At 41.8% G+C, this 143,725-nt stretch overlaps 6 protein-coding genes across 12 annotated transcripts in view; all 6 read left to right on the top strand.

The window, feature by feature from the left end:
• Positions 1-1,782, top strand: part of LOC115400555 (neurogranin-like) — a 4,261-nt gene extending 2,479 nt beyond the window's left edge. Inside the window, exon 3 of the mRNA XM_030108530.1 lies at positions 831-1,782. Coding sequence (XP_029964390.1) covers positions 831-854 — 24 coding nt within the window. The 3' untranslated portion in view covers positions 855-1,782. The remainder of the gene's footprint in view (positions 1-830) is intronic.
• A 4,998-nt stretch (positions 1,783-6,780) lies between these two features.
• Positions 6,781-15,090, top strand: hepacama (hepatic and glial cell adhesion molecule a). Its single transcript, XM_030109271.1, has 7 exons — positions 6,781-7,028; positions 9,704-10,051; positions 10,371-10,652; positions 12,963-13,053; positions 13,247-13,314; positions 13,411-13,481; positions 14,278-15,090. Exons 1-7 carry the CDS (start codon positions 6,932-6,934, stop codon positions 14,644-14,646), a joined length of 1,326 nt encoding a protein of 441 aa, XP_029965131.1. The 5' UTR covers positions 6,781-6,931; the 3' UTR covers positions 14,647-15,090.
• A 5,381-nt stretch (positions 15,091-20,471) lies between these two features.
• Positions 20,472-32,776, top strand: pde9ac (phosphodiesterase 9ac). Of its 3 annotated transcripts, none has more exons than XM_030108387.1 (19): positions 20,472-20,608; positions 22,137-22,207; positions 22,379-22,456; positions 23,084-23,127; positions 23,224-23,278; positions 23,474-23,544; positions 24,427-24,514; positions 24,621-24,702; positions 24,804-24,878; positions 24,959-25,045; positions 25,264-25,368; positions 25,529-25,611; positions 25,903-26,059; positions 26,171-26,284; positions 26,517-26,621; positions 26,732-26,860; positions 26,934-27,029; positions 28,300-28,376; positions 32,552-32,616. In XM_030108387.1, exons 1-18 carry the CDS (start codon positions 20,540-20,542, stop codon positions 28,342-28,344), a joined length of 1,554 nt encoding a protein of 517 aa, XP_029964247.1. In that variant the 5' UTR covers positions 20,472-20,539; the 3' UTR covers positions 28,345-28,376; positions 32,552-32,616. The 3 variants fall into 3 exon arrangements, with proteins under 3 accessions (XP_029964247.1, XP_029964245.1, XP_029964246.1); XM_030108385.1 differs by having other exon boundaries at positions 28,294-28,376; XM_030108386.1 differs by lacking the exon at positions 28,300-28,376 and having other exon boundaries at positions 32,552-32,776.
• A 20,122-nt stretch (positions 32,777-52,898) lies between these two features.
• oafa (OAF homolog a (Drosophila)) lies at positions 52,899-69,758 on the top strand. Its single transcript, XM_030109362.1, has 4 exons — positions 52,899-53,609; positions 65,650-65,784; positions 65,886-66,066; positions 67,832-69,758. The coding sequence occupies exons 1-4, from the start codon at positions 53,379-53,381 to the stop codon at positions 68,104-68,106; spliced, it is 822 nt and encodes a 273-aa protein (XP_029965222.1). The 5' UTR covers positions 52,899-53,378; the 3' UTR covers positions 68,107-69,758.
• An 870-nt stretch (positions 69,759-70,628) lies between these two features.
• tlcd5a (TLC domain containing 5a) lies at positions 70,629-80,562 on the top strand. 3 transcript variants are annotated; one of them, XM_030107957.1, is made up of 3 exons: positions 70,629-70,690; positions 77,190-77,393; positions 78,348-80,562. In XM_030107957.1, exons 2-3 carry the CDS (start codon positions 77,198-77,200, stop codon positions 78,878-78,880), a joined length of 729 nt encoding a protein of 242 aa, XP_029963817.1. In that variant the 5' UTR covers positions 70,629-70,690; positions 77,190-77,197; the 3' UTR covers positions 78,881-80,562. The 3 variants fall into 3 exon arrangements, with proteins under 3 accessions (XP_029963817.1, XP_029963820.1, XP_029963818.1); XM_030107960.1 differs by lacking the exon at positions 70,629-70,690 and adding an exon at positions 76,711-77,037; XM_030107958.1 differs by lacking the exon at positions 70,629-70,690 and adding an exon at positions 76,711-77,058.
• On the top strand, positions 80,557-128,605 carry arhgef12a (Rho guanine nucleotide exchange factor (GEF) 12a). Of its 3 annotated transcripts, XM_030107955.1 has the most exons (42): positions 80,557-80,567; positions 86,024-86,221; positions 100,400-100,420; positions 102,610-102,701; positions 104,648-104,713; positions 108,419-108,517; positions 109,504-109,553; positions 109,822-109,879; positions 109,980-110,152; positions 110,361-110,438; positions 110,704-110,823; positions 111,289-111,396; positions 112,528-112,662; positions 113,315-113,416; positions 113,559-113,669; positions 113,756-113,854; positions 114,160-114,202; positions 114,518-114,623; positions 114,717-114,854; positions 114,955-114,987; positions 115,586-115,700; positions 115,809-115,914; positions 116,008-116,211; positions 117,064-117,202; positions 117,300-117,332; positions 117,468-117,619; positions 117,822-117,968; positions 118,784-118,869; positions 119,619-119,744; positions 119,964-120,078; positions 123,229-123,329; positions 123,528-123,605; positions 123,733-123,808; positions 123,906-124,073; positions 124,677-124,764; positions 124,856-124,933; positions 125,015-125,109; positions 125,249-125,455; positions 125,529-125,765; positions 126,393-126,622; positions 126,704-126,779; positions 127,496-128,605. In XM_030107955.1, exons 2-42 carry the CDS (start codon positions 86,190-86,192, stop codon positions 127,504-127,506), a joined length of 4,332 nt encoding a protein of 1,443 aa, XP_029963815.1. In that variant the 5' UTR covers positions 80,557-80,567; positions 86,024-86,189; the 3' UTR covers positions 127,507-128,605. The 3 variants fall into 3 exon arrangements, with proteins under 3 accessions (XP_029963815.1, XP_029963814.1, XP_029963816.1); XM_030107954.1 differs by lacking the exon at positions 80,557-80,567 and having other exon boundaries at positions 84,816-86,221; XM_030107956.1 differs by lacking the exons at positions 80,557-80,567; positions 104,648-104,713 and having other exon boundaries at positions 84,817-86,221.
• Positions 128,606-143,725: the final 15,120 nt, after the last annotated feature.

Raw genomic sequence — 143,725 nt, 5'->3', positions numbered from 1 at the left:
TGCAGAGACATCTACTCTTTTAGCACAAGCAAAGGTTGCTTCTCCATTTGTTTACCTGCCTTCACCTACGCTTTTAAGGGAGACATTTTGCAAAAGCACTGAATCAAATGTCATCATTACACCAGATGTGGATTTGAGGGATTCTGTAAGACGATAAAGCCTGAGCCCTAAAAACGCCCCCTTTTCCCAGTAAGACAACCAGTTTTCTGTTGGGATGTCAGAGCCAAACGATACGTGCGTCAGTGATTCCTCCTAACCCAGATGCGTGCTCTTTTGTATCCCTATGTAGGAGGTGTATTTATAGCGCCAGGTGCATTAGGTACAGTGTATGCTTCAGAGAGCTGCGAAGAATTAATGGAGCTGTCCAACTGAAACCAGGCATCCGAAGCACCTCCCAATGGGTGAAACCCTCTTTGTGCAACAGAGGGGCTCATCAGTTACATCACACATCATAGGGAATCAACAGTGAATTATACTGAATGCGCATGAACGTTTAGAGAAAATAAAGGTGTCATTGAAATATTCAAGATGATATTATAATGAACCAATAACAAGAATTAAAATGTTTTCTTATTATGTCACCTATCCAACCTATAAGCTAAGATGATGAAGACAAAGGCATAAAGAGTGTTTGTATAATAAATTTAAAATAAATGGGAATGTCACTGCCTGAATTGATTCAAAAGAAAACAAAAATACAGTTGTTTTTATAATATCCACCTACATTTTTCTTCAAAGTTTCCAATCGTGTTCTTCGCTGCTGACCACAGAAGTGGTTATCTTCATATTCCAGGATATTTAACTGTGCCTCGCCTTTTTTCTGTTTTTAGAGACAGGAAGATCGGGGCCAGTAGAGAGAGATGACACATCTGTGCCACAACAGTCCCGACCTGGATGAAGAGAAAGAGAGGAAGCACAGTAGTGAGAGATGGCTGGCGTAAGCCAGCTAGGATGGCTTTCAGGCACACCTTTTAAACCCAGGAGTCTTTTTTTTTTTTTCCTTTTCTCAACACAAATTAGCAGTAGAAAACGAACAGTTTTGAGGGTGTGTTATGTGAATTTCGTGAACTTTTAACACTCCTTCCCTGCTTCTTCAGCAGCATCATCAGTACGGATGTCTTTGACCCAGAATTTGCAACTCACTGCATGTACTTGTGAAACTTCTGGTAGTGTGCTAGTTTTTAGATGATGATCTGTGAATGTGTAAATGAATGTCCTCTCAATGCTAAACAGGGCTTTTTCTGGATGGATCAAATCACACCGTCTGTGTAAAGAACTTGTACGCATCCTGTTTTTGTGATTAGTGGCTTAAATTATTTGTTATTTTGCATTGTTTCCTGATGTGATTGTATCATGACTATTATTTATCTATTTGACTTGCCTATAAAACAATTAAAACATCAAAAACATGAAAAGAAAAGTAGCTACTTACGTTCTGATTATTTATCGCTGTGTTTGGGCTCACATAACTATGCTCTCTTTTCACATCTTCAGACATTTTCTATAAATCTGATCTTCCAGAACAGTAAGCATGCAGTAATTCTACTTTTGGTTTCCCTCCAAATGCATTTTGGTGCAGCTTTATCTTATAAGACACTGGTTCAGTATTCTCGGTTGTTGTAATCGTAGGTTTTACTCGTTTGACTTGTTAAATCAGGTGTGTAGATTTCCAATGTCAGATTTTGCAGAGCCTTTATGCTTATAAAGTAACTGGGTAGTACCTCGCTGAACTTTGGTGTAGAGTCTTGACATTACAATAAATCCACCTTAAATGCACAGTGACATGTCTTTTTCTAAGCTTCCTCGATTCAAGGATGTGTTTGTTTGTAGCGGTGCATTTCCCGTCACCTCGTTCTCCGTGGTTGAATTAAACGGTGGAAAGTGGAGCTCTTTGTCCAAACATTACCGGAGCCAAAGCAACCCGTTTTTTTTTGTCTTGAACATAAGCAGGGCTGCTAATGAGAGGGGACAGATTTCCAAGAGGGTGAAACAATGTTTTGTCTCCTGTGCAGTCCTCTTACACGGAACAAAATCTCATGAATAATTCATCCCATCAAATTGTATTTCTATTATTTAGTGCTAACACCCACTTATACCAGACAAATGAATGTATTTTTGTACTAATAATATCAATTAGACAAAACAGTCTAAATGATTTCATTTCACACAAACACAAGGCTTGTGCGTAATACCCAACAACACATTTTCAACCCATGGACTTCTAACCCACACAGAGGTGCGCGTACCTGTCCAGGATTGTGCAAGGCGGGCCATATTGCAATAAGGTTGCCGAAATCACAAAAAGAAAAACACAATTTTGCTTCATCTGCCAAGGCAGTCTTGTTCGCTTTATGAGAAACAGGATAGAGCATCTTCAGTCTCCCAGCGCTCCCACTCAGCCCACCCACACACATCTGAGCCACACAGCACACTGCTCAAACTCAAGCTGCACAAGCATTCTCGCACAGGAAAATACACAACCCGTACTTCAGTGTGCGGATCCCACTCAAGTCACTCATTCTCACTCGCAGGCACACGGACACGCACGCACGCACGCACGCACACACACTTGTTGGCTGTGTCACCAGCTGTAGAAATGGGAACATCTTTTGCTCACTGTGGTTTTTGCAAAGTGCAAAACGCTTCCTTCTCATGCTGACATTCCTCCTCCGCCACCATCTCACAAACATCCTCTGAGGGTTTTATGTGGACCTGTTCTTTTCTTTTCTCCTACTCAGTCCCAGAGGTGCCATGGCCACGTTCTCCTGTCTCTTTAATGACTGTGGGAGAACAATCAATATCCTGCACACCTCCAAACATAGCACAACACCCACTTTGTGCTGTAGATTGAATTCTGAAAGTGAAGAGAAAGACAAGTTTCAAAAAAAAAAAAGAGAGAGAGAGAGAGAAAAAGTGCCTGAAAATTGTGTTAGTCAGGATAATAATAGTTCATCATGTGAGTGAGTTTGCTGAACACATGGCAGCCTTAAACGCACCGCAGGATTACACCTCTGTCCCTTCCCTCGAACAGCCTGGTAATAAGAACCAGGACTATTTTAGGAGTGGATGATAAGAGAGATCTGCTTGGTTGGTTCTCTGTCGTCCCAGACAGCTTGTCAGTGAGAAAAGCTCTCTGGTCTCCTGGGTGATAATTAGACATGAATAAGTCAGGACAAACAGCAGGGGGCGCATTTACCTTCCCTCCTGTGGTTATGCCACTGGCCTCTCCATGTTAGGACTGACAGTCATTTATTATTATACAAAGTAGGTTATGCAACATGGAGCTATTACGTGGCTGTGAATTGATATTCTTCATTGTCGCAACCGCAACAACAAGCCAGGCTATAAATCGCAATCAGACTTAAGGAAAGAAATCAAGCAGGGCAGCAGAAGCTGAGCGTGTCATGCGCTGTATATCAAGATGACATATGTGTATGTGTGAAGATGACATCCGTCTGGTTGTGATCTAAATGTGACAAAGGTTTCTGTCACAACACTTTCACCCAAACTGACTGAGACGCACAGGCTCCGTCTGTTCCCCCGGCTCTCGATCCATTCCTCCGACTGCCGGCCGTCCCCCTTGATTTAGAGAGTGTTGGAAGATGAGAGGGAGAGGGAGGTGCTGCTTTTAGAGAGGGCAGAGGTGCAGGGGAGAGGTCCAACTTTGATGGCGCACTACACAGGAGTCCGAGCCCTGGGAGAGCGGTGACCAGCGAGCAGCTGTTCCCACAGTGTCCCGAGAGAAGGAGGGCTTCTGTCAACCCAGCTTCTCCTCCTCTGCAGACAAAAAATAAACTGCCTCTGTCGTCAAACAAGACGCTCAGAAAAAAGTCACAACAAAAGAGTGGTGGGTGAGATGATTTATACAGAAACTGACTCATCACTGTATACAAATTGATGTCCACAATACAGAACTAAAAACAGGCAGCTGTGGCATATGGGGACTCTTCACTTGGAATCACATAATTTCACCTTAACTTTTATGCAGTGTTGTGGACGTCAGCGCTCTTGTCTCATTTGAGAAAGGTTGTGACCTCTCTCTGCTGGGTTTGCATGTTTTCCCTGTGTGTAGGTTTTCCCGTTGATTATAAACATGCTGGTATGATTGGATGTTTGCCCGTTGATTTCTGGGATCAGCTCCAGCACCCCGGGACCCCTAACTGGATGAAGCAGTATTCATTACTGAAGGATTTTCAGTGTATGTGTAGGAATGTGCCGATCAATCTCTTTAGATTGTTGACTTTTTTCACTCAAGTGTACCTATGAAGGACAAACTAAAACAGCAAGCAGATACATTCCTTCAGAGATTTTGTTAACTTACACAATTTGGAAACCTTTGTTTTCTAATAAAATCGAGGGAATCATTCATCTGCTGTTATATTCAGCAGATAGTTTTCTTTTTTTTCTTTTTTGGTGGCTCTCACCTGATCCTGATTAAAGCTTGCTGAAAAAGACAATACCAATTTTTGCAATATGTTTGAAAGTAACAGTCTTTTGTTGGTCTCAGCCTAAATATTGGCCGAGCTGTCACGTCTGAGTGATTCAATCCTAAAGACTGACTCACTCCTTGCAATCAGCTGAAATTCCATCAGTTTGTTGAAAGTCAAATAGCAGAGCACACCTGCTTTCTGAGGGGTTGTTCGTTAAGAAAGTCCGATATTTTAAATTGTGTGTGCTCAAATGCACCAGCTCCTGTCGAGGGAGACAAAACAAACCAAAACTCTCCATAACATCTGTTCCTGAAAAAAAGCAATTGCACAAACGACAAAAAGAAAAAAGCAGCAAATGAATAGCTGAGACAAACAACGAGCATACAGAAAGCAGCAAACAGCTCTTATAAAGGAAAGCTGAAGGTTATTTAGAGCTGTGACATACATCTCAGCTCTGTGGAGGCAGGTTAGGGGCAGGATGGAAGGAGGCAGCAGCTCTCCAGCTGGAGTAATGAGCAGCTCACAGCAGCTTCAGTAACTGCTTTATTCATTTTAATTTCAGCTCAGTAATGAGTTACAGTGCCAATTACCAAAAAACAGTGGTGTTCGGTAACATCTTACTTCATAATGTGAAGATGAAGTAAGCATGAAGGATTCTTAGGTTTATCTTCATGAGGGACTGGGAGGTGGGAAGGGTCCATCTTCAAAGTGGGAAACATACATCTGAGCACGGTCAAAGTGGGAGCTTCCCTGTTGGGAAATGGGAAGTTTTGCAAAGCTAGTAGGTCTTCAGGCAACATTTCACCAATTTAAAAAAAGTAGATTTACTTACCATCATATATCATATAAAAATAATTTATTTTTTCATTATTTAATATATTGTTGCGATAAAAGTTAAGAATGTTCATACCAAAAAACAAAGAACTGATTCTCTTGCAAATGTGTGAAAAAGTTGTAATCCCTGAGCTTTTTCTGGGTTGTTGCATTTTGAGGAGTTTTCCTGCTGGACGCAGCCAGCCTAGCTGTTTGTCATTGTTCAGTGAGATCCTGAAGATGGGACCTTCTAAACCGTTAACTCTCCCAGTGTCCAGCTGCATGATGTATGTGTCTCCTTCTCGGGCTTACTCCCTTTAGGGGGCACTTCAGCGAATCGCCTGCCTCCGCCTCATCCTTCTCCCCTATATGCTTGTCAACCGTTACACCATACATCTCCATGTCCCCCTTCACTATATTCACAAGTTCCTCCTCCTCCTCCTCTCCTTCCTGGCCCATCCATCACCACCATCACCACCTCCCTGTATTTATACTATCTCTCCTCCGCACATTTACAAACCATCATCTCAGCCTGTCGTCTTTAGGTTTATACTGCTTGACCTAAGATGTCCCTGTGGTATCTTCTAATTGCTTTATTTTTCATTTTTATCTTCAGACACACACACGTCTTTGTGTTTTTTCTGCCACTTCTTTCAGCAACATGTTACTGCATTTATCTGAGACCGGTAATTTGACAGGTAGCAGAAGAGAAAAAGTGTATAGATAAACAAGCCGCACTTTTATGTTCAACAACAAACACCCAGCTGCTTTGTTGACAGCCTGTCTTCAAGCTTTCCCTCCACCTGCCTCTGATTTCTCCATTAGTCCATCAGCTTCAGCCTTGATGCGGTTTCTGCACCACCTAGAGGTCAAAGTGGATAAAAAGCTTTTCTATTTGCTGTCTTTATTTGCCGCTCTGACTGTCATTATGCTGCTCTCAGGCAGGTACTGTGCCATGGATTTCGCTCCTGATGGAGCTGAAATGAGCAGCGACGTGATTCAAGGCTGCCTGTGTTTGTGCGCAGGTCATCAGCAGGCTGGTTACCGAGTAACAAAGTGTGTGTTCACTGCAAGACAAAATGCAAATTTGCACAATCTGACAAAGGAGGTCCAAAGAGGAGGAGAATCAGGTTTTTTTTTTTTTTTCCCCACAACTCAGATATTTAAAGAGGACTCCTTTTCAGATCACCTGTTTTACCCAAAGTCCAGTTGTTTTTCCCAGGAGGATTTACTTTGTAAAGTACCTCAACTTGTTGATTCACTTAGAATCTTTCTTTATTTTATCAGATTGTAGAAAACCTTTTTATTTTCACAGGAAGCCTTGAAAAAAAAAAAAAACAAACAAACTTTAAGATTAATAACCTCATTTACAAAAACAAACAATCTGGTCTTTTAGCTCTTTTTGAAAGGATAATGCAGAGTGGAAGAGAGGAGCTCATCTACACTATGCCTCTGTCTCACATGAACACACACACACACACACACACACACACACACACACACACACACAGTTGGCTGTTGTTGGCTGTGACCGGGGTGCTGTGAGGAGAGTGGGGCTCAGTGTGACCAGGCAGAGGCCAGTGTTGCAGGCAAGCAGGCGCTGGGGAGAGTGTTGAGCCGTAGATACGTGCCCAGGGTGGATAAACCATGCTCACTAAGTGGGAGAAAGACTCTGCCCAGGACACAAGATGAAGGTGGAGAGGAAGCCCTCCTCTTCAGACGATAGTTTCACAGACATTCCTCCACTGCTGACGCTCCTTGGCCTCCTCCTCCTTCTCTTCACAGGTAAGTCCAAACATTTGTTGTATGATCATGTCAAAAAAAAAGCTTGTAAATGCATGAATGTTTAGTTTGTTAATTCAATGTGTAAAGTTCCAGGACATTGTTTGAATGTCTTGTATTGTGTTTCATTCATAGCCAGATAAATGCTGTTTTTCAAATCCAGGTTAATTTAGTCTCAGATGTTTGTTTTTTTTTAATCTCCTTTGTGTTCTTTGGGGTTGGCAGCACAATGAACTTGTTCATGGGTGGTTCTCAGCATTGGGGAGCCTATTTTCTGCTTAAAGGAGCTTGGAGTGGCCATTGAAGGTGTGCATGAAGGGCACACTGGGGTTAAGTGTGATGATAAAAAGTTTTGTCGAGCGCGGCTGAATTGGACAGGGCCCTTTTCAGTGTGTGGGAAGCTTTCGGTAAGTTAATGTGGAGAAAACAATGATCAGAAGTCAGACTTCATTTGTGTGGATTTGGTTGAAAGTTTGTGGTTCATTTTTATCGCATGGGCTGTGTTTGTACAGCCAGGCCGGTTTTGGTAGAATCACTGGATCCTGTGTCTATCTCCAGCTTCACCAGTGACAAAGAATTTCTCTCTCTTCCCCTCTCTCACTCTTTTCAGGGGAGGAAACTAGCCCCAACAATCATGCCCTTTGTCTTATTGCCTTGGCAACCCCTGTCAGGCGGACCAAATGGTTACCACGGCAATGAGGCGATGCCCTGCTAACTGCCTCACTGCAAATAATAGCGAGCAGTGCAGACTCCCTCTCTCTCTCCCTCTCTCTCCTCTCTCTCTCTCACTCCTGGGTTGATCTCTCCATCACAGGGGCCAAACAGTAGGATGCCCCTCGCAGGCCCGCTGCCAACGTGTAGACCTCCATGTGTCCGGCTACAGCAGAGTTATAGGAACCTCCGCTGGGAAACATAATAGCTTTGCTGTGTTTGGTTTCCCAGACAGGGCTTCTCTATAAAGGTTGAAATGTGGCTCATGCCATAATACCTTACCCCTGTGGGAGGTGGAGGATAACTGAAGAACACAAATCAAAATTAGCGCATTGCTTGTTCACGCCAAGAGGTTATGAGGGATTCCTGCCGAGAGTTTCTGAGAAACAGATTAGTGATCAAGACATGACTTTACATCACAGGCTTGACAGAAAGCTGAGGGCGTGCACGCAAAAGCTGGTTTGAGGTATGGCTGGGTATTGTGTGTCATGACATGAGGATGTGTTGTTTTTGATTCCTGATAATCTTACGCTGACAAATGAGAGTACTGTTGGACAACTTACTAAAAATTGGGAGCATATAAAGGTACTTCCATAAGTGAAATTAATTCAGTAGTTACATCAGAAAGTTACTTGTACATTTGTTTCTCATGATCTCTCTCATTTCTGTTGTCCTAATAGTGTGCATGGAGTTGTGTTGCTGTGACACATTAGCCGAGCTGTCAGCACTGTGTGGGTCAGTCTGGTGACTGATTCACACATTAAGTTCAGCTGTCGGTTGGTCGGAAGTCAGATTGTGGTGCACACATGCTATTTTGTACTGTTTAGTTAAAGGGCCATCATTAAAGTGTGTATTGAACAGCTCCAATTTCAAGCAATGATACGGAACTTGACACGTATGTTACTGACTTATGAATGAGAATCAAAGAGAATAAGTGGTAAAGAGAATCCTGAAGTAAACTACCAACATGGGGACTGCTCTTTTGAAATTATAGCATAGCCTTGTCCTGGTACTGGCACTTTTCAGTGAAAAAAAACATCACACCCACATGAGCAAACACAGGTGACAGTGGAGAGAAAAAACTCATTTGTAAAAAAATCTCTGCAGTTCAGAGGTGTCAGCTTTCTGCTGCAGCAGCTGAGGTTAGGGGTTAATAAGAGAATGCACTGCTGACATACTGATGTCAAAATATCAGATTTTGACATTTGGTTTTGTTCATTTTGCTCTGTCCATGTATAGAGGTGTGCATTTTTGGAAGTCAGTTCACACAGCAGTTTGTGTCGTTCTGAATAGCTCACAGCGGAAGTAGATGCTCAGGGTCTTCGATCCCTGCCCGGGAAGGAAAGATCCACCTTTAAGGTAGAAAAAAGTCATTATATGACATGTATTGTGATAATTGCTTTTCTAAACTCAGTGTTTAAAAAATACAACAATTGAACATCTGTAAATAAGCATATTGCAAAATTTTCAGTTCACCATTTCTAGCTATAGGTGCAGTGTTTGTGACAGACTAAAAAGTAAAAAAATAATAAATACATGTGTAAAACTTGGCCCTTTCTTGTTGATAGTATCTCAATTGTAGTGATAGGAAACTTGTCTCATAATTACAAATATTTTAGTAAAATGAAAGCATGTCATTAGTGCACTGTAATTACAAAAAACACACTTAGTTATTTCCCTCCTCTGCTTTGCGAGACCATTGTGCCTCATCTGTTCTGATGATTCATTCATGTTTGCATCGGTGGCAACAGTATTAATTAGGGTTGGAGTAATTAGTGTGGGTTTTTCGCATAAGTTTGCATAAGTGCGTGAGCAAATGATCTCTCTGATCTCTTTTCGTTGGCGCAGTATCAAAGGTGGCAAAGTGACTGCCTTTTATTCACTCTGTCCTCCGACGAACGCCGCGCTCCCCGCGTGTTCCCCGCCGTTTGCCCGTCAGTTCCTGACCTCTCTGCCCTCTGTCACAGGTGAGGTGTCCGGGGTGAATGTGACCAGCCAGGCACAGCTGGTGAGAGGCACAGTGGGCAGAGAGGCCCTGCTGTCAGTCAGCTACTCCAGCAGCAGCTCCGACAAGCCTGTCATCAAGTGGCAGCTGAAGAGGGACAAGGTGAAGCCTGTCACCGTCGTGCAGTCCATCGGAACAGACATCATAGGGAACCTGAGGCCGGAGTACCGCAACCGCATCCTGGTGTTTGAGAATGGGTCCCTGCTGCTGCACAACCTGCAGCTGTCAGATGAAGGGTCCTACGAAGTGGAGATCTCCATCACGGACGACACGTTCACCGGAGAGCACTACATCGAGCTCACGGTTGATGGTAATACAACTGTTTGTTTTTTGTTTTCCTTTCTTTGCCTGTCTCGAAACATCTGAGCAGTCCAACCAGGACACGGAAAAAGGAGCTACAAGTTAAAAGAAAATCAATACCAGTTGAAAATATATCGTTCAGCCCAGGGACATGTGAATTTTAACACTGGAGTGATTCACAGTGTTGGTGGTGCTTTTTGAAAGGCACAAAGTGGGAATTCAAAAATCAATCGCTCTTAAATAACTACAGTTCAGTCACCCCGTTATATATCTGAATGACTTTCTCAAGCCTCCTTGTCTCATTGTCCCGTCTTCCACCTCCTCCTCAGTGCCAGTGTCCAAGCCTTACATTCAGATGATGGCCTCTTCAGTGCTGGAGTACAGCGAGCACTTCAACCTGCACTGCTCCCACGATAACGGCACAAAGCCCGTGTACAGCTGGCTGAAAGGAGGCAAGGTGCTGACCAACGACACGCGCCTGCTGCTGTCGCACGACCAGAAGGTGCTGACCATCTCGCGCGTTCTGATGTCGGACGACGACGTCTACACCTGCACGGTGGAGAACCCCATCAGCAGCGTGAAGAGCATCCCCGTGAGGCTCACCGTCTACAGTAGGTGGCATGTTGTACTGGCGCAACGGGGAAGCCAAAACACAGATGTACACAAAAAGTACAGCTACAGTTACTTGTCTTCAACTTTATTCAGTCTCACAAACTACAGTACTCAGAGCATTAGTTCCTTTTTTCATCCATATTTTATCGCACTGCGATGGCAGCCATTTGATTCTCTTTGACGTGGTTCCAGGAAAGGACCCACAGGCACGACTTTGAATGTGGTGGAACAGATTGGTTTTCTCTGGAGGCCACAAACAGGCAGGCGGGTTCAGTTAATTTGAGTCAGTCTAATAATCAAAACTACAGGGGAGCTGTCCAAAACTGAGGTTAGGCTATAGCTAAGCAAGACGAGGTAGAATACCAACTGGGGTAGATGTAGGCCGTGAAAAAGCCACACCTGCCCGACACATTCAGAGGTGAGGGACCACAGAGGACGACACCAGGGCAGAGTCAAACACACCTGAAACAAGAGGGGGGTTTCTGTGGAGCACAGCCAGACATCATATCACACAACTGGAATGAACTTATTGGCCACAATAATGCAAATCAAACAGAATAATGATAATTGAATGATTGATTTGTGGGATTTACTCGGAAGTTACTTTTGACGTTGAAAGAAAAGCAGATTAAATGAGGCATGTTTCTGTATTGATGTGAATGAAGTTACTTTAAAAACTGTGTAAAAGCATTTGTACGGAAAGACTACAGCTTCAGCAGCATAATGTGAGTGTTTGGAAGTACTTCACTTCTGCATGAGCATTTATGGATTATTCCATTGTGGAGAGCTACCATGTAAAATATAGCCACATGTTGACTCTTGTGTTCAATGCAGAAATGAGACCAATGACTTTTAGACATTTTTGTCTCAGCGTGGATGAGCTCATTTTAGATTGTCATGATTTCCATGTTAGATCATTTACTGTGAGTACTGCACATTCAAGTCACACAGAACCTCTCTTATAAGGTATTTATGTTGAAAGTATATGAGGTAGATTAATATAAACATGGCATGATTCATATGTTATTTGTGTATGAAGATAATCTTCACTGCTCCTGGATGTGTAGTTAAGTTTCTGTGAAGAGGATGAGTTAAATGCATATTAATTGTTTCAACTGTATTTCTCTGATCTAATCAAGCCATTAGCTGTAAGCAGAAGCAAAGCAGGATTTGACTGGGAAATGGATAGAATCAATGTGTGGATGTGCTTGACTAAATGCAGCCACACAGCAGAGTTGGGATTAGTACTTCAAATAATCCAAACAATCTATGTCTCAATTAACTGTAGGTATGAATGATTGTCAGTCTATTTACGTTTGGCCTCTGACGGACTGGTCTTCTTCGGTTGGACCGCCCTGAGTTGTTTAAAAAAAGGCACTGAGACTGACTGGATGAGTAAATGTGATTGTGTTGAGCAATGCTTGGTGGTTTCTTGGTCCGACTATTTCTTTTAGCGTTGCCATCCACTCTGAAAATACGAGTCTGATTAGGAAAGCTAATTTTTTTTGCTCATTGTTCACAAGCAATCCATTTCCCAGTTGCCATCAGAAGCAATTATCATCTCATGCTGACCCGCACAAAAGCATGCCGGCCTCTCTAACAACGCTGTTTACAAGTGCAAACCCAGGCTGTGATTGTGACGGAGTTGGCTCATAGCGACAGTTACTGGGCGCCAGTAAAGAGCCACATGTCAGGCTGAGAGAGAGAGAGAGAGAGAGAGAGAGAGGGAGAGAGAGAGAGGGAGAGAGAGTGAGACTGACTAATCCAGTGAATGGACGTTTATTTATGAAAAGGGAGAAGTGAAAGAAGGCAGGTGGGACGGATGCTTTGCCTCAGTGGACCTCAGTAATCCTGACTTCATTATTGCTGTACTGTGATGTGCTGCATGGAGGCACAGCTACAGGCACTGAAATGCCTCTCTATTCCCTCCGCATGCACCGCGGCTTGGCACAGAGTGACTGCACTAATGTGCTACTTCACTGCACCCCATTCCTGCCAGCGCACACAAAAGCTGACAAGCAATTTAGAAGAAGTCAAATATTCAGCGTGCTCCACATCCCGGTGATGTTTCATTTTCTTAACGGTGCAACTTCAACTGATTCCACGAGCTGCAGTTTTACTGGCAGGGGAAAAATAGAAATAGACTGTGAAAGGTTTTCGCTTATAGCTGGTCCAACTTTGAGCTTTAAAAATATGAAGAAACAGCACAGATCAGCGGTTCAGTGAAAACACTTTTAACTCAAAGCAGCCTCCCTTCTTTCCTCCTTTCTTTGTGTTTCTGTCTACCTCTCTGCATCACTCTGGTTTAGGACGGAGCTCGCTATACATCATCCTGTCCACCGGGGGCATATTTCTCCTCATCACCCTGGTGACTGTGTGTGCTTGTTGGAAACCATCCAAGTAAGACCTCTGTCTCTCTCTCTCTCTCTCTCTCTCTCTCTCTCTCTCTCTCTCTCTCTCTCTCTCTCTCTCTGTTGAAGATGTGTTCTTAGCATAACTTGCGACCCTCTTTAAGTTGTTGCTTGTTAATATGCTATTTATCAACATGTTCATGTGTGTTTTAAAAATGTTTTCTTCACGTGTCCCTGTGCAGAAAGAAACACCGACCAGTCCCCCAAAGAGCTCCTGTCTATGTGGAACAAAGTGACAATGGCCATGATGGTGAGAATCCATTAACGCTCCATCTCTCTTCACGTGCATCGTCGATTTGTCATCCCAATTTCAATAAATTTAACAATGATAATTCATATTTTGCAGTCGACGTTGTGCCCAAACCAACCACGCTTGGTCGAAGGAGTCCTATGCCTCTTTATGTTCTCAATGAAGATGTGAGTTACTCCTATTTAGAGGAAAATGAGATTGATGCATGAATATTCTATGCTTTTTGATGCTTTGATTGGAAAGCACACATCAATTTGCAAACATAATCTCAAGGAGAGCAGATGGAAGATGCTTAGCAGGCATAAAAATACACTGTACCATTTATCTTCTTCTCCCACTTCATCCAACTTAGAGACACACAGCAGTAACAACAGACTATGGGTTAAAAGGCAGGGTACACACAGACAGACTGCAAACAGAAAGACTGACTTTTTTTTTTTAAATCTAAATGTAAAATATGAATCTGAACTTCTGCTCATCCATTCCACATTTGAAGAAAACACATCCTGAAAAGAGGCAACGTTCAAACTTTTTGGTGTTTAAAGTGAATACAGGGATCAATGAAACAATCTGAAAATATGAAAAAGTAAGAGCTAAAGAGTTGGAGATCGTCTCAGCTAAAGGGTGAAAGGCAGGTCAGCAGGTCATCACAGAAAAACCACAGAGAGCCAGAACATCCTAGTGCGAATAATTACAGCATACCAGTAAAGCAAAGGATTCATCCATACCTCTTTGAAGAGCCTCAACAAACACAAATGTCAACATTGTTTTGAAGGAACATTGAGATGTCTTCTTGAGGCTTTTTCCAGAGATTTGGTGCATAAAAACTAAAATGAAGCAGTAAATGTGAGCCAGCAGTTGTTTTGGTTCGAGTTCTGGCTTCTTCATTTGATCAAACACCACATCCGACGATGATTTTCACACATGTACCCTTGTCTTTTTTCGTTTTTTTTTTTTCTTCAGGAAACTCTGGAGCGTTTGGAAGAATGTTCTGGCAGTGCTGTCAGCCAATCAGAATTGAGTGTCCCAGCTACCTACGCTCCCGTCCTTCCTCCTACCTCCAACAGAACTGACCGGCCTATCTGGTCTGCCCCCCGCAGGTACCCCCGCAGCCCCTCTCCCCTGGCACAGCCTCTCCCGCAGCCCCTCCCGGGCCCCCCCTCCCTGCGGCCCATCCGCTCCCCGGCTCACTCCCCGGGCTCGTCCCCTCGCAGTTTCAGCCCCATCAGAAAGGTGCGGCCTCCAGTAGGCATCCCGATCAGCCACCTGCCTGTGGAGGCAGAGAGCCTCGATCCCAGCGAGACTCAGACTCACTGTCCGCCACAGCACTGACGTCCGCCTCCGTGGACGTCTTCATAGTTTTGTTGGTCTTCTGTTGCATCCAGCAATGGGTGCAAGATGCTAGAGTAAAAGGTGAAATCACTTAAAGCTAACGTAATGTCTTCATATTCCACTATTTATCATCTATTTCTCTACGGCTATGCACAATATTCCCACCTTTTCCTCTCAAAAGGAGTTATATCATGTCCATCAACATGTAAATGATATATAAATATATGCAAATTATCAAGTATATGATGATGAGGCAGTCAAGAGTTCTGATATATTTCTGATATATGCACTGGAAAAGTGCCTGTATATATGTAAGTTAATAGTTTTCAAGGGTTGGCTGTTATTGTTTTACTGTTGTCTTTCAAGTAATTAAACCACACACTGAATCCTTGTTCCACATTAGGTCACTGTATAACCCAAGTTAATAAAACAATTTTTATAGTTTAGCCTTTGTCATCTGTTGATGCAACGATCTTAGCCGGAACTCAAACATTCACTTTCTGCGCGTTTTTATATTCCCTTCACCAGTTCTGCCAGCCGAACACAGTGGTCACCAGTTAAAAATGGAATTGCTGAAGGGAAAAAAAAAATCACTGCTTACTGTACATGAAATCCATTTAATATCTACGTTTTACTTTGCTCAGGCTTTGCTGATGAACTGAATGCAGTCCATTATGAAGAACTGATGTTGTCAGGTAGTAATTTTGGCCGACTGTTTGTTCATGAATTTTGTTTTCTCTTCACTTACACTTAAGTCACTCTGTAATCTTCTTCACAACTTTTAAAATCAGTATCACAGCTGAATACACTACAATGTTAACTAGTAGTCAAGCTTTTAATAGATTTTTTTGGTGCCTAAATCCCTGTTTTTTATTAACATTTCAACAATGCAGTTTACACTTTCAGCAGCAGTTGCCTTGGTGTAATACCCATGTTATCCGTTAGATGGCACTCACACATCTCCCTAAATACATACTTTCAACACATCCACTCATAGTGATTAAGTTACAGCCGACATTTACATATACAGCTTTTTTGTTGTTTTGTTTTGTATTCATAGTTTAATCCACACAGTAATACAGGTAAAAATATTCATTAGTAAAATGTACATTGTCATCTGTGCTTCACACTGAAATGTATTTCTGGCCCTTGTTTTGCCTAAAGAACCCACAAGCAGATGGTTGATGGTTACTTGACTTTAGAGAGCAATCATGCTCAAGCATTGCTTTGACCCAGTCATATCAAAAGCATTGATGACTAACATTAAATAGAAACTGAGAATGTGAGTTAATCAGCTTCGAGAGGACCTGTTATTTCCATGACGAGGTTCAATCAGCTCATGTGGGAAGATGTGCAATCATATAGCGTCCACTTGGTTTTTTATAAATACATGCTGCAAAAACTGACAACTGGATCATGTTCAAATATGAAACAAAAGCTTGAGGGGTGTAGAGTAGCTGTTAATGGCACTTTGTGTGGCCAGATGTGTGAAGAGAAGATACATTACCACAAAAAAGTAAGTAAGTAAAATGTATTCATATAGCACTTTTCCCAGACCAGCAGTCACAAAGTGCTTCACAGTGGTAAAAATCAAATAAAGATCAAAACATTGCACAGTATATAAAAACAAAGTGATAAGAGATCATGTAGACGGCAAATATAAACACACTGAAATACACATAGTCCATTATGGATGACCACAAATCATTGAATTGTGTGGTTTCGATGTTCTTCCTTAGCATGTGTTTGTTTTCTCACCTCCCACAGTCCAGATACATGTGGTTAAAGCTGGTCGGTGTCTCTAGTTTACCCATCTGTGTGAATGTGAGTGTGTAGTTGTGGTTCTCTGTGTTTGACTGGTGATGATCCTGTCTACAGTTCACCATGCCTTACCCCTTTCTAAGCTAGGATTTACTCCAGCAGCCTGTGATCCCGGGGTGGATAAGGCAGAAGACAGAATGTAATGCATTATAATTAATAATTGATTCATACATTTTGTATTTAGTACAGTTCAGAAGCCTCTTTTTCCACACTTTAGTCCAGAAAGTGATACTGTGATGATCTTCAACTGTTTATATGGTTGATTAATAAATACTGTATGTGAGTGTGGCCTGATCCTGATACAGAGACACAGTGATAGACAAAATGGAAAAAAAAAGTTGATTAAATATTAAAAGATTTAGTGAAGTGTATTTGTAAAAGGAGCACCAGCTTGTCAATGAGAGTGCAAATACATGCAAACGTCCCCCCTACGAAGTGACCTACTTTATCATTATTATCAGGATACTTTGTTCTCTCCAGGGACCCAGCTGCACGTCTTTTGTCATGAAAATCCGCACAAATTTTGTCCACTGCTTTTATCCTGAAACGCATCTTGCACCACTGAAGGTGTGAGCCCCCTGGTTACATAAGCAAATCCCATCCAACCTGTTTTGATCTGGGCCCTGCAGTCTTTGTTCTATCAGAGACATTTTTCCTCAGCGCACAGCCTCATGAATAAACATGCAGTTTCCATGGACTCACGAAATCACACACGAGCACACACGCATGCAGGTATTCACTCATTCTCATCCACACACACACACACACACACACACAGATCTGCTAGCAGAGGCATAAATGTGCACATAGTCACCAGTGCCGTACGGACAGTGGAAAATGAAATCTATGCATGTGATGAAAGTGAACCGATCATATTGAACTTGAAAATTGCTTGGACATATTGTGATCTCACGTTCTGTGCATTAGTCACACAGTCATGCCCCATCATGTCCCACCGATTCTCGACTGTGGCAGAAGAGCTTGAAAGGCAGGCTGGTAATGAGACTCAGGGGGGGCAACGTCACATCTGTGTGTGCTTACGTGTCTGTGCATCTGCCGACATGTGAAGAGGAGGTCTCCTACAAGTTGAACAGAGAAGATGTATGATGCTCTTGTTTTGATTTTCTTTTATTATTATTTTAATAAATTACATCCTCCTGCTGTTTGGCTGAGCTGCCTAACTAATTCCCTGGCCTGCTGATGCATAATCACCAGTTGGGGAGGATGACTCAGTTGCTGGGAAGCTCTTCTCTGGTCTGTTTTTCCTCTTTCGTCGAGGTCTGGACCTTCAGTGTGGTCCATAACCGTGTGGGCTTTGGTCGCTTTTCAGGTCAAACAATAAAGCAGTTCGGGGTGGCAGAAGGAAGTTATCTAACAGTGTCTCTGAATCACAGTAATTACTCAGAAATCTGCTACATGCTGCCACTTAATCCAACAACTTTTTAAAACTTAAAAGAGTTACCTGATCCTCCATCTTTATTGTTTCAATAATTCAGATTTCAGGGAGTTTTTCTTTTTTTTTTTCTTTTTGCATATTTCATCCTCCCATTGCCATGTTTGTGTACAAAGTGTGAAAAGATGGGTTACTTTTTCTGAGAAATTTGTTTGAGTTTCAGAGATTAAAACCCTCAGCAATCGTTGAGATGTGTGGCACACAAGTGCCAGGTGTGTGTTGTATGTTTTTAATGTCTTTCATTTTTTTTTCATTTATCTCTTGATCAAAAGTAACTATTACTCAGAATGAACGCAACTTGAAATGCTGCTGAGTGCCTCACCAAACTCATCTGACCAAACCACCTGCCAGACCTGTTACCAGAAATAGAGGAGACGAGTGGAGTGAGGTGACGAACACACACACACGCGTGAACACGTGTGCACACACACATGCAAGTACACACAGATGCCCGGACCCTTCATGGATCAGCCTGCTGTCAAGTTTAGAGGCCACAAAGAGAGAAGGACAGACACTTTCACATCCCGCATGGTCCCTATCACCAACAACCCATTTGTTAAGTACCAAAACTCGTCCACACTTTTTTCTGATTCTTCAGATGGAAGTTGGAGGATTATCTAATATTTGTCATATTCTGCCTTCTCACTTGAAGTCGCTGTCTGTGTGTAAAGTTTACAGGGTGTAGACATTAAGTTCAGGCACGACTCCCTTAATAAAACCTGAAGAAACAATAACTTGAAAGTTTAACTACAACTTTACTTTACTTTCACTTTGATATTTGAACCCCTGTAAATAGCATTAAAATCTTAAAAGCTCTTACTCCATACAAAAGATTACACTTTTGCATAGATTAATATATTGGGTATTCATGTGCAAAAAAAAAAAAAAACCCAAACCAAATCACAATATCACAAAGCTCCCTGGCTGTCACTGCCACTTGAAAATTTGTCCTCCTTAATGAGAAGTGGAGCCCTCTGATAAGTTATAATTTTCTTCTATTTATTGTTGAGTGCTGTAATCAGTGTTCTGTTTGGACACTGTCTCTGGGACAATAGAACGGTAACAATGGCAGTCTTTCACAAATATTTGGCCTCATACAGAAAATAGACAAAAACAGAATGAAAGTGGTGTGTGGGTAAAGATTTTAAACTTTTATTATTCTTAACAGTGTTTGGTAACTTCCACATGTAAGAAATTACATTGTATTGCTTGCCAATCATGATGGTCACCATATTCAGGAAGTGTATAGCATTCAATAACATGGTAATAACAGTTATGCTAAGTAATGTATTAGATATCAAACTTGGATAACATAAACGAAATGAAATGAAAAAGCTGTGTTTGGTTATGTTCTCAGTGTGTCACTACAAACACCTAAATGGAGAAAAGCTGTATTTTCCCCTAAATGTTGTGTGTGTGTGTGTGTTTGTGTTTGTGTGTGTGTGTGTGTGAGTGTGTGTGTGTGTGTGTGTGTGTGTGTGTGTGTGTGTGTGTGATATTTTTGTCCTTCACTTTATCCAAAGCATTAATGAGGGAATAACAGTTTTTGTACACCATTCAAAAAGTTCATTTGATTGTGAATACATGACAAATTACGGAACAAATCTGAAGTTAAGCTCAAGTATACTTTAGGTGCAACAATTGTTTTATTTATGAATGATTTCTCTGCATGTTTACTTCTGTAAGACATGTTTGAAAGCCACACATTTAAAGAAAACATATCATCCCATTTTGATTTTGTAGTATAATTTATGTTTCTCCCCTCACAGCTCTATCAGCTGGATTTGTTGAGTCCAACATTTATGATGTCATGATCTGATGATTTGAGATGAGAGGCTTGAGGCCACACAGGTTTAAAAAAAAAAAAAAAGGGGGGAAAAAATCCACTTAAGACATCAGAGTCATCTTTTCTTCCTCCATAGTAACACAACCATGACAACCAGTGTGAGTACCTGTGATGTTCATAGTACTCCTTACCCCTCCGGCTGCCTCACACGTCGCCAGCCTCCTTCAGTCGCAGCCTCCCTCACCTCTCTCCTCCACACACGCAGCCGTCGGTCCGCCTTTTAGTTAGTTGTCTGCTTGTGAATCGGCAGCATCCTCTGCACCTGGGACGTTACTGCCAGTCTCCACAAAGGAAGCGGCGTCGCTGACACTGTGAGTTTTACAGATGTGTCAATGATTGACTTCATTTAAAAAAACAAAACCTTAATATGACTCTAACTTTTACAGTTTGTTAAAAGTTGGTGATTTATTGTGCAGGAAACATTGTGAATATGCAATATGTGGTTAGTTTAGCAGAGGTGATCCTTGTTTTTGTTTTTTTAATTTTGATAGTAATGTTTCCTCTCATGTAACCCTCTATTTCAAGTACTTCATTGCTTCTTTATTGAAAACTGATCATATCCATCCATGCTGAGGTTCCTGCATGTGTTATTTTGTGGTTATGATCAAACATTCACCTGTAGCAACAGCATTATACAAAGATACTACCATTTTCTAACTAATTCTTTTACCAGTGTATCATCAAGGAATTAGCGCTGGCTACTGGCTCTTCAGTTTTACCATCAGAGCTCTGAAGCAGAATCTAATAGAGAAATAGAGGAGAGGGAGGTCAACATGGGCTCCAGCTCCTCCTCATATGCCCCCAAAACCATTTACCTGGACGTGGACGGGAAGGTGCAAAAGGTGAGTCCTAATCCAAAAATTATTTACTTTTTTTGTTTGTGTTACATTTTGGCCCCTGGTGACATTTTTTAATTTGTTCTCAGCATCTACAGTTTTTTTTTTTTTTTGATAAATATAACATGAGGTGTATTAAGTGGCCAGATTGTCCAAAGATTTGGAAATATCAAACCTATCAACCTTTTTCACGTGGCGTTTCTTTCTCAGGAGACTCAGACAGTTGGAAATTTAGAGTTACAAGTTAGGCTGCGTGTCGACTGTTAGGGGGAAACCAGAGTACACAAGCAGAACATGCAAACTTAAGTGACATTTAAAAAAAAATATGCAAGAAAAATACAAACAACAGAAGCTTTGAATTATTGTTTGGTGGAAAACAATTAAAAAAAATGATATAATAATGAACACCTTAAGAGCCAGTTAACTATAATCAAAATACTATCTCCAATTTTAAGTATTCATAAGGGATTCGATTTGGGCATACTTACAAATGCATCATTCTATTTATGTTTTTAAGACATCTGAGGCAGCTGTTTCCAGTGGTCTTGCTTCGCTTGAAGAGGAGCTAAAATGGTCGATGCAGATCGGGTTTCTGTACAGGTGTTACTCACAAAGCCAAACACCTGCTGCTTACAACTCACACTGCAGTATTCATTTCTGCTGCCTGGGATACACAAGTCAAAAAGTTCATCTGGATCAAGTCATCGGTCCACATCAAATTCTCCATGATCAGGAATAAAATAGGGAGAATAAAAAACTAAAGCGAACACAGACCTCTTTCATTTAGGAAACAGTTTCAGGCTGAAGTTTCACATGTCTAAAATCCAAAGACTGAGAAACAGATACCCAAAACACTTGTTGGTCTAGAGTGCCTCAAGTAGAGAGCTGGTGATGACACATGTCTGTTGAAGAGCCCCGAGCCCACTTCCTGAGCCTGATTGTTTGTCTGCCACACCTGCTCTGTTCAAGATCACAGTGGTTTGGCTCGGTGGATCTACACCCACACTTCGCCATCTATCCTCTGGACAGATTTCCAGTCCTTCGCACATTTACTGCGCAGCGGCTCGTAAACCATAGGCTGATTTGTTTATGCATGACAGGCGTGGATATCTTTACTAGCTCCATGAAATCCTGCACTCCAGCTGTCATTTTCTTTCACGTTTCTCACACAGTGGTCTGCCTGACCTCGAGTCGTTGGACCAGAAAAAGATCTGACCCTCACTTTATGTTCCCGTGTGACTTGGTTATCTGAAAAACACATGAAACTGGAAACTGTGCAGCCCGGTCAGAACACTGGAGCCTTCTATTAGGCTGAGCAGCTGTTTAGGCGCAGGTGTGTCTTTGCAAATAACAGATTTCAAGACGTGAAAATGTGCTTTAAATGTGTATATTCTATGTATTGGTTGAACTGAATCAAACAGGATCTCTCAAAAAAGTGACATGACGTAACCAATACTCCCACTGTGTGTCTCTTGTGTACAATGCCAGCCTTTACAACCCAGACGCCAGTCTGAGTTCTATGTTGATTCCACAGGTGGTGTTCAGCCGACACTGCAGTCCATGCGACATCAAGGAGCTCCTGTGTTCCTCGTCCAACATCCCCAGGTCTGACTCGTTTGTTAGCTCATTTGTTCATTATGAGTTTTCATTAACACTCATAATATTGAACAGAAAAAAACTGTTTGCAATCCAACAACTTTTATTTCAAGAAAATACATAATTGGTTATAAAGAGTTGAGCAGTCTCTGATTCCGTCTTCTCGTCGTCTCACTGCAGGAACACAGCCATCATGATGGTGGATCCAGAAGGCGCCTTAGTGTCCATTGATCCCACCATGCCCACCAACTCTCCAAAGTAATGCAATTGAAGCATCGTGACTATTATTAAATTATTTCATGTTTTCTTTCTTGCTCTGCCTTTTTTTTTTTTTTTTTTTTTTTGATTGAGTACCCATTAGGAAATTAGTTCCCTGCAATCCTTCAGTATTTTTATAATTATGGTAGTCAGCCATAACTTTACAGCCATGGATGGATAATGCCGATGATCTCATTTTCGTGGCAGCTGTTAGTGAATGGGAAATCATTCAAGAGAAGAATTTAGTCAAATTCAACAAGAGCCTGTTTGGTGATTGCTGGAGGACTGAGGGAGGGCAGGGAGTTTATAGTCTGCTGTGGTCAGTTTCTATCAAAAGTGGAGCGGGAAAGGAAAACTGTGAACTGGTGACATGTTCACGAGGAGGCTAGTCTGTGTGATCTGGTCCAGCTGCAAACGTTTATGCTGATTTTGTTAAAAAGGGACCAGACACAGTTTGGTTCTGAGATCCGAATGAGAGACTTGAATAATAGCATCCTGATGTTATGATTTTGTGTACATCTGTATGATTTTTTCTTGGTGATATGTGGGATAAGATTGTTCTGCAAACTTTAAATGACGTTGTAAAAGAGCATTCAAAGTGTAACAATTAATCTGACTTTCTCTCAGCTCCTTGTACAAAGTTGTGCCTTTATCTACCGGTCAGCTTGGAGGTAAACTTTTCACTCAGTGTCACATACATTTGTTTATTTGATGTGTCTAACCGTTTCACTGCTGTTCTCACTGTATGAGTCTTATTATGTTTGCAGAAAAAGAGGACATGTTTCAGAATGTGTTGTCCCAGGTGGCTGACCAGTTCAGCAGGTAATACCTCTGTGTTATGACTGAACCTCTGCCCTCCACACATACCTCACACACATACCAGACATTCACACACATCTCACAAAAACCCCACAGTGCAACCCACAGAAGCAAGTTTTTTTTACTCTTAAAGGTCATTATAATGGTTGAAAACACTTGAAGTGTGCATGATTTAAATAATTTGCTTGTTTTTTGCAGAGCCTTTCGCATTAATGAGTTGAAAACCGAGGTCACCAACAGGCTCGCAATGCTGGAGAAGAGAGTGGAGTGTGAGTGGGACATTTTATGTAGCATATTTAAAGGAATACTCCGAAGATTTTTGAAACACGCCCTATCCCTGTCATTGACAAAATGAGACAAGCTCATAAATACCTTTTTTGTGTCTCTGCGTTCAGTGGCTGGTTCCCAGCTGTTAGCATCATAGTTAGCTTAGCTCAATTGCTTGAAGTCAACAGGGAAACAGAGCCGGACTGACGGAAGTGGACAAAATACTCCTTACAGTGGTCCAGGGGACGGCGTATTAGCACGTGAAGTAAATCCGAATGGTTATAAAACATTTTAAAAGACGTGTTTTCTTTTCAGTCCATTAAAATAACGTTTTGATACACACAGATCTGCACAAGCATAGTGCGCCGCGGAAGGATATACTGGAGCACAGCAGTAGAAGCCATAGACTCAGTCGCTGTGTGTCGGTATATCCTTTCGCGGTGCACTATGCTTGTGGAGATCTGTGTGTATCAAAACGCTATTTTAATGGATTGAAAAGATAACACGTCTTTTAAAATGTTTTATAACCATTCGGATTTACTTCACGTGCTAATATGTCATCCCCTGGACTACCGGAAGGAGTATTTTGTCCACTTTCGTGAGTCCAGCTCTGTTTCCCTATTGACTTCAAGCAATTGAGCTAAGCTAACTACGATGCCAACAGCTGGGAGAACGTCACTGGATGCAGAGACACAAAAAAGGTATTTATGAGCTTGTCTCACTTTGTCAATGATAGGGATAGGGCGTGGGTCAAAAATCTTTGGAGTATTCCTTTAACAGGATATATAAGAAAACATTGTTTTAATGCTTCATTGCTTTATATTTCAATAGAAATGCCTGGATCACACATGTCAGTTCAGGCAATGTCACATGTCTCATTTCAGTGGAGGGATTAAAAGTGGTGGAGATTGAGAAGTGCAAAAATGACCTGAAGAAACTGCGGGATGAGATGACTTCAAGAGGCGGTGGCAGGTGAATTACACAGTTTGACATGAAGCTGGAAAAGATTAAAATTTCAAATGAAAGTAAATGTAATTCCAAAAAAAAAAAAAAAAAACTCCTCCATCGTTTATTCCAGGGTAAATTGTCCGTGCAAATACAACTTCTCAGATGATGGGAAGAAGGTCACCCCTCGACGAGATGTCCCAAATTACCCAAAGGTATGCTGGCTGTGGCAAAGCTTTTCTTTGCTGTTTAACAGTGTCAACTTCAAAAGGTTTAAAGATGTACTAACTGCTCACGTCATCTATCTCACACACAGTACACACTCTCTCAGGAGACTGTGGAGGCCCTGAAGAAGCCAACGTTTGACGTGTGGCACTGGGAACACAACGAGGTCTGTTGATTTCATCCATTCATTTGATGATTTCCACTCAATTTATTTCTGATGTTTCTTTTTTCTCATTTTGATTCCAGATGCTGAGCTGTCTGGAATACATGTACCACGACCTGGGACTGGTGAAGGAATTCAACATGAACCCCATCACACTTAAACGATGGCTGGTAAAGTTCAAGCAGTGCAGCAGCACAGTACATGGACGCTGCGATGCTAGAAATTCCTGCAGCTTCAAGTTAAAAGGCAGATCTGTTTGTGAGAGGAAAATAAGAGCCCTGATCCATTTTCCAAATTACACTGCATGTCAACTGGTACAGCAATAGCTTTTCTGTGGATTTAGGTTACTGCAAGCAACACAATGAATGACCAATTATCTCTGTTTTAGCTGGCGATTCAGGAGAACTACCGTAACAACCCTTTCCACAACTTCCGCCACTGCTTCTGTGTCAGTCAGATGATGTATGGCATGATTCACCTCTGCAACCTACAGGTATGGTACATGTTTAAGCCGGAATTAAGCCAGTTTTCTTTTCAGCATTTCGGAACATATTTTTACATTTTTTTCTAATTCAAGATAAAATTATTCCACTAAATTACCTGCCTGAAAATGGTTTATTGTTTTCATTTTCATCTTTCATTTCCATGTCCAGGAAAAGATGACTCTCACCGACATGGGAATTTTAATGACAGCCGCGGTGTGCCATGACCTGGACCACCCCGGCTACAACAACACGTAAGACTCCCTATTCTGTCTGCAGGGGCGTTGACAGATAGAGCACTGCTGATGCTCATTGACCCTCTTTATGTTTTGACACCCTCTGCACCACACTGTTGTCGGTGAACTGTGAAACTAGTTCAGCATGGACAGAGTTCAGGTATGAAAACACGCACATTCTGATTATCGCGTTGTTTTCGGTTTCAGGTTTCAGACAGGCGAGAATTTCTCTTATCTGGGAGGGTTTCTGAGCATTTTCTATCCGTTCATCTCGAAATCATCCATTGAGCAGTGTTATTTATTTTTCAGGTACCAAATCAATGCTCGCACGGAGCTGGCGGTACGCTACAACGACATCTCCCCGCTGGAAAACCACCACTGCGCCGTGGCCTTCCAGATCCTCTCTCTTCCAGAGTGCAACATCTTTGCAAATGTGGATCCCGAAGCTTTTAAACAAATACGACAAGTGAGATGTGCACATAAACTCACACCAGTGTATTCTTAACAAGCATGCATGGCATCATTTTATGATTTCAGAGTCAACAAATGTACAAGAGTCTTCCTCCTATACTTCCAGGCAATCATCACGCTCATCCTGGCCACTGACATGGCCCGACATGGGGAGATACTAGACTCCTTCAAGCAAAAAGTGGATAACTTTGACTTCACCAATGAAGAGCATGTAACCTGTGTACGTACACGAGACACTCTTCGACATCATGGAGAAACTTTACACGCATTGTTTTCAACTGTATTCAACAGATGTGACATTTAAACAAGCTTGTATTGTCCGTTCCACAAAGGCAAATAGAACCGTATTATTGTGATTAGAACCATTTGCTGCAAGACCTGCAACAATGAATGGGTTTCTTTGTTCTCAGTACCGTTGTGCTGTATGTTTCTACTTGTATTTGTGCTTTTAGCTGAAGATGGTTCTGATCAAGTGCTGTGATATTTCCAACGAGGTGAGGCCGACCGAGGTCGCTGAGCCGTGGGTGGACTGTCTACTGGAGGAGTACTTCATGCAGGTGACTGCAACCAAAGTGTTCACGTCTAACAATACATCTACGACCTCAGCTTGAAGGAAGAGCGAGTGCCTTGGAATAAAAGACCACATTTCCACACGTTTGGCTTCCAGAGTGACAGGGAGAAGTCCGAGGGTCTCCCGGTGGCTCCTTTCATGGACAGAGATAAAGTCACCAAACCCACAGCTCAGATTGGCTTCATCAAGTTTGTCCTCATCCCAATGTTTGAGACTGTCATGAAGGTAGAGCTACAACTTTACAGATAGAAGTAATCCATTCGCTGTTATTCACACCTGCGCTGTGTTTTTTTCCCAGCTTTTTCCACAGATCGAAGAAATTATGGTTCAGCCTTTGAGGGACTCTCGTGATCACTATGAAGAGCTGAAGCAGATCGATGATGCTATGACAGAGGTAGAACTCTATCTATCTATCTATCTATCTATTACAGCAATATACTGTACAGATAAGTGGGCTCATCACTGTTACAACCTTCATATGTCACTAAAACTGCATCAAAGTGCAGCCCTGTTTTCCAGGAATTGACTCTGAATGGTTAACACAGGCATCGTATGGCATTAATTTATACATTCAGCATTGGCAAAAATAGTCACGACAGAAATCAGTATGGATCATAATCAAAAGACTGATTCAACTGTAATACGGAGGAGCGTAGTTTATAGATTAAACAGTGTAAAAATAGCAAGTTTAGCTTTGTATTGATTTACCGCCACCAACTAAAAGTCAATCAGTTTTTTGAACCTAACAAAAACTATTATGTAAATGCACCTGAAATTAAAATCTCGGAAAAAACAGATGAATAAGCTGTCAGAATAAGTAGCCGCTTCACACTAATGCTGATTCCCCTGAGGCAACAAGTAAACACGCCAACAAGTTACACATCCCAGCCAAGAAAGAAGCCTGTATATCCCCGTAAAACCAGCAGCTGACACATTTACAATTATGTTTTGCTAATTCCCTGCCAGAAACCAAATAGGCATATTTCCCTTCATTAAAAAAAGTTCACTTTAAAAGTTGTAGCCTTAATTATTACAACGGCAAAAATAAACAAGCAACAGTGTTTGACAGAAATAAATCTGAATATTTTTGTTACAATTCCATAAATATATTAAGAATTAAAGGAATACTCCGAAGATTTTGGACCCACGCCCTTTCCCTATCATTGACAAAGTGAGACAAGCTCATAAATACCATTTTTGTGTCTATGCGTCCAGTGGCTGGTTCCCGGCTGTTAGCATCGTAGTTAGCTTAGCTCAATTGCTGGAGGTGAAGAGGAGACAGAGCCGGACTGAGCTTGTCTCACTTTGTCAATGATAGGGATAGAGCATGGATCCAAAATCCTCGGAGTATTCCTTTAAAAAGTGAGCGCTACATATTAAGACCTTGTTGGATGCAGTGTGTGCTGCTGCTTGCACACACACACACACACACACACACACACATGCAGCTGTTAGACTTGGCTGTGTTGACATACCAGATTAAAGACAAATTCAGACCAAAACATGTGACGTTGCCTGCATGAGGAGAAATAAGGTGAACCAGAGAACATGTGGAGGAATGAGGTGAGGAGGAAATGCCAGAAATCTGTCATCTGCTACATGGACACGCACTCGTCAAACCGCTTGCTAACATAAAGGTGTGTCTTTTGTTCAATGAGGCACAGAAGAAAAAAAGTGAAAATATGTCATTAGGCGGGAAGAAGAAGTAAGCTCTGCAGTGAGTGAGTGCAGTGGTGTCTGTGTAAGTAAAAGCAACCGGCTGCCCTTGGTTGTGCTTGAGTGCTTAGTGTTAGTGTCACGAGTGCCTTCTGTCTCTGCATCTCTCTGGGCTCTCCACGATCGCCCTCCTCTCCACTGACCTCTGTCCACAAAGCACAGCCCTGTAAGAATGAGCAGCTCTCTCACCACTTTGCTTACACCTTGGCAGGAAGTTTATAACATTTCACCGACGAGGAAGAAAACCAAACATTTCCTGGGCCTGTTTTAGCCACTTTCAGCTAAATCTGGTTTGACCTGAGAGTTCTACTGTAAACCCATACAGAGAAGATCCAAATATAGTTTTTATATCCTAATGCCTTAATTTGATAGTAAGGTACAAAGCAGACAAGTCACATCAATAATCTTTTCTGCACCACCACCAGTGGTTTACCAGACTTAATTACAATGACTGTGAAGAATATGAAAACAAAAGTCCAAGAAAATCGGTTTTAATTCAATATTGAAAAACTCACATTTTTGTTTCCTCATTTTAGGATTCAAGGCTGCATGACATTTTTATTTTATTTTGTATCTATCAATGTTTCTGTCTGCACCACAGTGTGTTCTTTTTCTTTAATAGTTTAAAAGCATTGACATATTGTGCTCAATTGGCATTTTTTTTTGTCTCTAAAGTGCAACACAAATTAAAGTTTTGATCGAAATAGCATCACCATGCGTAGCTTTTTACGTTTTTAAAGGTTAAATTGCTGTTTTGACAATAAAGGTTGGAAACCCCTGGAATGGAGGAATTTCTTCCTCTTTTCCCTGCATCACCCTTTCTGCTCATTCTTTTTTATTGCCACGGTTGATAAAATTGATCCACCTGTGCTTGTGATCAATCAATCAATCAATCACAGTGGACAGAACACAGAAAATAAACATAATTTCAATACTAAATTAAACCAAAGGGAAAACAAGTCATATGTAAGAAGTAAATGTTGCACAAGTAATTTCAAACTCTTATCAAATGTTACACTGACTTGTCCTTTTTGGTTAAATGCTGGACTTTGGATTGTGTCAATAGCGTGTTCATTTCTGCTGATGATAAATTGCATTTTGGTTTGTGTAGGTTAGACGCTTTTATTTATAGTCTGTTCACTTCCTAGTATGAGCAGTAGGAAGGCGTGTTAAGAGAAGTGAACCTGCAGGGCTCACACAGAGGGAATGAATGCATTAGATAGACGTGGTTTAAGCAGTTTATCCTTAGCTGTTCAGTCATGGTTTGATACAAAACTATATCAGTCCAATCACTGATGCACGATCACAATTACAGATCTAAAAAGCAGGTGAAAACCAGATTGAACATGATGCCATGAAAAGAAAAGGAAAAAAAAAACACAACAAGGCCAGAACAATTACTAACACAGTGCACAAGACATAAGACTCACAAGACCACGAGACTGAGGACAGCGCACACACACACACACACACACACACACACACACACACACACACACACACACACACACACACAAACACAAACACAAACACAAACACACACACACACACACACCACACACACACACACACACACACACACACACACACAATGCAGGGAGTGGGGAGAAAATGAAGCGCAGCTGACAACACTCAAGGACAATCGGGATGAGATTTGTAGAGGGAGGAGCCACAATACACCAGAAACTCAAGCAGATATGTAGGAGACTAGTATGATCTGGATCCACCCATCCATCCATCCATTTTCTACCGCTTATCCGTGGCCGGGTCGCGGGGGCAGCAGTCTCAGCAGGGATGCCCAGACTTCCCTGTCCCCAGACACTTCCTCCAGCTCCTCTGGGAGGATCCCAAGGCGTTCCCAGGCCAGCCGAGACATAGTCTCTCCAGCGTGTCCTGGGTCTTCCCCGGGGTCTCCTCCCAGTGGGACATGCCCGGAACACTTCCCCAGGGAGGCGTCCAGGAGGCATCCTACCCAGATGCCCGAGCCACCTCAGCTGGCCCCTCTCGATGTGGAGGAGTAGCGGCTCTACTCTGAGCTCCTCCCTGGTGACTGAGCTCCTCACCCTATCTCTAAGGGAGCGCCCAGCCACCCTACAGAGGAAACTCATTTCGGCCGCTTGTATCCAGGATCTTGTCCTTTCAGTCATGACCCAAAGCTCATGACCATAGGTGAGGGTGGGAACGTAGATTGACCGGTAAATCGAGAGCTTCGCCTTTCAGCTCAGCTCCCTCTTCACCACAACGGACTGATACAACGACCGCATCACTGCAGCCGCTGCACCGATCCGCCTGTCAATCTCACGCTCCATCCGTCCCCCACTCGTGAACAAGACCCCAAGATACTTAAACTCCTCTACTTGGGCCAGAGTCTCTCCACCGACCTGGAGAGGACAGACCACCTTCCTCCGGTCGAGGACCATGGCCTCAGATTTGGAGGTGCTGATCCTCATCCCTGTTGCTTCACACTCGGCTGCTAACCGCCCCAGTGCATGCTGTAGGTCTGGGTTCAATGAAGCCAATAGGACAACATCATCTGCAAAAAGCAGAGATGAAATCCTGGATATTAAAAAATTATAATAATATTGACATGACTTCAAAACACACATGGTGATGTCATGGGTTCAAATACCAGCCTTTTTGTGTGGAGTTTGCATGTTCACCCTGTGCACGGTGAATGTATGGAACAGTCCAAAAGATGAATTGGTGACTGTAAATTGTCCCTTGGTGTGAATGTGAGTGTGTATGTGTATGTGTGTTTACCTTGTGATGGACTAGCGACCTGTCCAGGGTGCATCCTGCTCCCACCCATAGTGAGCTGAGATTGACTCGGCACAACACAACCCTGCACAGGATAAATAATCCTGAAATAATCCACGGCAAGACAAAATACAGAACTGAACATCAGAAGAGAAAATCTCATTAGATGTGTTGTTGTAGGCTACGATATAATGACTTCCTCCCAGCTGCAATTTTTAAAGTGAAAGTTTTAACCTATCGATGATTTTATATACCCTAAAGATCCACATAACAAAACATTTTAATATGAACTAAATTATAAAAACTAAATTACTGAGATATTTCTCTAACACTGCTGGAAATTTGGAATCTTTGCTGTTTAGCTTATATTGTAATGAAAAATTACGGAAGAGGAGAACTGCCCATCAGAAGAGAGCCTGAATCGACCCCTTCCCTCTCAGCAAATGGTTTCTTGTTTAAAGGCCTATTCATGGCACATGATGCAAGTTCTCCAGTTTTTCTTCTCTGTATGGGCCGACATGTGGCATCTCTCAGGAGGAATAGATCTTCTCCAAAGATAAAGTAAAGAAAGAGAAAGGTGCACTGTATAAAATGAAAGTAATTCCACTGGTGTGCAATAGGTGGCTGTAGTGGTTCACAATACAGTTTGTCTGCAGTCCAACTCTTTGAAATTCCCGTTTATGTTTTAGTTTGTCATTTCACAAAACTGCATCTGCTGCTGTTTTCACTACTCAATGTGTATTTCTCCTATTGGACTGAGGACAGACCACATGCTGGAGTTACAAGACTGGACCAGCTGGGGCTCAGTCCAGTTGCTGAAATCAGTACCAACATCTGCAGCACGACAAACAGACATCAGTGGAATTACTTCATGACTGTTTTTCTATATTGGAAAATTGAAATATAATCAAAAGTTAAAATAAAAAACAACTAAGACACTGTACCTTTAAAGTTCTATGACAGATATACTGCAAACATGATGACAAAAGGTAAAAAAAAAAAAAAAAAAAAGTTTAATTCTATGCTGAATAAATACTTCGACTGTTATAGTGCGATGCTTTGTCAAAATGCAGCTCTGCCATATCTGACATGATGGAAACAAACTGGTGAAGTTGTTGCTCATTTGTTTCCCTCTTCAACTTTTTTTGGTTTTTTACAGTGACACAATGCAATATCATTTTGTTGTGACCTGATGCTGAACACTGTAATTCAATTCATGTTTACTTTATCCACAGATCTATGAAAAAAAAAAAAAAAAAACGTCACCAGATTCTGAGTGAGGTTTGACTCTCCACACACGGATGTCAGTCCTCACTCACAGTCTGTTGCAGCCAGCTGAGCTGCCAGCGGCTTCCTGATTAGTTGTAGTTTGAGTTTCTGACCTCAGAGACCAGCTGTTTGCCTGAACCCAGCTCTCTCTCTGTTTTTATTTCTTCCTTTCAGGGATCTTTTGTGATCAAATTCAGGAAAGACTTTGACAAACACGAGTGAACCTGCAGTGAAGACGTGAAGATGACAGACGGAGCAGGAGGGCAAGAAATGAAAGGCTGCTTGGCTACATACTGAACTAAACTTAGACATCATGGTGGCATATCTTGACCTTTTGACCTTTGACTTAGACATTTGCACTGAATGTTACAGAAAGGGGCCTGCTGACTTCTCTGTGTATTTATGTTGATTATGCTGTTCTCTCGTTGTTTGTTTTTATAGTGCCTCTTGAGTTTAAAGGACCACTAAGCATGAAATGAAAGCTTTACTGATGATCGATCACCAAGCATTTTTCAGATTACAGATGGGTAATCTACAAAGTTTCAGGAAACCTTTCACCAAAGCAATATTTTTTTTTCTTTTACACATTTATTCATTAGATAAATAAAATGCATTAAAGTGGGATGTTTTTTTTTTCCTCACTGTAGCAATAAAGCTTTAAATGAGGTGGTGCATGATGAGTGTTTTCAAAAGAATAATACAGCTTCACGCCTTCACTTTTTGATCACACACAAAAAGCAGCTGTTGAATTCACATGAGTGGATTTTTTTCACACAGTTTGATAGAATAAAGCCAAATGGAGGCACATTTTGTTCAAAGTGTTACACAATGAGTTTTGTAAAAGAGCTTAACTCCTCACAACAAATGCAAAACTGATATTTATGTGCATATTCATCATCTGTGACACTTTGTGAGTTCCTATATAAATATTGGTGACATACATGTCAGAGTGTCTTTTCTCCCAAAAGTAACAACTATACATCTGCCTATACTTCCTCTTCACCACTTTATCCTGATCAGGGTTCATTCGGGTAACCAGCCCATCACAGGGCACACACACTCCCATCCACCCCGCTTTTGTACTGTGGGTGATCAGAGTCCATGGAAGACACTTGGTCATCAGAAAACATGCAAATTTCACTCAGGACTTCAAATCTGGTTCTGCAGAGACCCTGTTCTTCCTTCTCTCCCTTCTGCAATGGAGGACACCACATCAGGTTTTCTTTGGAGTTTAGTTTTCATTTATGCTTGATATAAATACAGATCGAATTCCATAAAGGCAAGCTAATTATTATATTTTCAGATATTATCATTATTTTTATTCGATCAAACTTTCAGAATGTTTCATCCCGACTGAAATGCTCACAGCAGACCAGTTGTCCATCAACGCCTGCATTAGAATTGTGTCCATGGATAGAAATCCTGCCTCCCTGCAGTGGGTGCACGTTTACACAACTGTGGACAAGAATGCAAAAGCTAGCTTAAGTCAACAGAGCTAACTCAATATATTTTGAACTTAATTTCCTCCTTCATGCCATATTATCAGCCACCCTGGTGTGAAAATATTTTTACATCAAAAGCATAAAAGCTGCATATAATTACAACCAGATTATGTGACGCTCTGTGTCAGAAATGAGCGACTAATGTGTCCGATCTTCATTCTGTGTGGCCTTTGAGCTTATTTAGAGAAGTGATCAGAGGAGTAGGGTCATTGAACCATCTGAGCCAGAAGGAAATTTTCAATACACCTTAACGCCGTGAAACTAAATGCATTTTAAAGTGAAGCTATTACATTTTAAACAATACATTCAATTTACAGACAAACACAAATCCCACAGCTCTTGTATAGACATATGTGAGGTCCGAATAATGAAATTCTTTGGCCCTTGAGAATGATTTATGCTGTCCATTCCCTCCTTTATGTTTTCATTCTTCAATCCTCCATCTCCCTTTGAGGTGTCCTTCATATCAGCCCCACATTTCTCTCCTATTTCATAACCTCATGCTTTATTTGGCCCCGTTTGAAGAGCTCTGCACACACTCCACTTACCCTCTGCCCACCGTCCCTGATTGATTGATATTTTATTGCCACACTTTAGACTCGAGGGCCAGAATCCAGTCAACATGCATTGAAATATGACGAGTTATCCAGTTGAATAGCACCCAAAGGTGCCACTTATCTCAGCCCACCCCACACCCCATTTGCTGTCTGTCTCTCAGCCGGCACGGATTCCCTTTTTAAGACATATCAGATCTTGGAGGTTTTCCTCCAGCTATTCCATGCTGTTTTATTACCTTTTTTTGGCAACATGTTTTCAATTACTCAACTACTGCTTCACCTGCAGGCCTCATCTGACACCCACTTAGAACCACCTACATAGAACTATGTTAAAATCAAATGAGTAACACAGAAAACACAACTTGTGAATGTGAATAAGTAATTTTGAAGCTTAATTTCAACTGATCTGGTTTATGGCTAGTGTTTAAGGTTGCAATAGGGGGACTAGGAAATACATTATGCAATCAACAGCACTGTAAGCCTTTGCATGTGCTCATGTAAGTGTGTTTTGAACTAATCACCCATCACCCTCTCTTTATTGTGCAACAGGAATACTCTGATACACAATCATGTTATCTCGCTTGTCATTGTTCGGATTTTATATAATACACATTGAAAAATTCAGTCATCTTGAGTACCTAATGACCTTTTTAAGTTCAGATTTTAAATCAAAAATCATGTCGACATACGTATAAACCCGCCTGGTAACTGAAACCATTCAGTCCTCGTCTCGTCTTTGCCTTGAGACAGGGTGCCACCTCATGTTTAATCGCCACAATACTTCACAATGACTCTGTTAATGTGAAAATGAATGCTATTCCCAAACACATTGGCGGAGGCAATTCTAGTTTCCTCTCTGTGGGCTTACACAATATTAGAGTTTTTCATGCAAAGTGGGGTGTGGCACTTCAGAAGACCCATCTGATCGACTTCTCTGGGAGAAAGACAGTTTATTTATTTGTAAATATGCTAGCAAATTAAGGGTTCACAGAAACTATACTTTCTGATTTGCCTAACAGAATATTACACCGCTAAATTATTTAAACATTTGGGGTCAGAGAACATCCTTTCAATCAAGATTTTATTGGAACATTAACAGGAATTTTACAAGCAACTGTATGAGAAATAAAGGGAATGTCAATGAGTCAATGTTTTACTCAGTTTGTCTTCTGATTTTCAGTTGGAAATCACCAAGAGCTCTTTTATCTGTTGAGTCATTTGTCATTGTTCTTACTGGACTGAGGATTGTCTCTTCGCTCAGTTTACAAGACAGAACAGGCCCGGGGCAAGAGCATTGGCTCGCTAACTTCAGATCCAGCAACACCACAGAGAGATGTCAATAAAACCAAACCATGACTGTGACTAATGATGCTCCCAAGAGACTACCTTAAATTGGACCCAGACTTTCATTACATGAGTTTATTTAGTAAATCCTTGCTATTCTTATTACATCCTTCTGTTTTCCACAATGCTTTATACAACTTAGTCATAGCTGACTGTGGAGAGCAGAGAGAGAGAGAGAGAGAGAGAGAGAGAGAGAGAGAGAGAGAGAGAGAGAGAGAGAGAGAGGGACTCATACATACACCTACAGTCAATTTAGTGATCCATCAATCACTTCTAGGTTCTGAAAGTAAACCAGAGGAGAATGCCTACACAGCCATGTTGGAACTTTTAATTGGCTTTAAGTAGCGTTTTACTCATGCATTACCGGCCTGTATTTTTGTTTTTAAGTTTTAGAAGGACCAAGAGCAGATTTGAGGTAGATGTTGATTAAAAGTAATAAAAACGTGATCGATACAGCAGAGCGTCACATGAAAGTAAAGTCATTGCTTTAAAAAAAAAAAACTCTTTGTGGCACTTAACCACATAAAGGCAGTCATAACTCAATGAAAACAGCATAATATGTTCAAACTGTTTTCTTTCACTATTTGAATGGCATTTAGGAAGCATTTCAGGGCAGATTCTTCTTTTTCATGAGCTTTCTGCTCGTAAAAATAGATAGATTTGGCCATAACTTTTTTTAAAGTCTCTATTTCCAGTCAGATGTTCTTCTTCTCCTTCTTTTTATTTTATACTTTCCCAATTCAAAATACTCTGGAGATTTTTGTCTGCGTGCTTATCAAGGGGTTAAGGCGAGGGCAATTGCGTGCGTGCATGTTGTGCTGTCAGCAAGCCTCCCAAAACTGAAGTATTGCAGCACACTGAGGTGGACGATCCCTGACCTAGTTTCATGGGAAACTGGATAAAACACAAAACATATGGTGCTGAACAAAGCCAAATCCTACCTAGCATTGTTCCTGACCTCACTGTTCATATCTGTTCTTTATTATCGACACAGCTTGTCAGGCAGTTTTTCAAACTAAGCAGACTGGAGGTGGATGTGAAGGCCGTGGGGGGTGGAGGGGGTCTCCACCAAAAGAACCCAACCACAGGAAAGACTGTGGCACCGGCCAGGGGGGTGACTCAGCCTCACATACTTTCCTCCTGTGACCCGACAACAGTGCAGCTCAGACCTGCTTCAAGCAAACAAACACATCAAACAGACAAAGCCATGCTTGTGGGAGAGGCACTTAAATCATCGTGGATGTCCCATTATCTCAACTCCCACACTCGAGATGATGCCAGGTTTGTCTGCTGGCCACTAGACTGTGAGAGGACACCGTCTAAATTTACTGAAGACTGTTACATCCCTGCCAACAATGGCGAGAAGTCAAAGGTCAGAAGTGAACGCTGACCCTAAATTCTGCTGCTGCATTTTCGTGTCAGCAGCTGAAGTCTCTGTGGGAGAAGAAACAAAGAGTCGCGTCAGGAGGCATAAATCTGGACACTGTAAAAATGTTTCTCCTTCTTGTCCTTTTTCTTTTTTCGTTTACAAATTTACAGATTCAAAGTCAACAAAGCAAGACAGCTTGCTTTCACAATTTTTTTTCTCTCATCCTTCAAAGTGTTTGTGCGTGAGTGCATGTGTTTCAGACAGGGGAGGATCTAACAAAGCAGCAAACGCTTCTACAGTCACTAATGCTTACTCATGTGAAATTGTTTGGTTTTCTCTAGAAATGACTGTGTTGCATTTGGTGCTGTACAAATAAAACTGAATTGAATTGAATTACTGTAATTAAGTAGTATATTTGGTGAAATATGTTCTTTCATGAGTGTTTTCTTAAAGGATTTAATTTTAAACACAGTTTACAATATGTAATCCACTTTGGTCCATTGATGTCTAAGCATTTGTCAATCTACCTGTTAATCTCCCTTTTTGTTTTATTGTTCTTGTTTCTGAGTGGGGATATTATTGACTCCAAATTTCCCATTGAATTACACGTGTTTGCCCTGTGATGGACTGATGGTGACCCCTCAACATATCACCAGCGGAGAAAACTGTACTGAAAGAAAAAATAAGAATGAAGGTGCAAGTCCTCAAAACGCTACTTAATTTGTAATGAATTACTTCAACCTTTGCTTAATTTCACATGCATTTGTAACATAGGACAAAGCAACAGAAATACAGAGACAAGTCTAGAATCAAACCAGGGATATTCTCCCTCATTTATCAATCTAGTGTAGAAACGGGTGCAGATCTGAGCACTGATCTCACCGTATGATAGGACACACGTGAGAGTTTGAAAGTTTCGTATCCGACTGATCTCAGCGTAAGAATGAGTGGATTTTGATAAATACGGAGACTAAATTGGATTGTTATTAACATGTCACGTCCTGAAATATTCATGGTTCAGAAGGCCCAGATTCATGGCCCACTGAGGTCAAACACATACAGTCAGGGCCGGCTCTAGGCATAGGCGAACTAGACGGCCGCCTAGGGCGCCACGTCCCGAGGGGGGCGCCGCGGTCATACAAGGGGCGCCACGACGCTCTGTGTTCCGTGTGCCCCGCTGTGCAGCGGTCCGACGCACTGCGCTCCTCGTCCTCGGCGCTGCCCGGCACTGATCGGTACCGTTCGGCATCGCTCCTCAGCGCCCCGTCGTGAGAGTAAATCTTAAATTACGCTCATGTCCATACTGATAAATGCTGATCCTAGCGTGGATATGGCGGAATGTCCAGTTTTCTGCCGCACGATTGTTTGAAAAATGAAGGCCATTGTGAAGCAAGAATGCAAACCACAACAGTCATACATGGAAATCATAAAATTTCACCAAACAAAACCTCTTTATTGTGCCATTAAAAATATTCTGATCCATATGGAAATCTTGAAGGAAAAGATGTTGCCTTTTTTTCGTGTTGCTAAAAGCTGGCAAAGAGCCTCTTCAAGCTGCCTTGTAATAAAGCTTAGGGACCTCACACTTCAGCCAGAGGGCCAGCAGACACCTGTACAGCAGTAAAACTGGTTGTAAATGTAATGCTTCCACGGAGCGTTGTCAGCAGAACATCACACTCGTGTGTCAAACATGTGGCCTGCGGGCCAAAAGCAACCCACAGGGAGGTCCATTCTGGCCTTAAAACAAATGGTTGTTTTAGTAACAGTCGTGAACACAACTGAGACATCAGAGATCAGTGATTGAGCAAGCAATGTTACAGTTACTTACAATCTATACTGTGTGTGTGAGTGTGTGTGTGTGTGTGTATATATATATATATATATATATATATATATATATATATATATATATACATATATATATATATATATATATATATATATATATATATATATATATATATATATATATATATATATATATGTAGAGAGAGAGAGAGAGAGAGAGAGAGAGAGGCTTTGGATACCAGTTCAAGAGTGGAACAATTGTCAGTCACCTCCTCTACATGGACGACATCAAACTGTATGCCAAGAATGAGCGTGACCTTGGCTCCCTGATTCACCTCACCAGGATATACAGCAATGACATCGGGATGTCATTCGGACTGGATAAGTGTGGACGAATGTTATCTAGAAGAGGGAAGGTGATCACAACTGAAGGAGTTGAATTACCTGAAGGGAACATAACAGATGTGCAGGACTGCTACAAGTGCCTGGGGATCCCACAGGTAAATGGTAACCATGAGGAAGCAACTTGAAAGTCAGCCACAGCCAAATACCTACAGAGAGTAAGACAGGTCCTGAAGAGCCAGCTGAATGGCAAAAATAAGATCCAGGCCATAAACACCTACGCCCAACCAGTAATCAGATACCCTGCTGGCATAATATCCTGGCCACTGGAAGAAATGCAAGCCACTGATATCAAGACAAGAAAGCTCCTTACAATGCATGGAGGGTTCCACCCTAAGTCCAGCATACTGAGGCTATACACCAAGAGAAAGGAGGGAGGCCGAGGACTAGTGAGTGTCAGAGCCACTATCCAGGAGGAAACCAAGAGCCTCCATGAGTATACCAAGAAGATGGCCCCCAGTGATGATCTGCTAAGTGAATGCCTCAGACATCAAAAGCCCAGTAAGGAGGAGCCAGAGGAGCTGTCATGGAGAGACAAAGCCCTGCATGGCATGTACCACCGACAAATTGAAGAAGTGGCTGACATTGGAAAAACATACCAGTGGCTGGAAAAGGCTGGACTGAAGGACAGCGCAGAGGCCCTAATCATGGCTGCACAAGAACAGGCCCTTAACACAAGATCAATAGAGGCCGGGATCAGACTGTGCAAAGAAGCCCCAGAGACAGTACAGCACATCACAGCAGAGTGCAAGATGCTGGCAGGCAAGGCATACATGGAACGGTACAACCAGGTACCGAGTATGGACTGGAGGTCCCAGGGTCAAGATGGGAGACACCTCCATAGGTGGTCGAGAACAATCGAGCCAAGATCCTGTGGGACTTCCAGATCCAGACTGACAAGCAGGTGATGGCCAATCAACCTGACATAGTGGTGGTGGATAAACAGCAGAAGACAGCTGTGGTGATAGAAGTAGCAATCCCAAGTGATGGCAACATCAGGAAAAAGGAGCACGAGAAGCTGGAGAAAAACCAAGGGTTAAGGGAAGAGATAGAAAGAGTGTGGGGCGTGAAGACATCAGTGATACCAGTAGTGATCGGGACACTGGGAGCAGTAACCCCCAAGCTGGGAGGATGGCTCCAGCAGAGACCAGGAACAACATCTGAGATCTCTGTTCAAAACAGTGCAATCCTAGGAACAGCTAAGATCCTGAGCAGAACCCTCAAGCTCCCAGGCGTCTGGTAGAGGACCCAAGCTTGAAGGAGACAGACACAATACCGCTGGGTTAGCGAGAACACAGTTTTTTAATATATATACGTATACACAAACTGCATGATAATTCAACATGACCCCTCTGAAAACTAATTAAAAAAACAGCTCGCGTGTTGCATTTGTTTAGAGGCCACACACTCAAAAGAAAGAAAGGTGAGTTGCAAAGGGAAAGACGTGGGTATAACTTAGGAAATAAGAAGTAGCAGATATAAACACAATATTGTTCAAGAAAAGCAACGGCATCCAAAAACTACTTAGGGAAGCGCAATAAAACACAGTGAATAAAACTTACTCAAGTAGTGAAAAATGGGTGAGTATTACTGGTAATGTAATTAAATTACGATGAAATAAAACAAAATCACTTCTTGAATACATCTTAGCAAAATAACATTAGAATGCAATTTTAGCCACAATATTTAGTCTCTTTCAGTTTGTTTCTTGGACACATTTAAAAAAAAAATTACAGTATTTCATATTGATTTGATTTTCTCAAAAGAAGAGGCTTACTTTCTTCGATTATTTCCATTCAGAGCCTGTGTTTGTCCCTGCTCGACAGGATCACTCCAAACAAACAGTTTACTGTTTGGTTTTAAAAAGGAGCTGCTTTTATTTGACTCCAATTTCATGAACTGATTTGAAATCAATACATCTTTTTTTCCTGTCCAAGCTACTTTCTCATGTCATTGTCAGCATATTCAGAGTCACGGTGCATCTAAGTATCACATTATAGCCCTTTTCTGCACCACTTGTCTTCTTTCAGGTCACTGCAGGGTTTAGCTATCAAAGGAAACACTGACTTCTGTAAATATTGAAAGATCTGCTTTCCAAAGAGCTGTGCACATAGAGGCTGTCCAGCTCCAGTTTCATTTCCCTGCATGCTGGTATCATTTCGTTTATATCCTTTAGTGTTTCAACTCATACATGCAGGTAACACTATGTTGTTGGACCCAGCGTCATTTCAGCTCTCGTGATACACATTTTACCAGAGAGCAGCTTTGCCTGAAGCTTGAACGCTGGACTTGATTGTGTTTTCCCTGGAATGCATTGTTTTCACTAGGATTATGCAACAGGCTGAACTTTAAACTTCATGGTTGCCAATGTTATTCAAACAGGCTCTACGAAACTAAATATACAGTTCATTTCTAATTTTAAGTTTGCTTTATCAAACTACATCTGTCAAAAGGATCAAAGTGATTGCTTTATATCTCTATTCTCATTTTCTTTTCAAAGAGAAAGAAACTGATTCAAGATCACGAGAAATACTTGCACACTGAAAAATCTAATGAAGACATTTGTTTTTCCACAGCCTGTTAGAGCTGTTGGGAAAGACTGAATTTTGTCCCTCTTTTACTCCACACAAGAAAATGAATCATTGCAGCCCCAGTGTTTGTGGTCAGAGTTTAACGTCTCATATGTGTTAAAACAGGAGTAATACTTTTGAGATTTATAGTGTTATGTTTAATTAGTTTAATTGAAAGCTACGCATGCCAAAAAAGGGGCCATAAAGCACAACTTCAGTGTTTCCCCACATTAACAATTTACAGCCTTCCAAAAACAGATTTTTTACAGGTTTGCTGTTCCCCTCGGTAGACGCAGTTTAATTATTAGCTTCTCCAGTTACACAGAGCAGACATGAATGACACAGTGAACCCCCCCCCCCCCCCCCCCCCCCAGAAAAAAATATCATAAATTAAAATTTCATTTAGCACTGATGTGTCAGGATTTGAATTTTTATGTTTGTGATTTTTGTGTTCCAGACAAATTAACACAGAACACCACTGAAAGAGAGAGAGGGAGAGAGAGAGAGAGAGAGAGAGAGAGAGAGAGAGAGAGAGAGAGAGAGAGAGGGCCCTGCGTCCAGTCTGCTAATCCCAGAGCATGAAAGAGGTCGGACAGTTAACTCAGGGAGAGGCCTACTGCAACAGTTTGTTTACTGCGATATAATCTGGAGCAGGCATCTTGATTGTGTGCTGGCAGAACATCAGCGACGCTGCCGTGACTGCCGGGCCACACGGCAATTATACTGACCTCTTATCTGCATGAATAGCAGGCTTGTTACAGCAGCGAAGCAGGCCTAATGACAGATGAACATATGGAGCGTGGTTGGAGAGTGAAAAAGCCATGACATAAAGTACCTTAAAGCACTGCTATGATAATCTCAGCCTGGTAAGAGCATGGGGCAGGAGTGGAATTGGGTTCATTTGAAATTATGCTAATCTCAATTAAAAAGATGACTTTCTGAGCTTTTCATTTCAATAATGGAAATCTCATCTTTGACGTTGTTCCCAGAAGCCAAATTCCTATATCATAAGTGAAAAAATCAACATCATGCTTGAATAGCATGAAGGAATTAGGCCTCGGCACCACTTTGCCACAAGACCTTTGATTTATTCTGTACTGTGGAAGAATTGCATTTCACCAGTAACTGTGTTGTCATTCAAGTTGACACACTTTTTTTGTGCATGAACTGTTTGTTTGTTTGTGTAGTGGTTAAAACAAGTGAACTAACAAGTCAAAGAACTGGGCGTAAGCAGCTTTCTGTTCTGCCACTGATTGTGTTTCACTTCTGCACAATAGGGAGATTACTTGAGGATGAAATAAAACTGTTTGAGTGATCAAATAAAAATTCTTTATTTGTTTTAGCTGGACTCAAATTATTTTTAGTTTAACAGTTCATACCTTGGCACCATTCTTCAGCCTGAGGATGTAGAGCAAGCTTCTTGTGAATCAAAACCAGGCTGCTAAAGGGAGTTCAATGGACTCTGTGCACTAGTCCGGTGGGCACTTCCGCTTTTCGCCAGTTATCAGCAAAAATAGTTTCCGGTCCACTTCCCGCTCCATTCATTACAGCGGTGATATGAAACAACACCAAACATTAACGCTGTCACTATGAAATATATTGTCAAGGATGCTTTTAAGTTCCAGAAAGAGGTGAGTGAGTGAAAGTGGTTCTACTGAGCACTGTCGTGTGCAACTTTATGCTGTTTTATGTCGCTTTAACAGCGGACTGAGTGTCTTCTGATTTGCGGAGGACACTAGACTGAGCACAGCGGCTCCATGAAACACACGTTCTCAGTAACTCAGCAGATCAAGGTTTGTTGAAACGTGTTTCAGCTGCAAGCGCAATGTCATCCTTGTTTGAATGAAATATTAACAGTCAGAAATGGGCTGGCGACTGGACCGTTGTCAAGTCCAGAACCAGAACCAGAACCAGGCCCGGTGGAAACTGAGGAGGAGATTGTTTAAATTTCAAATGTGTCACTTTGTTTGTGATGAATCTACGATATGAGGGCTTTCATTTACGATTTGAATAACAGAAATTAACCTTTTCTTGATGGCTGTACCTGTTGCGTTGGAATCATAATCAGATCATATTCAGATCACAGCAGTCAGATAACAACTGATTTGGGATTGTTCTGTAGAGATAAAACTGTTCAAAGTTCAGGCTAATCAATCATCTGCATTAACCACAGAGGTTTGACACATGACAGCTGGTTTCTTGTGTTTCAGTTTAGATTGTAATGAGTCATCTCATGTCCCAAAATACACCGAAAGCTATTACACTGCTACCAGAAACAAAAACAAGCTGCATACATTATGTATACTGATTGAGTTTCAACACATTACATGCATTTCTACATATTTAACGACATCTAACATGTCACTGTCCTTGTAAATTCTTTGAATTAGTCTGTCCTCCTCAGCTGAGATGACAAAACCACAGCAATTCATTCATGTTATGAGCATCTGCCCTTGTTCTTATGAATAATAAACAAATGTTTTAGTTACAGTTTGAACTGACTTGAAGATATGGCCAGTCAGCATAGCTTTTAACAACTGGCTTCTTCATTTCAACTAAAACAAAATTAACCTCGAACTTTTTTTCATTAAACATTTACATTGTTTACAAAACTTAACAAAGACACTATCTTCACACGAGCTCAAATAGAAACAGCCAACATTTTGTGTAACTTAAAAGCATCCTTGACATTTTGTTTTGTAGTAACAGCATTTATGTGTTGATGTTGGCCCATATCGCTGCTGTAATAAATGGAGCAGGAAGTGGAACCGGAAACTTTTCCAATGACTGGAAATTTGGAAGTACATCACCAGGCTTGTTCCATGTGTCATGGAGTCGAGTCAGCATACAGGATTTTTATTTGTACACACTGAGTTACACTGTTTCAATACAACAATGCTGAGACCGGGGCATTTCTAGACCTGCTGGGAGCCCCTGACAAGAGACACTTTGGGAGCCCAAGTCACTTCATTTTTCCAAGTGTTTCTTTGGAGCAGAGCAGAAAGTGAAAAACAGGGGCTCCCAACAGTGAGATTCCCAATCGGTCACTGGACTTTCAAGGGGTTTCAAGTTTTGGACCAAATGCCATCCCTGAGAAGACTCCTTTTACCCACTTCACAGGGATAAGTAGGGGGGTCCCATTAGGTGACTTTTGAACATGTTGTTGGGGTCCCATTATCACTGATGGAGTTCAATGTCAGAGCTCACTGTTGGCTCCTTTTCAGCTCCAACACCAAGCAATTGAGAGAACAGTGAAACAGCAGTAAAAGCTATCTAACACTTAGCAAAATTGTATGACCATTAGTGCCAATCCCATTAGGGTGACTTCAACGAAACATGCATGATAAATGCTGTGGAAATCTTGTACTCATAAGCAGCAACAGGAAAAATGAGCATCTCTTCCTGGTTGGGTTCAAGTCTTGACCATGGCAGTAATGAAGCCAGGTTCAAAGTCCAATGGAGACAGAAAGGCCACCCAGTGCAAGGATTACCTCAGTCAACAGTGCAATATATGATGATTTACTTTGGGGACGTCTATTAAATAAAGGGGAATAAAGCAACAGAGCAGCCAATTAGAAACACTGATCAGGCAGTGTCTCACAACACACATTTACTCAAGAAAAACTGTGAACAACATGTATTAAAATATTATTAAATGATTTATCCTGCACAGTGGAGATGTGTCACCATGCTTTCAGTCATTGTTAGCCGAGATCAGCTCCAGTATCCTGCAGCTGTCAATCAGATGAAGCAGTAACGACGATGAATGGATAGTTTTGTTCTACAACTCAGGGAAAAAAATTGGAAGTTTACAGTATTTGTAGACTATGATACTAAAATTTAAGTGGTTCAATTGAGATTAAACCGTAGCTGCTGAACTACTGTAGGGTGAATTTGGAACCCTTGTTTTAGTGAATCCTACATGAGTCTGTTATCCCCGAGTTGTTACGAGCAGCTAAAACTTTAACGAACAGGTTTGGCAGGATGGTGTTTTCACGTGGATTCAGGTGATTTACTTAACACTGGATAGCAATAGGATAATTTTCTGCGATTACAGTGTTATAACAACAAATGCTCTGTGGAGTCAAAAAAAACAAAAAAACAAGGGTTTTAATCAATGTTATGTTCAGGAGTCACGAGTCCATAAACAGCAGTTTAATCTCCTGAGGAGTCTGGGGTTTATGATTCACCTCCACATGACTCACAGTAACCTTATCAAGCTCTCGTCAGTGTGTGTTCGATGAAATTTCAACTTCAACCACAACGTGCCAGGAGTTTGATTGATTAAATATTGAGGAAATCTTCCCTGTATCCTGATCAGATGTTCTCTGAGTCATATGATCCCTTATAGCTGAGACTTTAATCATGGCCATGTGAAAGTTCCCTCAGATGTTGGCCATGCCTCCTACAAACACATATCTCTAATATGTACAGGGCTAAAAATGTAAACCCTTAACAAACTCTGTTCCTCTCCTACAAGTAGCTTTAAGATTACCAAACCCTTTTATTTGTCATCAACAAATAAAAGGGTTTAGTTGGTTAAACTGTTGCTTAAACCTGCAAGAAGAGTGAACTGAGAGAAACTGCCGAACATTTGATGAACCTCGTCATGGTTCCCATCTTCTTTTTTCAAGAGCATTCCATTCTAGCATTAATGGTTGAGTTTTGTACACATAGGCCGTGTTTTCCCTCCATATCACCATGCGATTGCAGTTAAGGCTCAGAGTGTTTGTTTATGAATGTTGGAGGAGCAAAGCGAGTGGTAGCCCCACCTGAGCCAGTAGATCACAGCAGATTTGACCTGCCATAATGGGCCACGATAAATGATACGTTCCTACGCCTGTGTTTAAAGTGGGATTGCCTTTCATCTCCTGCTGGGCCTCTGCCAGGAAAAAAGTCTCACTGTGGGGTTTAACGCTCCGAGCCATAAGCCCAAACATGTTTATTTATTTTTACAATTCAAAAGAACCCCTTTCCCCGGTTCCATCTCTCTTTCTCCTCTCTGTCATTAACTTGATGGGAATTTCCATGAAATTCTTTCACGGTATAAGAAGGTGTGTGAGATGAGGTATCACATACGAGGGTGTAATGTCTTCCCTGGTGATGCAGGGGATGTTTCACCATGTTTCTTTGTTTTTTCCCAGAACTTTGCCAGTTGTGGTGATGAGACACAGACATCTGGATACTCTGACATGAGTCATAAACAATGACAAATGATTACAGCATTTACAAGCTAAAGAGCATTTGCAATATCATCAAGATTGTTTGATGCTCCTAATCCTCTCTCTATTGTTGGAGTAAATATTCTGATGTGTTCATATTGAAATTTGCTGTTTTTAGTGAATTTAATTGATGTCACTCTGTAACTTGATCTGCAAACTCACACATCATACCTACAAGTTACTTAAAATTAATCAAACATTAAAGTAACTGGAGAAGAAACTCCCCTATTTACTAAATATAACAAGTAAAAAAGTGAATGTCACTCATTAGGTCCAGCTGAAGTTACATAACTTCGCACATGGTTCTTGAAAACATCAACGTATGATCGTAAACCAACATGCTGGAAACAGCAGACGGAAAAGAGACTGAGACTTATTAGACATTTAAATGTGTTCAGGCGGATGTTTGTTGATGTTACTTCCAGTGACACATCTTATGTGCTGTCTGAAGGAATGATTTTTTTTCAGGAATGAGTAAGTGTGTTGTCATTGAATAGAAGTTTTGGTGGAATTCTCAGAGTTTGTCTTCATTGCGGACAGCAACTTTAGATGAACTCAGTTAACAGAACAGAAACATACAGTAGTATTCAGCAGCTCTTCAACATCTATTAGATGAATCATCAGCTCACTGAAACTACACAAATAATGTATGCATCATTATTTAATTGAAGTAATAATTTCATAAATCAGTATGTGTTATGCAGATAAGTGGACACCACATTAAACACAAGCCATGACCATTTTCTAAAATTAACTCAATATTACCAAATCCATCGAACTGCAACATCATCTTTCTCGCTGTCATCATGATTTTTAACTGTTTATAAGGAGTGCTAAAGAAATGTTTTGTTTTTTATTGAGAAAATAGCTACACGTTTGTTGCAAATGTTCATTTCATTTTTTCTGTCTGTATATATTTGTTTCACTTCTTTTATCTGGCATGACCTGACGAAAAAAATCATTGCATTCCTTATTTGTCTGGATCATGTTATATTTTCCCTTGACTTTCCGTCAGCAGCCTGCGTCCTCTCCTTCATCCTATATTTTTTTCCTCTGCTCTCTCTGTCTCCATTTCTCCATGCAAGCCTGTGCGCCGAAAACGTTTCTGCGGCCCCCAAGCCCCACATGTGTAAGGGGATACCTTCAGCCGGCGTGCAGCAGGGTGCCCCGACAGCCACTGCATGCTGCCCAAACACACTGAGGGAAAGCGGTTAAACAGAGCGGCGAAGGGAAGGGAAGCAAATATAAGAAAATATAATCAGAGGGCTGGGAGTGAGTTCCAGTTTCAGCGATCCTGTGTAAATAATCTTATATTCTCAACGGCGTGCGCGCACACACATATACACAAACACTTCTGGCATCTGTCTGGAAGAGAAATCAACCCAGAGATCAACCACAGAGACTGGCTCGCCCCCTTCAAGCTGTCTTCATTTTTCAGTGCTACAGAGGCGAAACATCATCAGCTTTGTTGTTTTTGGAGGTTTTTTCGGATTCCCTTGGAATACTTTGTTCAAGGAAACTATTATGGGGGGCAACATTACATATATACAGGGAGCATTAAAGGATTTTTACTGTGGGGTTGCATGTGATGGCGCTCACCTCCCAAAGCAAATATTGTCTTTCCTTATCTCAAAAGTGTTCCAGATGAGTAATATGCCTTTAATCCACACTACTGCTTTTATTTAAACTGTGACAGACCTGGCTTGTTGCAGCTTTCCTTCGATTTTTTTGTTCTGCTCAGTTTAATGGCAAAAAATTGTTGTTTTGGTGAAGAGCTCTGTCTGGGTGGCACACAAATCCCTCGTCAACCTTTTTCAGCTAATTTGGTGCAAGTCCACGCACGTGCATGCACGCAAACACACACTCAGGACTGGTATGCAGCATTAGCACCAAGGCTGCAGTCAAAGCCCAATCTCTTACAAATAAGCACAATTGTCCTGCATCAAAGGGTGGAAATACTTAACATGTCAAGAATAACGAAAACTGAGAGTGTGTAGTTGCAACATTTGAGGCTTATCCAGCTCAATGAACCAAATATTTAGTAGAGTTTAGAGTTTTAAATTTGCGTGATTTAGCTACATGGGTGTTGCATTATCAGTTGAAATGCTCTACTTTGTTATCTGCTATTTTTATTGTTGCTTGCTGTTCTATGGAATTGAAGCCATAATCCCTCTTTAAGATCATATAAATGGATACCAACATGATCAAATGCAAGAAAGACATAACAGGTTTATTTCTGTTTGTCTGCGTCTTATATCATTCTGTCCATCTCATGTCACAAAGGCTAAGATACAACCTGTTTTTCTTATTTCACAACTGCAGGAGACTGTCAAGATTATGCACTTTGAGATAATGAAATTCTGCAGCTGTGTTTTCAGAATGAGACAGCAAACATATGGGGAGTCCTCAGGACACTGACAATACAAGACTGTGGTGCCTATTTCACTGACTTCTCGCTGAGGAATGCAAACAGTGTCTCACTTGGAACAATCTGGAGAATATTTCATTCGATTTGAGGTGCAGCAAAAATTTGGAAGTGGAGGCAATAGTTCATGTGAACTGGAATAATGAAGAAAATTATGCCAGATGATCAATTAGATTATTTTATCTCTGCAGGTGTTTAGTAGAGAATTTAGTAGAGATTGTTTCATCTTGCTTGATTTTGATCTGGGAACAAAATCTGTTCCAGATGATCTGAGGGGCCCAATTCCTTCATAGTGCGAGTGAATCAAAGATATATTTAGGCTTAGAACTAGTTTGTGCTTTCAAGATACTTACAACCAGTGCAATGACTGAGACTCTGGTGTAATTTGCTCCACTCTCATGGTGTTAGTTGGGAGTTTTGCAGCAGCATTTCACTCAAAGTTCAGCAAGGCTGTGGATGAATGTAAAAAAATAGATGGTGTGTTGTTAATGACCTGAGCGGCAGCATTTTGAACCAGCTGAGTGTTGTGGATGGAATGAAGTGGGAGAGAAGGGAATTAACAGTCCAGATGGGAGGTGACTGGAGCACGGACAGGGAGGGAGGACGTGGTCGATATCGCAAAGGTGAAAATATGCAGGGCCAGAGTTCGGAATGATCTTTGCTCTGGTTTATTGTCATAATAAAAATAAGGAGGTAAAAGTACTGATACAGTAAACCATGCAGTGACGTGCATCAGTAATTGCCACTTGCTAGTTAAACATAAACACCTTCTGCACACTGTAGCCAAAACCCAAAGAGAGCCTGTGTACTTTGGAGTTCTCTGTGTGTGTGTGTGTGTGCGTGCGCATGTGCATGTGTGCGTGCATGTGTGGTTACAAAATGGAAATTCAGACCGAACCAACTTCGATAAGTAAGCAAATGATTTTCAGCAAGACGGGGGCACAGATGAAGGCTTGTATCTTCATCACCCACATCACAAAAGTAAATAAACTGTTGAGGCAACCACAAGTTTGATTAAATTTTAACATTTTTAAATCCACTGCCAACTTTAGCTTTCGTCTGTGAGTACCCAAACTGAGACGTAGCTGGAGAATACTTGAGAACCCCCTCGCAAAGTGGTGTGTTTGCCTGACCTCTACTTAGTCTATCAAAGTCCAGTGTGGTTTGCCAGGCCCACCTAACAATCACTGTTTACTCTGCTTTATGGCCTCTCTGTTTGTTTTCCCCTTCACTGGAGCGACCACCTCTTGGTCGCAGTAACGGAAGAGTGCTGCCACATTTGGGGTCACCAACCAGAGGCTCGGCCCACCCAGAATGCAGAGAGTAATCCAACAGAGATAACAGACCTCACTCAGGTGGTTTCAGTGTAAGGACATCACCTTTGGTTTTGCAACACACACCCACATACACACTGATAATCTCCCATTTCGTGTGGCGCTGAGATTTCTGCTACAGATAGGCAGTTTTATCCGTTTGGCAGCCCTCCCCTCGGATTTGTTGAGCTTCTCCCTTGAGGACATCGTAAAATAAAATAACGCATACGAGGAGTATAAAGGGTGACTGTCTTTTTTCCCTCAGCAAAAGCCAGTGAATCAAACGTGTTGTCATCAAAGCCAGTAATTACCTGATAGATTTATTTCAGATGGTAACCCCCCCACCAAATTCATGAGGTGTCACAAAAGATTAGATGGATTGGTAAACAACTGGGAACCAAGAAAATGAACTGAAAAAAAAAAGTCTTGCTTTTGTGTTACACAACTTTTGTTTTTGAAAACATGCTTTGAAAACAAAATTAGAAAATGTTGATAAGTGGATCATCCTACTGTTTGGTTTTCAACGTCTTCAAACGTTCTAAAGAGAGTAAAGCTGTGTTAGATGAAGTGGCCCTGCCATTAAAAGTTATGTCATTAAAAGGTATATGTCTGGCAGACTATTGGTTCATTCACTGACCTTGAAAACCAAACATGTCTTGACATGTCCCCTTTCCTGACCATTTTGGGGTTTTTTTTAAATAAATTCCTCAGAATTTTCCATTTTCATTGTTTTCTAATGTCTGTTAAGCACTTATTTAAATTAACTGGTCACTTTGCAAAGATTACAGTGCATTTGTTACATGTGAGTATTGTATCTCAGGGCCAAGGGCAGGTTTTATCTTTTTTGTTAATCAAAATATGGTCACCCTACCTGAAGATAAATCGGAAGCTACAGAGAGTCACAGCACTCTCATGCAGTATCAAGTGTTGTCACACACAGTTAGATGAAAGTAATACTCTTAGATTGAAAGATTTCTAAATCAAATCGAGAATATATCTTGGTCAAATGGTGATTTAAAGACCGTAAAGTGAATGTTGACCCTTTGAAGGAAATTCACATTGAAAGATTTTAATGTTAGATCGATAGATAGATAGATAGATAGATAGATAGATAGATAGATAGATAGATAGATAAATACTTTATTGATCCCAAAGGGAAATTTAAAAGGCAGTCTGTGCTCACATTCACACTTCAGATGCATTCCAGGATTAAAATAAGTAAAAATAATTAAAAACAATCGATTACAAAGTAAAGTGCTAAGAAGTTAAAAACACTGAAGAGCCTTAATCAACATCGCCCCCCTCTCCGGCCTGAGATGACAGAGTTGTACGGTCTGATGGTTAACAGTTCTTGGGATCCAGAATCAAGTAAAAACAAGATTAGAAGGGTAGTAATTAGAGAATTTTACACGTAATATGGAAGTGAGGGGTATGGGTGTAGAATACGAGGTCATGGGTTGAAGTACCAGCCTGGCCTTTCTGTGTGGAGTCTTCATGTTCTCCCCTGTGTGTACAGCTTTCCTCTGGGTATTCTAGTTTATAGATGGCATTTCTGATTTGTCATGACAGAAGATTCAAATTCCTTCATTTAATAGAGTAAACAACTGCAGTGTTAGTAAAGACCCAGTTACTGTAGACAAATTACAAACGGTATCTTTAATGGTGTAAACTTTAACAAATGTTTCCGATGTTCTGTGGATAAACAGGAATCCCTTTTAACATCTTAGAAATGTAATTTCCTTTTTCTGATTTCACTGTCACCTGCCAGTCAGAGTTTACCTGTTCCCATTGATTTACCTCAACATGACACATGGCACAACATGCCCAAAGCTCTGGTTTACCAATCTCTAACAACACCTTTGTGATAATAGCTGGGGGTCTTATTATTAGCCCTGGAGCAGGAGGGCAGGGGGATCACATGAGGCCCTTCTGGGGGGGGATGGGCAGAGTTTTCCGGGGGTGGTGTGGCTTTAAGAGTTTACTAGCACCGCTGCTCTCACTCACTCACTCAGTCAGTCAGAAAAAAGTTAGGAGGCAGTCAGGCGAGCGGTGGGATACCGACGGATAGGAAGTGACGGGACGGTTTGGATCTCAGGAGGGGAAAAGAGAGAGAGAGAGAGAGAGAGAGAGGGGACGGGAATATTAACCCCCCCAATAAAAGGAGGAGGAGGAGAAGCAACGTGCGATCCTCTATCTGTCGGCTGTAAATGTGTGAGAGGGGAAACTGAACCGCGCATGATCTTATCAACAACACCGAAGGAGCCACGCACTTTCAATGGGAGCCGAGTCGAGCCTCCGGGCTGGGAAGCAGAGATTTCTCTGAGGGGAGAGCTCCGAGCTTCTCCTCCGCTTTCCGTGACTTCTGTCCGGAACTGTGAAACTTTACCTCTGACCATGAAGGAGGAGACTTTAGGAGGAATCCCGGGACACAGTCGGGGGCTATGAACGCAGGTCTTCGGATTTCGGCTCGGTTTTTTCCTCTGTCCGGTTCACTTCTGCGGCTTTGGGTATGTTTGCGGGTTGCATCTGTGCGGCTTCCGCTCGGATCCTGACCCGTCTGTGTGCCCTGGTTCTGGTGGTCGCGGTGGGACTGGGCTCGGAGCTGCGGGTCCGGGTCCGGCTCGCCGACGGACTGGTGACCGAAGAGGTTCTGGAGGCGGACAGCGAGAGAGACTCCATTTATCTGGAGTTCAAGCAGGGAGACGGGACACTCATCACCTTTGTGGCGGACTTCAAACAGGTGAGAGGAGCTCGTGCGGATCACTCCACTGTTCTGAATGAATCTCATTGGATCCCAAACAAAGATCCATCACTGCACTAATGGTGCAAATCACTGTCAGGTCTTAATTTTCCATCAGAAATAGCTCCCTTACAACTGAATAAACGTTTGAATACTTTGTGTATTCAGTGGATATTGAGGTATATGTTTTGGTCACAACTGAAGTAGGTGAAAACCAGACTGCTCCTGGTTTTTCTTGGGTACCTCCTGTGAAAACCACAAGGGATCTCTCCTGACCCCCTCCCACCCCCCACCACCCTATCACCCTGGGAAATGCTCATTTCATTGAGAGACCATGGAGGAATTTCACTTAATTAGTTCCACCAGACAAAATTTAATTAAAGCTTTTGCATGATTCTTATCAAGACTTTTGGAAACAGTAGTCAATTTTCAGTCTTCATACAGTTTCACTAATCTCTTTAACTTTCCCTTTTTATTTGTTTTCTGATGAGCTATACCCAAAATCCCTATAGTAAGACTGAAATCAATTTGAAATAATGGTCTCTTGGTCCAACCTAAACTGTTACCCCAATTCAATTATAGAGGGTCACAATTGTGGAGCTTTAAAGAAGTGGCCCCTCACACTTTAAACTCCTCACTGTGACTTGTGCATCCTCTCAAGCAGAAGGTTTCATTCATCTCTTTCCATCACAGTATGAGTTTCACTGAACTCAAGACAGCTGTTGCTCCTTAGATGTGGACGCCCACAGACCCCAATGGCCCCAAAATCCCTGCTGCCTGTTGATCCAGTTCAGAGCTGATCATAAGTGGCCATATTTAGCATTCTTCTAAAAGTAGACAAGCAGATCAAGTGTCCAACCCTGAGCAGAAATACAGTCATGATACTTTTTAGGGTGATTCTGTTTAACTTTTTACAGTGACTTCTCAGGGACGTATGAATTAAGTCCTGGAAGGAATACTACAATCTGTTTTCATCAGGAGTGCAGGGAGCAAGGCATGCGTCTGTGATGGTTGCTGTCACGCAGAAGCTGACAAGCTGGCGAGATGTGAAGGGGGAGATTTACCAGGATTAAGTGGGCATGTCTGACCTTTTTGATCTGCACGTCTGGTTCACTAACCAAAACAGCTAATTTAGAGTTGAAAGAGAAGAGGCCGTCGCCCCCAATCATTGGTGACACTCCAGTAGAAAGAGATGTACAATGATCCGTGGTCGAGGAGCCTTTTCTCGCTTGCATAGACACCTCATGTTGCTCCTCCTCTGTATAAATGCTAGCATGTATGTATGTACACCCTTATACGTCTGCACATATGGTTTTGTTTATTCGAATAAAGCCAAGAGAACCTCTCAGATCACTTTACTTTTCCGCTGCTTGATTTATCTGTTCCAGTTGAAACCTGGCCTCCTTTGAATCCCCCTCCCTCCCTCTTTCTGTCTCTCTTGGTCTTTCTCCTCCTGTCCCCCTCTCTGTCTCCTGCTCGATCCTCGTTTCTCCTGCATGTGGTTTTCATTGAGCTCTTGTGCAGTATCTCCAGGATTTATGGAAACTTGGATGAGCTGTCACTTCCAGCTGCTATGAGTGTACAGTTCAAATGAACGCGTGTGGGAAGGGAAGTGTTTTAACAGGAATGTTAAACACTGAGTTATCACAGTCCTAAACAGTCAAAGGTGGATTTAGTACTGTGCAGGTTGATGTGCTCCCAACTGGAATATTGCTGTTTTCCTTTACGATCACGTGAAGGTAATGTTACAAATAAGTTTATTTGTATTAAACCCACCTGACTTGTTTGAGGCATGGTGTAAGTTTGATCCCACATCTTTTCCTATGTATTGAAGTGTCTTTTGACAAGATGCTGAAACCCAAGTTGCTCCTAATGGTGTGTAAATACCTTTTATGATAATTGCCAATAATACATGAGGATCATATGTGATGGTGTGAGTGAGTAGCTGAATGGGACTGTTTCATTTAAAATGCAGTAAGTTTTATAAGCAAAACCCTCTTAACCACTTTAAGCGGATCATCAGACGGCAGCCTCTTGATCTGTTTCTTGAGTGAATACGTGGCAACAAAGTGATGGTACATGTTATAGCCATTAGACAGTGGTGGAAGGGTCTGGTGGATGTGAGTAGGAAGTTTAGTCAATCTTATCCAAGCAATGAATCACTGCGAGTATCAGCTCTACAGTGATTCCAGGATGGCTGGGTTTGCTCTGGAGGCATGTAGACATATGGAAAAGATGATGTGGTTTAGGTTGCTTGTGACACCTCACTGCCGTGTTGAGTAAATCCCAATGTGTGCGTCATGTCATCTGTTAAACCGAAACCACTGAAGATGTGTAATATGAAGCTTTTTGTAGAATAAGTGGATCGTCGGAGGGAGGCGATTATCCAATGCTTCTCCTGTAATTGCAATCATGGTTTTCTCAATTGAGTCACAGCGTTCACGGTGCATTAGAGAAACTTATGTGAAATAGTAGCAATCTGTCTGTAGCTCTGTATTATCTTGATGACCTACTTAATATCTTTTGCAACAGGAGACAAATGTGAGTTGTAGCTGTGAATTGAAAATTACTGTAGAGTCACCTGTTCGCTGCCGATTTAGTCCATATCTATTATTCTAGCACAGTATTAATGCATCAATGTGCAAAGTGAAAGATGCTTTTGTGACAGGGGTTTATCAGTTTGTGCTCTTTGTGCTTCAAGTCTAGTGGCTCATATCAGTGCAGGAATGTCAGTGGCTTCACCCGCGGGGAAACTCCAGCATGTTGTGATAAAATGCATACAGTAAAATTGTGGAAAGGTTGTTATATTTCTTTAGAGAATTGCTTTTTAATAGATCACAGTGAAGTTACATGCAGCGCTCCCCCTTCATAACAACTTTTTTCAGCCTTTTTCATGATATTCCTTTTTTCTCAACGGTTTAGATGGACTCCCTCCTGTGTGCAGCCATGAAATGTTGCGTTTACATTTAAGAAAACCAACAGATGCAGAGAACAGTCTTGACGTTATCTTACACTATCACGTTAAATGGATCCAGACTTTGTAAACAATGGCAACGTCGTGTGAATGAACAGTCAGCCATTTCATTAGGTCGCACATCATTTCATTTTCCCAGACTGTATTGTTCTTTAGCCATGGATAAAATCACTTTCAGATTAGCAAAGTGTAGAGTTGTGATTTCCACAGTTTTTTTGTGACACACCCATCCATACACTTGCACAAAGTATGAATTGAAGTGTGTATGTCAAACAAGGATTGAAAGCTTTGGGTGGGTTCCTCTGGGACCTTCTTTCAGAAGGCGCTCATTCATGTTTTCCCAGAACCTTCATTGAAATACAGTTGGTTTAGACCGTAGCGTAGCCTGTACTCACTGTTAAGCTAACTGTCACTCTTCGGAGGGATGCCTGCGTGCAAATCTATTTAGCTCCTTTGTTGTTGGCAAAAATCCTGCTGTTTGTGAAGAAGCCAGTTTTACTTTTCTTTTCAGGTGCTGGAAGTGAGTTGCATGTTGGTACAGTAACCACATTTTACACCTTGCTTTATCTTTCGTTTGGCTGCCACACCTTGCCTCTTACGCAATCTTGAAACGACATCCTGCTTTGTCACTTGCACAAACTTGTAAAGTCCATTTTTATAGGTAAGTGTCATTTCTGCCAAGAAAACTTTTTTGTTTTTCCTTGTTTTTCGTTTTTGGTATCATTCTCAGTAAATCATCCGCAACAAAACGGTGAAAGGTTACAATGAGTCATCTGTGATTTACAGTCAACTGTCTGATTAATGCTTCCTGGGAAGAGTCAAAAAGAAAAAAAATATACAACAGCAACAACAGTGATTTACAACGGTGTTTCCCAACCTGAGGTCCAGGAATCCCTTGTAGAGGAGTCAGCGATCACTAGAGGGGAAAGTTTTTTGGCTGTTGGTGAGAGTCCGTGTGTCCACTAGAGTTTGACCTCATTTTAATGTTTTGTCAGATCAGCTGTCTGAGAGGGGGGGCTCTTCTTGGAGACCATCTGCTGGGCCGGTGTCTGGGCGGGGGGTGGGTTTAAGAAGACCTCCATCTTTACCTGCTTTCTCTATTTGTGTTTTGGTTCTTTTTGTGTGAAAGGTAAACCAAAGAAAAAAGTTTCTTACTTACTGTGTAGTGAAATATAATGACTGATTTTCAGAACCTGCACTTGTCTAGATTCATGCTTTTTCTCTTCAAAATATCTTTTCATGCATGAAAGTTGAAATTTTGAACTTGTGCACTTGAGTCTTTCTCCTGGGTCCCATTTGTTCTCTGCTGTCTCTTGATCATAAGATAATTCATTGTGTTGTGGAGGTGGTGGTGTGGCCCCACATGCTCTCCCTTTTGGCCTTTCATGGCCCCTCTGGCCTTGTTGGTGTCTTTATCCTTCATCCCCCTCCCACCAGCAGGCCAGATGTTCATCTATAATGCAGCTGATAAAGGAAAAAAAGCTTTCTATCCCCACAGGCTCTCTCGCATGCTTTTTTGGAGACAGACGGCAGGGAGAAAGGGATACATATCATCTGTCCAATAAGATTTTTCTCCAGTGATCAGGGGCAGCAGACAGCATTGGGCTTTGGAAGCAGCCTTCAGCGGACAAAAAGACAGAACTACCTCACTGGTTTGAGATTTGCATTTGATCGCAACAGCAAACGTTTTACCATTCCAAACCTTCTTGTCCTGAAACATCCCCTCCGTCCAAGTCATGGATAAGCGGTTTTTGTCCGCCTGACCTGGAGAGTGTCAGGCTAATTTATTGTGTTTTACTTGGGTGACGGTTGAGTCAGAGTAAAAGCTAAAGCTATAAGGGTCCACACCTGGGAAAGTATTACGTCACCACTAAACTTGTCAAATAAACTGGTTTTCACTTTTTTGTGACCAGAAAACATAGTTTCTGCTGTCACAGATATGAGAAGAGTAAAGGAAAGTGGTGCAGTAATGGGAGTTATATTATTGTTTCGAATGAATTAGAAAATTTTATTATTTTATTAGAAAATGTTTTTTTCAAGTAATATGCTTGAGCTATTTTTCTTTCTGTAGTTACCCTCCCAAAAATTTTTCCTTTTTGCCTTTGTGACAGATAAATGCAATAATCCCAATATTTTTTTTTTAATTCTGGCCATGAAATAGCTGTTTTTATGTCTCTTGTAACAGGATATGAAAAATGTGGAACAACAGCTAGTGGCTGAATGGGACTGAAGCCATCCTCATTGTTTACTCCTTATCTATCTGCCTCATTTCCTTCTCTGTTAGCACTCACTGTTTACCTCCCTCTCATTTCCTGAATGCAAAGTCTCCGTAAACAGTTTGAGTACCTGCTTAACTGTATCCAGATTCTGTGTGGATGAATAGTTCCCTCGTTGTGGTCTGCACTCGTTTCGTGCAGGTTCGACGTCCGCTAAAATCCAGAGTTCAGGCTGCTGGTATTTCTGAGCTCACGTGTACCACTGAAATTGTAATACTCCCTCCAGTTGGAAAACCAAGCCAACCTTCATTGTTATTGGCAAAATAGCCACAGGGCACACCTTTCTTACCATGGCCTCCAGTGTTTTGATTGTCCATTCAGTGCTTGTTTACTAATTGGTCGGCTCTTTGGACAGCCAGGTGTGACCGGCCCCGAATGTGACTCTACATTCTTGCCTTTGCGGTGCCTGTAATTAACCTCAGCTTAAGCATTTCTTTGCTTGGCGGCTTTTCTCCTGCTCCTTTTGTGTGTGTGTGTGTGTGTGTGTGTGTGTGTGTGTGTGTGTGTGTGTGTGTGTGTGCATGTATGTCTCTCCCTGTGTCCCCCCCAAATGATCTTTAATCCCTGCCTACACCTGTGCTTTTGACTGGCTCCACTCACACACAAGGGCAAAGTACCCTCCTCAACAGCAAATATGGAAAAATCCATGTATTTTCAAGGATGATCACAGCCACTGAAAGAGACTTGCAGTTTTGAAAGTAAAAATATTTTCCCAAATCGAATAGAAACGTTGCAATTTTGAAGATGTGTGATTCAGATTTTTTTCTTCCTGCAACTTTTATGTTGGGACTGCTGATTTATGATGCGATGTGAGCCAAGTAACATTTAAGTGTCAGTTTGAGAGATGAAAATGGTATTGCAGTAATTTTTTTTTTTTTTGATCCAGCCCAGCTGTTCAATTCAAAGAGATAAATTCACCCTCACAGACCCACAATGATCCCAAATGTCCGATGAGAGCGTGTGTGAGCAGCGGTCCTCCCCGGGTCAGCCATTCGCCTTATCAACAGACAGGGTCTTAGAGGGGATTTGAAAACAGGAAGGACACCCTCTGGACAGGGCACAGCCACTGCCATTCTGTTTGCATTTGTGTAGTTGTCCCCGTGTGCACGTGCATTTTTGTGTTTGAATATCCAACTTTGCTTGCAAGTGTGAAATGCTACATTTAACATACCTTCTTTAAGCCAACGGCTGAGGTCAGCCCGCAGTCAGTGGCCAGTATTTGACCACTCCGTGGTTCATTTTAACCCTCTCACTAGTCTCACTTTTTCCCCTAATAAGGCTTTGAGTATCTGGCAGTTCTTCATCATTTATGTGTTTTAGACTGTGCATGCTACAACCCTGCCACATGCTGGTAATTGGACAATTACACTGCACACATATTGGAAGCCACTTTAATGAGTTAGTAATTCGCATTTGGGCACAGTGACATTTTTTTCGAGACACCGCTTGGAGATAATATGAGTAGTGTGTATGATAAGTATGTATGCACATTTCTTTCAGTGGTGGCAGGACTGAAGAACTTGTTTTGTGCAGATAAGATCTGCTTCACAACATTAGTGAGATGCTTACAGCATAATTCTACTCATTAGCTGGAAATGTATGCAAGACTAAAATGGACTTGTAGCAGTGGTTTGTCGATCGATTGTTTTAGTGCTAATTGATGTGGCTTGAGTTTGTTTTTGTGAGTCGCCTGTATGTAGTCACCACATCTTTATGTTGATACAGTTATTCGCTACCCTGCTTGTATTCAGAAATACTCCCGCAGACACCACATCTTGACTTGTCTGCAATGACTTAACCCTTGCTTAACCCTTGCTGTGCTTTTCACATTGTAATCGACCTATGTCTGACCTTTTCAAGAGAGGTGGGGTAACACCGGCTGACCTTTTCAAATACAAATCAGCGTGGATGTAAACCCTGGTGGAACCTCTGCTTGAAGGGAGAATGTGCTGCCACAAAGTGAGATGTGCATTTTGTGTTGTGGCCATTTCACGGGGGGCATTTGGAGTGCTCTCTTTGCTTCAGAACCCTCGTAAAAATATCTCGACTTTTGCTCCAGCGTTGCGCCTCACACAGCTCCTGTTTTCACAGCCAGTAAACGAAGTATACACTCTGTGAAAAGGCTGTGTTTGGCTAGCTGGGTTACAGTGGCTGAGAATGTTCACTGTAAATGGCATCCTTTGAGTATCTGAATGGGCTTTTGTGCACCTCTTAAATAATCCAACCCACCAAAGGTAACCACCAATGAAAGAGCCCCCCACTCGCTCGCCTGTTTAGCAGGTCTCAGTTTGACCCACTAGTCAGCTTGCATGAATACAGACTTGTTTGGCTCGGTGCCAGCGGTAGTTTGTCTGCAAATGCACCAAGTCTGGGGTGTACAGGATCGATGTTAAGGAATCTGCACTTGTGTGGATTATTTATAGCCGCGCTGACATTTACGCTGCCCCGGTCGAGGAAAAACTCAAGGCTGCCCTGTCCTTTGATTACAGCATTGCTCATCATTGTCAAAACAGGGGAAATGTTCTTTTCTTTTTTTAATGTCCATACCTGGTGATTTTCTCTAATCCTAGTCCTCAGACCTTTAATTTATGTCAGTCTATGGAAACGCACTATGGGGGTGACTCATTTTCCTGATGCAGATGTCAGCTTTGTGTGAAAACTTTCAGTTGGCCTTACTTTTCATTTTCAGGTTTAAGCCGGTCTATGTGGATGTAGTGTACTGAGTAACACTAGCAGTTTCCTGTTCAGATACACATAGATAATTTTAGATAAGACAATGAACTTGGTTTTGCTGCAGTTCATAACCAGTTCTTCTTACTGCTGCCACAGAACTGAGGAAGTGGGAAGTGAGAATAATCTCACTTCAGCATCTGAGGTACTACAGAATTTTACTTTTCTACCTTCATAGAGCTCCCAGATAGTAATATAACATCACTCAATCCAAGAGTGTTTGTGCATCTACATTAGAAAACATTTTTCCTAATGATATACTACGTTATAAAGTTTATTACAGTCAAGTCGTTTACATATGTTGCCTCGTCCAGGTTTTAGCTTTGTACAAGTGATTAAAATGTTATGTCGTTGAGGTGTAGATTTTTCCCAAAGTGAACTTCTTGGCTGTGTCTTGTTGTCTTTCTGACTTTCCAGGTTCCCAGCTGCAATGAATGCACCACAATTCCCAGCTTTTAAGTCACCACTGTCAGGGCAGCTGTTGTTTGATAAGGCCGACCGCATGAACTCTCCTCAATGTTTGTCTTTTGCTTCTCATCTTTACAGCAGGTGCAATTATCCTGATGTTTAGGCACACCGCAGCATGTTTGACTCGTTTGCTCTGTTTTCTTTTATCCTTTATTCAGTGAATCTGCACAAATGAGAGAGTACGTACATGTGCCACTGCTGGTTTTCCAGGCAGGCACATGTGTGTCTGGTCTTGTCCAAACAGTTGAGTCCAACAGCTTCTGTCTGGATGAAGATGTGGCGATGAGGTAATTGTTGGTACAGTTGACCTTTTGAAGTGGGAATGACTTTTTCAGCACTACATAAACTGCAAAGACACCAAAACTGGTTCGTTGGTGCCTTTTTAAAGGCGGACTCTTTCATTTTGGAGAATTCTTGTTTGTATTTGAGGTCAATAGACTTGGCATGTGTTAGTTTTGAAAGCTTTATCCCTGAAGTTCATAGAAAACAGCTAGATTGCATGCTACTACCCCGACGGATGTGAATATAGAGTTATCACAATGCTGAGGAATTGCTGTAAAACTAACTTGCAAAGAGAGGAAGTCTCAAAGAGCTCGCTCAAATGGACAAAACGTATTCGCTTCCTTTGCGTGTTGTCCTGTAAATAAACAGTAAACAGCCCTGCGAATTAAAGCAATGTGTATTTAAACATATTGAATGTCGTATGTATGTCAGATGTGCTGAAATCATGGATTCACGGTGGGCTGCAAATCAGCAGCAGTCCTGCTGTCATCTGCATGTCCCAGCCCCTGCTGTTTATGGATGTATGCAGTGTCGGGACACTCGAATCACATGCACAGAGGACGAGCACGTCCTGTGCAACCATCTGTTTCTGATTGGTTACAATTTTTTATTTATTTTTTTTAACTGACATACTTCGTTAAAGCCACTTGGCTTTCATACTTTACAGATCTATGACTGTATGTGTACACTGGATTCAATCAAATCAGAATGCATATGCAAAGCTGTTACATACTGATACAGTAACTCTGTCCGTGATTAGAGAATGTGTCAGACATTTTTTATAGTTTTACCAAGAATTCCCTCCATATTCATGTATTCATATTTGTCGAGCAGTCGTCGGATAAATTAGACATCCAGCATTCCCTTCACTATTTATTTTTTTCCCCAGTTTTTCCCTGAATTGAGCATAAATTAAAGTTGTTGCCCCAGTGAGTGCTGTGTGTTGCTCTGCCCCTTTCCCTTTTGGCCTGAATCCAAGCGCGGGGCAGCAGAAGTCGACGTTCATTAATCAGGACTCATAATGACACGAGAGGAGGAGGAGAACCCGGCGTCTACGCTCACTTCCAAAGCGGCGCAGTTGGTGGAGTTACCCTGCTACTTCTCTGTAATTACCCAGAGAACCCTGAGGCAAATCCATGTGGCTCACAGGAATGCCTTCCCTCCTCTCGCTCCCTGCCTAAACACACATGTACATACACACGGCGTCGCAGCCGTAGCGCCATGTGTCTGCAGTATGGGAGGTCTTGAAGCTGTGGCCTCCATACTCCCTGCACTGGAGGGCAAATGGCACTGTTGCCCATCTCCCTCTTCCTTATATTTCATTCAGTTCACTCCTGCTCCTTCTGATCTTGACACTCTCTTTAATCATCCCCGCTGTTTTCTTCTTATTGCCGCAGCATGAGAGCGGCTGAAGTATCTCTTCTCCGCCGCCTATACTTCCACACTTCTTTGGGTCTGTGCTTTCTGAAAGCCCAAGCAGCTCACAGACGTTTAATCAATATTTGCTCAGTGATTTTCCTTCCAGAGGTTAAACAGCGTTGCATGATTGTCTTGTGTAATACTCATGCTTGTATTGTAGGCCTGCCAGAAACCCTTTTCTCCCGCTAAAGTGGTCATTAGAGTGAGGAACCCCGTGATCATGCAAAGTAGTCCATAAAGAACTTACAGAGCGTAAACACTTGTGAGGCAGGATGTGCTGCTTTCTGGCCAGCGTGTACCCTTAAGTTTCCATGCATGCCTGCAGGAAGTGGGACGGAGCGGCTTAAAGGAGAACTCAGTGGGGTTATCGCTGTGCTGTTTATCTGTCCCGGGACTGCTCCTGCAGGGAGTACAAGCCTTCAAACTGCTACTCCTCTCCAGCCTGTTTGCTTCAGACGGGTGTGTGAAAAGCGGAGGAGGGGTGTTTGGGACTGTGTGTCTGTGTGTGTTGAATCTGCAGCCAAGGAGGGGGGGGTGGGTGTCTGATGAATAGGAGGACAGGTCTGCTGTTCTGCTCTCCCCACTATGGTGGTTTCCCATCATGCTTTGCATTCCCCCTCATGGAACTCTTTATGGCCTTGAGTTTGGTGCCAGATCTCGCATACACTTGCCAAAAGCAGCACTTTTTTCCTCTTTTTTTTTTTTTTTGTGAATTCTTATTATCGGCATTTTCCTACTCGTGGAGTCCCTCATTAGAGCACGTTAATGTGTTTCTGACTTTTACTGCATGTGAGATATCCTGATGCTGCTTTCTATTTGCCTCCAGCCTACAGTTTTCAGAGTTGAGAAGTGGGCGCCCACTTTTATGTCGGTATCCCAACCACAAACTCAAGGCACCTTGGAAGTTTGTTTTCAAGATGGCTGACCCCAGTGGAATACAGTGTTTTGATGTTTTATCATCACACAAAACTTTCCTCCACATTTCTATGACTTGTACACATTTTGGAAAGCGACGTCGTCATTATTTTTTATTGACACTCGACGATGTTGTCTTCCACAATCTTATTTTCGTTCCAAGATTGAAATTCTGAACAGTGGAGGCTCAGCCAAAGCAACATAATAAGCCTGTCGAGCACAATACCCTAAAATCAATCCTTTTTATGACTGGGAAACCTCGATCTATTTAGAATGAATGGGTGTAGAGTTGTTAAATACAAATGTGTGATGAGTGAGTGCTTCTCCCCTCTTTTCCAAGATAACTTCAGTTTCCAATAGCTGACAGTTATTATTGCTACTATTGTGTGTTTTTTTTTCATGATGCCAAATAATCCCTGTTAGGAATGTGTGATGAGCTGGTAAATCTTGTTTGTGATTGAAGGTCATAACACGGAAGTCATGAGGAGAATAAACACATAAAGCTGGATGGCTGTAATTTCTGAATAGTTAAGATATAATAAAAGGTCTAGGAGTTCGGGTTATATGCCAAATCCCGTCAGCAATGACAAGACAGGAAAATAAGTGTTTGTTTGACAGTACAAGTAACCAGAGTGAGATTGGAGCAAGTTTGCCGGAGCCTACAGACAATAAAAAGCATCAACAAACTATCAAATGAGGTTTTATGGGTGTAGTGACTGTAAACGCCTCTTTACTTGCAGTTGACGTGACTGCAAATAAAGTCAATGACAGTAGAATGGACCTCTTTGAAGTCCTCATATTGAATTTCTCAAAGTAGTGCATCAAGTTCTCAATCAGAGAGAGTATTTATTCTAACCTGTGTGAGCCAGCTTGTATAAACTAAGTTATTTTGACTGCGCCTTCCGCACCGCTTCACTGCCCTGTGGGAGTTGTCTGCTTCGTCCGTGCCACCGACTCATCCCTGGTTTTATTGCAGGATGTGAAGATATTCCGGGCGCTGATCCTGGGCGAGCTGGAGAGAGGGCAGAACCAGTACCAGGCCCTGTGCTTCATCTCTCGCCTCAACCGCAATGAGATCATCCCCAGCGAGTCCATGGCCCGACTCAGACAGGTATGACACAGCAAAGGCCTCGCGGTCCACCGTTTCCCTTCACATGCTCGAGAGAATCTGAGGATCAATGCTCTGTGTGGTCCTCTGTGCCGCCTCCTCAGAAAAATCCACAAGCAATCCGCCTGGCGGAGGAGCGGAGGGGGCTGGAGCAGCTGACCATGAGCGCGGCGGTCAATCTGACTCGGGCCTGGCAGCTCAGCTCGCACATCCACAACATGTGCAGCGAGGCCCGGGAGGCCATCTACACCAGAGAGGCAGACGTCAAACACTGGCTGGACAAAGGTCAGCATTCACCTGATGGCTCTGACGCTGGTTTGATGTGGCAGTACAGTGCTAGAGTGGTTAATGCATGTTCTCCCAGTGTGTGTGTGTGTGTGTGTGTTGTCTCCGTCTCACTGGGGACTTTTGTGTGCGTCTGTAACCGTCTGTAAAATTGTCCATCACTGTGGTTTTCTAAGCTTGTCTGTCTTTCGCACACTTTTCTGGAATTGACACGGTCTTTCCACTGTTGACGTTCCCTTCTGTGTTATCTCACATGCTTATTTAAAGGGGTCAAATGGGGTCTGCAACCTTTATGCCCAAAAGAACAGTTTTTTTTTCACCAAATAAAATGATCTGGAGCCACAAAGTGTTAATAATTAAAAAAAAATAAAAAAAAATGACCGACTGAAACCCGGGTTGCGTTTATTTGGTTTCATAGCTGCAATTTGGATACATTTGACAAAAACTATTTTCTTAAATAAATATTTTTTGCTTATGTAGCCAATTTTTAGCAATTTTGCCCTTGTTTGTAATGTTTTTTTTTTTTTTTTTTTAACCTTCTAAAATATTTATAGCTGGTGTGCATTTCCTAATGTCACAACAGTTTTAGCAGTATTTAGCAATTTAAACATTTTCAATTTCAACTGTTATTTTCTTCTTTTTTTGGCAAACTATTAGAAGTTTCATCCATTTTCAACATTGCTCACTTCTTTAGCTACTTTGACACTGGAGATGAGACCATTTTTGGAAAATAGTGTTATGGAAACTAAATAAAAATAAAAATGTAAGCAAAAAATTTTTATTTCCATAGAATTTTTGGAGCAACAAGCTGATTTTAGAACTGTATGAAGTTGCGAGTAAAATGAAGTCACGAGAAAAACAAATACTTGAATGGATTTTTCACATATGTGTAATCAACTACAGCAGCTTTCTACTTCTGGCTTTTGTTGAATATTACTTTGTATTTGTGTCTCCTCTTTTACGGTCCAAAGTGTCTCTGTACAGTGCACCTCTGAACTCACACTTCTTATCTCAGAAACGGTCTGTCTCCCCTGCTTGTATCACCTAAACACCTCTTTCCACCACATTTTAGCGATATGGCCCCTCAAGTATTTTCCTCTGTTTGAGCTGATAAGCTCCTGTGACTGCTCATGCTATTTATTTCCCCCTTCTTCTTCAACTTACTGCAATCCTCTTTGCATTCTTTACATGCATTTTTTTTTTTTTTGATGTGCGGAGGGAATTTTTAATAAATATTGTGGCGCTTGATGGTTTTTTTCCTCTGCTGCAGAATAAATGTTCAGCCAATGAGGAATTTTCCTTGCTTTTAGTACACTAACATTAGCATCATCTGCTTAAAACTCATGCACAGTACTGTATCTAGATTTAATACAATGAGGACTTATTTATCCAGCTCCAGTTGCAGCAGGATCCAGGTTCTTGATGACAATGACGTCCCAATTATCCCGGCTGAGGAGAATCCATCAGACAGCACGATTGTCCACTGACAGCTTAGTTATAAGGAAAACAATGTTGATGGTCATGGTTCACCATGCGCCGTTATCTGCACAGGGAATCATGGTAGCATCTCCTTAACATGACAAAGCTCCCCTTTTACTGCCCCATCTCCGCCGCACTTGAGCCACTTTGTGTCCCTTCTCCAGCTCAATGCGATATTTGAGTGGAATCAGAAAGAGAGTAATTCACGCTTCGGTGTGATAGCTTGATTTAGTTTTGAATTGCAAACCGCTTAGATAATGATGCTTCTGTTCTGTCCGTGCTGCAGGAGTGGATGGTTCCATATTCGAAGTCCTGCCCCAAACAACCGAGGTGCCCAGCTTTCAGGCCTGCCATTCAACTAAGGACTTGTGGCAGCCCTGCCTCTGCACGTACAGCCTGCGCCTGGAGTGGTACCCCTGTCTGCTCAAATACTGCCGCAGCCGGGACACGACGGGAAAAGGCTCCACCTACAAGTGCGGGATAAAGAGCTGCAGCAAGGGCTACCACTTCACCTACTACGTTCCCCAGAAACAGCTCTGTCTATGGGACGAGGAGACCTAGCGTTTAGTCCCGGATGGCTTAGAAAAGAGAAACCCAGCCTGTGTCCCCAGCCAAGCCAGTGCCTCTCCACCCAGCTCGTCGAGGTAAACACTGGACCTCAGTTTAGATGATGCTCGGTGGAGCTTCATACGGTGGGGAGTGCTGAAAAGATATAATTCAGGTTCCAAGTGAGACCAAAATCTCTTGTGTTAGGATGGATGCAGTGGAGACACTGACTCTAAAATCTGTCAACAAGCTGTCACATTTGTGCCTTGTGTTTTTAATGTTTAATTTTTTTTGGGGTGGGACTATTACAACAATTGACAACAAGAATAACTGACTGAAACAAGCTGCAGCATGCAGAAAGCTGGACCATGCTATTCTGGTCGTTTCAACACCAGCAGAGGAACGAGAGTGTCCCAATCTCAGCCAGCGGAGTTCAACAAAGAAGGAAAATATGGAAGATGGATTCATCTTTCTTCTAAAGCTCTGTGAAAAACTCTACCAACAGCTCCATGCCGGTTTATAACCATGTAAACAGGCTGACAAAGAAGTCCTCCAGTGCTGTCTTTATTTATTTTGGTTGCAAGATGAAATTATGGAGGACTATTTTTGTAACTTTATAAGGAATACCTTAACTTTTGTCTCGTTTGAGCGTTTAACAAGCTCCTAAGCTCGCCTCTTTTTAACCACAGGTGTTCAGAAACAACTTCTTGTTGGGTTTTTGGACTGTAGCTTAAATGGGTTAATTTTTGTACTTGGGAGTACAGTTTTAACTCTGGTCCACCTGGTCAGTATCCATGAGAGATGCCTCTCTCACCCAGCACTCATGTGTTTGTGTACGAATTGTCAAGTCAACCAAAGTCATAAGGAAAACTATTAAAAGAAGGGCTTATATTTCACTTTATAGGAACAAGCTCCCTTTTCCATGTTGAGATGCACTAAAGCTGCAGTGTAGATGTTCTGTTAATATATGCTGCCATCTTCTGGTTAACCAGTGTTTTAGCGTCTTGTGTTTTCTGTTTAAAAACCACACTGTCAGATCCCTAATATCTGCCTGGTCATCTCAACACTTTATAATTTATGCATCTCAGAGTCCTCGTCTCATTTAAGACTGTAATCGTTGAACTTGCGGGACCAAATCTGGACGCAGTGGATCTTAAGACTGTCTTACCTCCAGCTTCGTCCTCGGTCTTCACTGCCATATCAGATGTTAATTGTGTCGAGAGGGTCAGGGAAGGGCTTGGTTTGTGTCCTGCTAACTAAAGAACCAAATGAGTGAAACATTTGTATTTGTGGCCTTCTCTGGTTATTAAAGTGCCTTAACATTTCCACTGTAATTTTTTGGTATGTAATTGTAGATTAAGTTGAGACATATTTTTTCTATGAAAGAGTTTGTTGTAAAAAGAAAATGAAGCAATTAGGTAACGTACCATTAAGAGCTGTTTTACATTGTTCCAATAAAGTCTCTTTTTGCACTGCATTGTGCTAATATTCAGGGTTTGTTGAGTTGATTTCATGATCTGAATTAAACAATGCATGAAAAGATTTGTTGGAATAATTTGTTGCATGACTGATGTTATGTCAAGAGGATTGGTTTGGCTCTAATTTAAATATTTAACATAAATACAAACCTTTTTTTCTGGAGTAAGAGCAATAGACCTTGAATTATATAGTTAAACAATGTAAGGAGTGGAAAGTAAAGACATTTGTGTTCAAATGTAGGAATTGAAAGTAAAACCTATAGTATAGATGGATACCTTTAATCTGTATATGTTTATTTCCATACTTTAATAAACACTTTTTATTTTAACTATGAGACCTGGGCATCTGAAGGCTAACCCTTAGCTCTGCAAATCCTCCATCAAATGAAAATGTTATCTTTGGCTTCATTATATTATGGATTGTGTCTAGCACCTTGGCTAGCAAAGCTAGCAGTTGTTCCCCTGTAAGATTGGTGTTTAATGCTGCAAAAAAAAGGCTGTTAATGAAAAAATACAGTAGTTTTTATTAATTTACTAAACTCAAAAGTTAAACATCGAATCATGAATTCCAGACAAAGACTGGAACTCTGTGACAGAAAGCAACAGTAGCTTGTAAAAAGTGTTTAAAATCTTTTTTTTTCTTCTTTTTTTAACAAGAGGATTGTTTTTGAGCCAAACTCAAGTCAACTCGAATCTTCCTGCATAATGTTGCCCTCTGCTGGATGCGAGGATGTCATTTCCACTCTTGGCCACAGGGTGTCGCCATCGTGCAGGGGAAACGAGACGCTCCCAGTTCATCATGAGGGATGAGAGAAAAGCATGCTTTTCTTCTTTCATATTTAATAACCTGGCATCTATTACTGCGGGTTGGAATAGGACAAACAGTCGGGATCACAGGCATAATTCTTCTCCTGGCTCGCCTCTGCATGTGTTTGCTCTGCGTCTGAGAAGCTACAATTTGTTATGAGAGGATGCTGGGGGAGGCTGCTGCTCACAGAACGGGAAACACATACTGTAGCTAAGTGCGCTGCAAGATAGTATTTTGGGAATTAATACGCCGGGAAGACACGGACAGACACGCCGGGTGTGAGCGGAGACACGGCCACATGTGTCCCATCAAGGTAATGAGCGTGTGAGAGGCTCTTCAGGGGCTTTTGTTATCCCGGTGCCGCTAGCTCAGTGCCCGGTTAGCCTGCTCGGTGATCCGGCTAACAGGGTAGTTAGCCTGTTGTTCCAGCCTCAGCATCCCGGCGATGGGAGCCAGCAGCCGGGATCCTCTCCTGCTCCTGCTCCTGCTCCTGCCGGAAAACACGGTGGGACCACACAAACACTGTCTCAACAGATAATCCAGGTAGATTTCAGCTGTTTCAGTTTTAAATGTCTTCCCACTGCAGCACTGTGCCCCACAGCTGGTTTAATTGGTTTGGCCCATTTATGGAATGAGAATTAACTTTTTGAATACAGTTGCTTCAAATATTAGATTAATGATTTCTAGCTGTTAAGTTATCTCTTGTTATTTTGATGGCAAAAAACTTGATTTTACACCATTCGTCGAGCTGAATTCTACCTACATTCTGGACAAAGTGGACATATCGAGGGTGTCAAACTCATTTTAGTATTATAGTGTCATAATAACCTTTATGTTTATACTGTGATGTTTTGATTAGTTGTGGCAAAGACTGTACTTTTTGCAAAACAAGTGTTTTCTGCCAACTCTGAATAATTAGGCCCAAAAATTATTGCAATGCAATCTCAAAATAAAGACCATTTTAATGATGCAGAACACAGTGACATGTCCCCAAAGATTCTTACTTGTACAGCGTTTTGCATGCATCTTTTCTTTTTCCCCTTGCAAAGACTATTTCTATTTTTCATGACAGGATCACCAATATCTCAGTTCTGGTACTGAACCGTCCATCCACCCATCCATTGCTGGAGCCAGTTCCAGCTAAACTGTATGGATGGGGCCAGGATGCACCCTGAACAGATCACCAGTCCATCACACATTAGCTACAGTTACTACTTACTGGACTTCTTCCAAAAAGTAACTCAGTTAGTAGCTAAGTTACAATATTTTAAGTGTAACTAATTACTAGGCAAAGTAACTATACATCACTAAAAAAAAAAAACTTGTTTAAAGGTGCATTAAAGGTGCATTAAGGAGTTTTACAACCTTAAACATACTTATTTTCTTATTGCTCCACTGTAAATTTCTGTTTAAGACAGCAATGCTGCAACAAAGTTACCCTGCTCTGTCACAGGCTTTAAGGGTCACATCATTTCCAATCCTCTTTACAAAATTCTATGGATTTCTCACAAGTTTTCATTTATATATTAGTTGCTGGATCTATCTTGTACTGAATTTTAAGGCTACTGAGACCTAAATATTACTGTTGTATACACTACACCAGCACAATAAAGTGTAAATCTTACCTTAAGTACAGCCTGACGCTCACCATAGTGGGCAATGGCTGTGCTTTGACAGCTGAGTTTTCATTTATCCCAGCTATCTAAAAAAAACAGATATTGACCGAAGTGTAGAATAACTATAGCACTTATTTGGCATGCTTGTGTCAACTGCAATGAAAGCAGGGCTGCAACAACACATTTTTCTGTTAATCTATTTTTTTCCCGGCACAATTTCACATTGACAAAGGCAAAAAATAATTTTAAGTCAACATAGACATGAAACCAAAAAGAGCTGCAAACCTCACAATTATATTGCACATTTCATACACAAAATATTTGTGCTACACACAGGAAAAAAAATAACAAAAACATAACGTTTTTTCCCACAGTGGTGGTAATGACAGTGGTGACAAGTGGTGGCTTTCACATTTCCCACCCAAATCTCCTATAAAACGCTTTCTCGTCCTTCTGCACGTTCGCCTTCTTGTTCTCCATGTCGTTCGCTACCGTCTCGCTCTTCACCGGTATCAAAACAAACGCTGTATTTTTACAACCAATCATACTGTCAATCATAATGTGATATGTCATTAAACCCAATCAGATTTGATTTATAATTGTAGATTGCATTTCTACATTTGTAAAAGAATAATGAAACACAATAGATGTCGGTATTTCCATTTAAAAGCAGCCTTTGAATGACCAGCTCTCTTTATGGCTGTATGTCTGCTATGCCATGTGATGCACTTTGCACCAATAGGATGTTTTCTTTCTGTAGACAAAATTTCTGCGCTGTCAGCTCAGCTGGACTCCGGAGGAGGAAAAAACAGCAGAAACCGGTGAATTACACTAAATCATATTATTGTCAGTAAGGGCAACGGTGTTGTTACGCTGGAAAAAGTAATGAGATAACACGTTGCTAAAAACAGTAACACTGAAGTTACTCCCTTCATTGCCAGTTACCCTCACTCACATGTTTTTGAACTATGGGAGGAAACTGGAGTACACACATGGAGAAAACATGCAAATCATTAAAGTAATCTATGGTCCAATTTACGCAACATTTTCAAGTAAAAATGAAAAAAAAAAAACCCTAAAAAAAACTTGACAACAGTGGGGCTTAGGCAGTGAAAACACCACTTTTTGAAAACAGCTCCCAAGGTCGAACTTTTTGAAAATGCACTGACTCCATCTCTGTGTAAATGTTGAGTTGTGACGATTGTCTTGTGTTGCTGTAATCTTTAATTTTAACCACTAGGTGGCCCCTCTAACCACAAGATTGTTTGTATGTATAAAGTTGTGGCTCTCTCGCTTTGTTCAATTGATTTGTAAAAGTGTCAGTCTGCCCTTCATAACGCCGGTGTCGTGCCAAAACTTGATTTTTGCCATAAAGTGATTTCCGGTCCACGGAATCAGCTTTTGGCAAGCAAAATAATCGGATTTTGACATTGTAATGTCTCTTTACTAATTTTTTAAGTGGTATGAAGTATTGGTTGTGCTCAAATGTTGTAAATCTGACTCTGCTGTGTTAAATTAAATCATTTCGAGGCAAAATATCGATCTATATACAATACCGGAGGCATAAATCAGTTCTTGGCAAGCAAAATAAGCTGATTTTGACATTGTAATGTCCATTAACTCTATTTTCAAATCGTAGAACGCACTGCTTGGGATCAAATTACTCATTTGAGCAATCTAGCAATTTTGGTGCAAAAAAAAAAAAAGAAAGAAAATGTGTTGCCTCCGTGACCTATCTTTATTAGCATAACTACAAGCCAGGTTAAAATCGGCAACTAGCTTACCGGTATTTAACAGCGATATAAGGCAACTAGACGTATAGAAGGCTATCAAACTCAAACACAAATAAACATCGTTTGATGATCAGAAACAAACTTGTTTGGGCCCGATTAAGACTGCCGCAGAGCCACAGAAGCTGCGCTTTTCAGCTGTCCGCCGACCGGAAATCACTTTTTGGCAGGCAATCACTTTTTGGCACGACACCGGCTGATCCTACTTTAAATTTCGTGTGTGTCCAAAAAAAAAAAAAAACAATTCATTAATTCACATTTGCCTTCTTTCTGATGTTCCATTAGTATTAAAGGTGCCGTAGTCAGGATTACCTAAGCAAGATGGCGATTTGACCCATCTAAGATGGCGATTTGAAACTCGGAGTCGTGCACACCTCGGGGTGCCGGGCGGGGCCGGCAGTGTCACGGCCGCCTGCGCTGGTGGGTTGATTCACCTGTGACCTTTCCACAGCGGGCCTGGGGTCAAAGCCATTTTTTTTAAGAATTCCAGTAGAAACAGACAGTGTCCTCCGTGGTGTTTTGATGATGTTATGTCCGACGAGGCAGGTAAATATGCGGGCCTGGACTTCTTCATGCGTGTTCACGAGAAGCAGAGCTTTGAAGCGCCGCCCCTCGACCAATCATGGTTAGAGCCTCAGGGGCTCTTCTGATTGGTCAAAAATACCTGGAGCGGTCGAGATTCCTTTTCAGCTCAGAACAGAGACAGATGGAAACGCTGTGCCCTCGCGGTAGTGCAATTATACTACACTCCTAAAGGATTACCAATGGATACTCTAACATTTAATCCAAAGAAAACACAGAAAAATTAGTACTGACTAGCAAAATCCTGCCTATGGCACCTTTAAGTTGTTGCAGTTTATCAAGCGGTAACTTGTGCGTGGCTGTAATTGTTTGTCTACCTGTAATTCCAGCTTCATGGTAATGTTTATCTTCTAACATGTGAGATGTTACTGATGAGTATACAGTTCACTTCTGGAGTATTAGATGTTCGTTACACAGCCAACATTATATTTTAGATCATTTGTCTAAGATAACAGGAGAACGCTATCTGCTGACTGATGTATGATCATTCAGCTAAACACTAAGTATTATTTGTGCTAGTCTGTTATGTCTGTTTCAATGCCATGTGTAGCATATAACAATGGCCTCATGTGGTTCATTTCAGAACCACCCATGTAGACGAGCACATATCCTTTCTTTAATAAAGTGCAGCAGAAGCCAGCCTGCTAAGGTAGCCTGTGTGAGAAGAATTCATTCACAACAATGAACTCAGTGTGTGCTCTTCATCTCAATCATATGTGGAGACAGTTTTATTTCTTATAGACGGCCGATACTGAGTGGGGCAAAACGACAAAGCAAAACAATTTGAAGGAGCTTCAATGTTTTCAATGTTTCCTCCATGCTTATGTAGTTGGTTTTATCACATAAAACAGCACCTACTGGTGGCCAAACAGGAAAACTACATCATTTTCAGCATTTCTACTATTGTGTGTAAATAAATTGACATTGTTTCCAGGATTTTGCTACATAAATGTAAAAATTTTCTGAAAAGAAAGTGCAAATATGCTGTGTTTTCATTTGAAGAGTTGTTGTGTATGTAGTCAGAGCTTAAGATCTGACGTAGACACAAAAGGATTCATAATTTTAAGCTGTAACCCCAAACTTGTAGTGTTATTATTAGCAATGTCATTCAATTCTTTGGACTGCTTGGTTTGCAAAGCATAGGTTGAAATCACCCCTGTTTCCTGGAGAAAATGACAGTGGTTCTCATGATACATATTCATTTATCACAGAAGTATTGATACGGAGACATGTGCACATATTGCAAAAGCCTGTCTTGATAAATTATGTTTCCATGCATTCATGCTCTGCAAATTGAAATGAGAGAATTTTAAATATGAATGAAAAGTGCTCCTTTATTTGCAATTGCTTCACTAAATGTGTGTGATTTATTAGTTTGACAATTTAAATGACATTTCTAATTATTAGACACCTAGTAGTCACAGATGCACAAAAATGAGACAAAAATGAAACAAAAAAAATAGAGCGAATAAGCAAGACAGTCCACCATTGAATTACTGAACTCAACTTTATTTCTGAAGCGCTTTCAAAACAACTGCTGCTGGCACAAAGTGCTGTGCATAGTCATAAAAACATAAAGTGGAATTTCAATACAATAAGAACAAGAAAAACAATTTAAAAAAAATAATACAGAGTGTCAGACTGAGTTAAAAGCCAAGGAATAAAAATGTGTGTTAAAATCTCTAGACAGCCTGTCTGACACACAGGAGCAGCTCATTCCACAGCTGAAGGGCCACAACAGGTTTTACTGCCAAGTACAATTTCACCATACAAAGAACTTGTTTTGATGGGTTGGTGCAACAATAGAACATAGAAATTTAAAGGACACAAATATAACATATAAAAGTACCAAATGAAGAAAAAAAGACTTTTTTTTCACAGAGTGGACAGATTCATGCTTTCACTCAATATAACGCTCGATTTTACCTGTATGGGAGGAAAATTGAATTAGCACAAAACCCACAAAAGGCATGTTCAAAGCACTCAAACAATAATAATTGGTTGTTTTTAAAACTCACAAAAGCAAGATAAACTTCAATAATCTTATATCAAAACCCAAATTTTCTTGTAAACTGTTATAATTTCAATTTCAAAATATTTAACCCTCGTACTGGTTTTATTTTGTAGGGTGCATCAAGACGTAACTTTACAGATTTCAGATCCCTATAAATAAACAGCCAAGAGCAACTGGATGTCTGACGTCACCTGTGTATAATGTTCTATATTCTCCCATCTTCAGCCGTTCCAGTCCATGTTTCTGGGCAGCGCTTAATGTGGAACTTGCCTGGAGTAATTTAACCCGCAACCACACATTTTACACGGTTTTGACAGTGATTATGAAGACCAAGTGTATCCTGCAGTAAACATATTGAGGGGAGCTTTTCCTCCTCCATGTGAACTTCCCGAGGCCCAGTGACCTCTCATCCACTTGTGAAACCAGCCTGAGGTCTTGGAAAATCAAGTGTACATCTTGTTCCAGTCCTTTGAGGGTGGGCCTGTCTGTCTGCGCTGTCTGCACGGTCTCACCTCCTTGTACAAACGTCACAGCAGAAGAAGAGACGTCCCCCTCACCCCACCGGACCCTCCTTCAGCCCACTATAGTACTATTATAGTTCGAGCAAAGGCTAATTGTTGGCCTCTTACAAAGGGAGCACAGTGCAAGTCTTCGGATGGTAATTCTGTCTCTTTCTACTGTAAGCGATATCACAGAGCAGTTTTCTCTCACCGTGTCGTGGATCTAAAGTCATCTTTGATGACTGCCCAGAAGGTGATCGAGCTGCGTTCGTTTCACCGAGTGCCGGTTGTGCTTTTGTCTCGTCTTCAGAGGGGAAGATGGCGCTGCTCGTGGTTTGTGCGCTCCTGTGCCTGTGCTGCTGGGTGTCCTTCTACTTCACTCTGTGCTACGTGAACGGGTCCAGGAGCTACGAGTGGAACTGCCGCCTGGTCACGCTGGTGCACGGCATCCTGGCAGTCTGCATCACAGCATATATAGGCTATGTGGACGGACCCTGGCCCTTCACCTATCCAGGTAGGAAACACTATGTCGCAAATATTTATGTCTTTTTTAGGTGTAGGATGAGATTAATCTAGTAGGAAACTAAGCATGATGTCTAAACTACTACAAAATAAAATGCACTAAAAGATTCACATCATGCACATGGACAGAGGCGTATTACAGAAGTGACAAATAATAGATTTCTGTTCAGATTTAGGATTGAATAAATGTCTTAACATGCAAGGATGTGTTGGTCAACGCTGAGTCAATCAAATATACACAGATGATGTCCTCCGTCTGTTGCTCGGCTGTCCTGGCTTAACCTCCGAGTGGCAGACAGCCATGGAGAAGATTACCGATCGCCTGAGTGTGGATGTCAGGCTGACCCCCGCATTATGGCTCTTGAATCGTCTCAGATTACATCTGGAGTGTGTGTGTGTAAATAAGAAAAAGTCTAGTTTTTAAAGGTTGGACTCAACTCAAGGAGACTCTGAATCACCGGGCTACAGAAAATCACCTGATCTACTGCCTCTCCTGAACTGCTGTTACGTAATTCAAATGTAAGACGGACATTTACACAGAAATCCTGGATTATTTTTAACATGATGCAGAGATCAGTGACTTTTCATCCGGGATTAAGCTTGTCAATTATCCTTGAAATAACCTTTTAGTGCATCTAGTTTGACTAACGGTTGAAAGCGATGGGAGGGGGAAGGGCAAAACTGGATATAAACGAGCTAAAACGTTCACATTCTAGCAGGTATTTACTACATGCCCAGTCACAGTGACTGGACTGATGGTATGTTGTTGTATTGCCTACTATATATCTCCTACAGTGTAAATGTGGCGGATAGAGGAATAATTGGGGGAAAAAAAAATGTTAATGTTAACACACCTGTTTTGACGATGATTATAATCTTTGTTTTTAGTCCATCAACGGCATCTTTCCTCTTCAAAATCCTCTCTGTTTCCGTGTTTGAACGGCAGGTACTCCCAACACCCCCCTGCAGATCAGCGCCATGATGCTGAGCCTGGGCTACTTCATCTTTGACATGGCCTGGTGCGTGTACTTCCGCACAGAGGGGCCCGTTATGCTGGCCCACCACACCATGAGCATCCTGGGAATCCTGCTGACCCTGTGGCTGGGGGAGTCTGGCATCGAGTCGTGCGCCGTGCTCTTTGGCAGCGAAATCACCAACCCTCTCCTGCAGACGCGCTGGTTCCTCAAGCAGACGGGACGCTACGGCACCCGGCTGGGAGACGTGGTGGACGTCGTCTTCGTGCTGCTGTTTGTGCTGATGCGAATCTTCGTGGGAGGCACAATGCTGTACTGTGAGCTGATCTCCCCGAGACCCAGATTCTTCATCAAGTGCGGGGGAGTGGCCATGTACGCGCTATCCTGGGTCTTCATGGTGGACATTGTTCGATTTGCCAGGCGGAAAAGGAAGAGCTGGCAGAAACAGCAGAGAGACTACCAAGACTCTGTGGCAGTTAACGGCCATGACGGAAAGAAGGACTGATTTTTGAGTCGTTTGTACTTTATCTGTTTTGTACTTTGGATGCTTAATGTTGCAAATTGCGCTCTGTGATTTCAGAGGAATATTTGATTCTCTACAGTGAACACGATGTGCATTGTGCACATCACTGTTGCAGACAGTTATACTGTCACAAAGGTGCACAGCATGGAAAGGAACATATTGTATGAAGCGATCAAACGTTTATCACAGTTTTACAAAAAAAGAAAAGGAGTGGATTTGATCAAAAAAATTCAGCCATTATTTTCAATATTGTTTATCATAGATCAAGAGATAAAAGAACACTTAACCCATAGACACAGGATGATACTGATACGATCCCACCTCTGTCGGTAATGACATTAGTGAAACTACTGACTTGCAATTTATTCAGAAATTTACACATAAACTTCTTCAAATGTTTGGAGAAATGATGCCAGAATTTGGCTTTTTCAAAATGTAACTGCTTGCCGCAGGATCTGGATCTGCTCTTGATTCTGGAGGTGTTTCACCTCTTAATTCCTGAAGCTTGGATTAGAGGTAAAACATCTGCACGTCCTGAAACTGCGGTTAAAAAAAGAAAAAAAAAAAACTAATGCAAAACAAAAATTGTGATTACCTTGACCTGGATGAATTCTCTAAAATTTCAAACTTAAACCACAGTGACAGGATGTGTACTAGAAATACTCACTATTTAAGTTCTATACCGGTGATGAAACCTTGAATTGTATTCAGATTTTTATTTATTTATTTATTAATCCTTTCAACTGAGGAAATGATGTTTCACCCCTTATTCAAAAGGCTGTGAGTATTCCCAAATATTTTACTTGACATAAATGACCCATTGAGACTGGACACAAACCTGGAAAGAATCTTTTTTCATTTTATAGGATTTTGGAATTATTTGTGTCCCTCTCTCTGCCAGACATATTTGATATGGAGAGAATTCTTTAAATACTTCTACACTGACAATGTTATTAGCTTGCACTACATTTAGATTTTTAGGGATGAAAACAGCTTCAGATTTTGGATGGAATGATGCCCATATTTGACATAGAACACTCCTAAAATATTTTTATTTTTAACAGAGAAACACTGGACGAAAAAATAAAAAATAAAAAAAACTTTTTTTTTTAATTTATGGGGCCTTTTGATGAAGCTGTGCTATGACATCTGCCTGTGTATTTTGACAGAGATTTAGCAGGTGTTGCAGCTGCTCTTGTTACAATATTATTGCCTAAAACTTGCAGCTAACGGAGGACACAGAGGTGGTTTCTGTCACTGAAAACCAAAGCACTTTGTATAAACACATTAGTTTATTTGCAGTGAACTATGGCAGAGGAAACTTCTCTATTAGGGAACATGTTTAAAATGTGATGCCTGTTGTCCCTGTGACAGTTTTTGAAGGTGCAGATTGAAGCAGTGTCGACTCATTACTGCTTCTTGTGGAGCTCTGTGGTATTGCGTCCCTGGATTCACTTCTTGTCGATCAATGCACAGACAGGTTTTGTCTTAGAATTTTACGTCCCGCACCTGTAAGCCATACCAGAACACTAATATTTTTTTTTCTGTAGTCTTTAATGTGAGGCTTTGATCATTTTGAAAGATGTACTCAGGGAAAGGAAGTAATATCAAAGCGTGAGTTTTCGAAAAAATGTGTGTGATGTTTAAAGTGAATCCTCTGGAGATGCCTGTGTCTGAAATCCTAATTGAAACGTGTCTCAACAAGCCTTTAATTTGAATCTTTTATGTGACACAGGAGGAGTTCTCCACTAATGATACGATTAACTTCCACTTCATTTGGATTTTTATGTATGAATCAAATGCGTTCGTTATCTGGTGTTTGTTGGGTATGATTTGTCTGTATCGACTGTGAGTTTAGCCCTGATGATTAATCTTTCGGGCAGACGATCAGTACTCTGAAGCAATTGCTCCCACTTAATTTGATCTGCAGATTCTTCGGTAAATGTTTCATCCAGACAAAGATCTTTTGAGACTTTATCAACATTTGACAATTAAATTAGCTGCGAGCCATCTGATTGTTCCCATCTTTTTTTCTGGCTCCTGCTTCAGCAAATATGTGCTGAATTGTAGACAGCAGGAACCAGCTGGTTCAACTGGAAATCATTTGTAACCAGCCTGCCTTGAAAAGTTCACTGGCTCAGGTTAGAGACCTGAATAGTTTGCACAGACTTGATTTTACCCAACCACTTGAATGCAAAAATGGTAAATTGATCAATGTGAGAGCCGCTGTACAAATGTGAAACTACATTTTGCTTATGCTAAACACCATGTCAAATTACCGGTTCCAGGTAGCCTGTTTGATTGGGACGAATATACCTAATATTTAAGTCTCTTTTTTCCTAATTGACCTGACCTTGTCTGAGGAAGGTAATACCTTTTTTCATGGTGTACACACTGTTGTTTGCCTTAACCTTTGAGCCAAGCGCCTGCTGCTATGAGTCATTTCCAGGCTGAAGGCAGGTGATGTCTTCTCGGTATCCAAGACATTGACTATTCCGTTCTACTCCCAAACTACCAGGTTTTATGTTTGTGTTTCAACCTCGTGTTTGTTTTATGTTTGCACAAGTTGTTTGTTTTTTGTGTATTTGAGTAGATTTCAATTATGTGTTGAGACATGGATATATTAACCGGTTTGCGTATAATTCTCATTTTTAGTTCGACAGTTTCTCACATATATAAGTCTGTTTCCCTGACTTCAATTTCATGGAAATCCTAATTACATTCAAGGAAAGACAGATTTAACTGGTGTGTGCCTTAGTTACCTGAATGTACTTTCTTAATCTATGTCTGTTTTCGATCTATGACCGTACTGTAAATCTCCCAATGAGAGAGCCAATGTACTGAGCGACTGGCTTCAGTCTGGAGTGTCATGCTTCATCTTCGTAATGTGTGTGTAAAGTAAAATAAATGATATATATGTTGTTTTTGTCAGTATATCATGAGCTACGGTTGTTGTTTTTTTTAACCAAAGATATAAAACACTGAATAAACCAGACCGAGTCATTATTACATTGAAACTGAAGTTACCTCAAATGTCCACATGATGGCGTCATATCAATAATGTATGAATGGTCATTGAGTAAACATAAGAAAGATCCTGTCAGGACCAAAGTGAAGACTTCATAATGAAAAAACTAGAGCACATTTTGCAGGGTTTTCAACTGACTGCTTTTATAATCAAGTAATTCAATGCATTTACTCTTTGATTTGGTGAGAACTGTAGATTCAATGTATTATATTCAATTCAATAATATGACATTTGTAGTAAAGAAGTACATAAGATAGACGAATTGTGGAGAGAATACAGTTTATTTCAGTTTCAAAGCTGGTGGCTTAATTTGTTTTCACTGTGTGTAGTTCACATTAGTAGGCATACTGAAAAAGTACTAATTGATTCGTCTCAATCAGACAAAACACGGAATGAAATACTTATCAAAATCATAACGTGCTGCTTACTGAATAGGAGACTTACCCACATTGAGCAGAATTAATTAGAAGTTATGGCTCAGCCCCTCCTCCACCTCAGACTGTAATGCGGCCCCCTCAGAATATCAATCGCCTACTTTCTCTATTTGATTCACTGCTTACTGGATATGTTGTGTATCTTGTCTTGCTTGGACATTGAATAAAAAACATGAATACAGTAGGCACGTGAGTCTCAAAACATTTTAATATCATTGCAAATGTAATAGTATTGTCAATTAATTTACTCTTTTAACATGTTTGACCATTATTTCAGTTTCATTTGTGATATTTTTGGCATCCAGCTGAAAAGAACATAAAACGTTTCATTTTATGGGAGCAATTTTCATGACTTATGATTACTATGATCGAGAAAAAAGTTTTAGTTTCAATGAAATAAAATATTTCTTATTGTTTTGATTAAATAATGGGTAAACCTTTCCCCATGTTTCATTTTTAGAGATGCCCCCATGTTGTATGATAATAACTCATTTTAATGTACTGGTTGGGACATGCAGCCACTGTATAATTTTCATTAGCAATACAAAGGATTGAGAAAGGTTTGGCAGAATATCATTGAATTTCCTAAATGAATTGGAGCAGATGAACCCCGACATTGCATGGAAAACAATTTGATATTATTTTAAGGTAGTTGTTTGAAAGTTAAATTACATAAACACACATCTACAGTCTTTACAGACTACTGCTGGAGTCAGTAAACATTGATGAATACAAATCCAACAGCAACCAGATAGATCTGAGTATTGTTTACATATTTGTGTATTTTCTCTGTAATATTTAATCATTTCAGTCAGATTTTCACTGGCTGAGTTGAGGACATTTAATTAAAATGAAAGTCTCCTTCAATACATTACTGGACTCTGAGGCGTTAATGAGCCGTGTAATTACTGTTTTTGACCTGAGCCAACAACAGGCAGCCAAACAAAAGCACATAATATTAATATAATAATAACGATGGTGTCTGAGCCTAAGGGAAAATTACCTCCCCATTGACAAGGTGCATGTATAGCTTTCTTCTCTATGGAAAGGCCACAACTGAAGAAGACCTCAACAACAAGAGAGCTGTAACTATTGATTATCTCTATGAGGACACAATTGTTTGGTCAATAAACACTCGTAAACGATTTAAAAAATGCTGTAGCTAATTTTTTGCACTAAAACAATGCAGTATTTAAAGCCATTCAGTACAGTGATAATTACTAGGAGCGATAAAGGAGTTCCTCAACTCTGGGAAACTGAAGCACCAAAGCTTTGGAAGGCACTGTAAATAAAATGATTGACTACTCAACACTTAAGTGATTAATCGACTTAACCTCACCATATTTTCCTCTCTGGGTCGACCATGTCTTACAGCTGAACAACCCATTTTTGATTTATGAATTTGCATGTGGAGTCAGATCAAGAATTCAAATTAAATAAGATCTCATTACAAAACCATTTAGGGTGGCACAGTGATAAGTGTTCTTGCCTCACAGCAAGAATACCCTGGGTTCAAAGACCAGATGGGAGGATTAGGAGCCTTTCTGTGTAGAGTTTGCATGTTCTCCTCATGACCGCATGGGTTCTCTCCAGGTATTCTGACTTCCTCCCACAGTCCAAAAACATGCCAGTGATATCAATTGGCAACCCTGAATTGACACTAAAATCATTAGAGGTGCCTATACCATTGTTAGTGTTTAGCCAGACCAGTCTGTGCTTTATGGTGCATGTGATGCATTCAATAATTCACCTTTTATTCCATCAAACTATCAGTCCATCACAGGGCAAACCCAGAGACAAACTGTCTCACTATTTTTACAAGCAATTACACAGTCAGCAATTAGCCTTATGTGCATATTTTTAAAAAGTGGACAGACTACATCTCCCTCAGTCCAAAAAATAAATAAATAAATAAATTAAATAAAATAAAATAAAACTCTGACTTCGAAGGTGCTACATATAGAAATACAGGTATGATGATTATCATTATCAGCTGAGGAAACTATAAATTTTGCAACATTACTACAAAAAGTTTAAATCTTACATCTCCATATTATTTCTAATTCGTTAAAATGATGCACATTTCTGTTATAATTTTTTTTATTTTGTATATCTATATCTGTATATATCTATACATTTATTTCTAGATAGACAGATAGCTAGATTGACTGACTGATCAACAGTATCAACATAACAGCATACATTTTAATTAAATAGAAATAAATAAACGTAAAACAAACGTGAATAAGTAGCAAAACGTGACGAAAGGCAGGTAAATAAGAGTAAAACGATACAAAATAAAGCTATATGTGCTGTAACAGTGAGACTGCTGTGTGACACGGTGTATTTTTGAGGTTTTTGGCTGCTGTGTGACATTATGCTGAAACTAGATGTTCCCATCTCCCGGCGGAAGTGGTTAGTGGAAGCGCTCTTGGACTCCACTGCTAGCTGGCTAGGGCGTTGCTAGCGGCAGAAAGTGGGGTTTTTGCTATCTTTCCACAAGTTATATTCCCGAGCGAACAGCGTCCTGCGTGGGGTGGGGAAAGGGAAAAACCTCGTTTGCTCTCCGTCTGAAGTTTTCCACCCTCTCCGGGGTGTTTAGTCGTTGTTCGCGGCAGAGTGGCTGATACTTTCTGTCCCGTTAGCTGGCCGCGGAGCTAGCTGCTTTCCATCCACGGGAATTCTGCCGAGAAACGACTGAATTCTGGAAACATGGAGTCAAGGAGCGCCGCGCTGTGCTAACCGAGCCGCTCCGCTGGATTCCCTCCCTCCCCCCCTCAAGGAGACTTTTTTTTGTGAAGGACATAACGCGGAGACACATCACAAGCCTGTCAACATTCACGAGGTGTTGTGTATATATATATTTGGGTGGTCGGCCGGCTCATTGTTGTGAACGGGAGTTTGCTTAGTTTGCACACGAAGCAAAGTTTTCTGCTGAAAGAGCTCATCTGTTTTGTTAGCTGGTAGCTGGTTCGATTCTACGCCTGCCAGCTTGCCGTGAGAAAGGATTTTCCTGAGAGAAACCCTCCCGTGTGGGATTTTTTTTTTCTTTTTACTTATTTTATCTCACACCCGTCTCAGCGACTTTGTTTTCGAGTGTATGGTCTTGCACCGGCGGAACATTAGCCGCAGTTGTTTTGCTAATTTCGTATCACGGCTCGTTGGAAACTCGGTTTCGAGCGATTCTCATGGTCACGGGAGAGACGTTCCCGCAGCTACAGACAGGCTTTTCTGGGAGCTGGGACCACCAAATGGGACTGCAGGAATTTCCAGCATCTCCACAGAGCATTTAGGCACCGCACCGAGGCCACTCGGCCGAGCAAGGGTGGTGGCAGACGGGACTCCATCGCAGGGCCAGCGTGTCTTTTACATCGGAATACGGATTGTTTACACATTTCATATCGGCGGAAACCTGCGGACGTGGATGCAAAGGAGTCACACAAGGAGTCCCTACATGCACGACAACTTGTGCCAGCTGGAGCAGTGTATTTATTGTTGTTGCCATAATATTGTTAATAGCCGGGGCTGGATGTAATCTGACTGGACAGCTTCATACTACCGAGGCCCCGATTCATTTGTAAAGTCTGCACTGTGTTTCCGTGCTGCTATTTGATTTTAACAAGGACACATAGTGCAGGTAGGATTTTTCCTTGCTTCATCCAGTGTTTGCAACAACACAACACTGTCCTTCGAGTTGATTCAAAAGCACCGTGCTCAAAATCCTACTAAAGACGAATGCCAGGCAAAGACGCTCCAGGAAACTGCCTCACCACACTCTGGAAAATGTTAATAGGATATAATTTGCTGCAAATCTAGAACAGGAAGCCCAATGAGTGACACACAGTCCAGCTTCACTGACAGGTACAGTATGCACTCACCTTTATATCCTTAAACTGTGTGACTCTGTTGTGGTGATACAAAAACCACAGTCTCTTTAACCATGTCTTGTATTTTCCAAGTAAAATGCTTCTTTGTATTGATGTGCTGGGTAATAACTGTGTTATACAGTTACTAAGTAAGGACATTAGATCTTGATGGAAACTCTGCTGATCTCAGCATGGGTAATGGAGTTCTCTGCAGACCGTAAAGTACTACTTGTCCAGGGAATGAGAAGGCCTGCTGCTGTGAGTGTGCCAGGGAACAGTCATCCATGATCCCTGTACACCTTTCAACATCACTATTACCCCTAAGCCTTTAAAGCTAACCTTCTCCTACACCTATTAAAACAATCTCTGGATTTAGACAAAACCTTAGCTCCGTGAAGTAATCACCTTATCTATGGTAGCTGTCAACTTAGTTTGAACCAGAGGGCTAATTCATGTGTCATAGCCTGAAGAATAGACTAAATTAGCTGATAAAGATCAATTCATAGTGGAGCTGCAATGATGGATCAATTGACCAAAAATTATTCAACCAATATTTTGCTCCTGTTTTTCTACCTTTATCACTTCAGAGTCATGTTTAGTCTTTCTTAATGATGAACTGAATGTCTTCTTTTAACTCTTGGACATTACATTTGACTTTTCCAAGCTTTGTAAAACAGCAGTTGTCATTTTCAGCGTTTTGTGATACTTCAAACATCATGAAGTGACCAACAGATTCATCAACAACGAAGTTGAAGATCTTGTTCATGCTAACTTGACTCAGGAGGCACAGTATACAAAACGACTGTCTGGCTGACATCATCACAGGAATGAATTCCTCTGTGATATTTGTACCTGGGGAATAAAGAGGTTTCTATTCTCAATCAGATGCACTCTGGCAGTGAAGCAGAGGGGAAGCTGCAGCATTGCATCAAGCTTTCCCACCTGAATCCCACATACCTGTGAGAACAGAGAAGGCCGATACGCTGGAATGTGCTTGGTAGACTCAGAATAGAGGGGAGCTTATTGCACAGGTTGGGATATGAAATATCCTCATGGCAAGAGCTAGAGGCTAAAGCCCAACCCCATTTTTACATGACCCCCCTCCCCCACTGCAATGATGGCAGCAGTAGCTGGCACCAACTGCTATTGTGGTGCTTTTTAGTCTGCGTGTGTGTGTCAGATAGCATTATCATGACAGTGCTGGCACCATTTAATAAACGTCTATTAGATCTTGTGATTGTTGTGATATTTCAGCTAGCTATTATCAAGTCTTTAGCAAAACTAAAACGGATTAATTAAAAAAACAAATAATACTTCTTGCAACATGTAGCATCCTGTTCTCTGGTGGATGCGTTCACATACATTGCAACCTCAAATATCTTGCACGTAATAGACTTCCAGCACACATTTCCTGTATGTTCATACCCTTTTTAGTGGAGTATTTTGGTCTTGAGAATGAGGTTGTTCCTGTATTTTCTTTTCTCGATCTTAATGGCCTTAAATTTTTAACTGTTAATCTGCCAGTCTGACTTGGTGCAGGTTGTTAGAATAAACCTCAACAAATGAAATGCAAAATAGTGATTGAGCAGACTACAGGTCGACTTGTGCATATAAGCCGTTGTGTACCTTGTGCAAAAATTATAGTTGTCCTACATCTGAATTATAGTTTAGGATGCAGCAGCTCGTGAGAGTGATCTCCTCTATGGTCAGTGGTAATGACTTTATTGATCAGCAGCGTTATGTGTCTCCGCCTCTCTCCTTGGGTCTATCTGCGTTTTCCTGTCCTTGCTTTCTCGGCTTTCCCATGTGGTGTTGTGCTTTTTTTTCCTCACCCCGTTGGCCTTGGATTGGGGGAGTATACATCCAGCATCTATTGGGGTTGGGCTGCCAGCCGGTGGATCAGTTTAGTGTGCGGTTAGCCCTTTGTCATAGAGTTCTGCTGATCTCCACGTTTTTCCCACCACCCCCCCACCCTGAGGCCCTCCCGGGAAGTGGTGCTGGTGACATCACTAATAGTAAACAATAGGTTTTAGGAGGGGGGGGCAGCAACCATAGCTGCGTGTGGTATGTTTCTCCCACAGGTCTGTCAGTGTCGATCAGGTGTTTTCAGCTCAGGGCTGGTTGGAGTGTGTCTCTGTTATTGTATTGTGGGAGGGAAAGTGTGGATTTACGTCAGTAATGGGGGTTGCCCCCGTCAAGTTTGGCAGGCATTGATTTGTTATCATTGATTAGAAGGTAAATGATGGTGGTGATTTAGCAGATATTTGTTTAGACATTAAGCTGTCAGTGATAATGTGAGAATGCCAATAGCAGTGTAACTGAGGCCAGAGTGATGTCTTCAGGTTGTTTTCCTTTTTTATTTTTTTTTTTGTCCAGTCATCAGCTAAAAACTGTAGAATGTTAATTTTGTTATCGAGAATACAGAGGAAGCATATTTGATGTTGTAAATTAGGTAAAGGCTAATCATTTGTCAGAATTGTTATAAATTACTGTCATGCGTTTGACCAATAAAGTAATTATGTCAACAGTAGCTGGATATTATCAGGGTTGTAGAGTTTATGTTCAGCACTACTGCAGTGGAGTTTGTTTCCTCATGATAAATGTCCTCAAGAGTAGTTCTGACAGCTCGGTCTGCTTGTATGCGTCTCCTCTATTTGGCATCCCTCCCTGATAATGCAGCATGCGTCTCCTCCATCTAGTCAGTGCTGATATGGAGGAAGCTGTGTCAGCTGCTCTTACTGTGCATTAAAATTAGTTTGCAGAGGTCATTCAGAGCTCTGATCAGAAGAGCAGTGGATCCCACTCAGCATGCACAGGATGACACTATTTACACACCAATACGGTTTCTGCAAGTAACAATGGATGCGTTTTGATACTAACTCGGCAACCAGTATTTCATCTGGCATGATTGCCTAAAAGCTACCAAATAGACTTTCACATTTACCGAGAGTAGTCGTGTATTCCGGTTTAGTACAGACATGGCTAAAACTAGTGGTGGAGTAAAAAGGTATGGAGATTTTGATATGTAAACCAATGATTTAATGATGAAAACAAACACAAGCCGCAGCCTTATTTGTGTGCCTCTGATTCCTTGAGGGATAGGAAAGGTGTAACAACTTGAAGATAACTTCTACACAGTCAAGCGCAGATACAATATTCTGTAAAGGATTTGCTTCAGCTCTGTGTGTCAGCATGTGGTACTTTAATTTTTCTTAAAAAACAAAATCTCAAGTCACTACTGGAACATAAAATTCTAGTATGTATGTGGTTGACTTTGCTCAAACAAGAGAAAACATGATCTCGTCACAATTAAAAAATAAATGTAAGTATACTTTGTGCTTTAGTAGGTGTAAAAGGTACATTTTAGATGACCTGCCTTTTCAGGGCATGAGTCATTAAAAGATATACATCTTTTTATATCCTATTAAATGTTTTTCTGAATGCATCCTTTGAGAGCTCAATCTGTAAATGAGGTGTGCCATTAAGCACAAATGTGTTTATATCATGGTGTAGGAGAAAATAAACCAAAAACAAACTCCACACCTCCAGAGAGCTACTAATGCAGTTTCATGATAATTTGAAATTGTTACCATGGTTATTTATTTAATTCTTTATTTATTTCAGTAAAAGTTGAGTGATTAACCCTTCCCCTCGAAAGGTGGGGAAAAAAAGGCATAATTCTCAGTGTTTCCATACAGCTGTAATGTTTTCAGTTGATCTTGCTGGTTAAAATTTGGTTACTATCATTCGGAGTGGCTGCCAAACTCCTAAAATATTATATGGCGTTTCAACATATGTATTGATGGAGAAGCACATTGAAGCGGATCATTTGGAAAACATGAATGGAGATGTTGGAAGCTCATCTGTATTCCCCCTTACCAACAATTTATTTTAATCCAGCATTGTTAAGTCAGCTGCAGGACTGACAATGTGATGTTCCCATGATCATCATAATATCTAATTTGCATCAAGATCTCATGTATAGTTTTGGTGCACTTCAAGCCTTTATTGATTTTTCTAAAGAGTGAAAATGATTCATCTGCATGTGTTTTCAGTATTTTATATATTACAGTGACCCACAGCCACCAGTTAGACTGAAAACTAGTTAATCCGCAGCACGGATGCTCTTAATAGTCCTCCATAATCACTCCCGCATTGAATTGTCCAATATATGGTGTTGCGTGAGTCCTGTTGCTTATACTCCATCTGCTTTTAAATGCATTCTGCTGGGCAGTCTGGTTATCAGTGTTGCATTAAACGCATCGCTCCTCAGATTGGATTTGTTATTGATGGCATGTCCACATTTTAGCGGCCTGGTGTTATCAGTGCAGCAAGACAGCAGCAGTGCTACTTTGTTTTTGTTGAGGCTTTTGGAAAGCTGAACGAGGAGTTTTACGTGTTTGTATTCTATCTTTTTGAAACACTGCCGAACCAGATCCCCGCACCAGTGCACAAGGCGGGTTCTTTGTTTTGCTTATTTATAGAATGTAAATAAAGCCCTCTGGAGAAAAGGGTCACACCTGGATGTCACTTTGGCAGGCACACAACAGATCCCACCATACTGAGTTCACTCCTGCCACTCTTCTTTCACTCCCCCTGAATTACACGCATCTTTAATTTCAGATTTCGAATCAATCACTTTTTTTGTTGTCACCGTGTGCATCAAGGTCGAGTTTGTTTACAATACTGCATTGCACGATATTGAAATGGTTAGATTATTTATAATCTCACTCTTGGTTGTCAATTTAAGCCTGACTGAAAAGAAAGACATTGAGTAGAAGAATGGATAGGCATGGCAGAGAGGAGAGAAACTAGCTTTGCCTGGGGGTTTGTGATGCTGTGGAGTGGGTGGAGCCTGGGCACAGGGCTGGGGCTCAGAGTGCTGGGGGAGTTGGGGTCTATCACCCAGCCCCGTGATGTTGATGCTTGTAGACACCCTTTGCGGTCCTGGCCTGTTAGGCTGAAGGGCTTTAAGGCCATAACATTATTTTCACTCCACAAAAGATAGGATCACAACAGTGGGGGATTAAAAGGGGACAAGAAAAGAGAGCCGTTAAGTCCTCACGTGTACATTAAAGGGAGTTTGGTGGTGTTGAACTGGGCTCGTGCCTTCAGGCTAACTGCAGCAGTTTGTACAATCAAGATGTGATTGGATATACAGATATTAACATTCATGCTGAGCTGATTATGTAAATTTGATGCATATAATTACCACTACATGTAGCTGGTCACACATGCCTTCTCAGGAGGAAATAATAGATTTCTGTGCCATGCTCACAGTCCTATTCCCAGGGACTGAGGATGCTCTAATTGAGCGTTGTCTGCGAGCGCTTCGAGAGACTATTGTAGAGGGAATGAACCAACCTGCTGCTGCTCTGTGATTAATCTTCCATTGCGTGTTTCTGCTGATTCAGGGGTGACTAGACAGACTAACGCACCCCAGTTTTTTCTTGACAAGAGCAAAGTGTCAGAACACAAGTTCTCTTATCTACCTGTAGAGCCACTACTTTCTAATAGGCTGCCAACTCCTTTAAAAGTAATAGGAAAATCCAATAAAAAGGATGAGCAGGGTTGTACTGCAAAATATTATACGGTTTCCATGAGAATCTTTTGTGTATATTCTTGTTGGCCAGTGAAGGCCATAATCATTCTCTGTTTCCCTTAGCGACTGACTACTCAGTGTATTAGGTTTCAACTTGCATTCATCAGTCTAAGTTGTTTTAGTACAGTGTTTAAAAAAAAAAAAAAAAAAGAACCAGATTTGTATTCACTGTATTGCTGTCGTGGTCACTCTTTCATTCACCCCCTACAGGGCCTAACCAGAGGATTATTTCATGTTTTCATGTATTTTTTATATTTGGAATAGATGTTGCATGAGTGCAGCTGCATCATTCATGCAGAGAAGCATTTGCTCTCTATGAGGTGGCATCAGTTGTTGTCAACACCAACCCTTCGCTTAGCTCTCCTGCATTCATGAGATTGTGCCGAGCCAGCAGCAGTGACAATCTGCATGTATCAGTAAATTAAAAAGCAATCTAATAATTAAAGAGAAATCAATTGTTTTATAGTAAACATTTAAATACTAAAATGTGGACAAAAATCCTCTGCTGAGACTTGTTCATAAGAGCGGGTAAAGCACATTAACAGTAGACTCACCGCACTTTGAGGAGACAGTTTCTGTGGTGCCCGGTGTCAAATAGAAAAGTCAACTTGATGCCAAAAAACTTTTGGTTGTGGCCTAAGTCTTCAAAAATGAAGAGCTCACAAGTAAAAACTAAATTTAGATCAGAGCACCATCCTTTTGACCACTACATGTACAACAATTTTGCAACAAAAAGGGAAATGTATTACTCTTACATTATAATATTTCCCCATTTACTATTGTTTACGTATATTTATTAGACTAATTTTTAGACTAATTTTTACTCCTTGGCTCTTAACCAAGCTTGAGACTCTGCTCCTGTTTTTTTTATTGTTGCCATTTTAATGCTTTTATTATTTTATTGCTCAAACCTTATGCTTTAGGTTTTTATGTCTGTGTGTAGCCTTTTGTCGCAGCTGCGGTTGTTTATTAAGTGTTTTATAAATGAATTTGCCTTGCGCTGAGTATGTATCCTCAGTATTATCACACTGACTCTTTGATGTTAAATGTTAAAATTATAATAACCTTCGGGTTATATTTGTGCAGTGTGGATTTGGGAACAGGAAGGCCGAAACAAGTTTGTCAAAAAGACAATTCCCCCAAAATTCAAGAAACAAGCATGCGCACTAAAGATCCCAACACTACCAGGCTGACCGATTTTTCTGGAGGGACACCCTGAGAACATTTTACAGCTTTGGAGAAAATGACGTGTCAGTAATGTGTTTTTACTCAAGGTTGCATCAGCGTTAGCACCAGCATGCAGCTCTATTTATTGAAAAAACCTTAGAGATCATTTCAGGTTAGTTCTTACTTATATTACACTTTTCAGGTGATTGTTGTCCCTTGTAACAAAGACATTCCCCTAATAATAAATCCAATTGACAACAACCAGACGAACTTTCAGAAAACAGCCAGAAAAAGTAACTTGCCTTATCAAGTCAAGCCTTATCAAGATCTGAAGCATCTACTCAGTTCAGAGGATTTATCGATTGGGGAACTTGCCAGGTTTTTTGAGGTAGTCCTCATAGCTTGCACCAGTGTGAACGGTGAAGCATGTTGAACCACCTTCTTTTCTTTCCCAGTGCTCGAGGACAGCAGACAGCATAGCGTGAAGAAATGTCTATCCCCCGGCCCTCATGTCAGGAATCCTGATGAGGTTTATTGGGGCAGAAAGGGCACAGTTTTCCCCCTGAGGCTGTAGCTTGAGCTCCAAAGCTATTGGTCTTGTCTCTCTAACACACACCGCAACCCCCTCCCTTGTTCGGTCTCTGTCTCACACACTCACTTAATCCTTTCTTCCCTTAAATCCATACTTCAGTGTACTCAACACTGCATTGTCACACCACTGAGGTCACATATTGGGAGCGACATTGCTTTGTTGGATATGAAGCCAGTGTCATGCAGAGGGTGGTTTAAAAAAAGAAATGTAATTGCGTGGGTGTAGACGACTTTCTCAGTGGCAGGGAGTGGAAAAGAATGACGTCATGCAGTCTGTGTTTGTCTGTGCACCCACATTGTGTGACTCAGGTATATAGATTAGATAACCAGCAGTGTTTGTGCTCTCTCTCGCACCGACTGGCTGCAGGCCCTGAATCAGAGCGTATCATTACACCATTCACAGAGAAGCACAGGCTCATTTTAGAGATGTGCTATGAATGGCCGGCCGCTCGAGAAGCGGATAGTGCCAGCCGCATATGGTTCTTGGCGAGCCAGCGACGTGACTCAGCACAAAACCCAGCTGCGAGGAGATTGTGCCGTCACCGCAGACTCGCTCGTCAGTTCTGCCAAAGCTTGCAGCGTAATCTCAACATCTGAGGATGTGCTGTAGTTGTATTTCATCTCCTGGTATGGACACACCTCAGTCTGATCTTCCGCAGCCGACAGGCAACTCCTAAAAGAGTCCAATCCTCTGCTAGTTTCACACAGGCCTCGCCTCTCCCAACCCTAGCAACACCTGCGCTATGAACTGTACTGCTCTGCGCTCCAGTCGAGACTCCACATTACTGCAACTTCTCCTTTCGTACAAGTTACAACAGCAGCTCTGTATGAATGACGGGGAGACGCATTCTTTATTAAGCCTACTGTGTTTCCTAATATCAGGTGCATGCTTTTACCCTCATCAATAATCTGAAGTTGCTGTTGGTGCCTACTGGTTGCTTCTTAAAAGACATTTATTATTCTGACTGTACTTGGATCGGATCTAAAAGGAATTGAGTGAAACCTATAGTGCTTCCTCTCAATACAAGTCGTTTTAGTTCCTTATAAGCAGTTTCCCTTCCTCTTCACAGAAGTGACTGTGTCAGAGTCCTGCTCTCTCAGGGCTCTTCGTCTCTACCTCTGTCCCTTCTTTCTCTCTCTCTCTCTCTCTCTCTCTCTCCTGCCCCATGGTCTGGTCTGGTCTGGTCCCAGCCTTGCTCGCTGCCACTGCTGCTGCAGTTGGCCCAGCTCTGCCACAGTTTTCCATCAAAACACCAAACCTCAATGGAGCATTCAAGCCCAGGCCCGCTCCAGCGCTGCTCCTCCCTCCCATCCCACCCTGTTCTGACTCTGCCTTCTTTCTCTCTTTTTTCGCTTCTTGAACATTTAATGGCTTTATCCAGGAAGAGGTAATCGCTCAGACCTTTATAGCTGAATCTGAAGAATCGAATGAGCTTAACTTCTGATTCTCGAACACAGTTTTTTTTTTTTTTTTCTTTTGGTGGTAGAAGGAAAAAAGGTCCTTTTTTGGCATGTTGACTTTATAGTTTCTCCTGGCTGCACAAAATGTGTCATCTGGAGTGTTAAGATGTTTCAGCTGGAGCCACTGTTGAGCGGATTCAGTCATCACTCGAGAAGAAACACCGACTAGTTTTAACAGATTGTTGTTTGTATTGCCATGAAAACAAGTTTCTTTTAGCAGAATCAAAGTTTCAGCATGACTTTACGTGCTGTGTTGGAAGGCAGCTGTAAGGATTTACTCAGTTAAGCATGTTAGCAGCAGTTCTGTGTTTTCTATGTACTACAGACATTTCCATCACAAACTTATTTTTCTATTCTTATGTTGCTTGGTCTATATAATGACAAAAAGCAATGACATAGCTTACAACATGTGATATCTGACATAAACAGAAGGTTAGGCACTTAATTAATGCAGTTGTATTATTCATATGACATGTACCGGATTCTTATCATCCTGTGAATAATATGAGTCAAGTAGTTGTGCTTGTATTGAAGTGTGGCTCAGGTTTGCTGCTCACAGCTTTGCTGCTGATATAATGAAAGCCTTGTGATGGTTTACTTGACTTTTACAGTGGAGTTTTGTGAGTTGTGGCTGCGTGTAAGCGATGTATTTGAGTGGAAAATCAAGAGAAACGCTGGCCTTGAAATGAGACCCTTTAATATGCCCAGTCAGCCTTGCAGTCACCAGAGTCAAGATCCATCAAGATACAGGGCGACTGCACTGAACTATCTCAACTTGCTAAAGTCATAGCAACACTTTTTCTTTCTAGAGTCTATCTTCAGTCCAGAGTAAACAGTTTTTCTTCTATGCACGCTGACTGATGACTGCTGACGAGTCTCAGCTATCAGCCTACGCCAGTGTCGCTAATTAAAGTTGTTTAGCTTCACACATGACCAAGATAATTACTTCCCTCAGACAATGCTTCTAATGTCTGGCTAAGTGTGTGTCGTGCTGTTTGCTCGCAGTGCTCTAGTAAACACAAGTTAAGTATATGTATTGTAAATACACTTTTCATCATGCTTCCTAACAAATTACATAACTACAAGTACAAAATATGATTCCTCCAGTTCTTGTTTTCTGTTGTCAAAATAATGACATAGTGAGTCTGTCCAAATCAGAAGTGATATTGCCACTGGTAGCTCATGCGTTATGATTGTACTATTTTGCTAAAAATCAGTTTTAACTTGAGATATTTGATGTCCTGCAGCCCATTGCATTGTTGTTGGAAGTGGTCATTTATGAATTCTCCCCTGGGTTTTGTCCATTGCATTTTATAATCTCACTAAGTCAACACTGTCAGTGCCAGTTGTGGATTTTATTATGTTTGCTCATACAGTATTTATTGTGTCTGTCTTTGTGAAATATTTGTAAGTCTCTCTAATATTCAAACAAAACAGGTTGTTTTTTTTTTTTGTATTTATTTTGACCTTCCAGCATGAAGTAACATGTCAGCTTAATGCAAGTGTTTATTCCCTTTTCTTTGCGTCACGGTGTTACGCAGGAGAATACAAAATAAGAATTGATTGATTTCATGTCTTTTGCCGCAACATAAATCAGGCTTGATGACTGGCTGTCAGTGCTAACAACAGGTTTGACACCGCACAGTCTTGCTGTGTTCACGAGTTTGTGGCGTTTGTCCATAACTTGAAATATGGTTGATGTGGATTTTGTATGATTTCTTTCGAGTTCCTCTTTGCAGTCAAGAGCACTTTTGCTTCCACATTGAAAGTATTGGTCTGGTTCGATATTTTTGTAATTCTTGTCATTTTCATCTCACACGACAGTCACAAGAAGTCAGAAGGGATGTTAACTCTGAATGGAAGAAGAGAAACTTAATGATTTATTATTTTTAAAACATTTTGTTCTTGCGTTTTTTTCTATCTCATCATAAAATTGAATTTGTAATAAGTGGTTTGTGAAGAAAGATTGACTGTTGCTGCAAAAACGAACTACAAGCCTGTAGAAAAAGTGCTATCTCCATTTCCATGTTTATGTTTCTTAGTTACCATGTTTTGATTGCTTATTCCTCTTCTATTGTTGGTCGTGCATGTCAAATAACTGAAAGTGTTGACTTTTAGGGAAATGAAATGAATCGGCCAAAAAGGGCAGTTTGTGCACATGCAATCTGACGCCATATGTTTGGTAGAGGCAGCTGTCTTCCAGTTCCAATTTTGGCAGTTCGATCTCCCATCTTTCCTTGTCCACGCACTAAAGTCTCCTTTGGAAAGGCACTGAATCCCAAATTGCTTCCAAAGATGGTGCTTACTTTACAGCCCTGACTGTTTGTGAGAAAATGTGTAAATGTGACTAATCCTTTAAGGCACGTTTAGAAAGTAAAAATCTGTTCACTGTTACTCCGTCACACAGCTGACTTTTTTCACCTTGTTAAGCCTTTTTTGTAGTTTTTGAGGTGAGAAATAGCTGAAAACTTCGGTTATGAAGAAACAACTGCAGATTTCAGTCGTGGGTAGCTGTCGTTCAGTTCTAGTTGCTTGGACTAGTTTTAAAATTGAGTCCTGCTGTGTGGCATGGGTGCATGTTTTCAACATTTTCTCCCAGAAGCCTGGGAGCTCCAGGATATTTTCAGCTTGCTAGTCAGGAGCAGTACCTATAATTAAAGGGAAAAAAAGTATTCCACAGTGTATTTATTATAGCTTTAAAACCCATGCTATGTTTGATATTCTTTGCACTACAGAGATTCCTGCCACTTAGTATGGAAATGATATTTCTATCTCAATTTACAGCAGCGATGTCAAACATATGGCCCGAGGGCCAAAAACATCTGTCAGAGGGTCCAACCTCGCCTGTGGGATGACGCTGTCATATTTGGTTTTCTAAAAAGTGGATTAAATGTCAACATAATCTAAATGTACTGATGTATTTTTTTTTTTTTTGCATTGAATATATCGAGCCATGGTTATGATAGAATATTACTGATCCAGTCGACTGAGGCTGTGCGTGGCCAGTGAACTAAAGTGGGTTTGATAACCCTGCTCTGGAGTAAATGACTGTCTCAGCTGATTCTGCTGATTAAGTTGTAACAAAATTCAAATACTGTAAAGTGTGTGTATTTTAGGACTTGCAGTTGATTAGAAAAACTGAAAAATTTGCTTACTTTAAATAACTACCTCTACGACTTCTTTACACTGAAACTAAAGTAGCTATAATTTCACTGACTGGACCCAAGTGAGATTATGAGAGGCTGTATGTGGCACCTGAACTACAATGAGTTTGTCAGCCCTGATCTGCTGCGTCATTACCCTCTTAATAGTGAACATGGTTTATAATTTGAGTCTGCATTTAACCTTGTGTTCCAGTGAGAGGACTTCATCTGCCCTCAATAAGTATGCCCCCAGCAGGTTATTTAGAGTAAATTAATTGTATTTTTTTAAATGTCTGGGCGCTGCCATTGACATGATCTTGCATGATTTAATAATCAGCAGTCTTTTTCATTTGTTATTCTCCCAAGAAGCACTTAAAACCTTGAAAACATCATGCTAAGCGTTATTTCTGAAACGTGTAAGTGAATTTAAGCTCAGACGTTTCCAGACAGCTGACACATCATCCATGTAGCTCTGTCACGTTTTCATCTCCTCCTGTATGATCAACCAAGAACAACATCTGCTTGCTCAGTTTTGCCTTCTCCCAGCTTGTACATTCACATGTACCATTTCGGTGTGTTTATATGCCGACTTTTCCATGTCTCCAATTCAGAGGTTGCTTAGGGAGTGGGCTACTTAGTGCAATTTTTTTTTCCTTTTTTTTTTTTTTTTTTTTTTCTGCAGGAGGCTCTGGAACTTATTACAGTCTGAGGCATTTTCATAAACGGGCCATTCAGCTGCCCCTGCTTAGCTCTGAATGGGACACAGTGTCACAGGCAGAAAGAGAGTTAATGTGGACTAGTAAGTCGCGAGATCTCGTCATTACAGAGGACCGATGTTCTGAAGCCTGTAGTTGTTAGTTGTACTTTCCTTTGTTTAAAATGCTCTTCACATAAATGGAAGCGTGCAATTTACCCCCCTACGTGTATTATAATGTGCGCAATTATTTGTACCTCTTTAAGTAATTTACGAAGCAGATGCTGTTCACAATTCCAGTGCAAAACAAAGCTTTAAATTTTCAGTCTCCAGACTCCTGAAATAAAGAGATGTGGGCATGCCAATAATTGTGTGGGACCTTTTCCACTGAAATCTTTTCTCAGTCATCAAAGTAAAAAAAAAAATAAAACAATCTAAATTTAGTCTTTATGGTGCCTATACAATGTAACAATGTAAGTTGAAGCCCAGTGGAAGTAGCTTTTCATACTAAATGAATGGCAAAAGGCAAAACATGTCTCATTCTGTCCGGAGAAAAATGAGTGGTGCTGACTGTGCGAACCCCACCATGGACTCTAAATTAATGCTGAGCTGAGAGGGCCACCCAGACGACTGGCACAAACCCTCATAAGTATTTTAAAGTCTTTCCTTTCAGTGGAAAGTACATTAGCTATATGATTATTGTCACTCTTTAAATTGCTGTGCAGCATGTTGTTCTAGAGTCCCTCACTGGCTGACAAGGAACTTGAAGCATTAATAGTTGTTCTGTTTTTGTTAAGCACATTCATGACTTGTCTTTATTTCATACTGGAGTTAAAGTAGTTTGTTTTGTAAGAAAGATGCTGACATGCATTTTTTTTTCTTCGCCAGCGTTTAGAGTCAAATTGTCAAGGCTGCTTCTAAATGTAGGATTAATTTTAACTTGTATATAAAACAATCTCTGCAAACTGTCTTTGAGTGACGGAGCTAAGAAATGATAATTAACACCAAAGGCCGAACCTTAAATATTTCATCCTACTTGTCCGTTTGTTTTTGTGGGTCTCAGGAATATAAGTCACAACATTTACTGCCTTAAACATTTTTTTGACCTGGTACGAACACAGTCTTTGGATTATTTACCACTGCACCGCTCTATGGCAGGAATCAGTCTTCAAACTAAACAGGCCATGAGTGTGATTAGGGTGCCATTATTACAGTCAAGTTGTGATGTCTATGACACACACACACACACACACACACACACACACACACACACACACACACACACACACAGCTGACATCTTAGAGATGGCGGACATTTGACCTGGAAAAGGCTTTAATCTGCAAGTGAAGAAGTGATGTTTGATCAGGATTATCGTGTTTACCACAGTAAGAATCTGAGGAGAAGCTGTCGGCATGGCCTCCCCTCCCCACACTCTCACTTTATACCCAACAACTCAGCCTCTGCGAGCTATTTTAAGAGAGCTATACTAATAATTCATCTGTTTTGTCTTGCAGGTTTCCCAAGAAAGCAAACAGGTAAGAGTCTCTATCTTGCCTTGCTTTGTTGTAAAGACTGGTTTGTAATCTTTGCGTGAACATAGAAGTGCACACCACTTGTTTACACACACACACATACATCACACACAGCTCCAGATGAGGGAAATGAGGTAGAGTTTTACTAGACTGGGTGAACTGCAACACAGAGGTCTTCAGAATTTGGACCAAACATACCCCACCAACCCCCACTAAGGCAGCACACACACACACACACACACACACACACACACACACACACACACACACACACACACACACACACACACACACACACACTCTCTCTCACAGTGAGGGACAAAGGGGTCCCTCTTCTAAGGGCGGCCCATCACTGCCTTTCACTGTGAACAGAACAGTGGCCTTTCACAGTTGGGGCCAGTATAGGCAGAGGCAGCCGCACATCGCCTCCCAAGGTTCAAGCCGGAGTCTGGCCTTGTGGCATCTCCGCTGAGGAGCGCCCTTTCTCTGACTTTGCTCCCTGGGCACTCAGCAGAGCGGCTCTACATCCTCTCTGCTTGTCGCATTATACAGTAGACACACTCAACGTGATTCATACACTAGGAGTGTCCTTCTGACACATCATTCTCGGTGCTGACTTGAACAATTGTTGGTTCTTTCTGTTACTGTAGGTCCTTCTGAAGCCTCATTTGGCTGAAACTTGCATGCATTACAATTACTGCCTGTATAAAAGATGCATCTGAAAAAGGCTAGTGTTCGGACTTTACATCCCGGACACATAAATGTTATAAAAATGGCAAATTTCTTAATTATTAAAACATGGTATTTTATACAAATATTACAATTGTTCAATTAAAGGTCAACAATCTGTAGTGATGGTGATTTTGTACACCTTATCTCTGCTTGAGGAAATTTCCAATATTTTTATTTCATAAGAGAAAGTAAGACAGCGCCTCACAACTACTTGGAAATGCATAAAAAATGAAACATTTAAGAAACATTAGTATCGCTTTAAAATTATTCAAAACAAGGCTAAAGCAAGTCATTAAATAATTGAAAGCAAAGCAAAAAGGAATTGTTTTTAATAAAGTGAACAGAACAGTAAAAGCAATAGCCAGTGATGATGATGATAATGTTTTCATGCTGACTCTGCGACCTGCAAGAGGCGAACCTCTTGGTGGGTTGAGGGTGAGCGTGAAGCTGTTTCATTGACATGCAGAACAGGATTAGGATCAAGTCTGATTCTGATCAGCAGCTTGTCATTTCAACATTAATGTGAAATTTGTCAAACACTGTTGTGTCACAGGCTTTCAGTGTTTCAAAAATCTGTATCATGGGTTAATTTCATTGTCATAACACAAGTTGGGTCGGCTCCACTCATGAATTACAGTGCAGTTTTCAGCCTTGGTAGATATAATCTCACAGTTTGAGCCAACGTCAGATTTTCAGGAAGATTGTTCTGCAGGTGGTTTGCTGAGAGTTTGCAACTGTTTCATCTTGCTCGGTTTTGATGATTGGAAAGCTGAGTTAAGCCTATTGCAGATTTATCTGAGGAATCTGGGTACTTCAGAACACTTGAGGAAATCAGAAATATATTTTAAGTTTATCAATTGACAGAGTTGCTCAGTGGACTGACTGACTGAGAGGATTTTGGTAACAGCTTTCAGAATGAGCTGCTGAAGATAACTGCATGATCATGTTTTCTGTCACCTTCAGATATTGATCCTATAATTATTGCTAAGTATTTATAAAATATAATAACCCACTCCAGTAATTGTTTGTATGTAAATAAACTAGACTGACTCAACTGGCTCAGTTTTTCGGTGTCAATATCACAGATTTGAGGTGAGCACCCAGATTTGGTAAGAGGATTCACTATCTAGTGCTGAAGCCCCACATTGACAGCTGTCATGCCAAAGTACTTATTGCTGATAGAACGCGTGTCCCCGGGCGCAGGAGTGCACGAACAGCGGTTCGACACATACTTCAGGATGTCAGTGAGAGCCCTCTGGGAATATTGTCATTGCAGGAGGAGGCAGAAACACAAGCCAACAACACGTTTTGTCAAGTTTTTTTTTTTTTTTTTTTTTTTTTTTTTTTTTCCTTCTTCCTTGCGATGGCAAAAGCAACAATCCAACATGGAACAAAAGTGTGAAAGTCTTTAGATAAGAAGGCCTATTTCTCACAGATGTTCTGTTTTTTCTTTCTTCCAGAACCAGCAGCATTCTCAGTAAAGACCACCCGCCAGACAAGAAACCCAAAAGTGACAAAAGTTCACTTCCCTCCAATGAGTTTGACCCTACAGGTAATTTCTCAATTTTTATTTCCAAGTTCACTCTCCTGTTCTGCTTTTCTTCTTCTCCCTCATGCTGTCACACTCTGGACTTTTGTCCATCTCTTTGCATCACTGACTTTTTTTCCTGACTGTCCCTCTCATGCATTTCTGAATTTCTTTCTCTCTTAACACATAAATTGTTTTGTTACACCCGTGTGCTGATGACAGTTTGCTGAAGGCATGCTGGGATGGTGTCAGGTGATGTGTGGACATTGCGCTGCGTTTCGCACTTGATTGATGGACAACTGTCAACGACTCCTGCGCACCGATCTGCACATGTGGTCTCATCCAGATGTGTGAATCTTGCAATTGTAGTTGGATCACTTTTTTTTGAACAGAAGTCACAATTCGTATTCCTTTTTCGAATGCATTTTTCTTTATTGAATACTTCGGTATTACACTGCATTACAGTAAGTATTTGGCAGAAGTGTGTGCTGCATTACATGTCGTTGACTGTTAAGCTGATAAGCGCAGTAAGGTTTGATTAATGCACTGAAAACATTCAGCTATGCATATAATGTTCACATGGTTCTTGTAGTTTCACATAAATCTCTGGGTTTTGTATGCTCAAAGTGGTTGGGTGGTCTCATGCTCGCATGCATACTTGAAGGGCATGGAAAGCCTCTAAGCCTGCTACGCTCTCCAGTTTGCAGTTTATAGCATAGTAAGATGGTTTAGGTGCAGAAGCAGACTGATATGGTGACACTCCCTCTGGTATTTGTCAGCAATCAGGGCAGTGTGATTTCAGATATGACTGAAGCTTCTGTTTTCACAACAAAACCGAAAATCCTCTGCCCCACATGGCGGCTTATCTGTTCGTGGTGCAACAAAACACAGACAGGAGTGGTTACACAGGACATGCACTCTGCTGCCTGTCTGTGCTAACACCTTTCTTCAATGTTTTATGTGCATTTCTATGATTTATGCTCACTGTGTGCAGTAGTGCAATGACAAAGTGCCCAGCAGCTGCAAAATACTCTTTATTTATTGACATGTGCATCTCGAGGTTCCCTTTTAGAGTTCACATGTAGACATGAGTCATCTATGCGTCTTAGTTGTGAAATTGTGCATGTCTGCATGATGCTTCCAACTGCTTGTTCCTTTCATTCATCTCCAAGTTGCATGGACTGTTTTACCAACGCCTCTCTAGATTTTCTCCCGATTGCATGCTTTCTGTCATAATTTAAAAGTGGTTTGGGTTTGTTAGTGATTGGCACAGGCAGCTGAGAAGTAATAGACTTCAGAAGTAAACATTTCCAGACAAACTGAAGCATTGTAAAGTCGTTTACCACTTTATAAAAATTTAACATACACTGGATAGCTGACTGAAAAAAACAACGCTTCCTCTGTTATTGGGTTTTGGCTACTTTTAGATGCTTTTATTGTGTCATCTCCTTTGCCACAATGTATGCCACCACCCACCAGGGTGTATCATAAAAAGAGGCTGAATTACACCACTTATACATGCTATTGCAACAGCTGGTTCTTTAAACAATATAACATGAATCTGAATATACCAGGAACCTGTATAAAGGCTCTCTTTAAACGAATACTTATTTGTTTATGCAACATTATTTCTGATTGGATAGCCCATATTTTCACTTTCCAAGCTCCCATATTTTCTGGTGCATAGATGTGTTTAAAAAAAAAAAAGTGAAAATCTAATTAATTTCACTATATAGGTACTTGTCCAAACCATTTTTTTTTAAATTCAAGAACCTGTTTGTTCATTTAATTTTCCTCTCCCATGATTGTTTTCTCCCTCATGATTTTCTCTTTCCTTTTTTTTTTTTTTTTTTTTTTTTTTTTTTTTTGTGTGTGTGTTTCCTTTCCTTGTCTTGGTGTCGTCTGTTTGTGTCTGCGTGCCGCTGTGCTGCTGTCTGCGCTGTGTTCTGCCTGGTGGGGGCTGTGAGCAGAAGCTCTGGTGGTGCAGAAGAGTGGCAGCAGCAGTGTGCTAGCAGAGGGGAAGCCTGAGTCCTGTGGTAAGACGCTGAAGGATGACCCCGGTGTGACGGCGACGTCCATACACGCTTCCAACCCCCGTGTGAAATTGCCACTAGATTCGAAGCAGAATAACACCGAACGAGTTTGCATCATTTTTAAGAGCAACAAAAATTTTTTGTTTTCAGTGTCAGAGGTCGGAGAATAGGTGCCAGGAGATTAGCTGAACTGGGGAACGTCGGCTTGTAATTCACCTGTTTTGTAATCACAAAAGCGTTTGGAATACATTAGCTGATTAGTCAATGCACACAAGTTTATTTATTTATTTTTGATCAAAACCATTTTAATCAGCAGTTTGACATTTTGGTGTAAGTGCTGATGATTAGGGCAAAGCAAAGTATTTAAATGTCTGTCAGGCTGTGTTACATTTTCTGTCAGTTCTCTGAAATTTTAAAGACCAGATTGATCACCAGTCAAACAATTTAGCAATCAACAGATTGTAATGGTTATAATAATAATAATAATAGTCAGGAGCTACAGTTCTGATTACTTAGAATAAAGCTTGAAAGAATAAATTCACATTTCAGTGAGATATGTCACAAAAAAATCCGTCATGTCCAAATTATAAGTTAAGATGTACAGGTGCATCTAAAAGTATCAAATGACACAATGAAACTCAATTGTCTTGCCAGTTATTCCTTTATTCACAACGTCAGAATTAAAAAGTTTCTTTTTTTTTTTTTTTTACAATAAGGCAGGATAATTATGACCCAATTTTCAAGGCTAATAAGATAAAATTCTGAAGAATAAATCTGGAACGTCTGTATTTGAAAGATTTAGAAGTTTTCCAGTTTGAATTTAATAATGAGAGACAAAAAAAAAACACTTATTTTGATTCCATTCATCAAATGTTCTTTCATTTTCTTCTTCATGTAAGATTGAAAACACCAGCAAATTCTGTCAAGACTCTGTCATTTTTGGGGAATTTTTGATGTGCTGATATATTTCCTGCTCTGTGGCAAATAGATTTACGGTGCTTCAGTAATTAATTCTTGCTGCACAGCAGCAATGACTCAAATGTGAGCAGTGGCTTCTAATGCAGGGATTACTGAGAATATGAGACATTAGCAGCTGTACTGAGTACTAACATATAGATTTAGGATTACCGTAATGCACTTTCTCTATTTATTTCCCCCCATTACTTTGAGCCAGATCATATTATTTATGTGGATTTTCAATAAGGCGATATTTTGAAGTCAAGCTCACACATGATGTATTTACTGCTTACAGGGACTTACCCATGCTTAGTGTACAGCTAAAGCGCTCCACGAACAATGGATTTAGTGACTTGGCGTCAGAGTCCACATTAGAGAGGTCATTATGCAGCCTCATCGTCCCTGCGGTGTGAAGTCTAACCCTGATCATTCGCACTCTCCTGCCTTCTCCATGATCTGTGGCTCTCTTCCAGCTTTTCGCTTCAGTCGGCCATAATGAAACGAGCAGGTCTGCCCGAGACAACACAAAGTTTTTGACCCAAATTATTTTAGCAGGCCCCCGAGTTCACATGCTGTGAATATTCAAGACCAACTCTTAAGGATAATGTCTTTGTCTCTCTCTGTTTTTCAAGAGAAAGTAAATTTCTGCCAAGGAAGCACTTAATCAAGATGGGCAGTGTTATATTGTGTTGATCCCCATTGTGTTTGATCAGGTGTCAGTTTAAAGGTGAATAAATTCACTGATAAAAAAAAAATAAGTGCTTATCACAAACCAGCACTTGAAGCTGCCAAAACTCAGACTTTTACAGTGAAGGAAAGTAATCTGACCTTTGTTGTGCTATTCATATAACTTGATTTCCTTGTTTTTGTGATGGTGGTGCTGAAGGCATTCTGTCAGTATTAAAGGTCAGGTCATTCTTTGGAGTGCACTTCCTCGTGTTTGAGCAGAGGGTGCCGATTACAGATTGGTCAGAGCTCTGAATAATACATGAGCTGAGATGGATTAACCCGATCAGTGATCATGTCAGCACACCCACTCTCCAGTGTTTATCACCACCCACCAAAGATCTGTAAAACACTGTTGAACAGTGAACACAGTTGAGAGATCAACATCTAGAGGCAACTTCACACCAGCTCTTTAACCCCATATGGATGGCTTCATCTGCTTTCCTGACACCTCTGCCCCCTCCACACTTCACCCTTTGCTCCCCCCAAGCCCTATCCTTACCTTTTATTTACTGCCCTTCCCCCAGCCTGGGGCTTTTGGCTCCACTGACCTTGCTTCCATATATTAGTTGCGTTCCTTCCACTTTCAACCCGCCCTCTCCTCCCTTATCGATTGAGTCACCTCTCTAGTTGATGCTGCACTGACCATGAAATCCCCAGCACAGCGCTTCAAAGGTAACCTGGCTCAGTCTGGCTCATATTCAACAGAGATGCTCATGATTTGTTCACCGCTTTATTTGATAGCGTGAGAAGGTGTAAGTTGTTGTGATCTTCAGACACTTTATATTGTGTTTCCTTTAACGTGTACTGTCCTGTTGACTGAGTCAGATAGACATGTACGATAAACGCTAATCTCTTCCTTCCACGCAAATGAAAAATCAGATAAAGAACCTGAAATGTTAGGTTCCATCTGTTGACTTGTTAGACAACAAGCAGATGTCTGACTGATTTGCAGTTGTCGCCTCACACAGAAGCTCCATCTTTATTATTATTGTTATTATTATTATTATTATTATTATTCAAATTAACATCTTAAAACAGTCATTTTTTCTTTTTCCTGCATAGTTAACGAATCACGATGGGCTCCTACTGAATTCAGTAGCAAAAGTTTGAACGTGATGAATAAGATGTCAACGTAAATTTGCCGATAAAAGTAGCTGTTGTTACTTTAATTCGAGTAGCAGAGATAAAGTGACGCTGAGGTTAAAAAGTGAACAGCAGGTGGCGCTGCTGGTGGTGAAAGCTAGCTATGTATTGCTAGTAAAGCAGTCCGAGCATCTGCCTTTTTTAAAGGCATGTGAGCTAAATTTCTTTAATATTACTCTTGTGAATGTATCGGCACATTTGGACCATCAAATATGTGACATAATCAAGATATGTGTTGCGTCTAATTTCAGGAGATGTGAAAAAAAATCAAGATATATCACAATATATTTCATCATTATGCTGAAATCACGCTTGCATTGCTAAAGAATTGACAAGTCCTTTTGAGCTCTGTGAAATAGTCAAAATGTAAACTTTTTTTTAGAATGTATTTCTCGACACTTGAACAGAAGTGCAAATTCGGAGTTGTTGCTATTTAAAGTTATGATATCATATTAGTGGCCCAACCCAACTGGTTCACAATTTGCCTTTATGAGGCCTCTGAACTAGAATGCTCTAAACATTTGCAGGTAATTTCACTAGTTTCTGGCCAGTGGGCTTACAGCCCCGTGCACACTCATCCTGAAAACAGAACTCCGTCCCTGGAGCTGCGTTATCTGCATGTTTAAAGCGATGTGTCAGAACTTTCAGATATGTACAATGAAGGTCTTCTTAGTTGTTTACAAGAATATTGTCTTTAAAGCTGTCAGTTTAATAGAGCCAAAGGTTATTGTGTTCCATACGAGTCCCTTCACACTAAATGTTTAAAACTAATGATGAAGCTTACTTAGATTTTCCTGACCTCCCTAACTGAGGCAAACTTCCTTCAGCCTTTTGAAGAGGCTGTTATGTTTCTCACTGTCCTGTCTGTCTCCCTCGCAGGTCTGGTCCAGCGATGTGTGATCATCCAGAAAGATGAAAATGGCTTTGGGCTCACTGTCAGCGGCGACAACCCAGTGTTTGTGCAGCTTGTCAAAGAAGGTAAGGACGAGTGGCTCACACCTAAATGAAAGCAGAAAAAGTTGTTACTTCAAATACGTCTGGTGGTAGCCTTTGTAAAGAAATGCGCGCTCTGTTCATACACCCGGGTCTTAACGTGATATGAGTGATAATTAGGTACTCCAACCACCACGACCATTCAACTCGGATTTAGACCAGTGACATCATTGTCTGGGTTTTCTATTTCCTCTTCAGTAGTTTCGCTGCAGCTTCTGCTTTATCATGTGGTCTCCTAAAGAGGGGACTTAGACAGGATGTCACTGTTTCCCAGGCGTTTCTCACTGGCTATGGAGCATGATGCAAGTTATTATCAGGTCACAGAAAGCATTACACAGTCTGTACTTTGGTGGAAAGAAACAGAAGGAAAGGGCTTTACTTGTGCTCTGCAGTGTTTACTGGATCCTATATGTACGACTGTCACTGTCTCGAAACAAATGGTTTAATTTGGATGATTGCTACAGCTTTGTATGTTTTCACTTTGTTGTCAACTGAGAAGTGCGAAAAATGTGCCTGTGATATCTTTATGCAGTTCGTTTCTGTTCTAATTTCATGCAAACATTTTGCACATGAAGTTTATTGATACTTGTCAATCGTCTTCATAGATATGAAACCGAAGAACCAAAATCTGTTTTTTTAGTTTGCAAAATACCTAATCTTTGCACTGCTGACTGCAGAGTCAGACATAGCTGTCATAATAACCTGTCTCATGTCTAAATCCCTTTGTTTGGGGTGGAGCTGTGAAACAGGTCCTTCTTGTAATATAACCACTGTTATGGTCTTTCAAAATAGTCACTTTGCCACATCTGGTCTGTCGAGGCTATAAGGTGTATTCAGCCTGCAGAACTATCACCGGCAGCACCATGAAGTCATATGGTCTCCTTCTCGTTTACATTCAGTTTGTCACTCCTGTGTTTGCTTTATCTATTTCCGTGCCTTTTTAATGCTCTTCCTCCTGTTGTCTTTTCTAGATGGGGCTGCTCAGCGGGCCGGTGTTCAGACAGGAGACAGGATCATCAAGGTATTGTGTTCCTCTGCCTCCAGTGCCTTCACAATGGCTCATTTCCTTGTCTAGCCCCTTCTCCAAGGCCACTGGAAAGGCTCCAGGCTGCCACCTTCTGGTCACTCACTGTTTCTACTCTGTCTACACAACGTTTATATAAATGGCATGTCATTACCTGAAGAAATACCCAAAATGGGAGCATTATGACTTCTTTGTTTGTTTGTTTGTTTGTTTGTTTGTTTTGTGTTTTTGTATTTATTTTTATCCTGCTGTTTTTTTCTTGCAGGTTAACGGGACCCTTGTTACACATTCTAATCACATAGAGGTGGTGAAACTCATCAAATGTAAGTGTTTATTTTAGTGTGAGGCAATAGGAAAACAAACTCTTCTTATTTAAATGAGCCTCATAAATTCTACTGTCTTTTTTTTTTTTTTTTGTCTTAGCGGGCTCCTATGTGGCCCTCACAGTGTTGGGGCGTCCTCCGGGGCTCGCCCAGATCCCTTTGCCTGAAGCAGAGCCTGAAATGTTGGGCGTTAGCTTATCCTCACCAAACTCCCCAGCTACAGAACGCCCCTACAGTCCTCAGGACCGCCTCTCTGCTACACAGTCACCATGGGTACTACAGACATTAGAGCTTTCTCATCCTCTTTCCATTCCTTCATCTGTGAATTTCTAAATGCGCTGTCATTTTGTTGGTGGCTCCTCCTTTTTCACTGCTCGCATTTTGTCCCTCTGTGCTTACATATTTAATGATGCACATGGAGTACGAAGATGCAATGTCATCATGACATTTTGTCAGCTTTAATTTTTGTTTTCGCCCACAGGATGAAAATAGTATTGTCTGCAACCAGAAGGCTGACATCTTACAAAGGATGCTCTCAAAAGAGCAGCAGGAGCTGCAGGTTGGCACACAAATAACTATCATTTACTGTCTTCTGTTGTACTACTCTCTTCCTCATCAGTGCTGTATTTAGATAGCTTTAGTCCCTTTTTTCCACTTTACTGTATATTGAAATCCTGACATGTCTCATCTCTGTCAAAACCCATACAACTATCTACATGTCTTTTTTTGAATCACTTTTTCACATACAGGAATGGACAACATGTACATTGTGTTTTTGGATCCATATTGTTGAATGGGATTCTGTTGCTGTTCGTTCTGTTTAGGCAATGAAGGAGGAGTACAGCAGGAATCCCTCCCCCAAACTACTGAAAGACATCCAGGAAGCTAAAAAACACATTCCTCAGCTGCAGGGTCAGCTCTTCAAGGCCACAGGGACAACACAGGTACCGGCTAACTCACAAATTCACCCTGCAAAATGAGACGTCGCAGCACAGCGATGCACCAGCAACATCCAAAACACTCTTTGTGTTATTTTGTGTCGAGCATTTAGAGATGGTTCCAGACAAACATTAATCCTAATCTTATCAAGGGATTAGGCTTTCGCTGTGGGAAGCCACTCTTTTGTGTCTGTGTGACAGCTTATTTTATACACATTACTCACTGAGCTCTGTGTTATGTGTATCAACGCATTAGTCTGCTCCATGTGAATTTTAAAGCTGTTGTATTTTATGCGATTATGTTCTTGAAATACTCATACATTCTTAATTATATTTTTTTTTAACCCAATAGTGTTGCCTTTTTTTGTGTGTGTGGACTGTACAAGTGTTACGCACATATCACGGATTGTGATTGCGAATACCTCTTGCTCACATTTACTAACAAAGTGTGCGTTTGCATGAAATCTCCAGGATGCTGTTCTCGGTGGTGATGCAGATGATGGTAGCATGTTTGAGACAGAGCGCACACTGGCTTCTAAAGGGGACAACAGCTCAGACCTGTCCTGGAGCAGCACTCCTGTAAGTTCATACAGTATTGTACGTCAGTACGTCATGCTGAACCTTTCATTCAGAGATCAAGTCGGCATTGCAATGTACAAGAAACTATCAGTCTTGCTTAGATTTAGCCTTTCCCTGTAATTGGACATTGCCATGTGTATAACCTCTCTTATGCTTGAATTACTCTCCATTTATGGAGTGGAGTTTGAATCTGTGTTGATATCAGTATACACTGCTGATCTTTAAGTGCCTGTGATCAGTCCACAAAACAATAAACATGTCCCACTGCTAGTCGGCACCAGAGATAATAGTGAGTTAAATCAATTTGTGTTTTATTCACATGCAAGGCTACTTCGCTGCCAATCAGCCGCCTGCCACTAGTGAGAGCTCCAGGGCCATTAGACTGCGGCCCTGTCCTCCTCCACGCTGCAGTGGTCAGGTAGACTGCAGATATAAAACAGCAGGAAGTTGGAGATTAGTGCGGTTTATCATTACTTTCTTCTAGAAAATAAAATAAACCAGCTCATAGACTGTGTCAGGGGGAAAATGGTATTTAATCACCCTGCTGGAACGTTTCACAACTACGTGGACTCAAGATTCAGGATATTGATCTGCATGAAACAGTACTGCTGCTTCTTGCAGTGCCAGCTAACGACACTCATGCAAGTTGCTCATCATGTGCCTCCTGCTGTGATCGTGCTCGGTTTGAGAAGATAATACAGCTCATCATGGCATAACCTCACAGGATATATTTCCACTTAATTCTGTTGAAGTTAAAGTGAGTTAATTAATTGGTTCAGTGTTTCCAAAATGTTGATACCTTACTCAGTTTTTCCTTTTTTAGACTCGTGGAAGAGTTTTAATAAAAAATTAAAATACACACTACTCCAATAATTTCGAAGAGTACTGACTCCACAGTTTTCCAAAAGAAGCTCATTTGGAGACCCCCTGTTAGAGAGAGAGTCTGGCTGTAAGAATATTTATTAATGCATTTTTGTGTAATGGCTCTAAAATACATGAAAGTTACTCAGATTAAAAGAAATTATTAAAAATTATAAAGTAACTCAGCGACATACTTAAATTATTTCTTAGTTGTTTCGGAAAGGCTGAGGCTAATCAAACCCGAAATGTTTTGTATTTTCACGCCTGCAGCTATCTCGCACATTCGGGCCTGGATCTCCAGACAGCCTGTGTCAAAGGGAGTCATCCTTCCCCAGCCCAAAGAGCACACCAAGGAACAGCTACAACTCCTGCCACTCCCCAGAGACAGAGGACGTCACGGACCTGGTACCTGCTCGCTTTTGCCTCGCTCTAATTTACCTCAGTTTATCAAATACCTGCAATCACCTGCAAAAAAAAATAACAATTGAAAAAGATTTGACTACAGTGAATGATACAGTGAATTTATTGAATGTGATGCCTGGGGGAAGAAACAAGTAGCAGTGGTTAGGGGGAGAGGTTAGAGAAGCAAACTGGTCACCGGAAGGTCTCTGGGTAATCTCCCACATGAGATTCACAAGGAGTCTCAATCAATCACAAGAAGTCAGCGTTGCACTGCAGCAGCAGCACAATGCTTCAGCTGTACAGAGTTGAGACTCGCTGCGAATCAGGTGGATCAGATGCAGAACAATAAGCTCTCCAGAGGAATCAATAATGCTTTACATTATTATCAGTGAAAGTGAACCGGTTCATAGCAACATCACCTTTTCTTTACATGACATCAATTTGAAAAAATTGTTTGAGGTTGACGGGTTAAAGAATAGCTTCATTTTTTACTCATAAGATCCTAAATCATATTTAATTTGACCATCTAAGTAAATAATTATGAGTGTCAGTTTTTTTTTTTTCCACAGAAATCCATGGTTGTGATATCTGCAGTGAAGTATTTGTGCCCTTCTGAGGTAAATGCCTGAAGTGGTCTCATTTGTCTTGTCTTCAGGACTCTCTGTCTCCGACCACAGTCAGCAGTCCCTCCTCCTCTCGCCTTGTCTCGCAAATCATTGGCGCTGAAGACGACTATTTTGATTCGGATCAAGAGCAGGTATTTGTCTTCACAGGGTAATATTAGCATGTCTGTCATTCGTCACTGGCCTGCCAGATCACAACTGCAGAAAACAACGAAACCTTGTTTTCCAGGTAAAGAAATAAGAGATAACAGTCCTGTCCTGGTTGTTTTTTTCCAGACAAATGGCCAGTGTAACAGCTTTAACAGTATTGAGCAGCTCAAATCTCGCCCCGCCCACCTCGCTGCCTTTCTGCATCATGTCATATCTCAGTTCGACCCCGCTCCTGTGGTGAGACTCCTCGATTCATATCCTTTGCGTGGTCATTTCCCGTTTCATCTTGCAAGCCTGACTGTGTCCTAATATTGTGTCCTCAGCTGTGCTACCTCTATGCTGACCTCTACAAGCAGACCAACTCCAAAGAGACCAGACGGGTGTTCATGGACCTCCACTCCTTCTTCATTGACCGGGGAGCAGTATGTCACCACTTTTCATATTGTCTAGAAATGTGAACCTCTGTGGCAGTTTGAGCAACAAAGCTGTTGAATTAGACCACACGTTCAAGCCTTCACTCCCCATGTGCGTCCAATATATCAGACTTCTTGAAGTCCCATTTAATTACTTCAATCGTAAGTGGCCTTAATGTTATGATATGTCACATTATTGCATCGTTAATTTTCAAACAAAACATTACATGCTCATATGTTGTTATCCTCGCCTCAAGCTGCAGTCAGCCCTGATGAAATCTGTCCTTTTCACAAATGTTTCATTTTTGTTGCAGAATTTAAAAGTCCCTGTTCCTGAATCGGTGTCCTCTGATCTTGGTGAGTATTTCAGACCATCAATCTTTTTTGGTTTGATTGCCTGCCAAGTGCCATGCGAAGGTGGCTTTTTCTCTTTTTGCCACCTTTTGCACTTGTGCCGGCTCACTTCAGCCATTTGGTGATCCCTATTACCCCTGTAAGTTGATCACTCAGTCAGTCTTGCGCACTCTTGACCGCGGTGTTAGGAAATCAAACGCTCCGATGGTTTGGAAAGTATTGCTTCAAGTTAATAACACCCATCTAGTGTGCACATGCCGCAATCCCTTAATACCTGCTGAGTCATTGATGAGTTTGGGTGTGTGTTTGGATTTGCAGACCGGCGGCGGACGGAGCTGATCCCAGAGGAAATAAACAGACAACATGTTCAAACGCTGCAGGACTCTCTGCTTCCCGACATCCAGAAAAATCTTGAGGATTTCAGGTACACACACCAATTCCTTGATCGAGGTTTTAGTATGCGCACAAAGCTTGGGATCATGCTTGCTGTTATATCTGGTGTGTTGGTTACATGCAGGCAGAAGCGCAGTATGGGCCTCACCGTGGCTGAAGTAGAGCTTTCCAGGTTGGACCAGGAGAGAATCAGAGACCGTGTCACTCTGGAGCGAGAGCGATCGTACGCTGAAAACATCATCATCAAGATAGACGACGTCTTGTAAGGAGCCATTCAGATGCAGACAGAAGCTTTTTGCAGAGACAGATGATAGTTATCTTAAGATTTTAATACCATTCCCTCTTATTTCTGTTGCGCTCAGGTTAACTACTCAGACCACAGAGGAAGAGAAATGGTAAGAAAACTTATTTTATGAAGTGTTTTCCTGATTCCTGTGAGGAGAAACTCGACTTCAAACCACTTTCTTGAATTTAAATTTAAATCAGCAGTGCATCTCTATGTTGTCTTAAAGACCTGCAGTGTGGTCTGCCGTCTTCACCCCCTTTTCTTCTAGATTGGAATTTCTAAGCAGAGTAATAAGTATGCTAATAGTAGTGTTTCTTATTCTTTAAAGACTTTGATGTTTCAACCAGGAGTACATAACATCATGAGACACGTACTGAAGTCACCCTCGACTCAATCGACATCCCCCCACGGTTTACAAATTGAGCACTCGGGCAGTCTCTTAAAGAAAACATGTAATTTATGCAAGATGTTTACGTTAAATAATTCAAAAGTGCGACTGATTGAAACGGTCTCGTTTGAAATGCCATATGGTCGCAGCACAGCCCAGATGGTTTGTGTAGAAATTGTATGAGAACGACTGGTATGACATATGGTACGAGTCACAATTTGGTTACTTGTTTGCCTCAAATCTGAGCTCTGCCTCGTTTTGTTGGTCGTAATTCAGAAAGCAGCCAAACCCATGTGTTGTCATTTGTGCTTTCGTTTAGCACTACAATGCAGTATGTCATCTATACATACATGAAGCACCTTGGTGTGAGGGTCAAGGAACCTCGCAGTCTGGAAGCCAAACGAGTCCGAATCAGCTTCCTTCCCAAGATCAAGGTACCTCAAAGGCTGTTTTCTTCTTCAAGCCCTTCTCTCTCTCTCTCTCTCTCTTGCCCTCTCTCTCACCCTCATGAAACTTTATCTTTTGTTTTTAATGAATCACAGAAAAGCATCAAGACAGAAAAAGAAGGAGAGGAGAAAGTGAAAAAGCCCAGATTTCCGAGTATCCTTGGACCTCAGCGTCGACCCAGCCGCATTGAAGCAGCATCAGGCGAGTTTGGCAGTTTCACGTCAGGGGAAAAAAATAGCAGCACTGATCCTCGAGCTCTTTCAAATTTTTCACGCCACTTCTCTCCGTGTTCAGTGGGCAAAGCTCTGGACGGCCGACCCCGGCCTCAGAAACAGCTGTCTCAGCCCACACTCGGGGCGAGCGACCATATGGAGGCTGGTCGTCTGAGAGGCAGCCAGTCAAGCGAGGGCTCTGAACTCACACACTCCATGTCTGTCAACACCTCATCTCCAAACAGCGCCACCTACAGCTCAGACACCAGTCGAGACGCTGATATTGGTGAGTTTTCCACAAAGACGAGCAGGCAGACGTCTGGGTGAGGCAGATGTGGCAGAAGTACTCACATTTTTTATTGACGTAGATGTACAGGTACTTAATTAAAAAGATAAAACAAGCCAAGCCACAGTCCAGTTTTGAGAAACGCTTGCTTGGAAAGTGTTGTAATTTGATGGGGGTTTCGTTGATTCTGTTTTTAAAAAGCAGTCTGCAGAAGTGACTTTTGATTATTTGAAGACTCACGCAACTACTTGACCCCAGTTTTTTCTGTTTTTGTGATGACTTTTTATTTACTTGATAAGTGCCAAGTAATTACCAAATTAAGGAACAGGTTGATATTAAAGTCCCCTTTCTCCAGCTCGATTGTGTTCTCGAATGTGCATCTTAAACTTTTGGAATACTTTGAAGAAGTGTATTTTTCTCCATATTTCACAGTGAAAATTCTATAGTTTCAGTTTATCACAGAACTTGAAATATCTGAAGCTTTTTTGTTTTGTTTGTGCTCAGAACTTATGAAAATCAGTATTTCAAAATGTTGCTTTATGACAACAGATTGTTATTTTTACAACAGTTCAAATTTGCTTGGTTTCTGGGTTATTTTTGCTTTAATGTTATGAAAAACAAGAAACATTTCTGTTTTTACTGGCTTCAGTTTAGTTAGGTGTATAGAACTTTACAGTTGTCTCCTCTGGCCAGCCCAAAATCTGATAAGTCAGAGGCAGCTGACCTTTGTGGAGTATCGCATTTTTGTGGCTGTCGTCAGCCAAACCTGAACCTTCCCCGAGACTCAAAAGTGTTTTAATTGAAATGTAATATCATCCAGTTTGAACTATCCTCCTCCCCCTCCTCCGTCAGGTGGCACGCCGACTTCAGGCACCCCCAGACTGAGTGACGGCCTTCAGTCTGACCCTCTGGATGGGTTACCGTATCCTGCTTCGCACTTTGACCTTTATAGCCTGGACCAACTTCAAGAGGATGACAGAGAAAGCGACAGGTGCATTTCCAGTCACAGCCTCCGGGAGCACTTGTGATTCTCACATCAAGGTTTCTTGTTTTCATTATTGATTTGTTTCTCTTGGCATTTCTTGCAGAGCTCACGAGGGAACACCAAAGGCCATAAGAAGGTGAGGATGCTCTGCTCATTCTGACTTTCTTAACTCATATCGATCTTAGAAAGAGAGAGAGATGAGAAGAAGTGCTGATATCCTGTTGTGAATTTAATGAACCTGACACAAGGCTAACTTTGTTTTTCACTCGAGGCTGGAGGGAATGGGCGCTGCTGATGTCCATAGCGAGGACGACCAAGGGACAGACTCCGAGCACGATCCACCAAACTGGCAGCAGCTGGTGGGACGAGAGGTTTTAGCAGGTCTCAGACCTCATGAAATCAAGAGACAGGAAGTCATCAATGGTGAGAACCTGCTACTGAAGATTCCCTTGAAGTTATATTTATTCTGTCAAAGAACATAGCAGGTCCACGGCTTTAAAATCTGACTGCATTGGAGAATACAGAGTAATGGTCCAGAGAGAGATGCACAGAGCACACTATGGCCCCACCCAAACTGCAAATCATCTGCCACCCCTCAATTAAGATTTTTTCATTGTCTTCACAGAGCTGTTTTACACGGAGCGTACACATGTGCGAATGCTCCGAGTACTGGACCATCTTTTCTACCAGAGGCTCACTAAAGAGGGCATCCTGCCTGCTGCAGACATTAAGAACATCTTCACCAACCTGGAAGAGATTGTGCAGCTGCATGGTACGTGCACAGAAGCATTCTGTACATGACTGATTAAACTGAGGACGTCACAACATCAGATTTTTACTTGACGATTATAATGTGCCCTGTTTTGGTTCTTCTTAGCTGATAAATGAAACTTGATGTCTTTTTTTTTTTTTTTTTTTTGATAAGTGTGTTCAGTAGTTACTTCTGCTCAGTTAGCTCTGCAGGCAAATTGAAGGTGAAGAAATGGTGTCCTCCACTGGTAAAAATACATAAAGTAGACCTTACGCTGACACCAAGTTGCATGATTTGCGCAATTATCCATAAGAAAAATTCATCAATATTTCACATAGCAACAGGAATTTTGATGGAAGGGTATATGTTAGGAAATACAACCATCCAACCATCCAGCCACGATATGTTTTACTACATTCAACGCAGAGTCTCTCCAGCTGTCAAGGCTAGCCGTCAGTACAGGTTAAGTGGCCGACTGTGTTTTTGTTACATGCTGTTTCCGACTGCAGCGAGTCGGCCTCTTACTGAGGTGAAGCAGCGGGAAGAAACAAAGAGCTAAAAACCAAATAGAGCTGTGCTCGATCTTTCACATGAGATTATTATATCCGCATTTCAACTCAATGTTAGAAGGTGATGGGTATATCGCGCTAGCACTCGTCTGAATACTCGGGAAGCATAAACGAATCACAAAAGAAGGTACGTGTCAATTAAACTCAAGTTCAAAGTCAAGTCAAACTTTATCATTATATGGTTCCCCAGTTTGCCGTGTTGTATTATTGGTCTGGGTTATCTTACACATGCTGACTGTCCTTTGGTGCCTCTGCTTTGATTTTCAGTTTCAATACTTGAGCAAATGGTGGCGGTGCGGAAGAGAAATGAGTCTTCAGTAATTGATCAGATAGGAGATGACTTGCTCTCCTGGGTGAGTACAATTCTCAGGCCAAAATTGTATTTCCTCTTTCAGACAATTTCTTATATAGAATAAATTTCAAGATGACTGATGTGGATAGAGAAAAAAAAAAAAGCATATTGTGCTCAAAGGGATTCAACTGTTGCCTGAAATTGCTTTATAATGAGAAAAGAATGTTGATGTTGTTATGGAATTGCTATTCCCTGCACCAGTTCTGTTATTTTCCATGTCGTATGTATAAGAACTCAGCAGTGCAGTGTGTACATGACAGTGAAGGGATATTTGGTGGGGGTTTTTTTTTCGTTCATACTTTACATGAAATCCTGAAAGAGAAAAATTGATGCTGAAGAATGTCTCCCCCTCCTCGGTCACAAGAAATGTCATCTCAGTTTCAGCAAGATAGAGAAGTGGGGGCTCCTTCCTCAGTAAATGGTTATTTCATACAATGGCCTAGATTCGGATGACATCTCTGCTTCTCGGTATCACATTTGATGTGAGAAGTAGCCATATATCAGCTGGCAGCCGCGTCTAAATTCTCTCTGTGAAGAATAAGTAGGGTAAACGGTCCCCTGAGGGTCTGAGCATTGATCCAGTCTGCATTGAACCTTAAGCCGTGTCTGCTGTAAGTCCGGCCCCCTTTTCCCGGAGCCGCCCGCTCAGTTGCATTGGTTAAATACTGGCTATTTCCATGGCAACAACCCCTGACCCAGATCGGCTGACTTTCTGTCCATCTCCGTTCTGCCCTGTCTCGGTGGTTCCAGTTCAGCGGCGGAGAGGAGGAGAAGATCAAGCAGGCGGTCGGCACGTTCTGCAGCAACCAGCCTTTTGCTTTGGAGATCATCAAGACCAAGCAGAAGAAGGACTCCAGGTTCACATCATTCATCCAGGTACTCACAGTTCGCTCATGCAGCACAGAAGGACGAGCTCACCGAGGGTAATTTTTGAAAACCGCTCATGTTCTGGGTGTATTATGGTCTGAGCGAGGCTCAGAATGTCGCTACCAAAGTGTTAAATTGCCATGTCACAATTTATGCTGATTGAAAGAAGCATTTTAGTCGCGCCGTGTCTGTTTCAGCGCATTGAACTGTGATGCTGTTGCTTTGCAGGAGGCAGAGAGCAACAGACTGTGTCGCCGACTGCAGCTTAAGGACATCATTCCTGTAGAGATGCTGCGGCTCACAAAGTACCCCCTGCTACTCGACAACATCGTCAAGTACACAGGTGCTGTATTGTTGCCTTATAATCAGAGCTCTTTTCCCACAGGTGGCAGGGATTTGTTCGTCAACAACTCACTTTACATGCACACGGTTGTTCATGCCTGAATTATTTCATAAGCATGTGCTTGTGCTCTTAGATTGGAGACACTGAAATCTGTGAGGAGTAAAAAAAATCTGTTATTTTCTAGGTTAGTTTATTAGGTGTACTGAGATTCCATCCCAGGCTTCTGTGCACCAGTCTGACCGCATAAGAGAGCACATTAGAGAAACTCATTTTAATTCCGCCCTGCGTGCTGGGGAATCTTACAAAAGCATAAATAACTGATTAACTGCTGCTGTTCAATTTGCATAAATATATGTAACTTGTGTGAGATGCACTTAAATATTCTGCTGTTATGGGTACTCTGACCAAAATGCAACAAATGGCTGAAAGTCACAAATTGAATTAATTACTTTCAGCTGAACAGTCTTAATTTTCTGACCTGTTACACATGCTGTTTCTATCCACATAAAGTTGTTTTTATGGATGTTTTATGCCGTGATATTTCAGAATAACATAAATTGCCAACAAAACCGCAACAAACAGAAGATTTTATGTGACATTAAAAAGAGCGTGCCGTGACTTATGAAGTCCAGCAAACTTAGGCCGTGTTTTTGGAATGATACAAGCTAAATATTTATACAGAAATGTAAGAAAGCTTGATTTTTCTGACATTTCATCATGTTGAGCGTAACATCGATTTGGTCGTCCTCCCATTATTTTTAAACCAAAGCCACAGGAGTACTCCGGGCTTTGTCAGTAATGATCTAATTCCAAAAGTAATCATTCATGAGCTCGCAAGTTAGCAGCCGATAGTTACGACAATAGACAGTTTTCACAGCAGTTAGCGGTCTTCTTCTGTTTGATCTGTTTAACTTTTGGTTGTGTTCGTCCGATTTTCAAAACATCGATCTTTACGTCAACACATGCTTTTAGTCTTCGGTTCTCTACAGTCTGCACAAGGAAGTGGAGTTGATTTTTCCTCTCCCTAAAGAATAATCGTTAATTCACCACCACAAAAGACAAAGCACAAAAAATAAATGCATTTTTAAATATAAGTAAAACATGATGTCTCGGTCTTGAGGTGAGTACAGTCAAATTGGTTCCCACTCAAAATTGTTGAGCTCCAAGAATCGACGTCATGCTCAGTCTGAACGTACTGCGGTGGAGGTTTACCCAATCAGCTGCAGACAGACACAAAGAAGACATGTTTAGTCCTAATAAAGGGATTATTTCTTGATCGCTTTTGACGGTGGCATTGTACAAAAACAGGAGCATTATAACTGTCGCCTAAACCCATCCTAACAAGGTTCAGTAGATCTTTATCTCTAATGAAACAGCAAGTTAGAACATGAAGAATGACAGTGATGAAGGGAAGATGGTACACAAGATAGAAAACAAATGTCTGTTTTTCATTTACATGCAGTTGGCTGACAGGGCCGCAAGTGTTCAGTTTCATCAACATTAATCTTCTGATGTTATCTTAGAAGGAAATTCAAATTAACCAAAAGGGATCTTTAGCACCAGTTTTGCTCACACGATGTTCATGATTATAATTTTCTTTTTTTAAAGGTGTGATTATAGATTATTGATCTGAGGTGTGTCTTATTTGTTAATATTTGGTATTTTCACATTAAAGTACCACTAGATGGAGCTTGTGTTTGTACGACAGCTTCAGAATTGATGCCCCCTGCCTGCATGAAGGGTGTTAAACTGGAGTTCAGGGGACACACAGAGCTTAATTTGACACTGAGTTGTGAAATTATATGTGAGATTATAGCATATTAATCATCTTAATATTTACCTTGCATACAAATCTTTGAAAATTTTACATTTTTCCTTTTGTGAGCCAGTTCTCGCTGTTGTCACTGATCTTTCACCGCTCCACCAGCGTATACATTTTTGAAAGCAGTTATTGTTTTTCAATGCCTAAATTGATGTTTCCACCAGCTGTAGTGGAGAACAGCATTGCAAGGTTATTGTTTAGTCACTGAAAAATGAGATGGTGAAACTGAAATGCTGTGCTCCCAAGATAATGCAATAAGAACACCATAAATATTGAAGAATGCGCAAATTTTGGGGGTAACGTTTCGTCACCTCCGCTGTTTCCTTCTTCTTCTTCTTCTTCTTCTTCAATAATTGCTCTTCTGGGAAGAAAACATATACCTGTGTAAATGAGACTATACCTCTCCAGAAAGCATACAACGTAGCCACCGCAAGCTCCCCGAGTCCAGTCACAAATACTCAATTTGTCACTGACTCTTTGAAAAATGGCACTTCAGCCCTCTATTAAACCCATTCTGTTCAGAAATGCATGCAGCTTCAGAGTGTGCTGACTTGATAAGTGATGCTTTATTATATCTGCAGTCCAGTTCATCACACTGACAGGCTGGTTTTATAGCTGGTTGCACCGCTGAAAGTCAACAAAATAACCGTTCGGATTATCTTATCAAAAACTAATTCTCGTAGAGAAGTTTGGCTGCTTCACCTCGATGTTAGACCCTTTCCAGTACAACTTGGTTATAGTGTTCAGCCGGGCTCCTCTGTGATCCTCAGGTCAATTACATCCCATGAGGCAGTTAATTCAGGATGGAAATTAATTTAGTCGTGTTGCAAGTAACCATGGCAACACATAAAGGAAGGCATTAATACTTAATTTGCATTTAATAATGTGAGCGCAGTATAACTCAATAGATAAAAATGGAAATCAACGCTTGAGGAAGAAGGAGAGCGGATGAAAGTGAGCCAAACAAAGTCTTAAACAAGCCTGCGTGTGTGGCAACATGCCAGCTGTTAGTGAATTACACAGACAAATGGAGAGATTATGTTCTAATGGTCCCGGAGCCCGAGTGCACATTTTGGGAAAATTTCGCACCCATTATTTGGTCCATCATTTCAGCTCTGGCTGGAGTTTGACTTGCACTCCAAGAGAAAGCACTAATGATAAAGTCTAACCAGCTATTACGGGCCATAACGCCCCACCCCCCTCCGCGCTTTATCATAATTCTTGAGGCCGATGATGTGTTAATGGACAGAGGAGATGTCAATTTGTCGGACAGCTGCCCAGCAGAACCGAGCGGGCCTCACCACGGTCTGTTCTGGTGTCTTTTTCAGACAACACAGTGGAGAAAGACAAAGTCAAGCAGGCGGCAGACTGCTGCAGAAACATTCTCAGTCACGTCAACCAGGCTGTGAAGGAATCTGAGGACAAGCAGGTACGGGGGGAGTTTTCTATTTTATTTTATTTTTTTTAAATCTTTCTCATTTAAAGCCGGTCATCCTCAGTCCTTCTTTTCTCTCCTGCTCAGACACAATTTATTTTTTCACGACCTCCTTTGCTCCTCAGGCAGGGACTTCCTCTTAAAGAGCACTCACTTATCCCCTCTTTCTCTGCCTCTGCTTAACTCCTCCAGAGGTTGGAGGACTATCAGAGAAGATTGGACCTCTCCTCTCTAAAGCAGACGGACAACCCCATGATCCAGGAGCTAAAGGTGAGTTCTTTGCACAACCCTTTCAGCTCTACACACTCCTCAGGCATGCACCCTCATGCTCTGTTTAAAGAAAAGAGCACTTTCCTGAATTTGGCGTTTTTCTGTGTTTCTGTTCCACTTCCATCAGAATCTGGATCTAACCAAGAGATCAATGGTGCACGAAGGTCCGCTTTCATGGAAAGTGAACAAGGACAAAACTATTGGTTTGTGAAGTTTTCCCTCATAAGATTTTCTTGGCATTCGGCTCCTCTAACTCAGCCTCACTTGCTCATGCCGGCCCCCGCCTTCTCGTCCTTTCAGAGCTGTACACTCTGCTCCTGGAGGACATCCTGGTCCTGTTGCAGAAACAGGACGAGCGCCTCATCCTGAAGTGTCACAGCAAGAACTTGGCCGGCACTGCGGACACAAAGCACATCTTCAGCCCCATCATCAAGCTCAACACTGTGCTGGTGCGCTCTGTGGCCACAGGTCAGTTCAGACACGGTCCGATGAAAAATCAAGAAAAAAGGTCCACACATGTTAAAGCACATTACTTTTTACAACTGTTTCTTTCATGGTATGCTTCAGGGGGAATCGAAGACAGATTTTCACACTGTAAACATTTTTTTTTTAAATTCGATTTTAGCTTGGCTCAGGTCCATTTCCTGTAATGGGTTTTATCCGGTGTTTACACTGCGGTGTTTGAGAAGCGAGCGAGGAGCCGTAACTCGCCCCCAGTCGGCCATCAGATGAATCACAACAGTCGGGCCGAATTTTGCTGCTTGTTATAAATTTTCACGCTGCTGCAGAGGTGAAGCGGAGTAATCCATTCTCGCCGGACAAAGTGTTGATCAGCGTGAAAGCACCGTAACAAGGCTGTCTGCACACAATCCATACAGCAAGCTGCTTGCCTTAAGCCATCTTACCTTCATCGGTGTCCAGATGTTACTTTTATGAGATTAAGAGAATCAGAGGACAAAGGGAGCACATTTCAGTGGCATTTTGAGCTTTCTGCTATCAAACGGGTGCTAAAGAGAAATCTCTCTGGATCAAAATCAAAATGATTTGTGAGCCTCCCCTCTCTCCTGCCAGACAACAAGTCCTTCTTCGTTCTGTCCATGTCCGAGAACGGAGCTCAGATCTACGAGCTAATGGCCCCAACAGTCTCAGATCAGAGGACGTGAGTCCAAACGCCCTTCAGTCGATTCCTATCATTTTTACTGCTTCATTTGTTAAGTGGCCTAATAGCTCCTTTCTCCTCTCTACTTAAGGTGGCAGCGACTGATCACCCAGAGAGCCGATACCATGAAAGTGAAGCCTCACAGCGTCATACCGTTACCTCAGACTGAGTATGCTCCTTTACATATTTCCTGTGACGTTTTCTCAGTGTTGGGGCTTGTTACTAACCTGCAGTCCCACCCGTGCGACAGTGGAGACAGAGACGGCGTGGAGATGATCACAGCAGGTGTTTCCAGGCTGAGTCGAGACCCGGATCGCACGTCCACCGGAAGCACCCAGTCCACAGGTAACCGGAGCGGTCTCTCTCTCTCTCCGTCAGAATCCCCCTCCTGCCATATTGTTTAACCATCCCACCCCGAGCAGCCGTGGAGGAAATGCGTCTCTTCGTTAGACCTCGTCTGATAACCGCAATTGCCCCTCCTCAGATAAAGAGAGCAGTCCAGCCTCCAGAGGAGCGCTGCAGTCTTCAGTGCCTGGTGGTAATCCATTTGAAGAAGTGAAGGCCGAGGAAGAGGAGGAGGAGGAGGAAGGCTTCGTGGACCCGGAGCTTCCTTATCAAGCTGCCGAGGACATTCGAGGAGGAGACTCATTCAACGTGTTTCCCTCCAGGGCCGACGAGGCCCTGAAAACACGTAAGCTCACAGAAGCGGCCCGACACGCGTCGCCGCTTTCACAGCGAATTAACGTCTTCCTTTCCTCTCCCAGTGGCGGCGCTGAAGCAGGTGCTGGTGACCCAGCTGATGTCCCAGGAGGCGGCGGAACAGAGCAAGCGCTCCACGGGGGCCCGCCTCCTCAGGACCACCTCGCTGCGGACCCCCATCGACAGCCGGGCCCGGGTGATGGTCCACAACGGCTCCGAGAAGACCAGCTCCCAGACGGAGGACCTGACTCAGGACCTGGGCTCAGGAGACACCGGCTTCTTCGACTCCCCAGAGGATTATGGTGAGAGGAGACAACCGTACGGAGTCATGCTATACTGTATGTTGGTTTCATTTTGTTCTTTTATTCCAAAATTTATTTAAATTCTGTTTCAACACTATGCTGAACAGACATGACTACCGGTTTACTCTTCACGTTTTACTTTGAGCAGTTTGTCCTCACTCTCAAGCTTCCATTTCATCTCTTAAATTTCTTTTTTTTTAATTTTTGACATTCAACATGATGTCCCGAATACGTCTAAACACACTGTGACTTTATCCTCAACATTCAGATTTTCTCCCCCGATGTTTTAATCTTTACTGGTGACAGTAAATTTTTATACTCCGCTTCGCGCTTCCAACATTCTGATTTTATTCTCGTCATTTTGCCATTTATGATGTTTTGCCTTCGCTCTCCATATTTTTTGTCGTTTTTCATTCCTCTTGTAAATGTTGACGTTCTGTTTTAATTATCATCAGTTTGTCTTTTTTTTTTTTTTTTTTTTAACCTTCATCAGAACATTTAAATTTGACTGCCAGCATTTCGTCTTTGCTGTATGAACACATTTCCTCTCTCTCTGTTTCCAGTTGTCGCGGATGTTTGTCTGTTATACAGCAGTGATGACTGAGTGACTGCTTGTTCTCTTTCCAGCGGGATATCTGGTCCTGGAGGGCTACGGCGGTCCGGGCGAGAGCAGCACAGACGATGACATCTTGGCAGCGGCCACGGGGAAGCAGCTGAGCGCCTCCAAGGGCTGCGCCGCCGACTCGGGCATCAATCTGCGGTTCTCCTCCACCTCGCAGGCCGGCAGCCTCTCGTCTTTCAGCAGACAGGTCCTGTGCCATCTCCGCAGTCTTCAGGCCAACCTCAACTATCTGAAGGTATCCGTCTTTAGATCCCCTCGCTGGAGTAAACGCCGTCACGTGTCCGTGCGGGGATGATTCATAATGTTTCCTTTGCAGGACGTTGAGGCCAAGTACAATAATCTAATACGCCAAAGGCCGGAGAGGTCAGCAGCAGACGCGGAGGGAAACAAAGGTACGCCACTCCATGGGGTTTAAAACTTCGAAATGTTTCACTTCAGAAACACGATTCTCCATTTAACCCCCTCTCTTTAAATGACACGTGGTCAAAACACGTGGTTTATCTGCCTTCTGTGAGGTCTCAGTGAGAAGGACGAGCAAAACTTCACGCCCAGAAAAAACAATACAAATACATGTTTAAATGCCAGTGCTGTCTCTCACACGTCATACGTGATAAAATATACATGAGCTCATGATAAATATCAAAGTTTGGGTGCTGGCCTTTCAAAAGAAAGAATTTCACTCTAAAATTTAAAGTAATTGCCGTTGGGATGCATGAGCAATGCAAGCATCATCGATGCAGTGCTGATTTTATTGTTGCTCTCAAGAACTAATTTCAGTTAAAACTTTACATTTTGTGCTGCCGGGAAGGATGAGAAGAGCTGAAGCTCTCAGAAGAGTCGTGGATGTAAAGGTTTAGGTGTCACAGAAGAGATGGATTCAAACCAAAGAAGAAAGAAATATTCTTGTCACCCCTTTTAAAAGATGTGTGTTATACTTATTGTACTTTGAGTTGAAAAAAAGATCAAGTTTAAAAAAGGTGGGTTGAAAAGGTGAAAGGTGTGAGCCGTGGGTTATCAGAACTGTTACATTTATCATCTTCAGCATCATCAATGAGTCTCATCATCTCTGACCTCCGTTTCCGACCCTGCGTGTCGCTTTCCTCCCCAGAGAAGAGATAGTGGGAGAGTCTCCGGTCCCAAAGAGGACGCACCGAGCGGCAGTCTGCTCCTCCTCCTCCTGTCCTGGACTTTTTTCTGGACGTCCTATAAGCTTGTCCTCTCACTGCTGAGCCCCGCTGTCGTTACTTTTCCTCCACCGCCGTCGCCACAGACAACAAGAGACTTGAAGTGTGAGATGAAAACGTTTGGCGGGAGGAGCCGCCGCTGGGACGCCGCATCCGCTCCACCCTCCTCAGCACAAGGCAATCAGGGAAGTGGGATTGCCCCCAGAACCTCGCCCTCCGCCCCCTCCCTCCTCCTCCTCCTCCTCCATTTAACACTCCCACCCCCCTCCGAACTCCCTGCAAGAAAGAGAACTTATACCAAAATGTACAAAGATGTGTGTTTAGAATATATATATGAAACACAAAACAAGAAAAGGAAAATTTTAAGATAATGTATTAAGATTTTTTTTATCCCAAGATGTATTTATTTTCTTTCTTTTTCATTTTTTTTTTTTTAAGTGTTTCCCACATTGCTTGCATGCTTTTTTTTTTTCCTTCTTTGGCCATGGCGTTACCTTTTTTTGTTTTTGTTTTTTTTTTTTTGGCTGCTTGATTCACACGGGTTGAGTGTGAGCGTTGAGTGACCACGAGCATACGAGCACCCTGTGACGAAAAGGCAGGACTATACTCAGACTGATAGAGGCCAGAGTTGCACTGGTGGTGAATAGATCTCCTTGTGTTCAAAACCAACAAATAAAGAAACCTCTTGAGTTGTGTTCAAGTCTAGAATTTGCCATGAATTCTAGGTGTGGTGTAAACTAGAATGAAGAGTCGCTCGGCTCTGATCTGGTCCTGTTGCATTTCTGATCTGACTCCTTTTGTCCTCGTCCTGCTCTTCCTCGCTATGAGGGACTACTTTCTTTCTTCTTCTTCTTCTTCTTTTTTTTTTTTTTTTGCTTGTGACTCTCGCTCCCTCCCCTTTTCTCTCTCCTGTGAACATGTATGGGTGTCATCCCTCCGCTCCTCCCTCGCAGCCCAGTGGATTTCCATGCTTATTTATCCCCTCCTGCACTCTATATGCCATGCTTCCTGCTCTGCCTCTGGGTATCTGTCGTGCCCCCCCCCCCACCCTCCTCTCCTCTTCCAGGAGTGGTTATGGCCTTTCTGTGTCAGCTCCTGACAGAGACGCTGCTTCTTCTTCCCGCTACTGTCGGCGACGCTGATCCGGCCGCCGGATATTCTAATAATGTCATGAAGTTCAACATATACTGTACAATGATCAAGTTGGAAGGTTTATGCATAACTTTACAAAAATAAATGGTGCCATGACACATCCAAAAACGGAAATGCGCCTCTTCTTCTTGAGCCACGTTCAGCTCCAAGTAGTGATTTTCATTTGGTTGCAACATTTCTTGTGCTGGGTTGATGGTTTAAAGTGGAAATGTCTTATGAGTCTTCATATATAATCTGAAACAAAATGTGACCACCCCAGCAGGGTGTTAAACCGAAGGACTCAAGCATTTGACTTGTACAGTGCTCGTTGAGTGACGGGTACAGTAATGGAGAAAGCCATTCTGAAGATAAAGATCAAGGACAGGGGAGCATGACTTACAACACATCAGTCTTCAATAATTCTTAGATTTTTTCTTTTCTTCCTGCTGCTAAAAGGCTTTTTTTTTTATTAATTAGTGTGACAAAACTGCTCATTTGTCTTATTAATATCTAAACTTTAAAGAAGTAAGACACGAGGTGGGACCTGTCAGCCTGCGCGCCTCGTTTCCGTCTGAGTTATTGGTACCCCTGATGGGACGGGTCAGTGTTTCCTGCCGGCACGTTCAAAGCCTCCACGTCTAATGGCGGTAATGCATCTGTCCTACATGTCCTGTCCTCCTGTCCTGACATGCCTCTCACTGTATAAATCTGCCACACGTCTGGGCCGCTGTTATATTTCCTTTCAATGAGGCGTCACCTCGACACACACTCGGGTTACGGTGTGCGTTTGTATGTGTGTGTAAAACCGGCTCCTGAGGATTTATTCACTCTTCACAGAGCCTGTTTTCTGAAGGATGTCGCAGGTGATAATGGCAACATCACCTTCTACAGCAAGAGAGCCTCATAAAGCACAATATAGACATAGAAGGTGTTCAACACACAATAATGGTATTGGCGTTTCTGAGGTTATTTCTTTGTAAGAATGCTTCTTCACAATAAACTGTTTATTTTCTTTTAAATGGTACCTGTTTGTAATGGACATGCATTTGTGGGATTCTGGTCACCTCACAGGTCCAAATAGTTGCTGCTAAGGCTCCTCTTTGTTAAATTAACAAATCCAAGCTATTCCAGACTTTCAGTCATTCAAACCACCAAACGAAATTCAACTGAATGAACAAAAACGAGCCTCAAGGTCTGCTGCACATCCCACAAATGCATAGTCCTTACCAATACAGCAGCATCTGAAGAATACAGTTAATGACAGAAACTGTCTCCAGTGTTCTGGTGACGGAGGTCTGTCCGAGCCGTTACGTTGTTTCTACTCATCATCACTGCAGATGTTACACTGCTGGAAATGTAATCCAAACTCACCTTGGGAAAAATATTGCACTTCAGTCATGTCTGACTAACTGAACCTCAGCTGAACCTGATTAGTGCAGGAGGAGCTCATCCAGCGCTGTGCGTCCGTAGACTGCTAAACATTGGAGTTTTACCCTTCCTTGGGGATAATTGATCAAACACTAAAAAAACTGGAAAATCCATCCGTTCAGCTCTTGGATTTTAATGGGACGTATTGTCATTAGCAGGACTGCAGAAAATGTGAGACGTATTTGCATATTCATCTATTGATCTGAGCAGTTTTCCTGTCAAAGATCATTTTTTTCTCTGACCGTATATGAATCTTCCACTCGATCCATGCTTTCATGATCAGCACATTTACAGTTTGTCTCTGCAGCAGTTTGAGCTGTAACTGACTCTGCTGTTCCTTCTCCCTGAGAAATAACTCGATTTACCGATTGATCCCCTGTGAGTTTGCATGTTCTCCTTGTGCATGCCACTCGCATAGGGATATCTGAGAACTTCTGCAGCCACTTGTGTTAACAGTGACATTTTTAATGTGATTCCAGGAGTGTGTTTGTCTGTGCGCCTGATCAGATTTCACTGTAGTTGAGGTCCACTGAGTCAAAGACGGCTCCACTCTGAAGTTATAATGAAATCATCAAATTGGATTTGACTGTATTTATAATTCAGCTTAATGCCAGGGAGGGTGCTTCACTGTTGGGTTGAATTACAAGAAACCTCTGTAATTCCATAAATCTGCACTGTGGGAGTGACTCTTTGAGTCTCTATTTGCAATGTGGCTCCCAGAAAGCAGGAGTGTTGAGCATCAGTGCTGAAACTTTGAGTCTCACCTGTTGCTTTTGAGAGGCCGAATCTGAATGAAACGTGCGTTAAGCATCTTTTTTGCCCCGAGATGCTTCAAAACTGAAAGCGTAGTTGGAAATATGGGCAACACGGACACTTCAGAGCATTTTGATCTTATCCCTTTAGTCAAAATGCCAGGAAATTTCCCTTCTGACCTTAAGAGAGGGAAGTGTTTTTAGCGGTCGTTTGGCAGCAGTAAATGTCAGGAGAGGAGTTTGAAAGAAAACTGAGGGAGGTTTTAATGAAGGACACGGGGAGAAGGTGGTGCTCATTACCAGCAGGTGGCAAACTTCCACCATTAAACCTCATGTGGAGGAGACCCACCCTAAAACCTGCAGTGACATCAGTGTTTTAAATAACCCAGGATGCCCATTGATTTCCCGGCTATATGTGATTCCAGTGCCGTGACAAATAAACAAAGTAAAACGGCGCTTCCCGCCGGCCTCCGTAACGAGAGGAAGCTGCGGTCAAGAGGATCCTGCAGAGGGAGAGGCAGCTTTTATGGGGACTTTGTCCCATTTTACTGCTACCTGTAGTCCGAGAGTTGCATCTGCCGGTGATTGTGCATGTTGTGCCCTAAGTGGAAAGCACAGCGTGAATGACACTCTCCTTTTTCTCAAGGCATGCTGCAGTGAAACAGACGGGGGAGAGGGGGGTGTTATGGGAAGACAATGAAAGGGCAGACGAGGTAGAAACCTGGCAAAGCAGTTAAAAAGAGTAGCAGAGGCTGATGAATTAAGAGTAAAGGGTGGGGTGGAGGGGGGGGTGACACAAGGGACGGAGGTAGAATAGAAGGGTTGGTAATTGATTGTGTGGCGCCTCCACATGCGCCTGTCATCCAGCTAATTGGAGTGGTGAAGACAAAAGAAGAGAGAGGTGTCAGTCACGTCAGAGGCGTTCGGGAGGGCAGCCCCTGTCGGGCTCTGATGAGGCGACTCCCCCCCCATATCCGACACCGAGCCGCGAGCCGGCGGGGCACATGTGCATCCAAGCCTTGGAGAGCAGTCCCAGCGAGAGTGCGTATGTGCAACTGTTGTTTTCCTCTCCCTTTTCACCCACCAGGTCCTTGAAGTTGTGTCATCCTCTAAAAATAGAATTGTAAAAAAAGAGAAAAAAAAAACCTAACAGAAAACATTCATGTTTTCAGATCCTGATTTGCATAAATTTTTGGGAGCATATTCAACGCAGGGAAAAAAAGACTGAAGTTGAGGATTTGATGTGTTTACCTGATGCTCTGGATCACAAAGAGCTGTTGCGGATGATTATAGTGGAGCACATCATTAAGGTTGTTGCCATGGGGCTTAGTTCTAAGATAAGGATGCTTGACTAAACAACTCACCTGCGACAGGTCGGAAACACCTTTTATTTATTTTTTTTAAATCAAAAAAGAGACTTTTTCGTCCATTAAAAGCTTTTTCCATTAAAAGCTTTGTAATAATCATGCTGTCTGTATCTGTGTTTAAATTTGCTCAGAATTTCCTCCTGAACACGCTCACGACAGCTCCCCTCAACATCCATTTTTTCCAACTTAGGTTTGCAGAAGAGGCTGAAACCGATCACGTGTATGAATGAAGGCATGGTACATAGTTCAATATTCCATCATACAGCGCAGACACAGACAATACACACTCACAGTTACACAGAACATGTACAGTTACAATGCAACCTGCACAGAAAGACCCCCAAGCCTGAGACTTGATATTTTAAGGCAGAAGTGCTCACCGCTCCACAGGTATTCAGCTCCCTCTCTGATCCGTGCGTCTGTTTCTGCTGTACTTTGGCTTCTCTTTCAGCCAGTGGAAAGGGAGGGGTTTTTTTCTTCTGACTAGAGAAAGTTGTGATAACAGTGCAGGAGCAACACCTTTTCACCACATCAAGGAGAAACTTTTTAGTCTCCTTAACTCCTTTCAAGGCCATCTTTTGACTCATTGTTCCTGCAAGACACTTCTACTCCATCCACCTTCAAGGACGCTTTATCCCATCCAGGATCACAGGATGCAGGAGCTGACTGCAGGTTGATGCAAGGCACATGCTGGACAGGTGACCATTCCGTTCTCCAGAGGAAAACGACACACAGAAAGGCTTCCAGCTCGTCTCACACATGTACGGGTCAAAAACATGAATAAAACCTACGCTATATGCACACCTGGCCACCTGCTCATGCACATTTGAGTCCAACGTTGGGACATGAGCCACATCCAAAGCAGGAATCCATGTATTTGTATTTGATACCGAGCCTTCACTTCAGGAGGGCGGGATGTGCCATGTATTGATGTTTTCTGAATTGAGGAATTTAACAGCAGCAGTCGTACGTGCGCACGCCGAATCCTTTCAGTTCCTACAGTAACTGCGTCTACCTTCTGCTGCCTCTTCGGTTGCGTCAGCACTCGTAATTTGAACCCTTTTTGAAGTTGCAGTGATAAAAGACACATTTTCTTTGGGTTAGTATTATAATAGCGGTGAACTGAGAACAGCTTCAAGGACACCGGGTCTCGTTTATGAGATGAATGCACGCAGTGTGACGATGTTTTGATGTTATTTCTACAGCACAAAGACGTTTTCCCAGCAGTTCAATGACTCGTACATACAGCTGTGCTGCAGTGTTCTGATGGATATGTTTATCCAAGCTTAGAAAGAGTGGTTCCCCTGGACACATCTGTTTTGTGACTTGCAATGTTGTTGTTTTTTTTAAGCAACAAGTGACATCTTATTTAGGGAGGACTTACAAACATCAGAAGGAAAGAGGAAGCAGCATTTTTCACCACTTCCCCGACATGGCGCCTTCTTCCTTTCTGTCCCTTACAATGACTTTCATGTGCAGTGACTGGTTAAACACATAAATCGATAATGGACAGCCACTCGGGTGTGATTTGTGGGGAATGGAGGGATATACCTCTTGTCTGGTCAAAGTACTTCCCTTCCTGGTGAATTGCTCTGATTTCCTTCACAGTGAGGTAAGTCACGTGCAAATTCAGCAGGACACATTTTAAAAAAGACGTTTATAATCTAAGCAAAGGGCAGCTTGTGATTGCTCAGAGTACACTGTGTTTTGTTTTTTTTTTTCATTACAAATACAGCTTTTTTTCATCCACATTTCCACGGACAGCTTTATGATAATCAAACTGTGCATTGACCTGTGATGAAGCCCCTGGTAAACACCCACACATGCACATGTATGAATACATGTTTCTGTCCAAAAAGAGTTTCTCATCAATATGCTAATGCATCTACAAGTGTCTGAATCCCTATTGTGATGTCTCAGGTGTCATATATTTTATGCTCCTCTGGTGCCGCTCTATAGAGTTGCCCTGTTATTGTTGCTGCCAGTGATGTTTCCAGTGTCACTGCATGCCTTCCTACTTGAGAATTTCACTCAGCGATTCAGGCACAGAGTCGGCCTCCTCCTTTTCCTCCTCTCCTGCCTCCATTCGGCGTGCCTCACTTTACGGGTTTGGCGGAGTGTGCAGTTCATCAGTATTCATCTGTGTGTTTGCAGTGGGATGCACACATGCAGCATCCTGGGGGTCTTCTCCTCGCACCAATATACGCTCAATCACCAGTCTGAAGACTGCGAGAGGTCAAAGTGAGGATCAAGTCAGCAAAAATAATTACTTATATTCATCCATTGCATCGGCTGAGGTGCTTTTCCAGCAGAGGATCAGTGGGGGGCATTTTTTTTAATGCAATAAATCACCGTCTGCTTGCCTGGTGCTCATCATAGGCCATTATATTTCAAACTGCAGAGGACAAAAAGAGAAGCAAATGATGGAAACAACTACTACAACACATTCTTGTTTTGTTTTTAACTCAAAAAGTCTGACAGAGAGTTGAGTGTCTGTTTATTTCAGGGGGAGCGTGGGTGTTTGTAACTATAATCAATCTGTTTTCCCTGTGTATTATAAGGATTCAGACATTTCACTTTTCTGTATATTAATTCATTTTCTTAGATTAAATCTGCATTTTGAGAAATGGGAGCAGAAATCATTTTACAGGGAGTCTGTATAGATCTGAAACAGCTTCTCTGATGTGAGGAAATTTTCTTGATGAAACCCCGGAGACCTGTAGAAGTAAGAGGTTAAAAGTAGCAGCTCAGGGTGTGAGCAAACATGTCAGCTGTTCATCCATTTTCTATCAATCTGAGTTAGGATCACAGACGCTGGAGTCGATCGCAGCTGACGCAGGGTGTGCGAAAGGCGGGCGGGGTACACGTGTGACAGTTTGTCAGTCCATCACAGGGCAAACACAGAGAGACAGACAACCACACACACGCACAGATTCACACCGACCCGCAATTTAGAGACACTGACGTGTTCAGACTGTGGGGAAAAAAAACCCAGTAGATTATCAAGGACAAAGCCATATGCAACTTCTATGCAGAAAGACTCCCAAGCACATAATTGAACCAGTAATTTACACATAGATAAGAGCGTTAACCAGTGTCCATCCATTTACTACTGAGTGGGCTTTCTGAGGACTGTGGTAATTCCTACTCAGATTGTTTTGAATTGTGTGTTGAAGCCAGACTGAAAAGTCATTAATGCACTGGGAGAACAATCTAACCCTGGTTTTCACAATGCGAGGTGACAACGCCAACCATGGAACCATCAGATGTGACTTTAGACAAAGAAAACCTTAACAGAGCTTGGTCTGTGAGCATTCTGTAAATAATTCACGGACGACTGACTCCACTGCTCCAGGACGGCAGCATCTGTGTCCGGGAGGGAAACTGAAAGACGATTTTGACGGTATGAATCACCTGATTCTGAAAGGATCCGTACTTGTTGCCATCAAAACTGTACGAAATCAGAGCTCCGTCTTCAAGTCTGAAGTCCTGAAAAGTGGACATGTCCAGGCTGAAGAGGAGGTTTGATCACTGTATTCCAGTTCATATCAAGACTTTTACAATTAAGATTCAGTTCTGCAAACAGAAACAAGAAAATATTCATAAACTCAATTAAAAAAGAAAAGTTTTACTGTCAAAGTCTTTGCAGGTGTAGTTTAGTGGTCCAGTGTTGGATTTCCCAGCCTTTCCATGTGGGGTTTATATGTCCTTCCTCTCTCCTGGACTGGTCTGCTCTGGCTTCTCACCACGATCCAGCGACAGGCTTGTTTAATCAGTCAGTGGCTCTGAATTGTTTTTCTTTGTGTTTGCCCTTTGATACACTGGTGGCTTGTCCAGTATGTACAGTGTCTTTCGCCCAGTGTCAGCAGGGATGAGGTCCAGTTCTGCCAAACCTCGGTCAGGACAATGAGCTGTGGAAGATGGATGGATGGGTAGAGGAGGGAAAGTACCTGAAGAAAAGTCTCTGAAACGGCCTATTTCTAAAACACATCGTCTTTGTGTACAGTCTGTGTGTTGTACTGTCAGATGAATTTCACTATCATTTCAAAAGATTACCACAGTTTCATAACCTGTTTCCCAAATGGAGCCCCTGACCTTATAGGATTGATTTTCTCGCCGCTCCTCTCCCCCTCCATCGAGCAGAAGCCAATATCAGATGGATTGAAGTGACGATCAATGTGCTCTTCACAGTCTGGTTAATCCATAGCCTCTCTGGAGTAATCACTGTCCCGGGCACAACAATGAGCCAGGTGATACGTGGGGAGGATGTGTTAAGCCAAAGCTGAGGGATGGATGAAGTGAGTCCTTTAAACGGGAGCGGTATGCGAGGAAAGAGGCACAGAATCAGTCATGCCAAACAACAGAAAGGCTGCCCGAGCCTATTCAGTGGCTGTTGTGGGACACGTTTTAATCAACCCATCCATTAATGAATAGGCACCTGTGGCCTGACTTGGCGTTAAACCTGTCTAATTACGACACCACACTTTGATGGAGTATGTTGGTAAAAAGCTCCGGGCAGGCCAGCTGGCGTTGGGATCCCCAGTTCAGTCGACTGTGAAAGAGAAACCGGAGCTGGGGGGGGGGGGGGGGGGGGGGGGGGGGGGGGGCACTGAAGCACTGAGCTGTTGAGCTGTTGAGTTGTGGCCTGGGAGCCCACCCGGGCTCAGCACCCCTCACATTCACAGCACAGGCTGGTGGCACCGCTGGCAGGCCTGCCTGTGCAGAGTTTGGTAACTTGTACTTTTTGAGTTTTGCAGCTGCAGTCCCCCGCCATCTCCCAGTCCCCCAGTCCTGTTGGATGATTGGGAAGAGACGTTAGAGTTGTGTCCAACATCATGTAAACAGAAGAAGAAGAAGAAGAAGAAGAAGAAAAAAAAGTGAAGCAGAAATGAATCCAAGCGAGATGTTTAAAGCATCAGCGAGCTGACAGACATACGGCTGCAGTCAGCTGCTGCGTGTTGTCCTCTGGGCATGTGACGGCTCCTCAGCTACGATATGTGACAGCAATGAATGGAGCCTGCTGCATTCCTCCTGATGCTGGATCTGGTTGAGAGGACGAATTGATTAGGTATTTATCATCCCTAATTCATGGATGCCATGATCAGGACTCATAAGAAACAGACTAATTAAAAACAGAACAAAACCCAGAGAATGCATCTCTCTTTTTTTGACTACAATATCATGTTTATTTCATGTCTTGCCAAAACCTCCACAAGGGAATTGATGCTATTGTCAGGACTGTGTGGTGACTAGGGATGCAGGGATGATGCATTTTTGAAGAAAACCACTCAATTTAGCAATTTAGCAGAAAGCTGATTGCATATTTGAAATGTGGGCCAAATAAGAGTTAAAGACATGAAGTTGTTTCCTGATTTTAGATCAGGGGTTTTACTTCCTTATGATTTCCAGATTATGAAATATGTGATTGTGATTCACATTTAGTACAGAATTACTCTTCTCGTGCTTGTTAAATGCTTTACATTTGATCTGATATTTCCATTTGCAATAAAGCTGAAATTCTCATAATGAAATGTTTTTTTTTCTTTTTGCAATAATCATACAGAGAAAAGACTGTAAAGAGTAAAAACTGAAAAGAAAAACTAAAAGACTGACCGAACTGCATCGAACCCCTAGCTTGACAGCACCTCTCAAAGAAGGAGGCCTGCCCTACTGTTCAAAAGCCACTTGTTTCTATTATTTTAACTTTTTTAACCATTTTTAAAGTTAAAACACATATCAAGAACAGATAAGCCAATATTATCTTTAACAACGCCACCACTAAAGCTTCAACATGTCATTAGATTGAGTGGATTTATCTCCTCGGTGAGTCTTTTTCTCAGCAAGGTCTCAGAATTAATCACAGTATGAAATGAAAAACCGACCAACTTGAAGTGTAAGTCAATATAATTTACTCTGCAATTTGAAAGCGGTATCAACATGATCAGGAAGCAGAGTTAGCAGGCATCTTGGACATGATAAATGTGTGGGATCACAACTTTAGTGTCATTCAGCCACTTGTAAGCAATTTGCCAAATTGAATAAACTGTGTATAGCCTACTGGCTCAGTCTTGTCAGTTTGTCATAAAATTTCTTGTGTTCCATTCTGTTAGCGAAGCTTCATGTTATTCTTGCTTACTTTCAAGATTTATTTTGAAACCAGAGCTTCACCTTTACTTTTTTTTTTTTTTTTTGGATGACCTTGTGTGTTGCTTTTTTTTTTTTTTTTTTTTTTTGATGAAGAATAAAGTGGCTCAAACAGATTTTTTTTCTGTTTGGGTCTTCTGCTTGAGCCCCGATGGATCCGATCCCTGGTATTGATTAGTTGGTCGCCCTTGCACCACTTCCTAGAAACAATTTGAAGCAGCTGTTGGTATGATTACGTTTGATTAAAAACCATACCTAAAAGTAGAAAATTACATAACTGTTGCATAAGTTTGACACTTCTGAAAGCAGCGTGCAGCTTCCATATAAGCTCCCTTTTTTTAGTGTTGCAGGGAACAATCTCATAAGTGAGTCACAGCGTGACTCATGTAGAAATCATGACTCTTCCTTGTTTCTGTATTTTTTTTTTTTTTTTTTTTTTATTCATGGCGTGGACATAATTTCCTTAATTGTCTGATCATTCTTGGCAAGCGTGTGTGATGGTAAAAGGCTTTCACAATCTTCTTTCAATCCTCACATCTCTGATTACAACATGTCCTCTCACGAGGAGGCGCCGATACCTCAACACTGGGCCCGGGTTATGTTTTAAGCATGAGCATGAATTTTGCATGAGCTTTGAAGCTGAACAGGTTTGTTGTACATCGGTAATCTTTGTACACAGGAAGGTATTAAAAAAGGGACATCGATATAAACCAAAGGGAACAGATTGGATATTTTTAATGTTTAGGAAAACTACATGAGGTTAAGTTAAACTTAGGGGAAAAGGGAATATGAATGTACATCCAGGAAAACTCTTCAAACCACAATAGATGTTCCCCCATCTTTTGTTTTCATATTCTTCACTGATTTAATTTCTGGCTGTCACAAAAAAAATGAAAATAAAAAGGCATGCATCAGTGATTACTTTCATTTTTAGGAACAAAACCTATGTCTGAAAATCAGAATGAGTATTGAAGAGTTATGAGAGACTTGATCAACACTGTGCATCTGGAGACACGATTTGAGCCTGTGTTGTGTTTGTGTTTGTGTTTGTGTTTGTGGGTGCAGTGTGGCTGCGGTTCAGCGAGGGAAGCCTTGTGCCGCTTTGCCCGCCTTCTACAGCTCCAGCTGTATTTCAGCACTGGCTGAGCAGCTGTAGCGCGTGCCTGTCTGAAAGTCCTGAGTGGATGCTGAGAGACCAAGCTGGGGTCAGGTGATTTAATCTACCTGACATGCTCCCGCAGAGAGCTGATCGATAATGATCCTATGCCAACAACAGGGACGAATGCATCTACTTGAAGAGAAAAGATCCACAACTGAGCAAAGATGGAAAGAGAATAACAAAACCTGACTGGAATCAGAAAAAGACTCTTTTGGTTGATCGTGTGTTGCTATTCCCGCCACGGGCTGGAGTACCTAAACTAGTCATTTGGAACAGCCAAGAGGCTTTCCTGCTGTCCGCTTTAACTCATCTGACAGCTTCCTGCTGGCTTCTGAAAAGGGCATGAATTCAGTGGACACTAATAATCCCCGGTAAGGCCTGAAGGTGAGCTGTCTCTCAAGACCTACTGGAGCAGAAGTTCAGCCAGAGGTTCTGCGGAGAATGACTCCAGTCAAGAGCCCCGCTAATCCCGCTAAACCGGTTCACAAAGGCGATATTTGGCAGAGGCGAAGGGCGCCTATTAAGAGGTGGCCCAGAGAGCAGCTTCTTCTCCTCTCCATTAACATCTTCACCTTGGAAATTGGATAAAAGATGCTTTTGCCACTCAGAATAGCTCTTACAGCATATGGGCTTTTGTCAAGTGTTGAGGTATTTTGACCTTTTGGAAGGATACCCTTCATTTTCTCATTTCCAGGAAGATGTGCGTGCTCTTGAGAGACAGCATCTAGATAATAGACGATCCTGAATGGTCGTCTTATTTGCCCCTGTTTATGGAGGTCACACACTGACAGTCAGAGTGCCGGTGGCTGTGATCGAGACGCCTGATTACAGAAATGCAGACTGATAATGTAAAGGCTGTTCTACAGGCGGGGGAAATTGAGATCCGAATTTTTTTTTTTAACTCCTAATAACGTCAGAGCAGGTGATTGACATCCAGAAAAGATTATTCCTGACTGAAGAGAGTGAAGATAAGAGGGAGAGAGCGACATTTATCTGTTAACCTTTAGGTGAGTCTTTCCAAAATCAGACTGTCTTTCCTCATCTTCTTTCTAGGTCAAAGACACTTATTTAAGTCATACACCGATGGGCTGAGACATTATGACCCCTCTCAAATGAAGTGTTCGTTACCTCAGTGGTGCACATCAGGGATATATCGGCCAAAAAGTTGTTTCTTGTACTCAGTGTGATGGATACAGCAAGAATAGGCAGAAGGAGAGACCTGAGCAGTTCTGACAAGGGCCGAATTGATTCACCTAGACAAGTGGGTCAGAGCGTCTATAAAATGGAGAGGATTGTGCGGGGGCTCCCGGCCAGCAGTGGTCCGACGAGGAACGAATCATAAACCTGCAGCATTATGTTGGGGAATGTGCTGGAACAACCCTGATCCGTGGTGGCTCCAACTAACAACTTGGAGGACTTAAAGGATCTGCTCCTCACGTCTGGCCAAATACCACACGGCTTGATTGGTACGCACTCCTCAGAAAAGACCAACAAATAATTGGGCGGTCGTGGTCATAAAGTTTTGCCTCATCGGTACATGCCGATGAGTTGTTCAAACATTCTGACGCTAGGAAAAGCAATGCACGGTGTTGTAGTCATAGATGGGAAGCTCTCTACAATGGCTGCGGTATTTTTCCAGATATCCAAGTTTGATCTCGCAGCAGCGCCTTGATGAGTTCTTCAGGGCGATGTATAAATTTGAGTCTTGCCTCCCACTTTCTACGCAGATGCATCGAAAACAGTGATTTGAGCATATCCTCAAATTGTTACTGTCACTTAAACGCTCCCACCTGTCCATATTGCTCATTTCTGCTGCCTTGGAATGAGTTAGAGAAACACTTAACTGCCCATTCTCCTTAGCTGAGTGCAATATAGCTCTTCTGTGTGTCTGGGTAATGGTTTGCTGCGAGTGACGAAATTGTCCAAACAAACCACGTAACCCCAGGTTTGGCTCATCGCGCCCAGCAGCACATTTTCTGCAGACAGACACATCGTTGAGCAGGCTCTTCACATTCGGGCAACTTGTAATTGTGGGATGTCTTTCAGAACTGTCGCCTGGACTTGGAGTTTCGGTCGGCCCAGCTTTGGCGTGAACGTGGGACAGGACTTCTTGGTTTGCTGCTCCAACTCGACTCTTCCTGACTGCTTTATCCCCTATTAACCACTCTCTCTCTCTCTTTTTCCCTCATCCCTCATGTTATGTCTTCCTATCTCTCTCTGGACATTGGAGGGAAGCCAGAGCCATTAGCTTGCTGTCAGTCCGAGGCAGGAGGAGGATCTATACCGTTAGCTGATGCAAAATGAACAACACCTCTTGGTCGCGCGGCGTTCGCTGAGGGGCCTTCGGGGACGTGGAGAAGCGGTGCGGTGGACAGACGCGGGGTGTCTGAGCACACACATGCGAGCCCTAAAGCCACACAGCGTGACACCGTACAGCAGTGGTGCACGGGTGCAGCGGTGGTCTGACTCACAGCTGATGAATATTTACCAGCTGGCTGTGCCATGTCTGAACCTGCACAGGCTCACCGCGGAAACGGAGGTGTTGAACCGCTGAAACTTGTAAATCAGTCTTTAATGCAGGCAGCTGTCAAGGTGTAAGGTGAACTGTGCAATGCATGTGTGGACAAGGACCGGTGCGTGTTGACAGCTTTACATCCGTTTGTGCGCGTCTCCATATGTGTGTGGCACCAGGAACATGTTGTGTCTTGTCTATTCCCAGAAGACTCGGGCAAGGTGTCGTGTAATCCAATCACCCTTCATGACCTGAAAATAACCACTGATCGTCCGTGCCGTCTGATGCTGGATAGTAGATCATATAACATATAAGATATATAGTATAGAAGCCATGTCTTGCATTGTATTGTCAGTCATTTCGACCCTCTAACTCTCCTGTCATCAGTGATGTCCCATCCTGCTCCTGAAAGTCTACTGACCTTCTGTTTGTCAGGATTTCTGCAAAGTTTCTAAGAGTTTATGAAGATAAATTCAAGATTTTGACACAACTGCATCAAATATTAGCTGTGTATCAGTGACGTAAATGACAAACAACTGAACGGAATTCCCAACTCAGAGGATTATTTTGTATATCCATGAGCCTGTTTCAAATATCAGTCTGCCTTCAGTAGTCGTGTGCAGCTGTCTGAATGTTGCCTGTTTTGTCACAGCTGCTTTATGGCGGCAGCTCTTCATTGTCGTTAGCTCAGGAGTCTGTTTCCTTCGACACACAGCACACCTGAATGCAATGAATGTGTCATCATGAAGCTCAGCGGAAAGCCTGAAACAAGCCGCTCGTTACAATCAAACAGGAGGACGTGCAGGACGGCGCGGCGCTGACGGCTCAGCCGGAGCGTCACAGCAACATCATGCTGTTATGTGCACAATACAAAGAAGTCCTAATTGGAAAAGGAAGATGAAAGGAACTAACGAGTTCAAAACAACTGGTTACTTTTTATTCAACTGACTAATTAGTAAAACATATTCAGTAACTTGAGCAACGCTGTTGTGAGACAGTGAGATTAGATGCAGGAGGAAAGACTTTGATGTGATTTGAATGACGGGGAGAACTAGTGGCCACGTGGCTGATCGAGAGCCACATCGCTCTGACGACGGAGCAGATTTAGAGGAAATGTTTGATGATCGCAGTTCAAAGAGCAGAAACGGCGTGAAGGGCACTTCCTCAAGAAATATACATTTCACTTTCGCACTTTGATCCCACACTCCTACTTTTACCTGAAAACAAAACAAAACAGAGTCAGTATGTCTGCTTTGTTAGTGTTTTTAAACACAACTATCGATATTTCTTCTTAAGTGAAGGATGATTTTACTCCTACCTTCTCTTTGCTCTAATAATATTTTGCCTCTTTAACCTGTTAACCAGAGTGATATGAAATCATCACTAGCTGATTTTAAAACCTGACGTTTCATTAAAGCATGCATTTTACAGAATAAACACAGAACGTTATGCTCTGATTAAAATCACACAACTCCAATGCAGGAATTTTGGCACCCAGTACTCAACATGCAGAAAAGACTCTTCATGTCATGGGTGACAGTTAATTGACATGTTGATCGGGAGCATATCAGACTCTGCTGACTGATTGGTCTGGCATTTGAACCTTTGGTTCGTGAAATTATAGGTCAGTGAAACAGTTTTTCTTCCAGACCTGACATGTC

The sequence above is a fragment of the Salarias fasciatus genome, chromosome 14, assembly GCF_902148845.1.
Source record: "Salarias fasciatus chromosome 14, fSalaFa1.1, whole genome shotgun sequence".
Classification (NCBI taxonomy): domain Eukaryota; kingdom Metazoa; phylum Chordata; class Actinopteri; order Blenniiformes; family Blenniidae; genus Salarias; species Salarias fasciatus.
Note: the sequence above shows the minus strand (reverse complement) of the source record. Positions and strands in the feature narration are given on the sequence as shown.

Coding starts and splice junctions, on each gene's coding strand:
- oafa (XM_030109362.1), top strand. CDS start 53,379: ATGTTTGCGGGTTGCATCTGTGCGGCTTCCGCTCGGATCCTGACCCGT. Junction 65,785..65,885: donor CCATGGCCCGACTCAGACAG/GTATGACACAGC, acceptor CCGCCTCCTCAG/AAAAATCCACAAGCAATCCG. Junction 66,067..67,831: donor CAAACACTGGCTGGACAAAG/GTCAGCATTCAC, acceptor TCCGTGCTGCAG/GAGTGGATGGTTCCATATTC.
- arhgef12a (XM_030107955.1), top strand. CDS start 86,190: ATGAGTGACACACAGTCCAGCTTCACTGACAG. Junction 123,606..123,732: donor CCATGATCCAGGAGCTAAAG/GTGAGTTCTTTG, acceptor CACTTCCATCAG/AATCTGGATCTAACCAAGAG. Junction 124,765..124,855: donor ACAGTCTCAGATCAGAGGAC/GTGAGTCCAAAC, acceptor TCTCTACTTAAG/GTGGCAGCGACTGATCACCC.
- pde9ac (XM_030108385.1), top strand. CDS start 20,540: ATGGGCTCCAGCTCCTCCTCATATGCCCCCAAAACCATTTACCTGGAC. Junction 24,703..24,803: donor ATGTCCCAAATTACCCAAAG/GTATGCTGGCTG, acceptor TCTCACACACAG/TACACACTCTCTCAGGAGAC. Junction 24,879..24,958: donor GGCACTGGGAACACAACGAG/GTCTGTTGATTT, acceptor TTTTGATTCCAG/ATGCTGAGCTGTCTGGAATA.
- hepacama (XM_030109271.1), top strand. CDS start 6,932: ATGAAGGTGGAGAGGAAGCCCTCCTCTTCAGACGATAGTTTCACAGAC. Junction 7,029..9,703: donor CCTCCTCCTTCTCTTCACAG/GTAAGTCCAAAC, acceptor CCTCTGTCACAG/GTGAGGTGTCCGGGGTGAAT. Junction 13,315..13,410: donor AAGTGACAATGGCCATGATG/GTGAGAATCCAT, acceptor CATATTTTGCAG/TCGACGTTGTGCCCAAACCA.
- tlcd5a (XM_030107957.1), top strand. CDS start 77,198: ATGGCGCTGCTCGTGGTTTGTGCGCTCCTGTGCCTGTGCTGCTGGGTG. Junction 77,394..78,347: donor CTGGCCCTTCACCTATCCAG/GTAGGAAACACT, acceptor TTTGAACGGCAG/GTACTCCCAACACCCCCCTG.